Here is a 127,369-nt window from a genome sequence, read left to right on the forward strand (position 1 = left end):
AAAGACCTTTCATGCAAATGAATCTCAAGAAGGCCAGAGTAGCCATACTATTCCCAGATAAAACAGACTTCTTGTTAAAATTAGTACAAAAAGACCAGGTAGGTCAACACATATTAATAAAGGAAATGATCCACAAAGAGGAAATCACAGTGGTTAGTATATATACACCACATAATGGAGCACCTAAATACACTAAAAAAATACTCAGATTTACAGAACATGATAGACCCAAACACAATAGTAGTGGGAGACTTTAACACTCTATTCTTGGGGCTGGGAAGGTGGCTCAGTGGTAGAGTGCTTGCCTCGCATGCATGAGGCCCTGGGTTCGATTCCTCAGCACCACTTAAGCAGAAAAGCCAGAAGTGCCGCTGTGGCTCAAGTGGTAGAGTGCTAGCCTTGCTGAAGAGCTGAGGGACAGCGCCTAGGCCCAGAGTTCAGGCCCCATGATCAACAAAACAGAAACAAACAAACAAAAAAAAAAAAAATACTCTCACCCAAGGACAGGTCAACCAAACAACAGATCAGCAAGAAAGCCTGTGAATTAAATGAAACCATAACCCAAATGGACTTAATAAACACCTACAGACTACTCACCAATAACCACCCAATCCACACTCTTTTCAGAGGCCCATTTCTAAAATGATTATATCCTAGGACATTCAACAAGCTTGAGCTGATTGAGATAACTCTTTGCGTCCTATCTGATCACAACAGAATTAAGCTAGATCTCAACAACAAAAGATACTACAGAAAACACTCAAATACATGGAGACTGAACAATACACTGTTGAAAAGAGGGGTCACTGAGGAAATAAAGGAGGAAAACAGAAAGTTCCAACAATTCAATGAAAATGAAAGCCTTGTTCCAGAACCTCTGGGATACAGCAAAAACATTGTTAAAAGTTCATAGCTCTAAGCATGCACTTAAAGAAAAAAGAAACATCTCAAGTAAATAACCTCGATTCAATTAAAGCTACTAGAAAAACAGGAACAAAACTATCAGACAGAGAGAGATAGTAAAGATTAGAAATCAATGAACTAGAGACAAAAAAAACTATACACAAAATCAACAAAACAAAAAGCTAGCTCTTTGAAAAAAATCAATAAAATTGACAGACCACTTAGCTAAGGAGAGAAGAAATTCAAATCAACAAAATTAGAGATGCTGTTCAATAAATTAATGGCATGATTGAAACCGGAAAGCCTTGACGGCAGGCCAGCTCCACGGGGCTTGTCCCCACACCAATGTGCACATTTCTCTGAATAATGAGTAGCTCATGATGCTTCCACTGTTTGTTCAAACAACTGCTTTCCTTTAAGCAGACCAGAATTTTGGCCTGTGCCTCACAGGTTGCCTACATGATCAATTCCTTCAAATAGTTCTAGACCACACATGAAAAGTTCCACAGTATGGCTCTCTACCTACCTACAGATACTTAGTGTAATCAGATCTCTCATTTGAATATCTCTTGGAAGTATTCCAGTTCTTTCCATCTCTCCACACCATCTCTGCATGGTCAGTCTTAATTGCACCAGTCTTCAGTGTGTGAGCCACAAGGACCTTCATAAAAGGCACAAAAGACTTGACTCCTCACAAATGTGAACACTTCCCACGAAGTCTCATTGCCACTGAGATAGAGGCCAACAGTCATGGCTTCCAGACAGATCTTCATCCAGTTCCTCCAAGGTTCATATTTACTTCACATTCACGCTTTCACTAACATGTCACTGAGTAAATACCTTCTCTTTCTTATTAACCTAGCTAAATTCCACCCAGCTCTTCAGTCCTTAGCAAGACTGGACATCCGCTGACTCTCCCAGCTTCACCAGATGAGTACCCCAGCAGCATGCTTGTTTGACGCCCTGAACTTTCCCTATTCAGCTTTCACAAATATATGATCATCATTTAATTACTTGTTCCTTCCATGAGGAAATAGACTCCACAAAAGCAAGGGCTGGGCTCATTTTAATTACTGCTCTAGTATCTATATATCAGTACTGAATAAGTACACGCACATATATGACTTTTAATAAATAACGGCGATCTACTGGAGTGGGAGGCAGAAAATGGACATGTGATAACATCAATCAGCCACCATCATGCATCCCCACATTCAAAGGGAAATGCTACCTGGCAGGAAGCAGAGTGACGCTGACACCCTTCCTACTGGGCACCGTGAAGATTTCCATAGATTCATTAATACGGCAGAACCCGTGCATCTACACTCAGAACTTATCTTCTCCAGAATAAGCATTCAGACCCAGCCTCAGACCTGCATTCTGTGTGGTCAGGTCTCCTGCTCCTGGGGAGAGCACACAGTTCTGCAGTTCCTCTTACTGCACACAGTGAGGGGCCTACTGTGTGTCTGTAACACATGAGGAGCAGGAAGATGGACAGAAGAACACACCGTAGCAAAGGCCAAATGCTGCAGCCCAAGTAAAGCAGAAATTAAGAAAGTATAGGCTGGTCTCAACTGAGAAGACCAAATTCAAGTTTCACCTGTGAAAAAAGGATAAATTTAAATAACTCCATGTTAACAGAATATGGTGACCAAAGAAGAAAGAAATGGACTGCACATGGGAGCAAAGAGCACAAAAAGCGTCAACTAAGAGAAGCCAGGTGTGGAAAGGTAAAACGGGCCCTAGGTCTAACCTGGCCAGGCTGACCAGGCCCTGGATAACCCTGGGGCAGGTTGAAGGAACACCTTTATGCCAGTGATCTGAGTGTCCCCAAACCACGGCACAGAGCAACAACAGGGGCTGCCCAGGCCAGCGGTGCCTTCCTCACTCCCAGGAACTTCTTGAGATTATATCCTTTCCAACTTCAGGATTCTTTTAGCTTCCAAGTGAAGAGAACAGAAAATATTGAAGGAAGTCCTTCAGCACTGATCTGCTCTGCCTGCCTGTTTGCCTATTTCTTGCTTTATGAATCTGCAATAATCTCAGCTGTCTTTGCTAAAAAACACTCAGCCATGACAGTGGAATTACTTTTTCATGCCAAGAACAAGAATTAGTCTATAAATAAGTAAAGAGGTGCCAGAATGCAGTCAGAGTGCCAATTCTACCCCGGGCGCTATCTGTTGGTGGCTGATGAGGGAGATGGGGCTCGGGGTGTGGGGAGCCACAGGAGTGTGCCATGCTTCACCGCGGTGGGAGCCTCACAGGAGTGGCTGGGCACACAGGGATATTTGGGTTCACGAAGGCTTGGGGCACACAAGGACTGGGTATATTCCTAAGGGTGGCTCTGGAGAGCCTTGGAAGGGACCAGCATTCTCTGGGTTGGTCTGAACAATTAGAAACTTAGGTCTAAAACCATTCAAGAATCCAGTGGCCACATGCTGTCCCCAGGAGCTGCCAATGCATTCTCCAATGCCGTTGGTATAATTTCCCATCGATGTCAGAACTTTCTGCCATTCCAGGCTACCAAGTGAAAGAGGCAACTTGCCATAGGAAGAAAAGCTCCTCCCCCGTTAGTTCCCCAGCTCCCAGGCTATGCCAGCACAGTAGCATTCGGTAAATTAAACCCATCTGCTCTCATTGTGTTCTCCAACTTCACTTATCATTAAACTAAAACCAGTTTCTCCTGTTCAGCATAATTACTCTTCTGCCAAGTGTGTGAGTTTTGGACAGGACCTGTGCCATGGGGACACATTCCTAGTGTAATGAGTTTTCTAGTGTAATGATTTCCAGAACCCCTGAGCAGTCCCTAACTCAACCTTGTCATTTCCTTTTACCAAAAAAAAGGCTAAGAAAGAAAAGCATTTCCACTCATGAACTTAAAGCTTCCACTTCTCCTTCCAAGGACAGAATAACATTAAGGTCTTTCTAACCCCCTAAAGGAAAATTTCAATTTAGGACCCGGGACAAAATATTTCAAAAGCCTTTGTCTCAGGGCTGGGAAGGTGGCTCAATGGTGGAGTGCTTGCCTAGCATGCATGAAGCCCTGGGTTTAATTCCTCAGTACCACATAAACTGAAAAGGCCAAAAGTGGTTCTGGGGTTCATGTGGTAGAGTGCTAGCTTTGAGCAAAAAAAAAAGCCCAGAGACAGTGCCCAGGCCTTGAGTTCAAACCCCAGGACTGGCAAAAAAAAAAAAAAAAGCCTGTGTTTCAACCAGTCCCTCATAGAATGAGATAGAGTAAGAGGGTCTAGGAGAAGGAAGAATTAAACCCACCTGCCATGAGATTCCTTTTCAGCACTTTTCCTTCATGAAAAGTACTGTTTATGACCATCTAAGTGGAGTGTCTCAGAGTGGAGTGTTCATTACTGCTATTTTCAAATAACCCATGATCTACCATAGATAATTCTAGACCAGGTTTTCCTGGTGCCTATCTACCCTCTTCCAGAGATTCCTTACATAGGAAATGAATTCTTGCATCAGGTTTCTCTAAAGAAGCCCTCTGTCAGGAGCAACAGTAGCTCCAAGCCTGGTTTTTCAAATTCTGGACAGTCTTTGTCATATGTGGTAGTAGCAACACTCTCTAAAGTAGCAGTCGCACAGTTAAAAAGGAAGAAAACACAAACTACAATCCTCGAATTTTTAAAGCATGATCAAGGCTGGGGATGTAGCTCAATTATAAGGGAAATTGCTTGCTATGAGTCAGATTCTCAGCATCGGCAAAAAAAAAAATGTATAGCCAATTTAAGCATTATTGCCCAAGGTGTCCTGAGGGAAAATCTAAACTAGCATGCTGAGTACTTGCACAGAACCATAGAGCTCCTGAGCCGTACAGAGCAAAGGCCCCTGCCTTCCAGACAGTTGATTTGTATCAATGGCTTTACCTCTGCTTCTTAACAATGAGAATGAGCTCTGTTAAGAACTAGTAAATACCGACACAAAGATAACTCTAAATCAGTTCACAGTTTGTCACAAGTAACATGAGGGGTAATGACTTAGAAGGACAGTCTGTGTGTAGTAATTTACTGTCCCAGAAGAGTTTGTGTGACATTATGTTTTCTAACACCCTGGTTGGTCTATGATGAATGGTTCTCTTGGCCATCCTCCTCTGTGAGAAACCATGGCTTGCGCTTGGCCTTGCTGGGGTTAGATATGGTTTGTGGCACGATACTGACCTGAGTGGATTGTGCTTGGGGTGGAGCTGCCTGCTGCCCAATCAGCAAGGACTCAGAACGGAGTGAACTTCTCCAGCAGGCTTAGTGGCTTTCCTGCCGTCGTGCGGACATTCGCTTCCATTCTTTTTGACACTGCTCATCAGCACAAGTTTTTCCTTCTCACCAGCCTAGTTCTCTACTGCTGTGTCAGTCCATTTGTCACATGAAGACAGAATAGACATGATGTTGAGAAGAATGGAAGATATAATTCACACTGAACACGGGTTAGATGACTGAGTGATGATACTCACATAGACATATCCATGGACAATCCAGGGTGTAAAATAGAGGGTGAGATTTTCTGAATCAGGAGCTTTCAACATCAAGATGGTTCTCCTCAAAACTGGGGGGAAAGGGGGAAGGCAAAGAGGAACAAGATGATACCACAGGGGACTACGACCTGTGATTGCTGGGATCATGAAGCGTAGTCAAAGAAAAGAACAGAGGGAGCAGGGTGGCTGGAGGAGCAGCTGAGCGCAGTGTCCAGAGTCTGAGGAGGGTGTCACAGGCCGGAGGCCAAGGCAGTGTTCAGAAGACTGAAAGGAGCCAGTGGTGAGGAATGAAACCAAGTCAGTCGCTGTCACAGGCGGATCCATGTCCTCTTTAGACTCATGAATTGATATGGAAATCAGAATAGAGATTCCTCATAAAACTAAAAGAAGAACTACCCCATAAGCCAGTGATATCACTCCTGGGGACTTATCTTTAAGACAATATAGCATAATAAAGGCACATGCACACCCGTGTTCACTGTCACATGATGTACAATAGCCAAGTTATGGCAACAGCCCAGATGCCCTACAACAGATAAATGCAATCTACATACATGCATACATACGTGCGTACATACATACGTACGTGCATACATGCATACGTACATACATACATATGTACATGCATACATGTGTACATACATGTGAGGGGATTTTACTCAGCCATCAGTAGAAGTGAAATTATATTATTTGTAGGGAAATGGATGAATATGGAAAAAATCATATTGAGTGAGAAAGAAAAAGGTGCAAGTTTTCTCTAATGTGTGGATCGTAGACCCACAATACAACCCCCAGGTAAATACAGACAACGCATATGTACATACACATGATCAAAGCAACTCAATGTAGCACAGGCAGGAGTAAAACCCTTTGACAAAGGCTTTGGAAAATTAGTGGGCAGTGTAACACAGTGAGTATCAGGAAGCCAAAACAGGCTTTGAATGGAGCGGGGATGTTCGGGGCAGTGAATGGAAAAGGGAATGATGGAGGAATTAATCATAATACCCAAATGAAAAGGAAGTAGGAAACTTGATATGGCTTCTGAGGGACAAGATGACTCCGATCTTCACTTCACACATAAATGGAGAAGCTAGAATGTAACTCCTTTATACCACCATTTGTAGATAAAAATAATAACAAATGATTAAAAATGGAAACATAAGACTCGGAAATTGAATTCTAACCCCAGTTCATCAGAATATGGCCTGATTGGGAAACTAGGTTATTTCAGAGTAATTGTTAAATTAAGGCAAGTTTATCAGAATAGGCTCTCTTCCGATAAGACTGGTATCCTGACACACACAGGAGAAAACCATGTAAGTATTACAGCAAATATCAGACACAGACAAGATATACCGCAGTCTACCAAACCTGCCCAAATCTGGGGAATCAGATCCCCTCACAGCCTCAGTGGGCGCAGCCCTGCCCGTATCTTGATCTCCGTCCTCCAGAGCTGTGGTTAGCAGCCCTGTCTGTGTGCTCTCATACAATCACCATGGGAGACATACATCGTGATGAAGAAACGAGGCTGCATGTGCACAAACAAGTTCTCCAAGGGAGGTGAAAGTGGAGCCGGAGCAGCAAGGCGCCAGGCGTGTGCTCCAGCCCAGACAGCACAGCAGGCAAGAGCAGGGGAGGAGCTGGGGGGAAGGCAAGAGACCGACAGTGCACCTACGGCCTCTCAGAGTGAATGAAACGAACGTTCACCCCATTGGTAAAAGATCTGGCAAAGGAGGGCCTAATGCCATGTTCAAAGCCTCATCCACTGTGACTGAGAACTGGCCAGGGTCTTAAAGCCAACACACCACAGGACCATGGGCCATGGCCTCACCAGGCAGGGAGACGATCCCAGCCCCAGCATCTAGCGGTCCAGGGGCCCCACACACAACGCTTCTGTAAAATAAAAGCTTCTCTGGGAAGTTACCCAGAGGTGATGGTTCTGCATTTTGGAAATTGAGCATCTACCCAGGTGAATCAACAGATACCGGACAAGAAACTGAAGGCAACACAGGAGTGAGGAAGTTCAAGCCCAGGTAGCACCATCCAGACTTCTGACCTGTCTGGCCTACTGGCCCTCCCTGGCCTGGGAACAAGAGGCCGGGCCATCTTTAAGGGAATATACAAACGATAAGAACTTCAGTAAGGAGTACAGACACTCGTGTGCTGAGATACAGCAGTGGATCAACCTTCATGACTCCAAAGTTCCACACCACGGAGGCAGCAGTGGGGAGATGACCCAGAGCCTCAGACGGGGGCTGGCTCCCAACTCCACCAGTGAGGACACGTGCGGAGACACCGCTCACAAGCCAGAAGCAGCCCTGAGCTAAGGGGGACCACTCAGCAAAATAAGATGCGTCAGAGAGCAGCAAGGTGTAAGAAGGTGTAAGAAGCCGGAGACTCCAGGACAGCAGCCATAGAGATGTCAGCTCATGAGGAAGAGGAAGGCGTTACAGAGCAGACACCTTCATAGGGACAGGCAAGCCATGGGCACACAGACGTCTGTCTGTCCTGGCTCCCTTTCCCTGTGACTCTTGCTGAGGTGCCCACTGGCCGGCAGGCCAGGGCGGCGGAGGAACGGCAGTGCACAGACCAGCACGGGTGCAGTGCAGGGTGGGGAACATGCACACCAGGCACTCACTTGCTGGCCGAGGACCTACCCCACGCTGCTGCCCCAGCAGCCACACAGCAGGAGCGCCAGCCCCGTCACCCTCCACTGCTGGGCTCCTTTGCCAGCATTTTCAGCATGTGTCTTTTTTTAAATGATAAAATGCCCCATGCGTTCATAAGAAGAACTTGCCAATGTTCTTTACCTTGTAATACCTGCTAGTTTCACCTTAACCTCAGAAATCTTACTTTTTTGTTTTAACTTCTAGCAACAGAACTGAATTTCAAAAGAGAAAGAAGCCATCACTTTGAACTGGTTAAAGAAAATAGTGGCTTTGCTCATGACTTATGTCTTCTAGCTTTGGAAGCAAAGCTCTGGGCTTTTCAAGTGCTAAAATGAGAAAAGGCTATGTGAACTTCATGTTATACTTGCATAAACAAAATAATTAGGGTAAGCTGGGCACTGGCGGCTCACACCTGTAATTCTATCTACTCAGGAGGCTGAGATCTAAGGATAGCGATTTGAAGCCAGCCCAGGCAGAAAAGTCAGTGAGACTCTTATCTCCAATGAACCACTCTGAAAAAAAAAAAAAAACAGGAAGTGGTGCTGTGGCTCAAATGGTAGAGCACTAGCCTTGAGCACAAAGAAGCTCAGGGACAGTGCCCAGGCCCTGCGTTCAAGCCCCAAGAACAGCAATAATAATAATAATTTGGGATATGGATCCACTTTTAGGGTGCCCTCCTGAGTTGCCATCTTGTCCAGAAAAGCCACCCATCCACACACACAAAGTGCTCAGTCCAGCTGCATCCACCAAACTCGAAAACCGTTTTCCAGCATGTTTTCTTTACCAAAGAACAGAAGATTGCAATTGCAACATGTTTTCCAACACTTCCCTCCCTGGCAACATTTCTAGGAGAGAGAAGAAAGATCGCCGCCTAACCGATGACTTCACATGCGTGCTTAGTTCTTTCATGTATTCAGGTGCCCAGTTAGGGTTTCCAAAGTCTAATCTACTATAGTCTATAGTTCTTGTAGCTTTTGGGTATCTAGCATTACTCATCTATGTATTTTCAGTTAATACAGGAAGCATCTCTCTGATACACTGTGATGATCAATATAAAGCCACAGATGGACTTAAGTTCTTGGGTCCCTAAACAATGAGGACATGCCTGTCCTCCCCCTGAACAACAGGGGTGGCATCATAGGGCAGAGAATCAGGCAAAGCTGGCCCTCAGGAGGGGCTGCTCTACCATGTGTGAAGCCTCGGGGTGCTGCGGCTTCACACCCAGGCATCCCCTGTGGACTGGGCAGTTTGCTGTCATCCTACAGGAGGAGAGGTTCCCCAGACCCAGCCCTGCTCCCTGCAGCAGCCAAGCAGCTCGGAAACACAGGTCCACTCTTCCCGGATATAAACCAGGAGAGCTACTCCGCCCCTCTCCCAACCACTGCGGGAACTGAAACCACATATTGGAATATTTCAGGGAAAACACACTACCCAGGCTTCCCAGTTGGAGATGGCAAAGCCTCACACTTGCAACAAACTAGAAACTGCCCTATTTTCCCTGAAAGCTTCTCCAACTTCATCTAAATATATGACTCTGAATTCAAATGAGCTTGAAATTACATTCAAAAGCATGAAGGATGAATTTGCTATTTATCGTACTTACATTTTAAGTCCCTGACACACAAGCAATAGCGACACTAGTGGTATGTTTTTTAAGTATATATTTAACCCCTAAAACTGGTTTCTGATCTTTTAACTGCCCCTGGGGTTGCTGCCTTCAAACCCTAGCGTATTTCCACAAGAACACATGGCACCAGCTCCTCCCTTTAAGTGTGAGTGTGCAAACCCAGCTCAGACACACCTGTGGCCCACGGGGCCCATGTAGCCAAGCTTTGGAAATGAGCCATGGGAGTCCATCTCTGACTGAGGCTACTGTGGTAGAACTTGGCCCAGCCTCGGGACAGAGAAGGGAGAGATGCTTCTAAGGGTGCCCTGAGAGGAAGCGTATAAACACAGACTGGCAAGATTGGCACTGGGATCAGACCGGATTCAGATGGTGCCAATCCATCCCTTCCTTTGCTTTCTGAGACGTCCTCACTCTGGAACTCCCTGAGAAACTCAGGCTGGAAGCCCATCCCTTTCTGTGCAGTGTGTCAGTCTGTCTGCAGAGTCTATTGGCTTCTGTGCCTGGGCAAAGCCCATCCATAATCCAGAACCAAGGCACCGGGCATGCTCCCTTTAGCTCAGCCCAGGCTCCTGGGCTGGACTCTGACACACTGCCAAGGTTGTCGGCCACACTGCACCTACCCATCTTTATGTTGAAGGCATTGCCCTGTGACACGCACCCAACACGAGTTACCCTTCACCCTTAAAATTCCATGAGCTTTTCTTTCAGTTTGGACTGACAGCTGAGCTGTCCGATTGCTACGGTCAGCACAATGGTGATTTGTGGTAATACAATTATTGAGTATTTAGTTGGTTCCAGCACACACTAGGTTCCAAATGCTTTGCAGAAATTAGTCCATTTAATTCTCACAACAGCCTTCAAGGGAAGAATTTCTTTTGTACAGATGAGGGAACTGAGGCTCAGAGAGGTTTAGTGTTCTGTCTTGGACTGCCAGTAATTGTCAGTGCTGGGATGCAAACCCAGATCTGTTCATCACAAAGTATCCAAGTAAATAATGCTGTTGGTGCCCTGGTGCCCTCTGGGTGTGTCATAAATAGGTTCTCTCTTTCTTTTTGAAAGCAAAGTTTCACTAGAATTTTCAAAGTGACATTCCAATTTTTGTCCTCTCCTGAGCCTTCCTTTGTCATGTAATTTGAAATGCACAAAACAGTGGCTCGTGTCTGCATCATGTTTGGGAAACACAGCCACGGAGGGACACAGCCAATCGGGACGCAGGCCTCAACCTTCCTGAGCCTGTGCTCATGACTGATTTCATGGCTTTCTACTGGACATCTGCCCAGCTCTGTCCAGTTCCCCCTCGTGTCTATACCATGTCTATGTCTCAGTGAAGTGTGTAACTCAAGGGGAACATCTCCTGTGCCAGGCAGACTTGCTCCCAGCAGTCAGTATTCAGACTCTGAAGCCAGCAAGATGCACTCTGCAAGCGCTTTGCAAAACAGAAACACTGTTTAATTATCTCAAAGGACAGCTGAGTCAGTTAAAGAAAATCACAATATTGGCTAATACTTACCAGAGCTAGAATCTAAACTGAACTGCAGGACCAAGGAGAGGAGACAGACAACTTGGACAGGCTCAGTACATGGAAGGCTGCATACCCCCTGCAAGCCATATTTACTTCAGGGCGGTGAACTCTTGGCAGGCTGACTGTTGACTCAATCCATGGGGCAAACAGTCCAGCCTGGGGTAGACAATGGTCCAGCCTACCTCAGAAAATAAGCACTAGCCTGTTACAAGCACTCGCAGTGCAAATCACCAAATGAACATGCATGCATCCAGCAAGACCCCAAAGGGAAACAGGAAACCAAAGGGTGTCTTATTTGGCTTGACTTGCAACCTAAGAAAGTGAAGTGATGAGTTCTCTAGATGTTCATTAATTGGAAGCCATCAGCACCTTCACTGATTCCTTACAGGAGCCCGTGGACATGAAAGAGCGGTGGGAACTGGCCTGGGGAAGGGCCCTTCTAGCTGCCAGCGAGCCGGGTCACACAGAAGTGACGGTCAGCTGATACCAGCACAGCTCAGCTCTCCTGCTGGGGGCTGGTCTGTGATTCTCACAGCACACAGCTGGTGCCCACTCTGTCAGACACCCTGAAGACCCTGTTTTCTCTTTTAATGTTCATCTTTCTCTCAATTTGTCAAACATTCATAACAAGATCTAAAAACTCAGTGTTCACCATATTGACCATATCAATAACAAACTCTGTCCCTCTCTAGAGGATGTCTCCTTTCCCACTTGCTAGGGCTTGCTATACAATTCCAAAGTCTGGTATAATCCCAAGAATGATCCAAGGCGCTCCAACCTATCCAGAGCAGAGACAGACAGCCCCTGTCCATCCACACCTCGGCAGCAAGCCCCCAGGGAGAGGTTGGGAGGAAGTATAAGGAAATGCTGCCGGGCACCGTGGCTCAAGCCTGTAATCCTAGCTACTCAGGAGGCTGAGATCTGAGGATCACAGTTCAAAGCCAGCCCAGGCAGGAAAGTCTGTGAGACTCTTACCTCCAATAAATCACTAGAAAACCGGAAGTGGCACTAGAAAACCGGTAGCTCAAGCGGCAGAGCACTCGCCTGGAGCTGAAGAGCTCAGGGACAGCACCCAGGCCCAGAGTTCAAGCCCCACGACCGACAAAAAAAAAAAATGGAAATGCTACCAATACCTTACTGTCCAAGCATTATCTAGTTTTCTTAATGAACACCTTTATCAAATTTAATCTGAAGAAAGGATTCCTCTACTTTAAAAACACAGTCTTATTCAAATCACTTTTCAAACAAAAGCACCAGTGATGCCGGAAGAAAGGAGGTAAAGGTGTTCGCTCTGGTTGGCGCTTGGTATACCGCCTCTCATCTCCCTGCACGGAGCTGCTGTCTCCTGTCCCTGGGGAAGAAGGGAGGAACAGGAGATAGGTCACCCTCAGCCTAAGCATGGAAACCTACCACACTTCCTGATTACCCTCTAAGTCCTTACCACACAGCTCAGTGTTCCGGGATTTTATTTCCCTTCTTATAGTAACTAAGTGACCCTAGTGAAAAAGTCACCTGGTGAGCAAACAGGTCTGCTGGTGCACCCACGGCCGACTGAGGCGTCTCCTGCCTATAATCCTCGCTACTTTGGAGGCTGTGGCAGTGAGGACTGCAGTCTAGTACTGCCTGAGCAAAAAAAGGGAGACCTTACTAAAGAAAAATTTACTGGAGGCATGACTCGGGTGGCAGAGTGCCTGCCTAGCAAGCACAAAGACCTGAGTTTAAAACCTCAGTACCACCAAAGGACAGAAAAACAATTTCTGACACTATGACAGGGTTGGAAGGCTGTGTTATGGGACCCAGAGGTACAAACAGCACACCTTACGTTATGTGTCCCATTTTCAAAAAAATATCAAAGAAACCACTGGGAACAAAGCCTCCAGGAGTCATGCTGGCTCACACGGGAGGGAGGGACAGGTCGTGAGGAGCCGAGTGTGATAGGGACACACCCAGCGGGCCAGGTGTGCACCAGGACCTTAACATGACTTCCTATGGTTTCTCAAAAGCACAGTGGGTGTGTGACCTCCTGGCAGGGCTGCTTTGCCCACACCTCATTCTTCTCTTCCTCTGAGCACCTGTTCTCAGAAACGGAAGCCCGTCTCTCCAGGAGCTCATCTCCCACTCAGGCTCACTATGGTCCTCCTTCTCAAGGCTGCCTTCCGGCAAGTTCTGGGGCATCAAGAATCCCACAGGGGAGACACTTCCCCTCAGTCCCCTCCCGCCCTGAGGAGCAATCTAACCTGAGAAATGACTTTCAAACACCAGCAGCAGCCTGGGGTGCTTCCACTGTTGGGGTGGCTTTGCCTGGGGGCTTAATGCTTTCCCATCCCTTGAGAAAGTTTGCACATGGAGCTTGAGTTAAATAGTTGCTGGAACCATTCTCTTCCAAAAGGTCATGAAGAATGGCTTACCTCTTTATAACTAATCACCTTGAAGAAGACCCAAGGCCTTGCCATCCCCAGACCCTCTGTCAGAGAACCCGCCAGCTCAACATCCCTCTGAGCACCTAGCCCCTCCTCCCTCTGAGCACCAGCCCCTCCTCCCTCTGAACACCCAGCCCCTCCTCCTTCTGAGCACCCAGCCTGTCCTCCCTCTGAACACCCAGCCCCTCCTCCCTCTGAGCACCCAGCCCCTCCTCCCTCTGAACACCCAGCCCCTCCTCCCTCTGAACACCCAGCCCCTCCTCCCTCTGAACACCAGCCCCTCCTCCCTCTGAGCACCCAGCCCCTCCTCCCTCTGAGCACCCAGCCCCTCCTCCCTCTGAACACCCAGCCCCTCCTCCCTCTGAACACCCAGCCCCTCCTCCCTCTGAACACCAGCCCCTCCTCCCTCTGAGCACCCAGCCCCTCCTCCCTCTGAGCACCCAGCCCCTCCTCCCTCTGAACACCCAGCCCCTCCTCCCTCTGAGCACCCAGCCCCTCCTCCCTCTGAGCACCCAGCCCCTCCTCCCTCTGAGCACCCAGCCCCTCCTCCCTCTGAGCACCCAGCCCCTCCTCCCTCTGAGCACCCAGCCCCTCCTCCCTCTGAGCACCCAGCCCCTCCTCCCTCTGAACACCCAGCCCCTCCTCTCTCGGAGCACCCAGCCCCTCCTCCCTCTGAGCACCCAGCCCCTCCTCCCTCTGAGCACCCAGCCCCTCCTCCGTCTGAGCACCCAGCCCGTCCTCCCTCTGAGCACCAGCCCGTCCTCCCTCTGAGCACCCAGCCCCTCCTCCCTCTGAACACCCAGCCCGTCCTCCCTCTGAGCACCCAGCCCCTCCTCCCTCTGAGCACCAGCCCCTCCTCCCTCTGAACACCCAGCCCCTCCTCCCTCTGAACACCAGCCCCTCCTCCCTCTGAACACCCAGCCCCTCCTCCCTCTGAGCACCCAGCCCCTCCTCCCTCTCAGCACCCAGCCCCTCCTCCCTCTGAACACCAGCCCCTCCTCCCTCTGAACACCCAGCCCCTCCTCCCTCTGAACACCCAGCCCCTCCTCCCTCTGAGCACCCAGCCTGTCCTCCCTCGGAGCACCAGCCCCTCCTCCCTCTGAGCACCCAGCCCCTCCTCCCTATGAGCACCCAGCCCCTACTCCCTCTGAGCACCCAGCCCCTACTCCCTCTGAGCACCCAGCCTGTCCTCCCTCGGAGCACCAGCCCCTCCTCCCTCTGAACACCCAGCCTGTCCTCCCTCGGAGCACCCAGCCCCTCCTCCCTCTGAACACCCAGCCCCTCCTCCCTCTGAGCACCAGCCCCTCCTCCCTCTGAGCACCCAGCCCCTCCTCCCTCTGAACACCCAGCCCCTCCTCCCTCTGAGCACCCAGCCCCTCCTCCCTCTGAACACCCAGCCCCTCCTCCCTCTGAACACCCAGCCTGTCCTCCCTCTGAACACCCAGCCCGTCCTCCCTCTGAACACCCAGCCCCTCCTCCCTCTGAGCACCAGCCCCTCCTCCCTCTGAACACCCAGCCTGTCCTCCCTCGGAGCACCCAGCCCATCTCCTCCAAGTTGAAGCCCCGAGGCCAGGGGCAGCCCAGCTGGGTAAATTCCCTCACAGAGGCACTGTGGGTCCAACTCCCTCGAACGCAAGCCCTTAACAAGGGAGGGAACACAGAGGGCTGCACAGCCCAGATCAGTCCTGTACCTGCTGTGGGACCCGAAAGCGGGGGAGGGGGGGTTAGAGGAGGGCCTCAGCCAGGCCTTGAAACAGAGCAGAACACACATCCCACCTCCATCTCCAACTCTACCTCCACCTCCACCTCCATCACTATTTCCACCTCCATCCCACCTCCACTTCCATCTCCACCTCCACCTCCATCTCCATCTCCACCTCCACCTCCACCTCCATCTCCACCTCCATCTCCACCTCCACCTCCATCTCCACCTCCACCTCCATCTCCACCTCCACCTCCACCTCGACCTCCATCTCCACCTCCACCTCCATCTCCACCTCCATCTCCACCTCCACCTCCATCTCCACCTCCACCTCCATCTCCACCTCCACCTCCACCTCGACCTCCATCTCCACCTCCACCTCCATCTCCACCTCCACCTCCATCTCCACCTCCACCTCCACCTCGACCTCCATCTCCACCTCCACCTTCACCTCCATCTCCACCTCCATCTCCACCACCACCTCCATCTCCATCTCCACCTCCACCTCCATCTAACCTCCACCTCCATCCATCACTACCACCATCCCACCTCCACCTCCACCTCCACCTCCATCTAACCTCCACCTCCATCCATCACTACCACCATCCCACCTCCACCCCCACCTCCATCTCCGTCTCCATCTCCACCTCTGTCTCCACCTCCATCCATCACTAACACCATCCCACCTCCACCTCCATCTCACCTCCACCTCCATCCATCACTACCACCATCCCACCTCCACCCCCACCTCCATCTCCACCTCCACGTTCACCTCCATCTCCACCTCCACCTCCATCTCCACCTCCACGTTCAACTCCATCTCCACCTCCACCTCCATCTCCACCTCCACCTCCGTCTCCACCTCCACCTCTATCTCCTTCCCACCTCCACCTCCATCTCCATCCCACCTCCACCTCCACCTCCACCTCCACCTCCATCTCCATCTCCTTCCCACCTCCACCTCCATCTCCATCCCACCTCCACCTCCACCTCCACCTCCATCTCCATCAACATCTCCACCTCCATCCATCACTACCACCATCCCACCTCCACCTCCACCTCCACCTCCAACTCCATCTAACCTCCACCTCCATCCATCACTACCACCATCCCACCTCCACCCCCACCTCCATCTCCGTCTCCATCTCCATCTCCATCTCCACCTCCATCTCCAACTCCACCTCCGTCTCCACCTCCACCTCCATCTCCACCTCCATCTCCATCCCACCTCCACCTCCACCTCCACCTCCATCTCCATCTCCATGTCCACCTCCATCCATCACTACACCATCCCACCTCCACCTCCATCTCACCTCCACCTCCATCTCCACCCACCTCCATCTCCATCTCCACCTCCACCTCCATCTCCACCTCCGCCTCCATCTCCACCTCCGCCTCCATCTCCACCTCCACCTCCATCTCCACCTCCACCTCCAACTCCATCTCCACCTCCACCTCCACCTCCATCTCCACCTCCAACTCCACCTCCACCTCTACCTCCATCCCACCTCCATCTCCACCTCCACCTCCATCCCACCTCCACCTCCATCTCCACCTCCACATCCACCTCCACCTCCATCTCCACCTCCATCTCAATCCAACCTCCATCCCACCTGCATCTCACCTCCATCCCTGCCTCCATCCACCTGTCTTCACCTCTGGAGTGGAGTCCTGGGATGCAGCCAGCCCATGAAGTGGAGCAGACAACCACATCCCTATCCCACCTCCAGAGCGGGGCTCCCCCTCGCCCTCTTCACAGGCCGCTGAGTCCCAGCCAAGCGCTGAGGCAGCGGGCTGTGGCCAGACACACAGGTCCTATGAGCCTGGCCAGACTCCAAAACCCAGATCCCCACCACCAAAACGCTGGCATTGCAGCCCCGCAGCCCTCACAGCCCTCACAGCCCTCACAGCCCTCACAGCCCTCACAGCCCTCACAGCCCTCACAGCCCTGCAGCCCTCACAGCCCTCACAGCCCTCACAGCCCTCACAGCCCTCACAGCCCTCACAGCCCTGCAGCCCTCACAGCCCCGCAGCCCTCACAGCCCTCACAGCCCTCACAGCCCTGCAGCCCTCACAGCCCCGCAGCCCTCACAGCCCCGCACCAGGCAGCCCCGCAGCCCCGCGGCGTGCGTCCCAGCCTGGTCTCCTGCTGTCATGTCTGTGTACTGTCCCAGGGTTTGCTATGTCCCCCAATCCTCGGTTCTTCACTGTCATCTAGCTGCTCTCCCGCGCTCAGATTCCTAGTTCCACGTTTCCTTTCCTCTCCTTTCTCTCCATGTCCCTCGTGTCACACTGTGACTCCCTCAGGGCTAACCTGTCTCCTTGCACGCACAGTGTGTGCACGTAACAGGTGCAGGGGCGACCCAGGCACATCAACTCCCAGTACCCCACCTCTGCACCACGTCTGTTATTTCCATCTAGATGTCTAAGCTATTCCTCTCACATCCTTCAAGTTCTTTTCTACCTCTTTCACTCTGAAACAAGGTCTCTATTCTCTTCCTACTACACACACCTCTCCTCTAAGCTGTTCTCACCCCTCTATTCTCATTATACCCAGATTTTCTTCTTAGTCCTCTTAAACTCCTATCTCTCCCATCCCAACCCTTCCCCTCAATTTCTTCAGTCCACTGATCCCCAACAGTTTATATCTGAGCCAGCTTGCAGCTGGTTCCATTTTGACTGAGTACAAGGGGCACATCTTGTTAACCCTAAGGTTCAGCCAAACCCAGATCATCTCACACGTTACAACTACAGGTAGTCTCCACCCCAGAACCACAACATCCCTCTCCAGATAAAGAAAAAGAGCTAAATAGGGAAACACCTACCTATAACTTTGAGACCCTAAGTTCTATACATCTACACAGCACCGGGCTGGCTCCTGCCCTAAAAGACTGTGCTATTGTCATATTGGAGTGGCTTTTGTCTCCAAATGGGTAGAATTAAACACAGAAATGCAAGAAACGTGGCCAATCAAAAACCCCAACTCCATCTCCACATAAGAAAGCTATAGAGCAGAACGAACTAGAGGACAATGCTCAAGGTATTGTACATCTGCTGAATGAAAAGGTAGGCACTCTGCACAGGGCTGTACGCGAATGTGGCAAGGCCAACCAAACATTAATAGATGAATTCATGGTCTCCACAAATAAAAAGATAAAGGAACTCCAACAGAAGGAGAAAGAGTCCAATGAAAAGGCAGTTAAAGGAGTTAAAAGAGAAGACCAACAACCAACTCTAGGAGGTAATGCAATCTATTCAAGACTTAAAAGAAAGCCTCAGTAAAGAGCTGGCAAGCATAAAGGAAGACCAGCAAGAAGGAAGGGAGATAAATAGCAAAGTAAAAAGCCTTGAAAACAGAATGGAGGAAGCAGAAGACAGAATCTTTGAGGCAGAAGATAGTTTGGACTCCATGGAGAAAGAGCACACAGATATTCATAGCAAAACCAAGAAGCATGATAGATCATTGCAGGAGCTACAAGATATAATCAGAAAGCCTAAATTGAGACTGATAGGTACTGAGGAGGGCCTGGAGAGGGAAGCCAACGGATTAGGAAATATATTCAGAAGAATCTAGAAGAGAACTTCCCAAATATATAAAAGGACAGGCCCATGCAGATACAAGAAGCTTTTAAAACCCCAAATAGACCAGACCAGAACAGGTCATCATACCCCCATACCAGCTCAATAGCCACCAAAGAAAGAATTATTTTTTTGGGGGGGGAGGGGATCCGGTCATGGGGCCTGAACTCTGGGCCTGGGCACTGTCCCTCAGCTCTTCAGCTCAAGGCTAGTGCTCTACCACTTAAGCCACAGCGCCACTTCCAGCTTTTTTCTTTTTGCTTATGTGGTGCTGAAGAATCAAACCCAGGGCCTCTGGCATGCAAGGCAAGTGCTCTACCACTGAGCCACCTTCCCAGCCCCTAAAGAAAGAATTGTTAAAGCTTCCAGGGAGAAGAGAACAATTACCTATAAAGGTAACTCAATCAGAATTACCTCAGACTTCTCAGCAGAGACCATGAAAGCAAGGAGAGCATGGAATGAGGTACGCCATACCCTAAAGACAAATAACTACTAACCAAGAATAATTTACCCAGCTAAGCTCTCATTCATAGTGGAAGGACAAATAAAAACCTTCCACAGCAAGGAAAAACTGAAACAATATATTGCTACCAAACCAGCATTACAAAAAAAAATCCTCAAAGACGTTCTACACATAGGAAACCAACAAAAATGTGATGACACAGCCCACAGACAGAGAAGTATGTAATCACAGCAAGAACAGCCAAGACACAGACCCTCCCAAGAAAGAGGGATAAAGAGGCAGGAACAGACAAACACCTCTCAAGCCTAACTCTCAACATATGTGTGTGTGTGTGTGTGTGTGTGTATGTGTGTGTGTGTGTGTGTGTGTGTGTGTGTGTGTGTGTGTGTGTGTATATATATATATATATATATATATATATACTCAAAATAAAAGGCTGAAATAAAATCTTTCAAGCAAATGGCCCCCATAAGCAAGTGGGAATTGCAATCCTAATATCAGATAAAATAGACTTCAAATTAAAACTAGTCAGAAGAGACAAAGAAGCGCATTACATACTAATAAAGGGAATGCTCCTACAGGAGGATATAACAATCCTAAACATCGGTACACCACACGTTGGAGCACCACTTTCATTAAACAAGCATTACTTAATCTAAAAATGCATATAGACCCCAATACAGTGACTGTTGGTGACTTTAACACAACACTGTCACCACTGGACAGATCTCCATGGCAAATGCTCCACAGAGAAAACTACAGAGCTAAACAACTGCATAGACCAACTAGACTTAACAGACATCTACAGAATATTCCATCCAACAACACCAGAATTTACATTCTTCTCAGCAGCGTATGGATCACTCTCTAAAATAGACCATGTTTTAGGGCACAAAGAAAGCTTATGCAAATTCAGAAAGATTGGAATTATTCCATGCATTCTCTCAGACCACAGTGGAATAAATTAGAGCTCAATGCCAAAAGCCACAATACAAAAACCTGCAGCACATGGAGATTCAACAACACATTGTTGAATCACCAATGGGTCATGAAAGAGATCACATCCAAAATTCAAACTTAACAAAAAGAAGCAAACAAAATACCAGCTCCTCTGGGACATAGCAAAGGCAGTTCTCAGAGGAAAATTTTCAGCTCTGAGTGCCTATGTCAACAAATTGGAGAAAACTCAAACCAACAATTTAATGATACACCTTAAGCTCCTTGAAAAAGAGCAACAAGCCAAACCCCAATCCAGCAGATGTAAGGAAATAATTAAAGTTAAATAAAAGTTAAATGAATTAGAGACCAAAAAACCACAGAAAGAATCAACAAGACAAAGAGTTGGTTCTTTGGAAAAAATCAAAATTGACAGACCCTTAGCAAACCTTACCAAAAAAAAAAAAGAGAGAGAACACATCCAAATAAAATCAGAGAACAGAAACATCACCACAGAAACTAACAAGATTCAGAATATCATAAGGGAATACTACATGGACCTTTATGCTAGTGAATTCAATAATATGGAAGAAATGGATGAATTTCTAGCAAAAATCGATATTCCCAAACTAAATCAAGAAGATTTAACCCAACTAAATAGACCCAGATCAAGTAATGATATAGAAACAGCAAGAGACCTCCCTTCCAAGAAAAGCCCAGGACCTGATGGATTCACAGCCAAATTCTATAGGGCCTTCTATTCCTATTCTCCTCAAACTCTTCAATGAAATCAGAAATGAAAGTTCACTACCGAACTCATTCTATGAAGCCACCATAACCCTCATTCAAAAACCAGACAGAGACTCGTCGAAGAAAGAGAACTATAGACACATTTCTCTGATGAACACTGATGCAAAACTTCTTAATAAAATTCTAGCCGATTGACTTCAACAACTAATCAAAAAATTATACACTATGATCAAACAGGATTCATTCCAGGGATACAAAGCTGGTTCAATATGCACATTGTAATTCAACACATCAATAGAAGCAAGGATAAGAACCACACGATTATCTCAATAGATGCAGAAAAAGCATTTGACAAGATCCAACACCCCTTCATGATGAAAGCTCTAGAGAAACTAGGAATCCATGGATTATCTTCAATATAATCAAGTCTGTATATGTCAAGCCTACAGCCAGTATAATACTCAATGGTGAAAAGTTAAAACTATTTCCTTTAAAATCAGGAACGAGACAAGGCTGTCCACTCTGTCCATTCCTCTTCAATACAGTATTAGAATTCCTAACTAGATCAATAAGGCAAGAGGCATAAAGGGGATCCAAATAGGAAACGAAGAAATAAAACTCTCCCTCTTTGCAGATGACATGATCCTATACCTAGAGAACTCCCAAGTTACTTTAGCTGATCCAAAACTTTGGCAAAGGAGCAAGGTATAAAATCAATCCACAAAATTCAGTAGCTTTCCTCTACTGCAACGAAGAGAAAAGAGAGGCTGAAATTAGGAAAATAACTCCATTTACAATATCTTCAAAAAAATACCTCAGAATCAACTTAACCAAAGAAGTGAAAGATCTCTACAATGAAAACTTCAAAAATCTGGAAAAGGAAATTAAAGCAGACCTCAGGAAGTGGAATAACCTTCCATGTTCCTGGATTGGGAGGATTAACATTGTGAATATGGCAATATTGCCAAAGGCTAGCCGCAAATTCAATGCAATACCCATCGATATCCCAACTTCTTTCTTCAATGAAATAGAAGCAATCCAAAAATTCATATGGAACAACAAAAGACCCCAAATAGCAAAAACAATCCTTAGTAGAAAGAAAAATGTTGGAGGAATTTCAATACCAAACCTCAAACTCTATTACAAAGCCATAGTAATCAAAACATCTTGGTACTGGCACAAAAACAGGCCTGAGGACCAATGAAATAGATTCAAGATTCAGAAATGAACCCGCAGACCTATAGCCACCTAATCTTTGACAAGGGAGCCAAAAAAATAGGACAGAAGAAAGACAGCATCTTCAATAAATAGTGGTGGCAGAATCGGCTACACATGTGTAGAAAACTAAAATTAGATCCCTATATATCACCCAGCACCAGAATCAACTCCAAATGGGCCAAAGACCTTGAGGTAAAAGCAGATACCTTGAAAATATTACAAGAAGAAATAGGAGAAAGACTAGGGCTCCTTGGCACAGGTCAAAACTTTCTTAATAAAGATCCAGAAACACAACAAATCGAAGAAAGGATGGACAAATGGGATAGCATGAAAAGACAGAGCTTCTGCAGGGCCAAGGACAGAGCTAGCAAGATCAGTAGAAAGCCCACGGATTGGGAGAAGATCTTCACTAACCATACAAGAGACAAGCAGTTCATATCTGAAGTATACCAACAGCTCAAGAAATTAAATTCCCCAGAACAAACCCCCAAAGAAACAACCACCCCATTAAACAGCGGGCTGGAGACCTTAAGGGAGACCTCACGAATGGCCAAGAGACACATGAAGAATTGCGCAGTGTCTGGCACATCAGAGCAGCGTTGAGAGTCCACCTCCCATCAGTCAGAATGCCCACAATCCAGAAACAATCAAGAAATCCAACAGCAGCTGATGCTGGGGGGCGTGGCCGGAGGGGAGAATATTGCACTGCTAGTGGAGTGCACACTTGTTCATCCACTCTGGAAAGCAGTGTGGCGGTTCCTCAAAAGACTGCACGTAGAGCTCCCCTGTGACCCAGCAATCCCACTTTTGGGCATTTACCCAAACAATCACAAACAAGACCACACTAAAGCTACCAGCACAACCATATTTATTGCAGCATTATTCTCCAATAGCTAAGATATAGAAACAACCCAGATGCCCCTCAGTAGCTGAATGGATCAAGGAAATGTGATATAGATATATAGATATATATGTACACACACACACACACACACACACACACACAAATGGAATTCTATGCCTCCCTCAGAAAGAATAACATCGTCTCATTTGTTAGGAAATGGAACGACCTGGAAAAAATTAAGTGAAGTAAGCCAGATCCAAAGAAACATAGGTCCCATGGATTCCCTTATTTGCAGTAACTAGTATACGTCTAGGATAATCTTACCTGACACATAGAAAAGGTCAAAAGCTTTGCACACATGACCATATAAGATAATGCTAAACAAAATGAACCCCAAGATAGAGACACAAGAGATTTTATCTTTGTTGTTGTTGTTTTTAATGTACTTATAATGTACTATGTGATTTCTTTTGTTTCTTTCCTATGTTCTTCTTCCAGAGTATAACCCCTGTTTTGTTTTCACTGTAGTTGATTCCAGTGCCCTGCATCTTGTATATACATTTTTCTAATTTGGAGAGGGGAAGGGAAGTAACAAAATGCTAATAAGGATACAGGATGACCCACTGTAACAATGAGATGTACAAGAAGACACTATGATGAAAATGAACTGGGATGGCTGGGGAAAAACAACGGAGGGCGTAACAATGCTCAAGAGGAAATGTACCCATTACCTTACTCATGTAGCTGTAACCCCTCTGTACAGTATCTTTACAATAAAAATATATAATTAAAAAAGAAAATGTGGTGCATATACACAATGCAATTCTATGCTTCCATCAGAAAGAATAATATTGTTCCATTCATAAGGAAATGAAAAGACTTGGAAAAAATTAAGTAACCCAGACCCAAAGAAAAGCAGCTCACATGATCTCCCTCATTTGTAAGAATTAGAATATATAGAAGATACTCTTAACAGAGGAGATCAAGATCCCAAATGCTGAGTGCAAAGGACTATGTATAATGAAGCATTATTAACACAAACTCCAACTTTTGGGAAAAAGAGACTCTCATTAAACCCTCTATACAGTTCGTTCTTTTTCTCTATTGTTGTTTTTTCCCCACCGTTTCCACATTTGCAATAATTAGCATTTGTCTAGGAAAATTTTATCAGATGAGTAGAAAAGCTCAAAAGCTATGTACATATGACCATATAAGATGATGCTAAGGAAGTGGCACTGTGGCTCAAGTGGTAGAGCGCTCATCTTGAGCTGAAGAGCGCAGGGACAGTGCCCAGGCCCAGAGTTCAAGCCCCATGATCAACCAAAAAAAAAAAAGAAGATGATGCTAAGCAAAGCGAGCCCCAAGATATGGACACAAGTGGTTCTTCTATGCTGTTGTTTTTAATGTCTTATGAGATTGTTTTGTTTCCTTTGTATGTTCTTTCCCTATGGTATATCTGGCTGTCACTGTACTTAATTTTGGTACCTTGCATCTTATATATACATTTGTCCAATTTGGGGAGGGGAAAGGGGAATAACAAAACGCTAAAACAAGGATACAAGATGACCCATTGCAATAATGATACCCACAAGACAGTATATTGGAAATGAACTTTTACAACTTGGGGTGGGGGAATGAGGCAGGTGGGGAGAAAAGGGATGGTAGGAGAACAACAAAGGAGAGAGTAACAATGCTGGACAAGAAATGTACTCATTACCTTACTCATGGAACTGTAGCCTTCTGTACAGTCTTTACAATAAAATTTTAATAAAGTCTTCTAAGGGATATGGAGGGAGAGCTCTCAGAACAAGGAAGGAGGTGAACTTAGGATACAGGACCATAAAACCCAGGGAAGATTGAACACTGGATTTCCAGGAGGTAGCAGCTGTGTGTCATAAGCCCTGACATGCCAGAATGTCAAAAATATGAACACAAAGACACTAATGGGGTCTTTCAAAAATTGTCTTAGAGGTAAGTTCAGTTTTCTTCCTACAGACGTACAGGCAGAGGCCACTGGTGCCAGAGCCCTACAGCAGAGACCCAGCCCCACGCATGGGTCCCAGCCCTGTGAGACTGCCCAGCCCTGGGGCACGAGAAGCCCCAGAGGCTCCACATGCACACGGGGGAAGAAATGTTGACCATGTCCTTAACTGGACTGTGATGAGCCCACTCCTTTCCAGACCAGCTCTGCGTCCAAACAGGAGGTGGCATCAGCAGGTCAGGTCAGGCGGGGTCCAGGACTGGCCCTCACGCCTGCCCAGCCAGCTCTGCATCCAGCATCAGCAGGTCAGGCGGGTCCCGGGCTGGCCTTCACACCTGCCCAGCTCTGTGTCCAACCAGGAGGTGGCATCAGCAGTTCAGGCGGGGTCCAGGACTGGCCCTCACGCCTGCCCAGCTCTGCGTCAGGCATCAGCAGGTCAGGCAGGGTCCAGGGCTGGCCCTCACGCCTGCCCAGCTCTGCGTCAGGCATCAGCAGGTCAGGCGGGTCCCGGGTGGCCCTCACACATGCCCAGCTCTGCAGCAGGCATCAGCAGGTCAGGAGGGGTCCAGGACTGGCCCTCACACATGCCCAGCTCTGCAGCAGGCATCAGCAGGTCAGGAGGGGTCCAGGGCTGGCCCTCACGCCCGCCCAGCTCTGCGTCAGGCATCAGCAGGTCAGGCGGGTCCCGGGTGGCCCTCACACATGCCCAGCTCTGCGGCAGGCAACAGCAGGTCAGGAGGGGTCCAGGGCTGGCCCTCACACATGCCCAGCTCTGCGGCAGGCAACAGCAGGTCAGGAGGGGTCCAGGACTGGCCCTCACACATGCCCAGCTCTGCGTCAGGCATCAGCAGGTCAGGCGGGTCCCGGGTGGCCCTCACACATGCCCAGCTCTGCGGCAGGCATCAGCAGGTCAGGAGGGGTCCAGGGCTGGCCCTCACACATGCCCAGCTCTGCGTCAGGCATCAGCAGGTCAGGCGGGTCCCGGGTGGCCCTCACACATGCCCAGCTCTGCGGCAGGCATCAGCAGGTCAGGAGGGGTCCAGGGCTGGCCCTCAGGCCTGCCCAGCTCTGCGGCAGGCATCAGCAGGTCAGGCGGGTCCCGGGTGGCCCTCACGCCTGCCCAGCTGGCCCGGTCACACCCGCCTCCCAGCCACGGCAGAGGCAGCTGTGTCCTGTTCTCCTGCCAAGCCGGATGTTTAACTATGCCAGCGCCTCCCCAGGGAGCGCACCCGCAGTGCCTGTGATTAAGAGAGCAACTTCCCAGAGCACAGTGTCCTCCTCTGTGGGCAGCTTGTGGCCCAGGCTCTGATGAGGTGGCAACAGAGCCTGGGGTGAGCGGCGGAGTGTCTCAGGTCTGGCTCCAGCAGGTGTACTGAATCTTCCTGGGCTCTGTTCCCAGGCTGCTAACTAAGACAATAGACTCTGATGTGTGTGGCAGGACTGGCTTCCAAGAGCTGATCAGACTTGGCCCAGACTCTTCTGCCACCTCAGGGTTGGTTGGCAGAGGGAGGCTCACGCACTCCTCATGTGGCTCTGCCCAGGGCTCCTGGACCTAGAGGACCTGTCCTCTTTCCTTGGGGACCTTTGAGCCATCAGTCCTCCCAGGGTGGCACTGGCTGTGGGATCACCCTCCTTGTGGACCTAGGAAGGCTACTGAGTAGAACCTCTTCCACCCCAAAGTGTCTTGGTCTCTCTGTCTTCCTCTGGAACTGACCCCCAAGCCCAGGTCCCATGGACCCGTCTGTAGAATGAACGGTATGATAGCTGTCGTGGAAACCTGCTGTGTACTGAAGACGGAGCACCGGTCCTACCACTCACAAGTACACCACCATCTCTCCAGCCTGTCATGCAGGACTTCACTGCACAGGTTTTCCAATTCCCTCTCCTGGAACCTTTGCTTCAATGAGAATCAGGGTATCAGGGCTGCTATGTGTTGATCAAAGGGATACAGAGACTCAAGCAAGCAGAGAGGGGGCAATTGTGTATGTCGTACATTCCTTTCAGATTTAAGATGAAGACTGGCCCCGTGGTTCTTTTTTAATTGTGAAATACCATACAGAGGGGTTACACTTACATGGGCAAGATAATCCCCCCACGGTTCTTTCTGCTTGCCTTGCTGGCCACTGAAGTAAAGATGGGGAAACTTAACAGGCAGGGAGACATCACAAAATAAAATTCCCCCTGCTATTGTCTTTCTCTTTCTTCCTTTCTCTCTTTGTTTCATTCTTTCTTTCTTTCCTTCTTTCTTTCTTTCTTCTGTTTTTCTTTCTTCGGCCAGGCCTGGGGCTTGAACCGACACACTGTCCGTTAGCATTTTAGCTCAAGGCTAGCCCTCTGCCATACAGCCATAGCTCTACATCTGGCTTTTTGGTGGTTAATTGGAAGTAAGTCTTACAAACGTTCTACATGAGTTGACTTCCTCAGAATTCAACCTGTGAGTAGCTAGGATCACAGGCGTGAGCCACCAATGCCAGCTGTGTTTCTATTTACATATGTTAATTTTTGTGGTTAAAAACCTCGTGATAGGGCTGGGAAGGTGGCTCAGTGGTAGAGCGCTTGCCTTGCATGCTCGAGGCCCTGGGTTCGATTCCTCAGCACCACATAAGCAAAAAGAAAAAAGCCGGAAGTGGCGCTGTGGCTTAAGTGGTAGAGCGCTAGCCTTGAGCTGAAGAGCTGAGGGACAGCGCCCAGGCCCCATGACCAGACCCCCCCAAAAAAAAAAAAACCTCGTGATACAAAATTGTATCTAGCCATTTTTATATACAGTGGAGCAATATTAACCATATGCATGTTGTTATACAATGTATATCTCTAGAATGTTCTCATCTTCCCAAACTAACTCCCCAGCCCAGCGAGCCATCCAGCCCCCTCTCTCTGTGTGAGAACAGCTAGGGGCCTCATGCAGGTGGAACCCTCCAGGACCTGCCCTTGGTGACTGGCTTCTCCACTTGGAACATGTATCTGTGTTGCAGTATTTGTCTGAATTCCCTTTCTCTGTGATTGGCTTAACCACACATCATGACAGACACTGGGAGGCTTTGCCTTTGACCACTGTGATCACTCTGCTGTGTGTAGGGGACATACCCATTTTGGCCCCTTTCTAATTCTTTTGGAAATACACCCAGAGCTGTATTTTATTTTATTTTTTAGCTCACATGGTTTCTGATTGTCTATGTGAACTGAGTAAATACGTTGGCCTACCTCAAGGACAAACAGGAGTTTGTTAATAGATTTCTAGACTTCCAGGAAGTGTCACTGATAATCTGTGAGGACTCCAATCAGGTAAGAGGCACAAAGAACAGAATAGCAAGCTCCTGCTCACAGTCCTCAGATAACCAAATAAATGCAACTGTCCACCTCTCTAAATAAGAAGCCACGTCTGAGACCAAATATTGTGTAAATATTATGCCTGAAGTTGTAGCTGGGAACACTGGCTTGAGGTTAGCAGAACTGGCACATGCCTGCAGTCCCAGCTATTTGGATGGTGGAGAGCAGGAGGACTGAAGTTCTAGGCCAGGCAAGACATTCTTTTTTTTTTTTTTTTTTTTTGGCGGTTGTGGGGCTTGAACTCTGGGCCTGGGCGCTGTCCCTCAGCTCTTCAGCTCAAGGAGAGCCCTCTACCACTTGAGGTACAGCGCCACTTCCGGTTTTCTGGTGGTTTATTGGAGATAGGAGTCTCATGGTCTCTCCTGCCCGGGCTGGCTTTGAACCGCAATCCTCAGATCTCAGCCTCCTGAGTAGCTAGGATTACAGGCGTGAGCCACCAGCGCCCGGCTAGGCAAGACATTCTTGAGACGCCATTTCACACCACCCTGTGCACCTGTCATCACAGCCATGCAGGAACTATAACAGCAGGATCACAGTGCAGATTAAGCTGCGCAAATATTGAGTCATTATTCAAAAAAGAACAAGAGTAAATACAGTTGAGGGTGTGGCTCACATAGCACCTGCCAGGCCATTGTAAAGCCCTGAGTTCAATCCCCTGTTTAAAAAAAAAACAAACTGGCTTCCCACATAGGTAGCCAGAAACCCGAATCCTTTAGACATCCACATCCTCCCTGATGTCCACCCCATCTGCACCTGCACAAAGAGGCAGCTCAGTGTTTGCTGGCATGAGTGTATGCTCACTGCCCCATGTTGGATATGCTCTGGGCCACTGACCCATGACAGGAAAACCCCTGGTACCTAGTAGATGTCTGCTGGTATACTAAAGCACCAGGAGGTGGGAATCTGGAGCCTCGGCCCAAGGTTTTACAGTGCTCACTCCCCTTGTCAACTTGACCAAGTCAGTGAATCCCAGAAGTCCAGAGCACTGGTTTAAACGATCCTCATAATTCCTTGACTCCAGGACAGGCCAGTGATTCTAGATGTCAAAGCACTAACAACTCTGATTAATGTCTCAAACTGTTCTTTAAAATCACACACTTGTGAGACCTGTTGCCATAGATCAAGGCCCGCCTGGGAAGTGTTCCAGGCACCTGGGTAGAACAGTTCTGCTGGCCAGCTCCCCGACAGCTGCATTTGTGCTCCCTGAGTCAAGAAACATTTTCCTTAAAGACCAAACAGAGCAGTTCTGGAGACACTTCATTCTTTTTTTTTTTTAAGGCCAAATTATGAGTCTTTTGGAGAGCCAAAGGACTACTGGTGGACTCATGTCTCAAGGCCAGCAGCCCCAAATGCAGCTAGCACAAAGCTTGTCTGGGCCAAAACCAACACAATTGTTATACATGAGCAAAGCAAACCAGATGAAGACACGTAAACCTAATAGAAAAACAAACATCTAGGGGAAATCAGGGGCATGTCAATCTTCTTTCAATGCAAGGTGATGCTGTTTTGGACTCAACTCCCAGCACCCGGCCTCCCTGGCACATATCGCAGATCTAAGCTGCCCTGGAAACTGTTCTCTACGGCTCACATGACACTTGGGTGACTTGACACACACAAGTATGGGGTCCATGCAATCCTCAGGGCCTATCACCCAATGCCACCAACTTAGGGTGAAGATCCCACATGTCACTTTGAGGTGGGGGACACACTGAGATTGTATCAATGAGAGGGGTACACAGTCCTGTCTCCTCATCTTCCCTCTGCATGAGAAATAACATCGATAGCAACTAAACAGTAACACACACACACACACACACACACACACATCAATGCAGTGACCTCCCGGGGCCATCTGCATTAAGACACTGCTCCGTCTTCCTCGATAAAGACCTACGTTAGTTACCTATTATTAATAGTCCATTTAGCACTTAACAGCACACAAAGCCCCACGTGTTGCTGGGAGCCTTCAGAACAGTATGCAGAGCTGATCCAAGCGAGGAAGCACCTCAACGGGCCTGGCCTTAGTAACTCTTGCAGCCCTTCCTCCACCAGGCCTCACCCCACTATGTCCCCAGAGCAGAGACTCACAGAGACAATGCAGGCTCCACAATGCTGCCATCACCACTGGGGCATAAGCCAAACACACAAGAGCCAGCACAAGATCTTCCATGTGGACAACAGTGAATCAGAACAGCTTAACAGCTGTCCTTGCTCAAGACAGCTCTTCAGCCCACACCAGCAAAAGCCATGGCAGAGCCCCTCACCCAGCTTCCCCAGCCACCAATGGGGAGGGGGGCGGGGCAGAGCCCCTCACCCAGCTTCCCCAGCCACCAATGGGGAGGGGGGGTGGGGCAGAGCCTCTCACCCAGCTTCCCCAGCCACCAATGGGGAGGGGGGGCGGGGCAGAGCCCCTCACCCAGCTTCCCCAGCCACCTATGGGGAGGGCAGAGCCCCTCACCCAGCTCCCCCAGCCACCTATGGGGAGGGGGGCGGGGCAGAGCCTCTCACCCAGCTCCCCCAGCCACCTATGGGGGGGCAGCAGCAGTCCTGGCTTTGGAGAATCCTTACTAGGCCCCACACCCTGTTCCCAGTACAGGCAGCATCCCACACACCACAAAGGATGCCAATGAGGAAAGTCCTCCTGAGAGCTTTCTGTTCCTGTCATCACTGGAGGTATATATGGAGGCCTACTGGTGACGAGGTGACCTAGAGGACCCCAGAGTACAATTCCCTTCCCCAGCAGTGTGCAGGCTTACAATTCCCTCCACTAGCCATGTGTGTGTTGGTGCAACACTCTAGCTTCAGCTAGGGAAAACTGAACTACAGGGCCTTGGAAACACAACCTGGACACAGCATGCAGTTCTCTTGACAGAGATAATCACATGGCGTTCTGCTGCCTGTGGCCCACTCAAAGCGGGACACCACATGTGCATACTCACCTGGAACATATTGGTGTCCTCTCGGTTCAATCTATCACACACAGACACACACGTCACTGTGACCGAGACACACGCAGACGCACACATCACTGTGGCCGAGACACACGCAGACGCACACGTCACTGTGACCAAGACACACGCAGACGCACACATCACTGTGGCCGAGACACACGCAGACGCTCACATCACTGTGGCTGAGACACACGCAGTGCACACATCACTATGGCTGAGACACACAGGCACATGTCACAAGTGTGGCTGAGACACGCAGCATGACTAAGGCATGCATATGAACACGACACAGTGTCTGAGACACACAGGTACGTGTCAGTGTGACTGAGACACACTCAGAGATACACACAACACAGAGGCCGAGACACACACATATCAACAGAATACAACCAATCAGCAACTTTCAAATATCACCACACCAAAAGGAATTGTCAAATCAAGATGCAGTATCCTGAGCTACCTCGAGTTGCATTTATCCAGCCAATGCAGGCTAATGGATCCACCTCAGCAGAGCAGAAAGGAGGACATGTCCCAAGTTCAGCAGCTTCCCTCAAAGAGGGCCTGGTCAAGGGCTGGGAAGGTGGTTCAGTGGTAGAGCGCTTGCCTTGCATGCATGAGGCCCTGAGTTCGATTCCTCAGCACCACATAAGCAAAAAAGAAAAAAACCGTTAGTGGCACTGTGACTCAAGTGGTAGAGCGCTAGCCTTGAGCTGAAGAGCTGAGGGACAGTGCCCAGGCCCAGAGTTCAGGCCCCACAACTGGACCAAAAAAAAAAAAAGAGGGCCCGGTCAGTGATAAAACTGCAGACTCGGACATCCTACTCTAGCCTGACCAAACACCAGGAAACCCTCTAGGACATCAGTGAGACACGTCCAGAGGACTTGGTTACCTCACACCTCTGTCTTTCTTCTTCCACAAGACAAACAAAACAGCCTTGGCTCAGTCCCCAGGAACCTTGAAGTAGGTGCTGCTACTGCTACCTCACAGATGAGGAAACTGAGTCACGGAGTTGCTCAGCAATCCTCCTAGACCATCCAAGGGTTAAACACAGTATATGTCCTCTAAATAATTACAGTAGCTCCATTTTCTTTAATAATCTAAGATTATGAATAATTCTGCTAACACTGAAGATCAATACAAATACTATTTTATATGTTGGCCTGGAAAAACTGTTCAAATTTTACCTCCTGAGTAGTCAAGAAGGCGAAGTCAGAGAGGAAGTCGTGGTGGCAGTGGGCTGCTCTGTAAAGAGCATCTCTGGTAAGCAGGGCTCCTAGGCCGTTGCCCTGCGCACCAGCAGCTCCAACCCGAGCAGAACACACTGACCTTTACAAGTGAGGAAGCCTCGCTGGGGCCGTCAACCTCCTCTGAGCTTCAAGTTCTGAATTGTGTCCCTCAAAGGAGTCTAAAAGGGAAAAGATTTTTCATGTTCTTCTCATTTGCTCCGGTGAGGAGGCAGACGTGGGGAACAGCCTCTTCCCCAGGGAGCTGCTTCCTTCTACACGTTTTCACCACTTCCTGTACGCATATCCAGGTATAATCAGAAGTCAGAGGAAGATGTGGCCCCTGGAGTCTCGCAGGGCACTGGCAATGGACTCCGGACAGTTATAGGCAACCCTCTCCTACAGCTGTAACAAACAGGTCCAACAAGGCTGCTTGCAGTCCCACTTTCCACCCTCCACACAGAACCCGTATGAGATTGCGCAGCCCACATTGATTTTTAGGAAGGCTCCGCATTACTGCCATGTTAAATGCAAGGCTGAAGCTGTAGTCCTCCACCTCCTGCTCCTTAACCATGGGCACATGAGGTCCAGCCACATGCTGAGCACTGCAGGAAGGTCCCCAAGTCATTAGCAGGGAGGAAGGGTATATCAGGCAGGGGCACGCCCTTGAGGAGACCTGCTGGCAGGCACACGAAGAGGTCCGTGATGAAAGAGGAGCCGACAGGGAGCCAGTATTGCACTCTCAACGGTAAGCTATCTGGGCTCAGAAAATAAAACCAGACTTCTTCCAATCCACCCCTCACTACCACCCTGGTGCTTCAGATGGGCAAAGTCATTTCACCCTAAGCCCAGCTTGCTGTGATCGCAGGTGAACCCAAAAACTAACAGTTGATACACATCCATTGAACACTGATATTCCATGCTGAAGACCTGCTCAGACCCGTACCTATGAAGGGAAACAGGCCCTGGGATTCTCTGGCCTGAGAGAAAAAGATAAAATAGCATTTGGACTAGGCTATCTTTGAAATACCCAGAAAATCTCTAGACAAAGAAAGTCTTCACATAATAGTGCAAATCATATAATTGATTTATATTGGGCAGAAAATGCAGAGATTTACACAAACACTTTAAATAAATATATCACAATTCAGAGAATTAAAAGTGATTTTTTATTTTGGCTTTTGTTGTTTTGTTTTGTGCCATTTTAACTCAAAGCCTAACTGTCCTGCTTGAGCCACAGTTCTACTTCTGGCTTTTTGGTGGATAATTGGAAATAAGAGTCTTATAGACTTTCCTGCCTGGGCTGGCTTTGAAACTTGATCCTCAGAACTCAGCCACATGAGTGGCATGAGCTACTAGCACCTAGCTTGTTTATTTTTTGTTATTTCACAAACTGACAATGATTTTTACTCTTATTGGTATAATCTGCATATGAGGCCATCAAATTTTCCTGTTTCCAACTTAAAATATTTAATGATTTTTTTTGGTTGGTCATGGGGCTTGAACTCTGGGCCTGGGCGCTGTCCCTCAGCTCTTCAGCTCAAGGTGAGTGCTCTACCACTTGAGCCACAGCACCACTTCTGCTTTTCTGGTGGTTAATTGGAGATAAGAGTCTCATGGACTTTCCTGCCTGGGCTGGCTTTGAACCATGATCCTCAGATCTCAGCCTCCTGAGTAACTAGGATTACAGGCGTGAGCCATCAGCGCCCAGCCTCCAACTTTAAATATTTATAGAAAAAAATAGCCTTTCACCCATTACAATCACTTCATAAAATACACACCCACCCATATGCACATATAATATATATGCACACACACACATACACATACCCTCAGCCTTCGGTTGACTGGTCTGACCTGATTGAGACAAGGCTCTTGTCACTGAGTCCTTGGTGGCTGGCCCTAGCCACCAGAGGAGCCCCAGACCAGCCTCAGGAGGCCCAACGGCAAATGCCGCATAGCTGTCCCATCTCACTAAGTGAGCACACTGACCCACCGGCCACCAGTCAGACCATCTTGAGAGATCGCGTTTCTAGTTCTTGATCATCACTGAGCCACTCAGAGAAACACTAAGCTGAAGCCTCACAAAGTTGAGGGCCAGGACCAGACAGCAGTCTTTTGGCTTCTCCAAGTAGCATGGGCACCTGAAATCTCTTGTCCACCCAGGCCCATTTTCTGGCTATATATACAAGCTGGTCAGCCTGCTAATAAAGGTTTCTCATTATTGTTGTAGACTTCCTGGCCAGGCCCATCTCCTGGCTGCATAAGCAGGCTGCACAGCGTGCTTATTGAACCAGCTGGGAGACACCCCTCTTCTGTGGTAACCCCAGCTACTATAGCATTACACCCAGTAAAAGCAGTTTTTCCTTGCCTACTTTGATATTCATCAGTAGTTAGCAGCTGGATGGATGGAGGAAATAGCAGCAGAGAAGTCAGCAGTGGTGACAAAGGCAGCAGTGGTACAGTGTCGGAGTGATAAGAGACAAGCTGAACAACTCCAACAGCAGCCAGAGCACAAAAGCAGCAGAGACAATGCTCTGTGGTCACTAGAAGAATTGCGGGAAGCTCCTAATCCTTAAGGGCCAAGAGCTGAACACTAGTCACTATAGAAAGATCCCAGCATCTGGAGCATGGAACACTAATCACTACAACGAGGAGGGTCCAACATCCAAAGCATGTAGAAGAATGAGAGCACCTGTCATCGTAGTAGAAGCATCCAAAATCCAAGGCATGTAGAAGAGCTAGAGCACTTGTCACTGTAGAAGAAGCATCCAAAATCCAAGGCATGTAGAAGAGCTAGAGCACTTGTCACTGTAGTAGAAGCATCCAGCATCCACGGCATGTAGAAGAGCTAGAGCACTTGTCACTGTAGAAGAAGCATCCAGCATCCACGGCACGTAGAAGAGCTAGTGAACTTGTCACTGTAGAAGGGTACAGTATCCAGGGCGTGTGCAGAAGCTATAGCACTTGTCACTGTAGAAGGGTACAGCATCCAGGGCGTGTGCAGCTGAAATGTTTGCCACTGCAGGATGGGAGGGTCCCGGTATCCAGGGCATGCACAAGAGTTAGAACCCTAGAAGGTACCGCCTATGCTGCTGGCTTCTGCCCCCTCAGTGCTGCGGGAAGCTGAAGATTGCAAAAGCTGCCAAGTGTTAGGGCCACTAGTAATTAAATCCCAGTTTAATAAACCTCCAACCTGAGTACCAAGAACTGCATGTCCCTGCTTCTAGAGCCTACAGCAATAGGGACCAGAGTCTTGGGGCTTGGAGGTATAAGTATCTGGGTCTGCCAATTCAACCTATAATACTTACATGCTCAGGATTTCTGGCACTGGAAGAGCTTCCCCTCACCTACTCATAATTCCTATTGGGAAAGAGCAAAAAAACTGCAGCCAGCTGACTGGTATCAGAGGTAGGAGACATTTGAAACAGACTGCTGGACCCCAGCATAGCTCAGCATGGTGCATGGTGAGCAGGTGGAGGGCCCTGGGGTCAAGCCCATCACCAAAAAACAAAAAAGTGAAACTAAGCATCCAAAATGTTATTAATAAAAAAATTAGTGAGGACAAAGGACTTTGTACCTTCAACAAGATTATTTCAGTTATTTGTAATGTATAATCTCTTGCTCTTTTGTTTCTGAATTTGTTTTGTAATAAACATACTATGAATTGAGTAGAGCATACATATGACTTGTAAGTATGTACATACATACATAAGTGCATGTTTCTACTTGTGGTACTATCAGACCTTTTCACACAACTTGCAACAGGCAGGGAGAAGACAATGAGGCTCCAGAGGTCGCCTGCCAATCACAAGATACCTTGGGCCATGTTAACAAGTTAAGAGCAACAGGTGGACTTCCAGCTGTAACAGTCACTGTGGCCACAATTGAAGGACAGCAAGACTGTATTCCCTTCCTTTGTTCTGCTACAATTTAAGCCTATTTTTCATGTGTGTTGCTGGGAACTAAACTCAGGACCTCCCTTAGTGCCCAGTGCTCTCCCACTGAGCTACCTACGTCGGTTTCTTTCTCTTCCCACATGAAAGGCACTCCATCTGCTTTGAGGCTGCGGACACACTCTTGGTCCCATTGGCTCCTTGATCTGACTTGCACATCCTAGGACAGCAAAGAGCATGCTTGCGTCCCACATCCCGCCTCCCCACTGAGAACCACTGGTTTATCACAGGCATCCCAAGAAGAGGGACCCAGGCTGTCGTCAAAACGCTCCACCATGGGCTGGGAAGGTGGCTCAGTGGTAGAGCGCTTGCCTTGCATGCCTGAGGCCCTGGGTTCGATTCCTCAGCACCACATAAGCAAAAAGAAAAAAAAAATCGGAAGTGGCGCTGTGGCTCAAGTGGTAGAGTGCTAGCCTTGAGCTGAAGGGCTCAGGGACAGCGCCCAGGCCCAAAGTTCAGGCCCCACGACCGGACCCAAAAAAAACAAAAAACAAAAAACAAAAAACGCTCCACCATGCTGGCTCTGGAAGACACGGTCTCCTTCCCTGTATGCATTTATGGAAAAGCAGAATCTTTTAGTATCCTGGCAGAACTACGGCAGCATTTGGAATGTGGTGGCAGTATACTAAACCTTTCAAAAGGAGGCTTTGATTCTGGAGCTAGTACATGCCCAATCTCCTTGTGAGACATGCTATTTTATATAAATTCACCTGGAACAGCCAGAAATAGTGCTTCTCTCATACTGTTTAACTTTAAACTCACCCTGCATGTCTGATATTCTTTCAGAGTTCCTACATTTTATTACTAAACGATGTTAAATACTATTTAGAAGGACCCATTTACAGAGCGAGCATATCACTCTTAAGCCAACATTTATTAATGTTGACTAATCTGGTGATAATGTAGTTTGCTAGCCCCTAAGGTAGGCTTCACATCTAAATTTCACTCCCTCAAAACCGTGAGAGAATAACTGCAGGCACATCTACATAAATACCCAAAATTTCAGCTCTATTGAACATTCATATTTTCCCAGAATAGCACTAAGTCAAGATTTTTTAGAACACTTTGCTTCATAAAGAGACAAAATAGATATAACCAAGCACCCTCATTGCACTGCTAAAGTTTGGTATTTCTTTGGCCCTCGTGGTCACCATATTTTCATTCACACGTGGTCATTGCTTGTCATAGAACTGCATCCGGTGGTTTCCAGAAGGTAATTCACATACTTCTAGCGACTTGATCTATGCATGTGCCATGACCTCAGTGGGCAGATACACTCAACCCTACATTCTTCCTATGTTAAGGATGCGCAGTTGCTAGAAATTATAATGAAGATGGAAGATAAGCAGATCCTGACTCGTGGTGGACTAAGAATCTCATGTTCATTTTGTAGGATAACGCTTCCTCTGCAGTGCTGCGCGTCATGGTCCACGCCTGGACCCGGCAGCCTTTCTTCTCCCTGGTCCCCGCGTCATGGTCCACGCCTGGACCCGGCAGCCTTTCTTCTCCCCCGTCCGACCCTGCGCACAGGACGTGGCCTCAGGAGCCGACGGGCGCCAGGGGGCCTTCCACGCCTGCCCCGCGCCCGACCGCGCAAGCGGCCGCCCAGGCCAACAACCTACCTCAAACTCGGCTCTGAGTCGGGAGCAAGCGGCCGGTGCAGCGGCACAGCAGAGTAAACAGCCCCTGCCGCCCACGGGGCCGGGCCTGCCTGGAGCCGCCGGCCTGCCTGGAGCCGGCCTGCCTGGAGCCGGCCTGCCCGGAGCCGTCCTGCCTGGAGCCGCCGGCCTGCCCGGAGCCCGGCCTGCCCGAGGCCGGCCTGCCCGGAGCCGGCCTGACCCGAGCCCGGCCTGACCCGAGCCGTCCTGACCCGGAGCCGGCCTGACCCGAGCCGGCCTGACCCGAGCCGGCCTGACCCGAGCCCGGCCGCCCAAAGCCGGCCTGACCCGAGCCCGGCCTGCCCGGAGCCGGCCTGCCCGGAGCCCGGCCTGACCCGGAGCCGGCCTGCCCGGAGCCGGCCTGCCCGGAGCCGGCCTGACCCGAGCCCGGCCTGACCCGAGCCGTCCTGACCCGGAGCCGGCCTGACCCGAGCCGGCCTGACCCGAGCCTGGCCTGACCCGAGCCCGGCCTGACCCGAGCCGGCCTGACCCGAGCCGGCCTGACCCGAGCCCGGCCTGACCCGAGCCCGGCCTGACCCGAGCCGGCCTGACCAGAGCCGGCCTGACCCGAGCCGGCCTGACCCGAGCCGGCCTGACCGGAGCCGGCCTGACCCGAGCCGTCCTGACCCGGAGCCGGCCTGACCGGAGCCGGCCTGACCCGAGCCGGCCTGACCCGAGCCGGCCTGACCCGAGCCCGGCTGCAGGCCCCACACCACGGGGGCGGGGAGGGGACATCTCATCTGAACCAGACGTCCAAAGAGCACCCCAGGTCCCCACAGCTCCGGCCACCCCAGGTCCCCGTGTGGTGCGCTTGCACACCCACAGCTCTGGGCCACGCCGAGGTCCCGTGTGGTGCGCTTGCACACCCACAGCTCTGGGCCACGCCGAGGTCCCGTGTGGCGCGCTTGCACACCCACAGCTCTGGGCCACGCCGAGGTCCCGTGTGGTACGCTTGCACACCCACAGTTCTGGGCACACCGAGGTCCCGTGTGGCGCATTGCACACCCACAGCTCTGGGCACACCGAGGTCCCGTGTGGCGCATTGCACACCCACAGCTCTGGGCACGCCGAGGTCCCGTGTGGTGTGCTTGCACACCCACAGTTCTGGGCCATGCCGAGGTCCCGTGTGGTGCGCTTGCACACCCACAGTTCTGGGCACACCGAGGTCCCCCATGTGGCGCATTGCACACCCACAGCTCTGGGCATACCGAGGTCCCGTGTGGCGCATTGCACACCCACAGCTCTGGGCACACCGAGGTCCCCCATGTGGCGCATTGCACGCCCACAGTTCTGGGCTACGCCAAGGTCCCGTGTGGTGCGCTTGCACACCCACAGTTCTGGGCACGCCGAGGTCCCCCGTGTGGTGCGCTTGCACACCCACAGTTCTGGGCCATGCCGAGGTCCCCCGTGTGGTGCGCTTGCACGCCCACAGTTCTGGGCACACCGAGGTCCCCCGTGTGGCACACTTGCACGCCCACAGTTCTGGGCACGCCGAGGTCCCGTGTGGTGCACTTGCACACCCACAGCTCTGGGCACGCCGAGGTCCCCCGTGTGGTGCGCATTGCACACCCACAGCTCTGGGCACACCGAGGTCCCCCATGTGGCGCATTGCACACCCACAGCTCTGGGCACGCCGAGGTCCCCCGTGTGGTGCACTTGCACACCCACAGTTCTGGGCACGCCGAGGTCCCCGTGTGGCGCGCTTGCACCTTCCCGAGGTCACCCACTGGGAGCCAACATCCCACAGAACACTCCTGAACACAACTGCGCGAGCCCCTGAACAGTGGAGCCAGAGGCGCTCCCTGCCCCGGGCTAGAACGCACACAGCTGGCCTTCAAAGCGAGGGGCAGAGGACCGGCGGCGTCTGTTCTTCACCTCAACATGAAGAGCACCTGAGTCTACACGCACAAAGGAGCACCAAAAAGCCAACTGCACCCGTGACTGTTCCTCCATTATTTATAAAGCAGACCTCTACACTCTGCTCGATGACCCGGAGTGGCCCGTAAGACCCACCGTGCACACCAGCACAACTGGGAGGAACAGGTAAGGTAGAAGAAGGAAAAGGCCCTCTGCCCTCCTAGAAAAGCAACCATCACAGCGCACTGAGCCTCCTCCTTGACTTCTGACACTGCCCAGCACCCGGCCAGTAACCACGAAGGCATCTTCATGTGAACCCAAAGTCCAGTTCCAGAGACTCACATCCGTAGCGCTGCTGACCTCCTACCACAGACAGACTAGCAAACAAAAGGCGTTTAATACGCGGAGAAGGAGGCCCTCCCGGGGGAGCCTCACCCCCTTTACTTCCTGTCCCAGATATTTAAAGAGGCATTTGGCAAAGCTGCTTGAGATAGAAGGAATTAAAAAAAAAAAAAGAATATTCTTCCTTTGACAAACTGTTTCCACCGTTTCCAGGCAGCTGAAAAACAGACTATTTTCTGCTGACCTTCTATCAACCAAGATTAGAAAAATAAGTCCAGCTGGGTCTACTTTTACAAAGGTCAGTTTAGACTAATGTAGAAACAGCTGCCAGCTGCCTTGTGTGGGGTGAGGGGCTTCCCACCATGCACTCGGTTAGTTTCCTCTGGGAAATGGAACATCTTGTCAGAAAAGATAACTGAGCACAGGGGAGTTGGTCTACCTCGGGCACATCCAGACCGAAACCCTTTCTACCTTTCTTAGACTTTCCTTTGCTCCTTCACACACAAAGGTGCAACATGTGCACCTGCTCACATGAATCTTAAGTGTTGTTTTCTATTTGGGGCATTTTGTAAGCCCAGACCACAGTGGCTGTCACGCCTTCACACCTTCCTTCTCTTCCTTACCTCACATTCCTTTCTTGCAAAAACCTAGAGAAAAGTGAGTGGAGCCCTGTATTCAAAAATTAGATACTTTTTCTAAAAAGGATAGGGCAGTATAGACCCAGAGTTCAGAAGTTACTGCCATCAAAACATCAGATCAAAGCTAGGCACCAGTGTCTCATGCTTGCAATCCTAGCTACTTGGGAAGCTGAGACCCAGAGGACGGCAGTTCAAAGACCAGCCAAGGCAGAATAATGTGAGATTCTATCTCCTAACCAGCAAAAGCATGGCTACAAGTGTGGCTCAAGTGGAAGAATGCCAATCAAGCAAGGGAGAGTCCATCCTTGGGTTCAAACCTCAGTGCTGGAAGACAAATACATAAATAAACATAATGTCTTGGATGGATGACGAGCCGGGGACCTCCATCCACTGAGCCCTAGCCTAAGCCCTCTTTTCCTTGAGTGCAGAGAACCACACATTTAGCGGCACATAGAAGCCCCTGGAGTGTGTGTGCGGGGGCCCCACCTCGGAGGAAAGGAACACAGGCTGGTGCAGATCAGGCACCCCCCTCCTTCTGAATCATGACCCTGACAAGCCGGAGCTTGATCCGATGTGCTTTGAAAAGCTGTGAGGTGTTGAGATGCATCACAAGTCTTAGCAGAGAGGAAGCCATTTAACATTCTCTTCTTATTCTTGAGCTACTCCTTCCATTCATCTACAACTGGGACCTCTGGACACAGGAAAAAGCTACTCCACAGCTCCATGCAATCTATCTGGCTTCATGCAGGAGGCCTCTGCCCGGCACCCCCTTCTCCCGAAAGCCCAGTTCTCCACATACTGCAGTCCTGCCCAGAAACACCAGCACCTGAGGCTGCGGAGGACAACAGGCACAGAGAAGCACTCAGGGGCGTGCTGGCGGGGCTTCAGCTCTGGGGAAGAGGCAGGCTGCTCATTTCCATACAACCCAGTACAATCAAAGGCTCCAGACCCCAGGAAGCAAAGCTGGATCTGTGCTTTTGTGGGAGAAAGGATTCTTTGATTTAAAAATAAACAATCACGCCATCTAGTTCACAAAGCCAGCCAGCTCCTACTTCTGCCAGCTCTGCTGCTCAGCTCTGCGTGGGCTCACTGGTGAATGAATGTGTGGGCACCAGGAGCAGAAACAAAGGGCAGAATAAACAACCCACTGCCTGTCCTCAGTCGAGTGCTCCACCGCCTTAGGATCTGCACTCCCTTAGCAAAACCTGCATGAGGCTTCAGCTCTGTCTTTGGCAAATTAACGTGTTTTTTTTTCTTCACATACCTGTCCATTCATTGTGGAGGCCTCTTGAGTAGGTTCACAAACAGCCCTCTGAGGAGCTGTGCCACGGGGATTTACATTCAAGATAGACTTATGCACATTTGTACTGCAAACCTGGACGAAGGGGAGAGCAAAGGAAACCCCTGTGTTCAGCTCTGACCAAGGGATCACAGGTCATTAATATCATAAGGAACCTCTTCTCACCAGAATGATGCCAAAGAAGGGAAGGTACAATGTAGAAAGCTCCGGTGATTACGGAGGAGATGGAGAACACAGGAAACAAGGCAGGGCAGGGGCATCCACTGGCCACATCTGCCTCTGGAAATGAGGCTCAAACAAATAAGGACAAACCCAGATGTGTCTGGTGGCCTTAGGTTCATCAAGAGCTTTACATGGAAAGGATCCTTCGCTCACATAGTTTCCAGACGGGAAGAAGGGATCCTTTGTCTTTACAACATCTCTCCTCAGTTCTAACCCACAGGGCTCATGTGTGCCACAGACACCTTCAACCACCTATTCTGTAGCCTCACCTCAAGGTTAAATGTTAATACCTAAAGACAGACACGGACTTGGGGGTTGGAGAAGGCCAATGTGGCCTCAACGCTAGCGCAAGGCTGTGGGTCAATCCTCCAGCACCAAAAGGAAAAGGAAGGAGGGAGGAGGGCACAGAGAAACAGACCACAAGCGACACAAGTCCACCGGCGCGTCTTCAATTCCACGCAATTCCTTGAAACAGTGCAGTTGGCGAGACCGTTACCAAACAGGGGTCCCGACAGTGGAGAAACAACAGGACAGCATCTGCCTTCCATGGTGGATGTCAAGAATGCAGGCAGCAACGAGTACCGGCGCGTCCGAAGCACACAGGCAGCCACGGAGTACGCAGGGGCCGGACCCCGAGGGGCTGTGCCTGTCCGTCCCCAGTTCCCTCAGAGGGCCTTCTAAAGAGATGAGCACCCTCGCTCACCCAACCCCGTGGCGCACTCCCCGCACCCAGGGTCCCCCAGCTGCCCACACGAGGCAGGACTGGGGGGGGCTGCCCGCAGGGAGGATTCAACTGTCGCCAGGCAGCGGGGCGGGCCAGGCGGGCCAGGCGGGCCGCTAGGCCGGTGGCCCTTCCTCTCTGCCCCATCTCCACCTTGGGGTTCCTGGGCCCTGCGAGCCTCCTCCCCTCGCAGACGGGAGGGGCGGCCTCCGAGGCTCGGCGCGAGGGCGTGGGGAGGGCGGGCCCGCGGGGCGGCAGGCGGGTCGGACCCGGGGCCGGCCTTTCCCGTGGTTTGGGGGGCTGGACGTGACCCCGCCCAGCCCCCCGGGGTCAGCAGAGACCCCGTCCCTGCACCCTGCCGCTGTGCGCTGTGCGCGGGACCAACGGCTGAGGGGAGCGGGAGGGGCTCGGGCCCCGCCCCGGACCCTCCCACCCGGACCCCCACCCCACCCGGGCCCTCCCACCCGGACCCCCACCCCACCCGGGCCCTCCCACCCGGACCCTCCCACCCCACCCGGAACCCACCCGGACCCTCCCACCCCACCCGGAACCCACCCGGACCCTCGCACCCCGGACCCTCCCACCCCACCTGGACCCTCCCACCCCACCCGGACCCTCCCACCCCCACCCGGACCCTCCCACCCCACCCGGACCCTCCCACCCCACCCGGACCCTCCCACCCCACCCGGACCCTCGCACCCCGGACCCCCACCCCGGACCCTCCCACCCCACCCGGACCCTCCCACCCCACCCGGACCCCCACCCCACCCGGACCCCCACCCCACCCGGACCCCCACCCCACCCGGACCCCCACCCCCACCCGGACCCTCCCACCCCACCCGGACCCCCACCCCACCCGGAACCCACCCGGACCCTCACCCCGGACCCTCCCACCCCACCCGGACCCTCCCACCCCACCCGGGCCCTCCCACCCCACCCGGACCCTCCCACCCCGGACCCTCCCACCCCGGACCCTCCCACCCCACCCGGACCCTCCCACCCCACCCGGACCCTCCCACCCCACCCGGACCCTCCCACCCCACCCGGACCCTCCCACCCTCACCCGGACCCTCCCACCCCACCCGGACCCTCCCACCCTCACCCGGACCCTCCCACCCCACCCGGACCCTCCCACCCCACCCGGACCCTCCCACCCCACCCCTGCCTGGGCCGCCCCGCGCCCCCCTATGCGGCTCCCCCCTCCCCGGCGTGTCGGCGGCGCTGGCCCCACCTTCCTCCCGTGGCTCCCCTGCCCTGCACGTGTCGGGGAAATGTCCCGGCCTGCGCCGCGCGTCCTCGGCGGAGGGGGGCGGGGGGAGGGGGCGTCCTCGGCGGAGGGGGGCGGGGGGAGGGGGCGTCCTCGGCGGAGGGGGGCGGGGGGAGGGGGCGTCCTCGGCGGAGGGGGGCGGGGGGAGGGGGCGTCCTCGGCGGAGGGGGGCGGGGGGAGGGGGCGTCCTCGGCGGAGGGGGGCGGGGGGAGGGGGCGTCCGGCCGGGCGCTGAGGACGGGGAGAGGGCGGGCGGGGGCGGTGGACGCAGGCGGGGCGCTGAGGGGCGCTGAGGGGCGCTGAGGGGCGCTGAGGGGCGCTGAGGGGCGCTGAGGGGCGCTGAGGGGCGGGGGGGAGGGCGGTGGACGCAGGCGGGGCGCTGAGGGGCGCTGAGGGGCGCGGGCGGGGGGCGCTGAGGGGCGCTGAGGGGCGCTGAGGGGCGCGGGCGGGGGGCGCTGAGGGGCGCTGAGGGGCGCTGAGGGGCGCTGAGGGGCGCGGGCCGGGGGCGGTGGACGCAGGCGGGCGCGGGCGGGGGGCGCGTCCGTCCGTCCGGCGCGTCTCCGCCTCGCGCGGCCCGCGGCGCCGGCCCGGCCGGGCCTCCGGAGCGCGCACGCGCGGGGCGCCCACGCCCGGCCGCAAGGGGCGCGGGCCCGGCGGGCTCCCTCGGCCGCGGGCCTCGAGGGCCCGGGACCCGCGCCCGGACGGACGCGCGGGCGCGGCGGGGCCGCCCCGGGCCGAGTCCCCGGCGCCTGAGGAGGCCGCGCGCCACGGGCCGGGGCGGGAAACCGAGGCAGGGCCGCGAGGCCCGCCCCACGGCGCGGCGAGGGCGCGGCGGCCCCGCGGGCCCGGCGCCTCCCCCCGCCCGCCCCTCGCCCCTCACTCACCGAGGCGCCCCGGGAGCGGCCGGCCGCGGGGGGCGGCGGCGGCGGCGGGCACGGCGCGCGGCGGCGGCGGCAGCAGCAGCGGCAGCAGCAGCAGCAGCAGCGGCGGCGGGAGCGGCGGCCCCATCCCCGCGGCCCAGGTGGCGCCCGTCAGTGCGTGGCGCGCGGAGCCAGGCCGAGCCCGCTGAGGCGGCGCTGACGGCTCCTCCCGCCGCGCCTCTCCGCGCTCCTGCGGCGGCTGCGGCCGGGCTTCAGCACCGGACAGCGCCGCCGGCCCCGCCCCGCGCTCCACAGGCCCCGCCCAGGCCCCGCCCGCGTTCCACAGGCCCCGCCCAGGCCCCGCCCCGCGCTCAGCAGGCCCCGCCCAGGCCCCGCCCGCGTTCCACAGGCCCCGCCCAGGCCCCGCCCGCGTTCCACAGGCCCCGCCCAGGCCCCGCCCCGCGCTCCACAGGCCCCGCCCCCGCCTACCGGACCCGCCCCTGACCCTGTCCAGGCCCCGCCCCTGGCTCCCGTCTGGCCGCCGCAGGCCCCGCCTTCTGCCCCCCGGCCCCGCCCGCCGGCCCCGCCCTCCGGCCTCTGGCCACGCCCACCCAGCCCTGCCCGCGCTCCTCCCCCCGCTCCTCCCGCTGCGCCCCCTGCCGGTCCGCGGCGAAGCCCGGCCCGCGCGGTCCGGGGCCCAGCAGCCGTCGGGGGCTGGCGGCGAGGGGACCGCACGGCCAGGACGACGGGCTTCCGGGCGCGTCCGACCCCACACCCGGGACCCGCGGTCCTCATCCTCCTCACAGGAGCACTTCCTCCCCGTCCTCCCCCCTCCCCGTCCTCCTCCCCACACCCCATCCTCCCCACACCCCATCCTCCCCACACCCCATCCTCCTCCCCACACCCCATCCTCCCCACACCCCATCCTCCTCCCCACACCCCATCCTCCCCGTCCTCCTCCCCACACCCCATCCTCCCCGTCCTCCTCCCCACACCCCATCCTCCCCGTCCTCCTCCCCACACCCCCATCCTCCCCGTCCTCCCCACACCCCATCCTCCCCGTCCTCCCCACACCCCATCCTCCTCCCCACACCCCATCCTCCCCGTCCTCCTCCCCACACCCCATCCTCCCCGTCCTCTCCGTCCTCCCCGTCCTCCTCATCCTCCCCACACCCCATCCTCCCCGTCCTCCCCACACCCCATCCTCCCCGTCCTCCCCACACCCCATCCTCCCCATCCTCCTCCCCACACCCCATCCTCCCCGTCCTCCTCCCCACACCCCATCCTCCCCGTCCTCCCCACACCCCATCCTCCCCGTCCTCCCCACACCCCATCCTCCCCGTCCTCCCCACACCCCATCCTCCCCATCCTCCTCCCCACACCCCATCCTCCCCGTCCTCCTCCCCACACCCCATCCTCCCCGTCCTCCCCACACCCCATCCTCCCCGTCCTCCCCGTCCTCCCCACCTCCCCGTCCTCCTCCCCACACCCCATCCTCCCCGTCCTCCCCCCTCCCCGTCCTCCCCACACCCCATCCTCCTCCCCACACCCCATCCTCCCCATCCTCCCCACACCCCATCCTCCCCATCCTCCCCACACCCCATCCTCCCCGTCCTCCCCACACCCCATCCTCCCCGTCCTCCCCACACCCCATCCTCTCCGTCCTCCCCACACCCCATCCTCCCCGTCCTCCCCACACCCCATCCTCCCCGTCCTCCCCACACCCCATCCTCTCCGTCCTCCTCCCCACACCCCATCCTCTCTGTCCTCCCCACACCCCATCCTCCCCGTCCTCCCCACACCCCCATCCTCCCCGTCCTCCCCACACCCCATCCTCCCCGTCCTCCCCACACCCCATCCTCTCCGTCCTCCCCACACCCCATCCTCTCCGTCCTCCCCACACCCCCATCCTCCCCGTCCTCCCCACACCCCCATCTTCCCCGTCCACCTCCCAGTGCTCCAGCCAGGGGAAGCTAGCCTTCCCGCCCCATCCTCTGCACACTCCTACCCGAGGTAGGGAACTGATGTGCGGCCGCCTGGTTTAGTGTGATACTAACGGAGCTCCCATGAGCTCAGCCCACAGACATGGTAAAACCAGTGTTGAGCCTACTGTCCTGAGGTTTCAAACTCCCACCGCCTTCTTACACCCTGTACCTTCTTAGCCCCCCAAACAACCCTCTTCTCCCCTCCGTTGCTCTCCTCCCATCTCTCTGTGCAGACCCTGTGCCCAGAATGGTGGAGAGAATGGGAACCCACAGATAAAGACCGTAGGGAGAGCTCCCAAAGGAAGCACCTACTTCGCAGCTTCACTGCCACATCCTGTGACGTGGGGCTGAGGGCAATCTGCCATCCCACAAAGGCACCAGTCAATCAGCAAGGCTCAGGAGACTTCAGAGGGCTGAGGGCTGGCAGAGAGCCTTCAAGCAGAATTCACCAACAAGATGATTTACCTGCCAGTTCCAAGAAAGGCTGCTAGAGGCAGTCAGACCTTGGCTGGATTATACCATCCAGCCAGCACTGCCTGTGCACACAGACCTGACTTCAATCACTGGATTACACTACCCAGCCAGCACCGCCTGTGCACAGGGTCCTGACTCCAATCGCTGGATTAGAACACCTGGCCAGCACCTCCTGTACACACGGGCCTGACTCCAATCACTGGATTACAGCACCCGGCCAGCACCGCCTGTGCACAGGGTCCTGACTCCAATTGCTGGATTAGAACACCTGGCCAGCACCGCCTGTGCACACGGTCCTGACTCCAATCGCTGGATTAGAACACCCGGCCAGCACCTCCTGTACACACGGGCCTGACTCCAATCACTGGATTACAGCACCTGGCCAGCACCACCTGTGCACAGGGTCCTGACTCCAATCGCTGGATTAGAACACCTGGCCAGCACCGCCTGTGCACAGGGTCCTGACTCCAATCACTGGATTAGAACACCCGGCCAGCACCTCCTGTGCACACGGGCCTGACTCCAATCACTGGATTACAGCACCCGGCCAGCACCTCCTGTACACACGGGCCTGACTCCAATCACTGGATTACAGCACCTGGCCAGCACCTCCTGTGCACACGGGCCTGACTCCAATCACTGGATTACAGCACCTGGCCAGCACCTCCTGTGCACACGGTCCTGACTTCAATCGCTGGATTAGAACACCTGGCCAGCACCGCCTGTGCACACGGGCCTGACTCCAATAACTGGATTACAGCACCCGGCCAGCACCGCCTGTGCACACGGGCCTGACTCCAATCACTGGATTACAGCACCTGGCCAGCACCGCCTGTGCACAGGGTCCTGACTCCAATCACTGGATTAGAACACCCGGCCAGCACCTCCTGTGCACACGGGCCTGACTCCACAATCACTGGATTACAGCACCCGGCCAGCACCTCCTGTACACATGGGCCTGACTCCAATCACTGGATTACAGCACCTGGCCAGGACCACATGAGCATACAAGCCTAACTTCAGTAGGCTGGATTAGAACACCCAGCCAGACTGCCTGTGCTCCAGACCTGACTTCAAACCAGGGCAGCTGAGAAGGGCACTGTCTTTCAGGTCCAATGGCAGACACATCCTCCTACGTCCCAAGAGCCATCTGAATAACTTGAAAAGAAGATGCGCACTGGCCGCAGAAGATGAGGCTCTTCATGCCCGGTGGTGCTCAAGCTGGAGGTCAGGACTGTGTGGCTATGCAGTGTGATTGCTCTGCAGCACGTGCTCCCTGCAGTGTGATTGCTCTGCAGCACGTGCTCTCTGCAGTGTGATTGCTCTGCAGCACGTGCTCTCTGCAGTGTGATTGCTCTGCAGCACGTGCTCCCTGCAGTGTGATTGCTCTGCAGCACGTGCTCTCTGCAGTGTGATTGCTCTGCAGCACGTGCTCCCTGCAGTGTGATTGCTCTGTAGCACGTGCTCTCTGCAGTGTGATTGCTCTGCAGCAATGCTCTCTGCAGTGTGATTGCTCTGCAGCACGTGCTCTCTGCAGTGTGATTGCTCTGTAGCACGTGCTCCCTGCAGTGTGATTGCTCTGTAGTATATGCTCTCTGCAGTGTGATTGCTCTGTAGCACGTGCTCTCTGCAGTGTGATTGCTCTGTAGCACGTGCTCTCTGCAGTGTGATTGCTCTGTAGCACGTGCTCTCTGCAGTGTGATTGCTCTGTAGCACGTGCTCCCTGCAGTGTGATTGCTCTGTAGCATATGCTCTCTGCAGTGTGATTGCTCTGTAGCACGTGCTCTCTGCAGTGTGATTGCTCTGCAGCACGTGCTCTCTGCAGTGTGATTGCTCTGCAGCACGTGCTCCCTGCAGTGTGATTGCTCTGCAGCACGTGCTCTCTGCAGTGTGATTGCTCTGCAGCACGTGCTCTCTGCAGTGTGATTGCTCTGCAGCAATGCTCTCTGCAATGTGATTGCTCTGCAGCACGTGCTCTCTGCAGTGTGATTGCTCTGCAGCACGTGCTCTCTGCAGTGTGATTGCTCTGCAGCACGTGCTCTCTGCAGTGATTGCTCTGCAGCACGTGCTCTCTGCAGTGTGATTGCTCTGCAGCACGTGCTCTCTGCAGTGTGATTGCTCTGCAGCACGTGCTCTCTGCAGTGTGATTGCTCTGCAGCACGTGCTCTCTGTAGTGTGATTGCTCTGCAGCACGTGCTCTCTGCAGTGTGATTGCTCTGTAGCAATGCTCTCTGCAGTGTGATTGCTCTGCAGCACATGCTCTCTGCAGTGTGATTGCTCTGTAGTATATGCTCTCTGCAGTGTGATTGCTCTGCAGTATATGCTCTCTGCAGTGTGATTGCTCTGCAGCACGTGCTCTCTGCAGTGTGATTGCTCTGCAGCATGTGCTCTCTGCAGTGTGATTGCTCTGCAGCACGTGCTCCCTGCAGTGTGATTGCTCTGCAGCACGTGCTCTCTGCAGTGTGATTGCTCTGTAGCAATGCTCTCTGCAGTGTGATTGCTCTGTAGTATATGCTCTCCGCAGTGTGATTGCTCTGTAGTAATGCTCTCTGCAGTGATTGCTCTGCAGCACATGCTCCCTGCAGTGTGATTGCTCTGCAGCACGTGCTCTCTGCAGTGTGATTGCTCTGCAGCACGTGCTCCCTGCAGTGTGATTGCTCTGCAGCACGTGCTCCCTGCAGTGTGATTGCTCTGCAGCACGTGCTCCCTGCAGTGTGATTGCTCTGCAGCACGTGCTCCCTGCAGTGTGATTGCTCTGCAGCACGTGCTCCCTGCAGTGTGATTGCTCTGCAGCACGTGCTCCCTGCAGTGTGATTGCTCTGCAGCACGTGCTCTCTGCAGTGTGATTGCTCTGCAGCACGTGCTCTCTGCAGTGTGATTGCTCTGCAGCACGTGCTCTCTGCAGTGTGATTGCTCTGCAGCACGTGCTCTCTGCAGTGTGGTTCTCTCGTGCTGTAGAGAGCACCATAATGCTCTCTGCTAAGCACAGTCAAGTTACCAGGAATGTTCCAGCATTCCTTGAAGTCTTGTTCCTCTGTAGGCTCTGCCTCACCTTTCCTGCTACAGGAACGATTTCTGCCCCAAGGGGGTGAGTTCTACCCCCTAGTGACCCTCAGGTGCAATCCTAGGGTGGTGAGTGGGAAGATGCACACCCCACACCAGTACTGCTCCTAGACTTAGAAACTCTGCTAAACACCGTGTCACTGGTAGCTTGTCAGCTGGCAGACATCAAAAACCAGAGCCAGGAAGTCATCTTGATGCTGCTGGTGTGGGCTGTACTGATGGTGAAGATCATGGTGGTGATGAGTTGGTGGTGGTGTTGATGAACTGTTGATGACAGTAATTTTCTCTTTTTTTCTTTCCAGAGCTGAGGACTGAACTCAGGGCCCTGCACTTGCCAGGCAAGTGCTCTTCCACTGAGCTAAATCCCCAACCTTGATGATAGTGACTTCAATGGTGGATGCGTTTGTAGCAATTGTGACCGCGATGTGATAGTGGTGATGGTGGAAGGAGCTGGGGGGGGGGGGGATGGAGGCGGACGTGTTTGTAATGATGGCAGCTGTGCTGACCGATCGTAATGACGACGACGTGGTAATGATGGTGGTGTGCTGTGGATGTGGTGATGATAGTGCAGGGGGTAGTGGTAACACACGCCCATAATTCCTACAGCTTGGAAGGGACACCCGCAGCTACTGAGATGCTACCTCAAAAACAAAAAGACTTGAGGAATATAGCTCCTGTGGTAGCGCTTGCTTAGCAAGTAGCAGGCCCTGGGTTCAATCCCTAGTACCAGAACAATTAAAACAACAAAAACAACAAACCTGAAGAGCCCTATAGGCCAAAGATGGGAAAATGTAATTTGATGAGCATGGAAGCACAAGTCTGTCAGCATAGCTGCCTGAGAGGCAGAGATCTGAAGGCTGTGGCAAAACGGCTATGGGAGAACATCTCAGACAATGGCTGAGCACCGCAGCCTGCAGTTACACTGGGACGCACAAATAGGTGGATGCAGAGCCCATGCCTTTAATCACAACCACCTGGGTAGGGAGAGTTTAGCCAGTTTAACCAAGGCCACCCTTGGTTAATAACAACAACAAGTGGCGGGTGGCTCAAGTGGTAGAGCGCTAGCCTTGAGCCGAAGAGCTGAGGGACAGCGCCCAGGCCCAGAGTTCAAGACCCACAACCAACAAAAATGAAATATAATAATAAATGAGGTTCCACCTCAACAAACAAAGGAGTATGGTTGGTGCATGTCTGTAATCCCAGCTACATGGGAGGTATCTGTGGAAAAAAGTAACTCATCTCAAAACAAAAGCAAGGCACTGGTGGTTCACACATATAATCCTAACTTCTTACAAGGCCAAGACTAGAAGGACTGAGGTTTGAAACCAGCCTGCAAAAAGTCTAGGACTCCATCTCCAATTAACCAGCAAAATATTACACTGGAGGTAGAGCTCAAGTGGCAGGGTGCCAGCCATGAGCCAGAAAGCTGAGGAAGAGTGTGAGGCTGAATTCAAGCATCTGTCCTAGCACAATAAATAAAGCAATTAAGCAAAAGGGCTAGAGGTGTGGCTCTAGTACAAGGCTCTGAGTTCAAACCTCAGTATCACCACAAAAAAAAAAAGGAAAGAAAAAGGAGAAGGAGGAGGGGGAAGGAGAGGGGCAGGAGGAAGAAAAGATAGTATTGGATGAAAATTCATCAGACATATACAAATGTATTTATAATGATACTAAAAATTTATTGAAAATCTTTAAAGCTTACTAGGCAACAACTCATTCTCCTAAAAATTGCTAGTCAAGGAACTGAAATATTTACCCTGATTTTGCTGCATCATATTTTTGAAGGAAAATTCTCTACAAAAAATCCCAGGGGGTTGGGGAGGTGGCTCAGTGGTAGAGCGCTTGCCTTGCATGCCTGAGGCCCTGGGTTCGATTCCTCAGCACCACATAAGCAGAAAAAAGCCAGAAGTGGCGCTGTGGCTCAAGTGGTAGAGTGCTAGCCTTGAGCTGAAGAGCTGAGGGACAGCGCCCAGGCCCAGAGTTCAGGCCCCATGACCAGACCCCCCCCCCCAAAAAAAAAAGAAAAATCCCAGGTAACCAATGCAAAACAATGATATATAAAATTACCATTTGCAACTCCTAGGGTAAAAAAATAGATTCATGTAACAACCATACATTGATAACTAAAAGGAGGGCCTGCTATCAAGCAAACGCACCCTGGGACCCACCATTACAAAACAGAACATACAAGACACACTCCCCAGTGCTCCTGGGTGAAAATGAACATGAATCTAATCATCAGGCCTGTGTATAGGAAATATGAGAGACAAATATTCAATAAAATACCACCCACTGCAATAAACCAAATGGAGGATGCACAAAATGCTACAGTCCAAGTAACCCATTTCCTTTAGAAAGGGAGGGAGAAGCTGTTACATACTGAAAGTGAATTAAAAGACAGGTGGACATTTGAATCCAGATTCAAACAAAACAACTTTGAGACAGAGATTATTATATAAAAGTATAAGCCAAACATAGATTTGTTAATACACCAATCAAGTCAATACACACATCTCACAAGTTTTGTTTTTTATAGTCTCACGATGTAGCCTAGGCTGGTCTTGAACTTGTATACAGCCATGGCTAGGCTTGACCTCACGGTCCTCTTGCCTCTGCCAAGTGTTGGGATTACAAACCTGCATCCCCACACCTGGCACATAATTTTAAGTGTAGTAACAGTATATATTTGTATATACAGCTGCATGTATGTATAGATGTAGACACATATGCACATATGTCTATGTGTGCTGCATGTGTATGTGTTTGAGTACAGCAATCAGGTGACATCCTCAGGCTGGTATGTGCTCTGCATGGCCCAGAGCTGGGCCATGTCAACCTCACACAACCCATGGTGACACTAGCCTCTGCTCCCCCGCCCGTGTGTGGGGCGGGACGGGAAGTCACCAAGCTGCTGCTGCCTCAGGGGACATTCCTTCACGTCAGATTCCATAAACACACTTCAAATGTCTGTGCCCAGACTGGGCAGAGGCAGGCTCAACATTGTAGGGGCTGTTAGATGTACATTAATTACAAATACTCATAAGTGTGCAAAATCATACTGGAGGTTGTCCTTTATGTCCACTCTGATCTAAAAGTTTCATGTAGATTAATCTGATATGCAATGTTAAAGAGCAAGCATACTGCAGCATTATAGACCAAAAGCTTCTCAGGAAGTCACAATTTACCTGAAGCCGGAACTGCGAGGGTCCAGGTGACTGGCCTGTCCTTTCTGTCCACTGGCTCTACCATCAGAAGACAGGACACCAGGGATGGTTCTTTCTCTGAAGCTGGATGTGAGCAGATCGTGGTCACAGATGGGCAATATCACAGTTTGAGGCCAGCCCAGGGCAGTGTGTGAGACTTTACTAAAAGAGCTGGAAGTGGAGCTGTGGCCTGAGTGAAATGGCTCAGGGACAGCACCCAGGCCCAGGCTCAGCACTCCTCACACACACTTCAGAGAGGAAGACTTGCAGTCCTGCAGTCTTCTGCCCTACTTTTCCCTGTGGTTGTGGGGCTTGAACTTGAGGCCTAGGCACTGTGTCTGAGCAACAATTATGCTCAAGGCTAGTGCTCTACCAATTTGAGCTACAGCTCCACTTCTAGTTTTCTGGTGGTTAACTGCAGATAAGTCTCTCATAGATGTTCCTGCCCTGGCTGGCTTTGAACTGCGATCCTCAGATCTCAGCCCCGAGTAGCTAGGATTACAGGGGTGAGCCACTAGCTCCCGGCTCTTCTGCTCTACTTCAGAGCTTACTTGTGGTATGACCACATTCATTCTAGTCTCAAAGGAATCAAACAAAAATCTTGCCCTGAGCATTCCAGCAACTTTCTAATGCATGCATTTAGTCACAGCCAGCCTCAAAATGTGACCAAGGGCATTGCATGGAGCCCGTGATCCACTCAGCAAGTGTAGATGTGGCCCAGGCTCCCTCTCACCCCTGGGGAAAAGAGGGCTCACAACAGGCAGGCAGCAGCACACTGCCGCAGTCTTGCCCAGGGCTGTGCTGGCTTCTACACCCAGTCATGACCAACCCAGGCTGGCTCCTACCACTGGTATCCTGACAGTGGGGCAGCCAGTGACAGCTTGTGCAAGGAGCTGATGTAGACAGAAATAAGCCTCGACCAAGGTTCGGTGCTCAAGGGGCACAGGTCTGGAGAATGCCTGGATACCAAATTAAGGACAGGTGCTTCTCACATTTCTTCCCCCAAGAAAACACAACCTGTGGCTGGTATCGTTGATCCCAAACGATCCCTCACATGGGCCCATGAAAAGCTGCGGGCCCGAGCAGGACTGTGGAAGGCAGGTGCCGGGAGTAGGCAGTGCCACGGGGCCCTCCACTCACTGGCGGGAGAGACCAGGGCACCTGCTGCCTTGTTAGATACCTGTGGGCCTCTGGGCTTGATGCAGACAGGGCCCGTAGTCACGGGGACCAGGAGAAAATGGAGATGCCAGAAGCTAGCGGATAGGAGGCTGGTCGTACCCTCCCTCAAATGCATGTAGATGAGGGCAGGCCTGAACAGTAGAAATGTCTTGCATTGCAAGGAACCTTCATGTTTACAATGATGAAACTGCTTTCCAACCACACAGGCAAAGTTCTGCAAATTCTGTTCTGATTTGTTTTTGCAGTGTCAGTTTTGAACTCAGGGATGTTCTAGGCAGATCCTCTATGGCTGAGCCAGCCCTTTCTGGTGCTTGTGGGGTGTGTGTGTGCATGCTATCATAGACTTCAACTCAGGGCCTGGGCACTGACCTGGAGCTCTTTTCACTTGTCAGCTCTGCTTATGGCTTTTTGGTAGCTTTGTTGGGAGATGTTTCAGACTCTGCCCAGGCTGGTATCAAACCATGGCCACAGACCTCGTCCCCAGGAGCCAGGACTGCAGGCATGAGCGCAGCAAAGTGGGTTGTTTCTGAGATGGGCTCTCGTTTCCTGCCTGGGTGTGACTAGACCTCAATCTGCTTGCTTTAAGCTTCTGGTCACAGCTGAGGTGGAGGCTCGTGGACTTCTCTGCCTATCCTGGCCTAGAACTGAGATCCTGTTTTCCAAAGCTAGGATGACAAGCATGACCACCACACACAGCTGTGGGTTAAGGAGGTCTGTGAACTCTTCTGCCTGGGGTGATCTTAAGCACACTCCTCCTGTAATCAGCCTCAAAGGGTTTGGGATTACAAGCATGAGCATTTAGCCTATGCCTGGCTAAACAGGTTATTAGCTTGTTGCAGTACTAAGATGTGCACTGGGTCTTGTGCTTAGAGGTAGGCATCTGCCACTTAAGCAACACCTAGAGGGTTTTCATGCCTCATTTTCCAGGTCTAGTGTTTGGGGTTGTTTTTTGGTCTGGGCCAGCTTGGGCCACAACCTACTTATGACTCCTATGTACCTAGAATGGCAGGCAGGTACCACCATGCGTTTTTCTGTTGTTTGTCATGGGGCCTGAAGTCTGGGCCTGGGCTCTTTTTCTAGCACTTTACCACTTTGACCTATAGCTCCACTTCCAGATTTCTGGAGTTTAACTGGAGATCAGTCTTACGGACTTTCCAGCCAGAGCTGGCTTTGAACTGCGACCCTCAGATCTGTCTCCTCCTAGGATGACTGGTGAGAGCCATCGGCACCTGGCCATGACGGTTTTGTTGAGCAACCCACAGTCCTCCCAGTCTCGGCCCCTAGGCAAGTCTTGTTTTGACAATGAGTACTAAAACTACAGGCATGTGTCACCAAGCTTGCCACCTACAAAGTCATTGCGGGACCTGGCCTTCAGAATGACTGCGACACTGGGCATGGAGCACTCGAGGGGAGCTGGGCAGGGGGCGGTTGAAGTGCCTGGTGGCAGCGAGGGGGGATTCTCACTGTAGCTGTGAGATATGAACTCTGGTCTCAGTTCCAAGGATGGGCTTCCACTTCTCATGAAGCCCCAGAAGCTCAAACAATGTGAAACGTGTGTGTGTATCTGAAACCTACACCATTCTCACAGGATAATGCAGCAGCAGAATCACTATCAATTCTCCTCCAGACAAGATGTTGGAGCGGCTTACAGACACTGCGTGCCATGGAACCATCAGAGTACACGACCACACGTGAGCAAGGATGGTGAGTGTGGTCTTCGCTCATGGTGGATGTGTACCCGCTATGAAAATCAGAGGCCGCATTTCTGTGTAAAACAGGATTTCATCCTCAATTAACTGGCAGTGACAAATTAGCACAAACCCTTCCCAACAAGTGACTGGTTTATTAAAATGTAGCAACAATGTCATATGCCGATAGAGCATGGTATAGTTAGCAAATATGTGTGGACAGATTTTCAAAATTAACTGTATTCGCTGGAATACTAATCTGTATCCTGCTATTGCTCAGCAATTCCCCAGTAAAGCCTTAAATGTTCCTTCCTACTCTCAGAAGTAGATTTCTTGTAGCTTTTTTTGTCAGTCATGGGGCTTGAACTCTGGGCCTGGAACTCTGGGCCTGGGTGCTGTCCCTCAGCTCTTCAGCTCAAGGCTAGCACTCTACCGCTTGAGCCACAGCACCACCTCTGGTTTTCTAGTGGTTAATTGGAGATAAGAGTCTTGTGGACTTTCCTGCCCAGGCTGGCTTTGAACCACGATCCTCAGATCTCAGCCTCCTGATAGGATTACAGGCGTGAGCTGCTGGTTCCTGGCTTTCTTTGTAGATTTTCAAAAAAAATATATGCACCATGTTATTAGCACTTTTTTTTGTTTTTCGTCTTGGTCGATCGTGGGGCTTGAACCCTGGGCTTGGGTGCTGTCCCTGCGTTCTTCAGCTCAAGGCAAGCACTCTACCACATGAGCTACAGTGCCACTTCTGGTCTTCAAGTGGTTTATTGGAGATAAGAGTTTCACAGAAGCGGGTGCCAGTGGCTCATGCCTGTCATCCTAGCTACTCAGGGAGGATGAGATCTGAAGATCGAGGTTCAAAGCCAGCCCGGCTGGAAAGTCTGTGAAACTCTCATCTCCAATAAACCACCAGAAAACCGGAAGTGGTGCTGTAACTCAAGTGGTAGAGCGCTTGCCTTGAGCTGAAGAGCTGAGGGACAGTGACCAAGCCCAGAGTTCAAGCCCCATGACCGACAAAAAAAAAAAAAAAAAAAAGTTTCATGGACTTTCCTGCCTAGGCTGGCTTTGAACCATGATCCTCAGATTTCAGCCTCCTGAGTAGCTAGGATTACAGGAGTAAGCCACCGGTGCCCAGCTCAGCACTTTTTTTTTGTTGTTTCAAGGCTGAAATCAGACTAAATATGAAGTTTAAATACCACTAAATTATGATCTATTCAAATGTGTGTTTATCAGAACCCAGGGTGCTCTGAGACTACCCAGCACCATAGGGCAGGTTAGAAAGTTAGCATAAACACACAATATTGTTCCAGTAAGTATGCTAACAATACTCAGAAAAAAGGAGGGAATCACTAGGGTCCATCTACTGTACCACGTTCCACTCCTAATGGTGCCCAGGTCTCCATGGACGATGGATCTGTGTTCCTCACAGCTCATGGGGATGGTGCCTAGGTCTCCATGGACGATGGATCTGTGTTCCTCACAGCTCATGGGGATGGTGCCTAGGTCTCCATGGACGATGGATCTGTGTTCCTCACAGCTCATGGGGATGGTGCCTAGGTCTCCATGGACGATGGATCTGTGTTCCTCACAGCTCATGGGGATGGTGCCCAGGTCTCCATGGATGACGGATCTGTGCCCCTCACAGCTCATGGGGATGGTGCCTAGGTCTCCATGGACGATGGATCTGTGCTCCTCACAGCTCATGGGGACGGTGCCCAGGTCTCCATGGACGATGATTCCGTGCTCCTCACAGCTCATGGGGACGGTACCCAGGTCTCCATGGATGACGGATCTGTGCCCCTCACAGCTCATGGGGACGGTGCCTAGGTCTCCATGGACGATGGATCTGTGTTCCTCACAGCTCATGGGGACGGTGCCCAGGTCTCCATGGACGATGGATCTGTGCCCCTCACAGCTCATGGGGATGGTGCCTAGGTCTCCATGGACGATGGATCTGTGCCCCTCACAGCTCATGGGGACGGTGCCCAGGTCTCCATGGACGATGATTCCGTGCTCCTCACAGCTCATGGGGACGGTGCCCAGGTCTCCATGGACGATGGATCTGTGCCCCTCACAGCTCATGGGGACGGTGCCCAGGTCTCCAGGGAGGATGGATCTGTGCCCCTCACAGCTCATGGGGACAGTGCCCAGGTCTCCATGGACAATGGATCTGTGCTCCTCACAGCTCATGGGGACGGTGCCCAGGTCTCCATGGACGATGGATCTGTGCTCCTCACAGCTCATGGGGATGGTGCCCAGGTCTCCATGGACAATGGATCTGTGCTCCTCACAGCTCATGGGGACGGTACCCAGGTCTCCATGGACGATGATTCTGTGCTCCTCACAGCTCATGGGGATGGTGCCCAGGTCTCCATGGACAATGGATCTGTGCTCCTCACAGCTCATGGGGACGGTGCCCAGGTCTCAATGCAGGATGGATTCTACGTTCCTACTGAAGCTCACTGGAGGAGGCCCTGAAACTTGGCCTTCAGGGAACCTAATGTGAGGTTTATCCAAGAAAGTAACCTTTTCCTCCCAGAGAGAACTCACTAATATTTATTAATGAAATACACAAACATGTTGCCACTGCAAGTTATACACACACGTGTAGACACACACATCATTTCTAAAAGCAGTTTTGCTGGAAGTGTCCTTTTTACTTTGTACCAGGGGTTTGTACAGCAACACCACCAACATCCTTGATATTAAATATACTATTTACGCAAGCACTCAACAAACCTCCAGTTACTGTGCCTCTTCCTGAAGAGCAGAAATGAGGCAAGAACTGAGTCTCTGCTGTGGCCCTAAGGCAGGAGGGCCTGAAATATCCTAGCTCAAACTTTTGCCACTGGACTATGAATTAACTTACTGGTTTGTATTGCTCACTGTTTATACTTTAGACTCTAAAGAGATCAAATTTCTTTGGCCACTATGAGTTTACCTTGACTTTAGTGGAAAGAGGCTATTACTGCAGACTGTGAGGCTGCTGGGTTCAGATTTAAGGTCAGACACTAAGGACACTTTTCACATCAGAGGCTGTAGGTCTATATATTCATTGCACAACGGATGGCAGTAAAGTATCTGGAGCAAGGAGCGCTACTGCAGGCTGGTTCCGAAGCTGGCCTGGCAGCTAGTCCCACAGTCGGGTGTGAGGCCATGTTTTTCCTACGCTGGCTCACTCTTACGTACAGAAGGAATAAACTCCGTGCCGGCCATCCTCCGCCTTGACCTTTAGCTCCCTGTCCCCGCCGGCCCGCTGCCTGCTCAGACAGCTACTAGCAGAAGGCACCACGCTGTGTGCCGCCTTCACCTCCGGGAGCTCAGACCAGGCCCCGCCGTGTGCAGGCTCAGGGGACCCTCCATGCTTAGCCTAGCCACAAAACACAGCACAGCAAAACAACACAACACACAGGAAAATGGACACAAATTTCATGTTTGTGAGTCCTTCCCCATTTGTACATGTCCAAAGATGGTGACCTGCTCATGAGTTCAGAAGTTCTCTCAAAGTTCGCATTGACGATTCATACAGGAATCTGAAACACAAAGAAAAATAGCCACATTATCCAAAGGTGCATTTTTAAAAGCACCCTTATGAAGCGGTGTAGAAGCAGCCAGTTTAAGCCAGCCACGTAGCCTGTGCGCCACGTGCGTACAGTGGGTCAGAATCCTGCCCCGAGGGAGGCCTCCGCTCAGGCCGCCCTAGAGCCAACTCTGGAGCACCAACTCCTCAGTGCCTGCTCTCCCACACTCAACGCTCAGAGCACCCACACCCACAGCACACAGGAGAGACGGCACATGCATGTCCCTCTTGACACCCACAGCCTGAGCCCTCTCCACCACATAAGAAAGTAAGACACACACAAGTACAAACAACCCCACCACTAGCAAGCTCTGCCTTCATAATGCGGCTACTGCACCTGGTGCCTTGGCCCACAGAAGAGCCCACACACTCTCAGGCAGGGGACACTGCGCATGCGCTCTCATTTCCTAGAACCACAGCGACCTGCTCACTTGCACACATCCCTGCAACGTCTCTGCAGATATAAGCACTGTACACCACACAGTGAATGGCCATTCATTCCCTTTTCTCCTTCCCATCGCATAGTCAGTCCTAATCAGTTCCAGTGTATTGTATAGTTAGTTTGTTCCCAAGAACCCTCCTCAGAGATGATCTCCAATCCCACCAGAACCAAGTGCTATTGCATCCCAAGCGGTATGTCTGCTAGACTTAACATTCTGAGTTGGAAGACTTATGATTGCCCTCTTTTGCCCATGCAACAAGTAAGAGATCTGGTGTCAGCTTGCCCTTGCTCCTGCACTGCTGCCCATCTAGGGCCAGGGGCAGCTGGCATTTTAGATGTCCTAGTGACCACACTAAGAGCTGGAAAGAAACCAAATATACCCACAAGGGGCTGGGAAGGTGGCTCAGTGGTAGAGCGCTTGCCTTGCATGCCTGAGGCCCTGGGTTCGATTCCTCAGCACCACATAAGCAAAAAGAAAAAAGCTGGAAGTGGCACTGTGGCTCAAGTGGTAGAGCGCTAGCCTTGAGCTGAAGAGCTGAGGGACAGCGCCCAGGCCCAGAGTTCAGGCCCCATGACCAGACCCCCCCACCCCCACAAAAAAAACCAAATATACCCACAATACATCCATTCTTGCCCACAAGGTCAGTAAAATACTTGCCAGGCACCGGTGGCTCAGACCTGCAATCCTAGTTACCCAGGGGACTAATACTGGAGTCTCACAGACACAACCTCTCCAGAGTGTCTTCTTCACGCTGGCTACCCTTTGAGGCTATACCAGACTTTTCTTCAGAAAAGACTCGTTACCAACACCCTGCACACCGTATCCCTGTGTTAGCAGAGCTCTAGCAGTGCCCTGACAGGACCCGCAGCAGGTGGGCAATCTCTGTCCGCACTGAAGCGGACCCATGAGGGAACAGAGATGACTGCTCCAGGCGTGAGGGTATCACACAGGAGGGCGGAGGACACCGCCCTGCAGACACCGGCGGCCCCACCACTGGGCCAGAAACGCGGGAAGAACCATTCCCCAGCTAGCTCTTTAGGAGCTGGGAAGCTGGGACACTCCCAAGAGCCCACCCTGCTCTTCTCCTACCTAGCCTCATGGTGCAAGGGTAAAAATTCTACACCCTGGTGCACCCAGCTGCAGCCCTGGAGCGGGGGCTGGGACAAGAAGAAGGCAGCACTGAGACAATATCCTCCACGGTCTAAAATTACTTAAACAGGGTCTCAGGCAGCCACCAGCAGCTCATGCAACTCAAGAGGCAGGATGGATGAGGACTGAGGCACAAAGCCAACTCAGGCAGAAAAGTTTGTGAGATTCTTATCTCTACTTGAACATTAGCCAGGAGTAGAGCTGCGGCTCAAATGGTAGAGTGCTAGCCTTGAGCACAAGAGCCCAGGGACAGGGCCTACACCCTAAGTTCACGGTTCAGGACTAGAACCAAAAATAAATAAATACATAAATGTAATGCATCAACAACAAGAATCACATGATCATTTCAACAGATGCAGAAAAGGCTTTTTGACAAGATTCAACATCTTTTTACGACAAAAGCTCTGGAGAAGCTAAGAATACATGCAACGTTCCTCAATATACTAGAGGATGCTTGTGACAGACCTACAGCCAGCACACACTTAAGAGTGGAAAACTAAAACCATCGCCGCCAACATCAGGAACAAGCCAAGGGTGTTCACGCTCTCTATTTCTCTTCAACATAGCACTGTAATTCCTAGGAAGACCAATAATGTAAGAGAAATACTTGCTGGGAATCCAGAAACCCAGAAGTGGCACTGTGGCTGAAGTGGTAGAGCACTTGCCTTGAGCTGAAGAGCTCAGGGATAGTGCCCAGGCCCAGAGTTCAAGGCCCACAACTGACCAGAAAAAAAAAGGTTGGAATCCTATGTTCAATTGTGTTAAAATAACAATCAACTATATATGATGACACATCACTGTAATAAAGCAGATTGTGAGTTCAAGTCCAAGTGGGTGTCTCCATACACAAAGAAACCCCATCTCAAAAACAGGCCTAGGGCTGGGAAGGTGGCTCAGTGGTAGAGCGCTTGCCTTGCATGCATTAGGCCCTGGGTTCGATTCCTCAGCACCACATAAGCAAAAAAAAAGAAAAAAGAAAAAAGCCAGAAGTGGCACTGTGGCTCAAGTGGTAGAGTGCTAGCCTTGAGCTGAAGAGCTGAGGGACAGTGCCCAGGCCCAGAGTTAAGGCCCCACGACTGGACCCCCCAAAAAACAAAACAAAACAACAAAAAAAACCAGGCCTAAACTTTAATTCTTGCCTTCCTTCCCTAGACTGAGAGCTGTGCATGTTTGTCAAGCAGTTTTATGAGTACACATCGAGGCTAGGACAGCTGTCTGAAGGATTTATTCCTTTCTTAATTTCTGCAGAAAAAGGACATTCTTTAGGGAAAACTAACTGTGGATGAGATTCCGCTTTTCAGGAGCACACCCACCCCTCTGCTACCTCCTTTGTCTTCTGCAAGGGCACAGCGAAGGGCTGACTCAGAAGAACCATCCTAGCCTAGCAGGAGGGCTTAGTAAGGGCTGGCTGGAAGGGTCCAGAATCAATGATCCCACTTCAACCTCTGAGGTGTCCCCAAAGAAGCCACCGCCTGCCTTATATATATATCCCATGGATATCAGATCCTGTTGCGCTTTTAATACTTCGTCTTTTCCTCTAAAATAGAAGGGAGCCAGGCACCAGTGGCTCATGACTATAATCTTAGCTCAGAAGACTGCAATCTGCAGTTTGAAGCTAACCCTGGCACAAAAGTTCATGCGACTCACATCTCCAATTAACCACCAAAAAGCCAGAAGTAGAACTGTGGCTCATAAACTTTGAGTGAAAGAGCCAAGGGACAGCATCCAGGTCCTAAGTTCAAGTCTCAGTTCTGGCAAAAACATAAATATATAAATACATTAATGAACAGATACAACTTTACTAGTTCTGAAATTTAGACAAATGACTTGCCAGTATTTGGAAAACACGAGACACGTCTAGTAAAACTGACAAACCAGGTTTTCTAGTAAAGGGGTCAAATGTGGAAGAAGAATATAGCACTTTCTTTTCTTAATTCTGGTAGAAAATTTTATTTCTGGCTGAAATTCTGGTTAACCTATTAACCTACATCAGTAGTGGGATACACACAGAGCTACAATTTTGTTGAGTGGGGATTGTGACAGGAAGGTTCAATCACAGGAAAACAGAGAAGGAGCGTCACTGCTCAGCTCCGCGACCCTTCCCTTCAGCTCTGCACCACAGCTCTAGGCTTCCCGCCTTCAGCCCTGGAGTTAGACGGAGGCGTGCCCATTACTTCTCTGGGGTTCTCCAGCCTGCACACCATTAGGGCATGACACTGGCCTTCTTAATTATGTGAAACAGTTCCCACCATCAGTCCCTCCTTATAAACCCTACTGGTTCTGGGTATGTTGACAGAAGAGTGAGAAGAAGCAATCTTTTCTGTCAAACTAAAATGTATCTATCTTGTAGCCAGTCACCATTGTACACTGATATTTCCTGGTACTCATATTTTTTTAACTTCTAACTATCATCTGTGTTGTCTGTGATCAAGCCATGTCAATGGAGTTCTCTTGAATGAGAACTCTCCCCTGGGTTGACCAACTTCCTCCAACTAGAACCATTCCCAGCCCCACTCCACCATGAGGAGAAAAATGTGTGCCTTTGTTTCCAAAAGGACAGCCCCACCCAACCCCCAACAGGGACCTTTCGCTGATGGTTAGTATTTTCCAACTGCCTTGTATTAACTCATCATTCTGGTAAACCAAGTATAAAGAAAATAGTGAACCTGACTCCTCAGTAACAAGGAGAAGGGGCAAGGTCACCCTTGGGCTAGCAGATCATCCTACCCAGTGTGCCTGCTGAGTTCTGTCTCTACTCATTTCTGAGGGCCGTGTGCTTCCAACAGAGGAAGGAAAGAGAGGAGGAACAGAAAAGTTTGGGGCAATAGAATTACTTTCTGACGCTATAATAATAGATATATGTCATTATACATTTGCTCCAACCTTCAAAATGTACATAAGCAAGTGTAAAGCTTAATGTAAACCACAGACCCTAGGATGTAGTCTTTAGGCTCATTAGTTCCACTCCAGCAGGGTATCAATAATGGAGGCAGGGGATTATATAGAAACTCTGTACTTTTCTTGTAATTTTGCTGGAAATTAACGGCTTTAAAGCAATATCCACTGTGTTACCCTAACATTGCAAGACCTGTTCAACAGCCCTCTGTGTCCAGGAGCTCCAGGCCATGGACTCTATCAACAGATTAAAAAACAGTATAAAACAATGGTCTGTACTGAACACCCAGACTTTCCTGTGCATTTCTATTGTAGTAGGTATTATATGCAATCTACAGGTGGCCTGAAGCATACTGGAGGATGCTCATACATCACATACGAAGTATAGCTCTACACAAGGGCTCTGAACACTGGGATACGTAATCAATCCTACTTATTGTTCATACATCACATGCAAAGTGTAGCACTACACAAGAGCTCTGAACACTGGGATACGTAATCAATCCTACTTATTCTTGAAATGTTCCAGATTAATTTTTCATAATTACCACTTTATAATGTACAAAAGCAAAAATACATATAGAATGGGAGCAACAAGGACCCTATATCATCTAGCACTGAAATGCCTATACTTCTATATCCAAAGGAGTTCAAGCTTTTAAATCATTATCTTGCTTGAATCATCTCTGATACTTTTCTGGAGTTGCTTCCCACATTAACTAATAGCTGCCCAAGAAAAGTCCATTTTACAATTCAACTCCAACACATTAACTAATAGCTGCCCAAGAAAAGTCCATTTTACAATTCAACTCCATCTACCTGCTCCTATGTCTTATTCTTCCACAATCCATGCAGCCAGAGCTGTGTATAAATTATGTAGGGTTTCTTTCTACTGAAATGGAAAACAAATTCTGGGCAGTGAAGAGGTGCTGGAGACAAAGCAGGACCTGGGGACAGAACAAATCCAACCCCCTCGGCACACCCTCCAGCTTGCTGCTGTGAGCACACAGCTGACAGTCACATGGTTCCGGCTTACACCATGCAGAGTCACTCACACCTCTGGGAGATCAAGTGTTTGCCTGTGACGCACATTCAAAGTAAATATCACATATATACTCTAAGCTATCAATTATCTAATTTCCTAATTATCAGGAAAAGATACAGAAGATCTGAGGTAAGAGCTGGGGACATGATTTAGCTACGTAGTAAAGCTTTGCCTATTGTGTGTGAAGCCCTTGGTGCAATTCCCAGCACCACCAACAGAAAAAAAGAAGTCTGAAATAAATTTCAAAGAAATGAAGGAAGTTTATTACTTCATTTTTTGGGAAAGGTCCCAATTAAGCTGACAAAGTCCCATTTCACTAAGAGTAATCAAAATTAGGGTGACCAGGGACTGAAATATATTCAACAGCCCTTCCATTAAGTATAATACAAATTCATTTGAAGGTCCAATTTCCTAGTGAAATACATTAAATACTATTTGTACCTATATAACAGATCAATAAAATGCTATACCTTGGAACTCCATTCATAAATTTAGGATAATGAAAGCATTTCTCTAAAGGAAGAAGTAGCTATGTAGTGTGGTTCATTTCCTAGACACAAGTAAAACTATTATTACTGAGTTATAGCTCTGCTAACACTTAACTTCTTCATAAAAGAGCAGGGAGACACTGATTTTTGGCTGATATTAAAGTGCAATCTAATTCTCAACAGTCTAAAGAAAAACATTTAGGGCATTCAAAGATAACCCAAAGCAACAAGAGGCCCTGGAAAGAAAAGGGACCCATAAACACAATTATCACGATCAGTCCTTGAGCAACAGTTGACTTCCTATCCCCCCAAATAAATACCTGCTCAGTCAGGTATTTATGCTCAGAAAGTGCTGTGGTTCCAAATTCAGAAAACTGCCATTAAACAGTATTTGCGCCAGGCGCTGGTGGCTCACGCCTGTCATCCTAGCTACTCAGGAGGCTAAGATCTGAGGATTACGGTTCAAAGCCAGCCCAGGCAGGAAACTGTGAGACTCTTATCTCCAATAAATCACTAGAAAACCAGAAGTGGCACTGTGGCTCAAGCGGTAGAGCGCTCGCCTTGAGCTGAAGAGCTGAGGGATAGCCCAGGCCCAGAGTTCAAGCCCCACGACTGACCAAAAAACAAAACAAAAACAAAACCAGTATTCGCTGGGAAAACATGTGAGGTGAGTGTAATGACCATCCTTTCCTGAAGTAGAATTCTTCAAGTGACAGCTTTGCTTGTGAGAACAGAATTAGTAAGTACATGAGATGGCAAAACTTCTACCCTGACAATGCCAAACTTCCAAGACCAGAAAGAAAGCACCTGGTCTTCAGGTTGTCCCCGCTACAGTGTGTTTCACATTTTACCTTTCCATGCTATCCTCTTCCAGAGTAATCTCCATGAATGACTTCAGCTTCCTGTACACAGTGGATGCAGCCTCCTTCACCTTTGAATTCCCATGTTTACCTATGAGAGGATGCATTGAAAGACAAAGGCTTCAACATCATCAACAGAAGCAGGCATACTCTGGTGTGCAGATGGTCAATTTCCTTCCTCCCTCCAAGTTAAGTTCACTGCTAGACTGTGGGAAAAGTATTCCCTTCTACAAGAATGTTCATAAACTAAACAAGTGTCCGTGAAGTACATCTGTTGTGTGGGAGATCACATGGACTGCAAAGTTAGGAATGACAGCTAGCGAATTTCAAGGTCATGCCTATGCAGTGTCAGACACCAGCATTATGCTACGCTTCTGCCTTCTCATGCGGCATACCCCTTGCTTTGCAAACCTCAGTGTTTCTACATCTCTCACTTATACAAACCCTTTCTGTGCTCACTCGGGGCACAGGCATCTCTAACCCAGAAATCTATCATCAGAAATGCTCCAAAATCTGACTGTTTTTGACTTTATATGATTTTCTAAGTTCCAGCTTTTTTTTTTCTTCTTTTTTTTCTTTTTTTTTATTGTGAGAATACCATACAGAGGAGTTACAATTACATGGGCAAGATAACGAGTACATTTCTTTTTTTATTTTATTTTATTTTTTTTTAATATTATTTTATTTTATTTGAGAACATACTGTACAGAGGGGCTACAATTACATGGGCAGGATAATGCATACATTTCTTACCAAGCATTGCAGCCTCCTCCTTTGTTTACCCTTCACCTCCCTTCCCAGCCTCCCCCCTCCCCAGAGTTCCAGCTTTTTTTAAATTTTCAAATGAGGGATTCTCAGTCAATATAGTCTATGAAAATATCCCAAATACTGAAAGACTTCTGTAATCAAATGTTTAGAATAAGGGTACTCAATCTGAACAATAAATCCACAGATTTCCTATGCATTCAGGTCCAAGGGGAAAGCTTGTTTCATTAGGGGCAATCTCTATCTATAATACGTTAAATTTGAAAATCATTTCAGTATTAGTGTCACTGAGCCAACAACCCAGAAACTTAAAAGGCAATTCTCCATGGACCACTCCTTTGTTTCACTGGTAAGCATGGGACAGGTGTTACCAATTACTTCTCCAGTACTATTTTAACTGTTTGGATGTTCAAGAGGCTAATGTCAACCTGTCTATCACTAAAAAAATTAATTCAGCTGTGCAAAGTCCTCTGCCAGGAAACCTCCACCAATTCCGGTTTTCAGCTTCCCAAGTTTAGACCACCACGCCTTGTAGGGGGTGGAGCAGTAGTGGTCCACCAAATTCACCGCCCTCACACCCACTCAAAAGCTGCATGCTGTGCTGGGCTCACGCCTGTCATCCTAGCTACTCAGGAGGCTGAGACTGAAGATTGCAGTTCAAAGCCAGCCCGGGCAGTAAAGTCCATGACACTCTTTATCTCCAATAAACCACCAGAAAACTGGGAAGTGGCACTGTGGCTCAAGTGGTAGAGCACTAGCCTTGAGCTGAAGCGCTGAGGGACAGCGCCCAGGCCCACAGTCCAAGACCCACAACTGACAAAAAATAAAAAAAGTTGCATGCCAAAAACTTGAAAAATGAAGATGGTGGAAATACTGGACTACCAGGACTCTGGATTCTGCTCATAACATCCCAAACTGCCATAGTCTCCTGGTGCAGCTTTTCTTGGAGAGTGACACATTTTGATTCCTTTGAATTGGGAATGTTTCTTCCTCTCTCACCTGCCAGAGTCAAGAAACTGACTGGGTATTATTCCCACATGAGCTACAGCATGGCATTGAATGGCACTGTAGTTCTTAAGCCATGCTGGACAGTGCTATGGGCAGAAGTCCTGATTGCTTAGTAGTAACAGAAAAGATGATTGCTGATTACTGAGAATATTACAAACCATCAGGTGTTCAGATACATATAAAAATCATCATGACAGAAGACCTCTAAAAGCATTATTCTAGAGTCTGGACAGCTGAGGATATTTGAGTGTTGTTTCTGGTACCTTCTCAAAGTGTAAGATACTTTACCTCATCATTTTATGTTAGTTTGTGTATATTACCAGTTTTAGAGAACATTTTTATGGTGATAAAACCTGGAAACTTGAAACAGGGCATGCCTTCTCCTATATGTATATACTACAATCTCTGCTAAGAAATGCTGATGTTGCTGTTTAATCAAGATACCATTTACTTATAACATTTTTTTTTTTTTTTTTTTTGGTCCGGTTGTGGGGCCTGAACTCTGGGCCTGAGCACTGTCCCTCAGCTCTTCAGCTCAAGGCCAGTGCTCTACCACTTGAGCCACAGCACCACTTCCGGCTTTTTTCTTTTTGCTTATGTGGTGCTGAGGAATCGAACCCAGGGCCTCAGGCATGCAAGGCAAGCGCTCTACCACTGAGCCAACTTCCCAGCCCCTACTTATAACATTTTAAAAATAATGCCTACTATGACATTTTATAGAAACTACTTTTTCAAATCAGGATCATTTTTGGTATACATATACTCACTAGAAGGTGCCTTTTCACTTTGAATGAGCTATAATTCCTACATGTTTTGTGTATTTCCTACTGAATTTGAATTTATGTGTTTATAAAATGGTTATTGTAAATCTTATATCTTAGCTGGTGCAAATTTGCCATTATCTTTTTTATTTGTGAAAATAGGTCTATGTTGCTCCTGCAATCCTCCTACCTCAGTCTGAATAGATGAAACTTTAGGCTTGCACCAACATACATAGTCAGATTTTTAATTTATTTTTCATTTTTTTGCCAGTCCTGGGGCTTGAACTCAGGGCCTGGGCACTGTTTCTGAGCTTTTTGCTCAAAGCTAGTACTGTACCACTTGAGCCACAGCACCTCTTCTGGCTTTTGCTGTGTATGTGGTACTGAGGAATCGAACCCAGGGCTTCATGTGTGCTAGGCAAGCACTCTGCCGCCAAGCCACATTCCCAGCCCCAATTTTTAAATATTGGAAATGCAGGGCAAATGAACACAAATCCAACTCTAAAGCACAGAGAGAAATTGAACAAGTGACAAGTAAAAGGTAGACAGAAATGGCATTGCAGAAATGGGGCAAGGGCTGGGAAGGTGGCTCAGTGGTAGAGTGCTTGCCTTGCATGCCTGAGGCCCTGGGTTCCATTCCTCAGCACCACATAAGCAAAAAGAAAATAAAAGCCAAAGTGGCACTGTGGCTCAAGTGGTAGAGCGCTAGCCTTGAGCTGAAGAGCTGAGGGATAGTGCCCAGGCCCAGAGTTCAGGCCCCATGACCGGATCCCCCCCCCCCCCGCCCAAAAAAAAAAAAAAAAAGAAAAAGAAAAAAGAAATGGAACAAGTTCATTCAAAGATAGACCTAAGCTGGCCTGGAAGAAAAAGCTAGGTAGAGAGCTCTGTATTCAGAGCACACCAGGAACATGGATGGAAAGGCTGTAAGAACACACTCTGCAGGGGAGAGGTGAAACACAGAAGCAAAATTTTCCAATATCCCTAATGAGTCAGGGTAAAGAATATGTAACAATACATCAGATGAAGGAGAAAATAACCAACCTGTATTAATAACCAAAATAATATGAAGAACAGCTGTGAGACACACAATGCCTTCAATATCGCCAGACCTCACACATGCCTTCAGCTCATCCAAAAATGACCTACAAAATTAAACAGCTGCAGTTACTTTATAGCATATGCTTAATGCATTTCAGAAAACAGTCAGGGATCACCAATAACCACAAGTGCTATTTGGTAAGTTAACAGGAAAATCTGAGCTCTTCTCACATACTTCACTTCAAAATGCCAAGCTCACGAGGTGAGGGATTAAAAACCAGGTGATGTTCTTGGAAAGGGTACAGAAACATGGCAGGAGGAAAAACTTATTCTCTACAGTCCCAAAGTACTTAAGAAGGAATGCGTCCGCTCTGTATAGGCCCCAGGTGTTCAGCATCTGCAGAACAATCCCTCTGCATCATCAGGCCTGTGCTCTGTAAGACCCTAGAATTGGGTCATGTGATGACACAAGGACTAGAGCACACGTTACAATGTGTATGAAACAAAAACTGCACAGAAATTCAACTTAGGAAAAGTTCTGCAAGTACACAGTAGGAAGTATTTTACTACATGTTTACATTTTTCTAACTCAATAATGGTAGGCATAACCACACTAGATGAATACACTTTACAGAAAGTTGGAGTTTCTTTTTGTGTAAGTTTAATGTATTTTTCAGTCATTGATAAATGGAGGAAACTTCTATAGAATGTGTTCCTCAGAGACAAAAGATGTTGTCAAATGCCAGTGGCTCACGCCTATAATCCTAGCTACTCAGGAGGCTGAGATTATGATCCCAGCTCAAAGCCAGCCAGGCAAGAAAGTCCATGGACTATTATCTCCAATAAACTACTCAGAAAAAGCCAGAAGTGACACTGTGGCTCAGGTGCTACAGCACTAGCCTTGAGCAAAAAAGCCCAGAGAAAGCACTCAGTCCCAGATTTTAAGCCCCAGGGCTGGCAAAAATAAAAAAGACAGAAGATACACCTTTTAAAAATCTGAGAATAAACTGGGTGCTGGTGGCTCATGCCTGTAATCTTAGCTATTCAAGAGGCTGATATCTGGGGTTCATGGTTCAAATCAAGCCCAGGCAGGAAAGCCCATGTGACTCTTATCTCCAATTAATCATCAGAAACTGGAAGTGGAGCTGTGGGTCAAAGAGGTAGAGTTAGACCACACAACTGCCAAAATAAAAAAGGGGAGGGGGGGGCGCACAGAAATTTTTTTAAAATCTGAGAATAGAGCAAAAATGCTAGGCACCTTATAGCTTCAGTATATTTTAGAAAAGGAGACAATTACCTGACCACGTTTGGTGACTTTATTATTATTCCTACCAGACACCTTGAAAATGGCGGAAGGTCAGAAAGACACTGTGGGAGGGTCAACTCTTTCACATCAGAAACCTGAAAGAAAGTTTTCAATCAGTGAATTGCAACTCGAGCCTAGGCTAATAGTTCGTTTTGCAATGATCCTGAGTTTCCTCCTATACCCCAAACCCAAGACAAGGACTTTTTACTATTATGCACATAGGAGAGCTATACTCAGGGAGACACAAAGATGCCATGTCTCCCAGAGAGCCTTCCATCAAACACGCCTGTGATTTTATTCTGTTCCTATGTGTTTATGCCAAGCCAACTCAGCCCCTTTTCCTCCTCAGTCCAGACTGTGGGCCTGCAGTTCTGTGGTGGTGCTGCACGGCACTGCATGTAAACAGCACCCGGCACTCTACCCACTCAGCCCCACAGCACATCCTGTAGGAGGTCCTGACAGCCAGGTGAAGAATTCCTCACACAAGTTCCTGCTGCCAGCAAGTTTATGCTTGTCTCCCACTCCTCATGGTCACGGAGGAGCAGGAGGGCTCTAGCAGGAGGAGTGTCTCCACCTGATTCCAGACGGCAAGGCAAGCTGTGGCCATCCGGCATGCAGGCTGAGGCTTCCAGAGCAGCCACTCTTCAGTGGCTACTCAAAACTTTCTCACACAAGTAACAACACAAGGTTCATGTGGAATATAAAAATGGAATAGAAAAACACCTGATTCACCAAAATTTGGCAGAAAAAGAAGAAAAGCAGATGGCAGGAAGGGAAACAAACACTGAAATGATGCTTTTAATTCCAAGTGCATCAGTCAACAACTTCATTAAAACCAAATGAATTATAAGCAACACAAATAATGGGATGTCAGACTGGATTTTTAGAAAACCACTCACATGGTACTTATAGGAAAGACTTTAAGCCAGTGCTGGTGGCTCACGCCTGTAATCCTAGCTACTCAGGAGGCTGAGATCTAAGGATCACAGTTCAAAGCCAGCCCAGGCAGGAAACTCTGTGAGACTCTTATCTCCAATAAACCACTAGAAAACCAGAAGTGGCACTGTGGCTCAAGCGGTAGAGTGCTCACCTCTAGCTGAAGAGCTGAGGGATAGCGCCCAGGCCCAGCGTTCAAGCCCCACGACTGACCAAAAAAAGAAAAACTTTAAACATGAAGAGAGGTTAAAAGTAAAATAATAAAACTAGACATAAGAAACATAAGAAAGTTGGCTGAAGCCGGGCGCTGATGGCTCACACCTGTAATCCTAGCTACTCAGGAGGCTGAGATCTGAGGATCGCAGTTCAAAGCCAGCCCGGGCAGGAGAGACTGTGAGACTCCTATCTCCAATAAACCACCAGAAAACCGGAAGTGGCACTGTAGCTCAAGTGGTAGAGCGCTCGCCTTGAGCTGAAGAGCTATGGGACAGCACCCAGGCCCAGAGTTCAAGCCCCATGACCGACAAAAAAAAAAAAAAAAAAAAAAAAAGAAAGTTGGCTGAGATCAAAGCATTACAAGCAATGGAGATATTCTGTGAAAAGAGGACTTTAAATGTGTATGCTCACCATAGCAAAGCCCCCAAGTGCAATAAAGGGAAACTGACAAGAGAGTTTTTAAAGAGACAAATTGGGGCTTGGAAGGTGGCTCAGTGGTAGAGTGCTTGCCTTGCATGCCTGAGGCCCTGGGTTCGATTCCTCAGCACCACATAAGCAAAAAGAAGAAAGCCGGAAGTGGCGCTGTGGCTCAAGTGGTAGAGCGCTAGCCTTGTGCTGAAGAGCTGAGGGACAGCGCCCAGGCCCAGAGTTCAGGCCCCACAACCAGACCCAAAAAAAATAAAATAAAGAGAGACAAATCCACCACGGTCACAAACGCGGTACTGTGTGTCGTGCTGACCAATCTCGATCTTCAGGAAGGAGGCAGCGGAGGCCAGCCGCAGGCCGGTCCTGAAAAGGAGCAAAAGGCAGGCCCCTCAGTAGAAAAGCAGCCTGCACTCCAACAGAGCAGGGATGGCTCCACACACAGCACAAGGCAGTAGAGAACACACAGCAAACACCACGCTATGGGCAGGTACAGGAGCAGACTGTGGCCAAAACCATCACTGGTTTTTGTAACTTACCTGATACATCTCCTATAGTAAGTTTAAGCTTTATTCTGTGTCATCTATCATTTACTTCCTAAACCAAGTAACTTCCCTTCAAGTTTTGAAAAAGGGCCTTAGATTCTATTTAATGTTGTAGGATATATTAGTCGTGGTTCTCTATCATCGAATGCATGTGACCGAGTCATGTACTGGACAGTAACACTGTTGTGAGGACCATCTCGCAGTGACGCAAGGGGAATCACCTAGCACTGCCTTCCTCAAAAGGCAGGCTAATCAGCGCTGTATGCAGAAGTGCACACAGTCCCTTACGCTAAGCAAACCTACTCTCTCAATTTTGCTCTGTGAAAAAACAGTTTCTTTTGGCAAAACATCATTTTTTGTGTGTTGGTTTGAATTATCATTCAAGCTGATTAACAGGATTAAGTCATTCTTTAACAAACAATACAGCAAGCAATCAGAGATGCAAACTCTCCATTCCAAAATAACCCAGAACAGTCCTGTACCCTGCTCTTAGTACCCCTGCCAACTCCCAGGAGAGAAGAACCTTCAGAGATGTGTCAAGTCATTCAATGTTCATAATGAGCCAGCAGAAATATCCACAACACGAGGCCAGGCTCCGTTTTATCAGGAGTGATGACACCCTCGGTGATCACGTGACTCTGTACTATTAGCCAGCTACCAGACAGTGAGGTGCAACCACAGGAAAGCAAGTCCTCGCGCCAGGACTGCATCTGAAAAGCCCAAATGGGCATTGCGAGCAGCATCCTGTTCAAAGACCTGGAAATGTCAGTATAAATATAACTCGCCTTCCGCAGTTGGTGACTTATCTCCACCACAGGAGCAGCAATCAGAGTAGAAAGGATCCCCCGATGGACAGGAGTGTCCTCATGCCAAGACTGGACAGTGGTTATAAATTCATGAAGAGGGGTCTGAACAGAATAGAGGAGCTGCAAGAAAACACATCCATTAAAAACCATGGTACAAAAACAAAAACCAAGCCATGCACCAGGAATTACCATAGGACATTTCTTCACCAAAACAAAACCCTTCAGGAGAAAAGTAGCAATAGTAAGAGAGGAAAGAGAGGAACAGTAGAGAGGAGGGAGGGGAAGAGCATCAATAACATTAAGATAACAACTATAAAATAGTGCATTCCTAAGATGATACTTAAGCAGTGTTAAGACTTGATGGCAAAAGTAATGATTTTGGCATAAATTACATTACCTGAGCACAGTCACATCAAATGGCTCCTCAAATAAATAAATACTTCAAAAGAATTCAGTATGAATTAAGAAAAACTGAGCAGCAAGGCGCCGGTGGCTCACGCCTGTAATCCTAGCTACTCAGTAGGCTGAGATCTGAGGATCACAGTTCAAAGCCAGCCCCGGCAGGAAACTCTGTGAGACTCTTATCTCCAATAAACCACTAGAAAACCGGAAGTGGCGCTGTGGCTCGCTCGCCTTGAGCTAAAGAGCTGAGGGACAGCATCCAGGCCCAGAGTTCAAGCCCCACAACCGACCAAAAAAAAAAAAAAAAAAAAAAAAAAAGAAAAAATGAGGCAATGACTTTCAATTATTTCCACCAGCTAAGACAGAGTAAAACTGGGAGGTCAATATTTCATAAACAGCCTCCCATTAAAACATTTGTAAACATCTTCATTAGAAAACAATAGTTGGTCTGGGAAGGTGGCTCAGTGGTAGAGTGCTTGCCTCGCATGCATGAGGCCCTGGGTTCAATTCCTCAGCACCACATAAGCAGAAAAAACTAGAAGTGGCGCTGTGGCTCGAGTGGTAGAGTGCTAGCCTTGAGCTGAAGAGCTGAGGGACAGCGCCCAGGCCCAGAGTTCAGGCTCCATGACGAGCAAAAAAATTTTAAAAAGTTAGTAGATAGAAAAAAAAACAATCAAGGCTCTTTCCAGTAACATGACTTTGCTATGGAAATGGCATGCATTATTTCTAGGAGGAAGCAAATCCAGCATACAAGTTTTTACAAGCATTGGTTGCTGGCTGGGCATGGTGGCTCACGCCTATAATCCCAGCTACCCAGGAGGCTGAGATCTGAGGATCGCGGTTCAAAGCCAGACGGGGCAGGAAAGTCTGTGACACTCTTAACTCCAAGTAACCACAAGAAAACCAGAAGTGGTGCTGTGACTCAAGTGGCAGAGCGCTAGCCTTGAGCTGAAGAGCTGAGGGACAGCACCCAGGCCCAGAGTTCAAGACCCACAACCGACAGACACAGGGAAAAAAAAGAAAAAGAATTGATTCCCGTTTTCTTATATCACACCAACTTCTACCATCAAGGAAAAAAAAGAATCCCTTCAAATCTATGACTCTGCTCCCAACCTGGGGGCTGATGTTAACAATAACAGAATAATCCACTGTGAAAATTAGCATCTCTTCCAGGCTAGGTTTCTCTCCCTCTGAAAACAAGCAGAATGATCATCATCGAACATGTCTTCTATTTAGGGATTCTAGCAGACCGATGCACATGCAGAGGCAGTGCTGATCCCGTTCTGTGTTGGTCCTGCCAGATGGAGGGCTTGAATTCCAGAGTTCTTGCTGTTAAGACTGGCATAGATAAAATATGGGGCTCTGGGCCTATGACCCTCCAACCCACACACTAAGGACCATCTCTCTGAGAGTATCACCACAGGATATGGGTATATTTACCTGAGGGACAAGATTCAGCCACGGCCCCTATATCAGGGCAAGTGGCCAAACATGTACATATGCACCTGTGATCTCCACCCCCCCCACCCCAGTCAGCACCGAACACACCCTTCACCCCAGACCCAGACAGTCGGCACCAGTACCCGCAGTCCTTCTTCCGGCTGTGTCCTGAAGCTCCGTGCTATATATTCCAGCATTTTCTGAAACACTTCCTGGACCTTGTCAAACAGTGCTGTAACTTCTTCATCTGAATCGGTTTTCTGAATCAAGGAACTCCCAGTTACTTCTTTCAAAATGCCAAGAAGTAACGAAACATAAAAAAATCCCTTCACTGGAAAGAAAAGAAGAGCAATTATCTAATTTCATAATTTAGGTAAAGTGTTTAACATATGCATATAATGGTGATGTACAAGAGCCTATTTATTACTAGTGACCCAATACTGAATCCCACATTGGTCAGGTTAATCTAGATTCTAACCTAAACAAATAAAAATTGTGCTACATTTAAGTACAAAATACCAACTTCCCTAGCAATAACAGGACACTGACTCATTCACGAAAGTAACAACTATTGGCTGCATGCATGAACATACAGCAATTGGTAGCATGAACCCAGGACACCTGAATTAAAGCATGTGTATTTCTCTCACATAATTCTCACAAATCACCAACTATGAGAGCAACTGGGAAGGCATGACACCTCTCAAAGTATGATTTGATAATCCTACAACCAACTGTTAAAATTTCCTACACATGGTGGTTATAATTTTCTTTCTCTTCCAAATCATTTCCTTTACTGTACTGAATTTTGCAAATTCACATGTAATCTTTTTATTTTATTTTATTTTTTTGCTGGTCATGGGGCCTGAACTCTGAGCCTGGGTGCTATCCCTCAGCTCTTCAGCTCAAGGCTAGTGCTCTACCACTTGAGCCACAGCACCACTTCCAGCTTTTTCTATTTATGTGGTGCTAAGGAATTGAACCCACGGCCTCATGCATGCTAGGCAAGCACTCTACCACCGAGCCACCTTCCCAGCCCCTCCACATGTAATCTTAATTATATTCTTTGGCCCTGAAACCTTCTTTCTAATCAATCCTGTTGGTAAGAGCAACAAAAGCAGAGCAGAGGACCTGCCCCCATCAAGCCTCACGGGAGCTCTCCCTCACCACATCCCAGTCTAACCTAGCTTTTGACTCATGTACACCAAACACCTTCCAGCCAAATCATGCTGCAAGATGCCTTAACACAAAGCAGTCAGGTGATAAGGCACAGAAATAATGCTCCTTGTGAAGAGGCTGTCATGAGGTGGCCATAAGGGCTTGCCTAGGAAACAGGCCTGCAAACACTAGACAAAGCCACTCAGCTCTAAGGCAGGCTAGATCTACTAAGCTCACCAGAGACAGAGCTAGTTACAACCCCAGTCTACCTGCTGAGATAACAAGACAGATGGTCCATCCTAGCGGTCCATTCCCTGCATCAACGGCCCTGCAGGACGCCTAGGCTCTGCCAGAATCAATAAAAACTGTAAAAATATCTGAAATCACAACAGAAATTTTCAAGGAATTATGATTTAAAGGACACCCACTGGTCCCATGGAAGCTCCTCAGCAGGCCAGGCAGAGGGTGCTAGTCTCAGACCTCCTGCAGGGCAAGGGCTCTCTGCAAACTGACAAAAAGGTAGAAGGCTACAAGTTCTCATTAAAAGCTATTTCATCCTATTTAAGTGTATGTGGTCAGGACAAACTCCTAATGACAAGTCAGAGGGTGCTGCACCCTCTGCTGCACAGAGGGCTGGCTGGAGGTCACATGCTAAGGGTTTTCCTCCCATGGCTCTTTCCAACCTGTGAATCTTTTAGACACCGAGTGTCAGTAAATGAACAAGGAGTGCCTTAATGCTGGCTCTCAGCTCACCGCCTTGTGCTGTCCCCATATCGTATGAGGCAGATGTGGTCTCTGGGGTGGGACAGCCAGCCTGCCTTGCATTCTCTCTGTCAAAGTCCTACATTTGCATTACATTTCTATACTTTAGAGATTTAACATTCCCTTTTAATTATGCTAAACTCTTACTAGGAAAAATCTGCTTTTCCCATAAGCCCTGTTACTTTTTAATGTCTGACTTTGCAGAGTGAATAGAGGTTTATGAAACACATCTATTGTGCTATATTGTGAACACCTGCATGTTAGTGAGCAGGATCCTTAATGTGCTGGGCTACCACAACAGCATCCCAAGAATGCCTTTTCCTAGTGCCTTTGGCATGAAGAATGACATAACTGAACAAAACTAACATAAATGTAACTAACTTCTTAAATTAAAACCACTGGGAGAGCGAAGGAAGGGGTGACACTGTCCAAAAAGAAATGCAATCATTACCTGACTTAGGTTAACTGTAACCCCTCTGTACATGAACTTTATAATAATAAAAAATAAAAAGTTAAAAAGTTAATAAAAAACCCATCTGTGTGAGGGCTCATTAGTCCACGATGCAGTGACCAGTACACTCCAGTCCACCTGGTTAAAATGCAGCTTTATGACTGGATACATTTCAACCAGCTAACAGAAGGATGCCACAGAGTGGCCCAATTCTGAAGACCTTATTTACTGGGTATGTAAATATAAAGAGTGCTCCAGCTTCATTAGGGGGAACTGAGTAACTAAAGATTCAAAATCCTATAGCTTATAAATATGTAAGTCCTGAATGATAAATAAAATGTCTTTATTAAAGTCATTTTGACTGTTTCAGTCATTAAGCTTAAATCACTAAGTATAAATTGCATAATGAGTTTAATGTAAAAGCTAGACTATGAAATAAACAATGCTGGTTCTACTTAACATCTAGTCTCTAACGGAAATGTTAAAGCAATGATGTATAATCCTGAGTGTAACTGAAGGTAACCTCAAGGTGCTGGCCAGTATCCAGCTCCAGCAGCACGTAGAGTAGACAAGACCCTGCCCAAGGATGCTCAGGCCGTGGCTAGATAGGTGGACTGGCTATCACCTGACTAGAGCCTTACTGAGTCTAACTTAACGGAGCACCTCTCCTGAAATAGCTCTGGGCTTAAGGAAATGCTGATGCTCCATAGATCCTGTAACTAGAGTGTACAGCAAAACCCATCTAGAGACAGTTTACTCCACAGAGACCACCAGTGGGGCTAGGGGCCAGTAGCTAGGGGTGGAGGGTAGGGATGGGAGAGGAGAGAACATAGCACCAGTACTCTTCCTGCCAGACTGACACTGATTATGACTAGAAGCCCAAGTGTGACACTCTCCTAGCCACATGGCTGGCCTTCCTGCTATATTCGCATGTAGGCTAAGAGAACCTTCACCCTCAGGAGTTAGATGGTTCAATCATCCTGACATTTGGGCGGGGGGGGGAAGGACTGGATATGAGTCCTAGGAACTGTTACTGAGCTCCTTTTGCTCAAGGCTAGCACTCTACCACTTAAAACCACAGCACCACTTCTGTTATTTGAATGGAGATAAAAGCCAAGTGTGAGTATCAGATATGAGCCACTGGCACTGACACTGGCACTGCTGATCTGACACTCTTGGTGCCATATAGCTATGCCACCATTCTCCTTGGACCAGGGGGTGCTACTCAACAACTCCTAACTCACTCCACCCACAGGAGCGAGGACACAGCAGAACAAGAGGGTTCTTCTGTGAGACTTGCTTTAGAGATGCAGGCTGGGTCATGTCTGCCTAGCAGTGCAGAACCCCAAGACCCTATCAAAACCAGGACACTCCATTGGAGTGTCAGCCTTGGAGAAACCATTCTTTTAGCATAAGTCAATTTGCATAGCACGTCTGTCTCAAAAGCCAGAGTCCTGATCTGCAAGTAAAGGAGCAAGGAAAGAAAGAAAGCACTAGCTTCAAGTATGCATTGCTCTAAAGTAGCCCAATAGTGAATGAAGTATACTGTGCCTGCTTGCATGACTCCAAGACTCTGCTGTAAAAGTTGTGTTTGAAACTTCGAATTTCCAAGGCCAACCATGACAACATCTTTACATACAGTCAAGTAGGTCTGTAAAAGAGAGATGTGTTCACTGTTACCAAGAGATTTAGTCAGGCCCAGCAAAGCTTCTCCTATGTGGTATAGTGCACTCATAAAAAGAGACTTACAAAGATGTTTCTAAAGGAATTTCGATAGAAATTCCCACAAGAAATCAAGATATTTAATTCCACCAACCAAGCACCTAATGCACAAAACTACATTAAAATTATGTTGCTTATACTTTGTGAAAAGATAAGTGCTAGATACTTCAATGCATCTGTTAAATATTTCAAAAGAGCAACAAGGTCCTTAACAGCCACCTGGACAAAAGAAGCATTCCTGGACACACAGCACACCATGAAGAGGAAGGCTCTGTGGCCCAGACTGCTGACCTGGATAATCTGCTGATAGGCATCCCTTTGGAGCTTCAGATGTTCTTCTCCTTGATCTCGAATAAGAGGTAAAACTTTGCTTTCTAACCAAAACCCAGTGTCTTCCAAGATGGACAGATGAGTTTTCCCTTCTGAGCAGAACTATCCGACACAATGAAAGGACAAATCAGTGACGACAGAAGCTCTGGAGCATGCCGCTCACTCCAGACCCACTCGCTTGGACCTGGGCCCACGCAGTGTACCTTATGCTGAATATGGACGCCCAACCGGCAGTGCAGACTGAAGGCTCGCAGTGCAGACACCTGGCTGAAGTTAGGGGACTTCTCACCTGGAGACTGCAGAAGTGATTCCAGGTCTGCCTGTAAAATCCCAACCCAAAAGCCATGTTCAAATGTACCCCCGTAACACCCAAGAAGCAGGCATTTGGGCCACAGGTGAGGAGGAAGACATCAACTCTGGAGAAGCCTTGCCTAGCCACCCAAGTAACACACCGGCCCGCAAGCAGACCCACTGAACCAGAACTCTCCTCCTCCCCAGACTATCTCTCGCCTGGTTCTGCAGGGGATGGTAGAGCTGACGGAGTGAAGACGATGGGAGCGCAGGAACACAATGAAGTGACATTAAACTTTCTCCAAGACGCCTAGAGACCTCAGAGAGAGTAATATGCTCCAAGATGCAGGGATGATCCACCAGAGTCCTACTTCCCTAGCAGCTTGGGCGGAAATGGGGGTTTGGGGCACTACTCACGAGAAGGGCATGGAAATGGACCTACTCCCAATGCAGCCCCCTCCCACATCAGTGCCCTTGTAGATGTTCCAGCTCAAACATCACAATACCATTAGTATGAAAAACATCTATCTTACTGTATCGCTGCAATTTTCATGCACAATCACTCAACTTTCAGAATATAAAGTTACCTTTGACGTCTCAAGTGCTTTCAAAAGATGGTTAAGTTTCTTCCGGGGTGCAGAGAGCAGGCATTCTCGATTCTTTGGATGGGTCAACAAATACTCCATGTAAACCAGTGCTAAGTCAGGTTTTACTGGACGTGTGTCATGGATTTGCACTTTACGCTTAGATGCCATATTACTCTGAAGAAGGTATAAATGAGCAATTAGAGCTCATGTGCCTAGAAAAGAAAGTAATTTCCAGAACACAGTAGTTCTTGATCACACACCTTGGCTCGGGGCCGTTCCTCAGGCAACCAGTCATCCATGAGCTCCAGGATATGCCCCACCTGGCCCCAGGAGCAAAGACAATCCAACAAGGTACAGTAGCTCCTGCCAGCAACACCCTCCTCCTGGTTTCTCAAGACCGAAATCACACCACAGCTGAGTCAAGTACATAAAACCAGGAAAATACGTCAACAACAAATTCGATATATTCCAATAACAAATCCCTCATATTCCCACAAAGGGAGAAAATCCTCACTTCAGATAAGTCAGGGTTGTTCAGACATCGTTGCTATTATATTGATACTGGTTTCTGCAGGACACAGACAGTAACTGTCCCACCCCAAAACACCAAGACAACAACTCCATGAAGGTCTCAGTGACCTAGGATATGTCCTACCTCCTCAAGACCTTTTATTTTTGTACTAGCTCTGTCAGATTCTAGACCAAGAATTGCTAATTTGGAATACAATATCGTTTAGTGTTAAAAATGTTTGTTTTCCATAAATGTGAATAGAAATAACTTATTCTTACTAAGTAATAAGGAAAACTCTAGATCTACATTATCTGGTAAAAGGAGTATGTGAATAGAAGCTCAGTGATGGGGTATATAGATATCATGTGTAAGGCCCTAAGTTTGATTCCCAGCACCACAACAAAAAAAGAGAAAAGAGTGTGCAAACTACATATGCAACTCAAACTTTTCTAACACTCATTTTAAAGTGTGAAGGGGATTGGGTAAATTGAGTTTCAAAGACATACACACCTTACTTAATCTAATCCAAATGTCATTCTTAGTCAATATCTTTTACACCAAGGCTTTGATTCCATGTATGTTTTATACTTACAACATCTCAAATCCAGATAGCTACATTCCCATGTTTAGAGATATGTATAACCAGTGGTGGCTGAGTGGCCTGGAGTTACAACACCAGGTGTTAAACCCCGAGACTTTCAAGTGAAGTCACAGTTCAGTACCTCAGGATCTCTTCTTCATTACCTGACAACTGCAATGCTAACTGAAATCACCCTAGCCGAGGTAGAAAGGTTGAAGCACAAGAGTGTCTCTCCTGCTTTGCTTCTGCGTACCTGAAGAGAGGGACAGCAGACGCTGGCATGAAGGACATCAGTATAAACAAAGGGATCTTGCAGCGTTCATCCTAACAGCAGGAAAAGAAAAACAGAACAAACTCAGGAAATTTGGATACCTCTCCACATTACTCTGAATAACCTAATTCCAAAGGTGCTAAGATTACATTCTATGACTTTCTTCAATGTTTGTAAACCAACCCATTGATAGACCTCAGGTTAGAGGATGAGATTACTATCAAATCAAGGATCCTGAAGGTTTTATACAACTTCACTACTATGCATCTGCTATGTTCCAGGCACTATTCTAAATCCTATGGACACTTGTAATGAGAACAATTAGACCCTGCTGTCATACAGCTTGTTCTGCTCTGAAAACAACAATGAATAATGCAATAAAATCAACTATACTCTTGGTAGATAGTCAATATATGTGAAATTAACTCTCACAAGAAGCAAATCATTCAAGAAGAGTATCTTTAGGAAGACAGTATAAACACACATGCTTACAAAAACAAACCAAGTCTAATCAAAGCCACAACCTAACAGCTGGCAAAACAGGTCAGGGTCTACATGCAGATTTAGTTTCTTCCTCTTGTCAAAATGGACAGGACTAAAAAAGACAAACCAAACCACAGGAAACTGGTACAATGTTACCTAATAAGTGCTAAGGGCTACTAATACAGCTGTATCAGTATTATCATTATTGTAACAAGCAATCTGAGCAGATTTTAATTGCTTAGATTATACCAAGAATACCACTATAGATAGATAGATAGATATAGACTGACAGTTATGTATCAAAACCCATTTATGGTACATAAGCAACTAATGGTAAATTCTAAAGTGAAATAATTTTCCTAACAATACACATGAAATACAAACAGGTGAAATCAAAATCTGATGTGTCATCCGCATACCTTGACCCTCAACACAGAATAAAGAACTATTTCCCTAATGTCACAAATAGCCTGATGCACGTGCTCATACATCCACTGCCAAGGTTCCCTGAGCTCCTAAATTCACTATATCCCAGTCCTAGAGACCCTGTGCATTTGCCACTGTGGGTGGCTTGTTTTATCTTTGGAAATTTCTGAGATAATACTGTTTTCTTAGTCTAAGGCAAAATACTGAGTTTAAAAATTTACTAGAAAACTTGGCAACTGAGATAATTTGCCTTCATGAGCAAAAGCTCAAAAGCTGAGTGCGTAGCTCAGATATGACAGTCACAGAAACAAGGTTTAAAAGTGGTATGTAGTCCAAAATCACAAGTTAGTAGAGTCAAGGATAACCACAGAATCAGAGGGAAACGGGAAAAAATACATACATATCTTTTAAAAATACATACAGCAGCTGCACTGGACATTGATGAAAATGAACTAAGCAACTCAAGGGCAGCAAAGGGAGGGAGGGAGGGAAGGAGGGAGAGGGAAAGAGGGAACAGCTAACACTAAGCAAAAGGAAAGAAATGTACATATCACCCAATGCAGAAGAAATAGTTGTATTGTCAAAGCTTATAGAATTCACAAACTTTATAGACCACAATAATGACAATTTGCCTTGTGAAGGTTAAAATTTGTAAATTTTATGTAATCACTTAATCTTAATAAAAAATTATTTAAAAAACTAATATGTAGTCCAAAATCACAGAAAGTTAGTAGAGTGAAGGATAATTAAAAAAAAAAAAGTTTATAAGATCTACGGTCAGCTATGATCATTCTATCATTAAACTCTATCTTCAAAACCATTATCTGTCTGGGCACCGATGGCTCACTCCTATAATCCTAGCTAGGAGGCTCAAATCTAAGGATCATAGCTCCAAGCCAGCATGAGCAGGAAAGTCTGTGAGACTCTTACCTCCAGTTAGCCACCAAAAAAGCCAGAAGTGGAGATGTAGTAGAGCACTAGTCTTGAGCAAAAAGCTCAGGGACAGCACCCAGGCTCTGAGTTCAAGCCCAAGGACCAGCCCACACATGCTCACACACACAAAAGCACTATTTTTAAAAAATACATTTCAAAATTCAGCACAGTGGCTTAGGCCTGCAATGCTATTCAGGAAGCTGAGCTGAGGACTTTTGTTCAAAGCCAGCCCAGGCAGTAAGTTATATATATATATATATGTATGTATAGTTAGGAATAAATTTGCATTTTTAACTTGTACTATTTTTTTTGGTGGGGGAGTAGGTCATGGGGCTTGAACTCTAGGACTGGGCACTCTCCCTCAGCTCTTCAGCTCAAGGCGAGTGTTCTACCACTTGAGCCACAGTGCCACTTCCAGTTTTCTGGTGGTTTATTGGACATAAGTTTCAGCCTTTCCTGTCCAGGATGGCTTTGAACTGTGATCCTCAGATCTCAGCCTCCCGAGCAGCCAGGATTACAGGCATGAGCCACCTGTGCCTGGCTTTAACTTGTACTATTCTTTTAAACTTGGTTTTGAAATACAAACTTAAAAAAAAAGTAAAGAAGAGACTGAGATCTGAGGATCGTGGTTCAAAACCAGCCTGGGCAGGAAAGTCTGTGAGACTCTTTAATCTCCAAGTAACCACAAGAAAACCAGAAGTGGTGCTGTGGCTCAAGTGGTAGAACACTAGCCTTGAGCTGAAGAGCTGAGGGACAGCGCCCAAGCCCAGAATTCAAACCCCACGACCAACCAAAAAAAAAAAAAAAAGAAGTGAAGACATAATAATGTTTCCCTCATCCAAACTGAATTTGTACTTATGGAGAGCATAGGTGCAACCAAATGCTGGGAAGGGAGATGCCGGTCAGAGCAGCAAAATTTAAATTAGTAGGAGAAGTGAGTTTAAGAGACCTCTGACAATAAGCAACATGGTCACCAGTCAATAACAAGGCACTGTACCATATTCAGAAAACTCTGGACAGAGACTCTGATGTGCTCTCATCACTTAACATAGCTCAACTTAGCCATTCCACAAGTTACACCTATTTTAAAACATCAAGTTGAACACAACACAAACTTAGTTTTTGTCTGTCAACTAAAAGTAAATGAAATCTCACACAGGGCCAGCTGAGGCCTGTAATCCCAGGAGATTTCAAGTCCAGGCTGGCCTGGGTAAAAACACAAGATCCTATTGGAAAAACAGCTAAAGCCAAAGGGTCCAGGAGTGTCCTTCAAGTGATAGAACCTACATAGCAAGTGCAAAGCCCCCAGTATGACCAAAAAAAGTAGAAATAAAAACCACATTGTTCTATTTTGTCTGATTTACACTCTCCACTCTAATGCTACAGAGGTTATGTGTTTCCTGAGCACTTTCAGATGCCTGAGGATACAGCCACAGAATTGTTATAATTACATCTTTTGGTCACAAAAATCCTCTTCTCACCTGCGAGTCAAATTAGATTCCAAAACACTATTTCTGGATTTGGAAAGTCAGGGCTCACCTTGGGCACTTCTCTGGGTTGTATGGGCATGAAGTGAGGATGGATACCAATCAAACTATGACACAAAGGCCACTGCAATGGTCTCATTGTACTGGTGAGAAAACACAACTCCCACTAGATTAAATCAGTCAAACACATCTTGCTCACAGAGGGGCCGAAGCCTCACCTTGAATACCTTCAGGTACTCTGGAAGCACAGATGCAAACTTGTTAATGGTGAAGACTTTGGCTTCCTTGTTGTTTTCCAGACTTCTATAGATACTCTTCCAGAGAATCACAATGACTTCTAGTAATCCTGCCATAGAGGCAACATCATCCACTGACAGCATTTTGTCCAGTACCTAAGACACAAATAATGTATGCTACTGTGAGAGGAGCTAGTAAGTACAGCATGTCAGACCTAACACAAAATGTAAGGAATATAAAGTGCTCTTTAATATTACAATTTTTTTTGGGGGGGGGGAGGGGAGGGGAGGGTGGCGGGGGGTTGGTACCAGGGTTTAAACTCAGGTCCTCAAATTGTGTGACTGTTGCCCTCAGTTGAGACATGCCTCCAGCCAAGCTTTTTGCTAGCTGATTGGAAACAAACCATATCATTGGAAACAAGCTGGCTTCAAACTGCTTTTTTCTATGTCTCAGCCTTCTGAGCAGCTAGAATCACAAGCTTAGCTTATGACATTGATGCTCAGCCATGGAGGGATGTTATTCACTGTTTCAGAATGTCTACTAAGAAGGTAAATTCTAGTCTTCGGAAAGAAACAGAGGCATCGTGCTCATACAAAATAATATTTATGGAAATGAACTCCAGGAAATGGAAACAAGAGCCTTTTTTATTTTTTGTTGGTTGCTAGGCTTGAACTCAGGCCTGGTCACTGTCCCTAAGCTCAAGGCTAGCTCTCTATTGCTTTGACCCACAGAACCACTTCTGGTTTTTGAGTAGTTAATTGGAGTTAAAAGTCTCATGAGGACTTTACTGTCCAAGCTGACTGTGAACCCTGATCCTAAGATCTCAGCCTCCTGAGTAGCTAGTATTACAGGCGTGAGCCACCAGATCCAAGCAAGAGGCTTTCTGTTTGTTGCTGTTTTAGTTTTCTTTCCTCTTTTTCTTGTTTGTTTACCTGTTTTGGGGAGGGTGAGAGGGGGTAACAGAACTGGAGGGACAAGGGGTGAACAAAGTGGTACACAACAGACATTGCACTGAATACAAACTATACAACTTGTGGGTGGAATAGGAGGGAAAAACTAGGAGACAGGGAGGGAAGGGGTGACACTGCCCCCAAAGCAATGTACTCTTTGCCTGACTTACACTGTAACCCCTCTGTACATCACCTTTACAATAACTGCCCCCAAAGCAATGTACTCTTTGCCTGACTTACACTGTAACCCCTCTGTACATCACCTTTACAATAACAATTTTTAAAAATGCATAAAGAATATAGGACACTGTGTCCTGAAGAACAGCAGTAACAAAGTTTAATTTTTATTTGTTCATTAAAAAAATTTAGGAAACAGGCAACATTTTATGAAACATGTCATCCCAGCCCAGGGCCATGCTAATCTTCTCTGTATCATTCCAGTTACAGTATGTGTGCTGCTGATGCAAGCACCAGATCACATTTTATAAAAAACAATTCTATACAATCTCTGCCCTGAGATTTTCTAGAAGCATCTTGTGAGTCTGGCCCTGACAGGACTGCCATGGAATCATGAACTGTGGGAATAGCCAGAATGGAACCCAGCTAGTGCTGCACACCTAGGAAAATCAACATACCCAGCAGCTCAGGACAAAGTCTGTACTATAATCTACTTTCTTTCAAACACACATTTTCTGATCTCTTTTTTTCTTGCTGATCCTGGGGCTTGAACTGAGGTACTGGGGCAGTGTCCCTGAGCTTCTTTTGCTCAAGGCTAGTGCTCTATCACTTGAGCCACAGCTCTACTTCTGGCTTTTTCCTGGTTAACGGGAGATGAGAGTTTCACACACTTTCCTGCCTGGGACAACTTCAAACTGTTATCCTGAAATCAGCCTCCTAAATAAACTAGGATTACAGGACTGAGCCACTGGCACCAGAATTTTCTATCATTAAAAAAAAAAAGTTCAAACTATTCCTACTAAAGGAACAAACACAAAATAAAAATATCCCTAGGGTACCAGGCTCTGCCTTTCTCTAGGTAGGGAGTAAGGGGTTACTCACAGTCTCGTTCTCCTTCTCTTGCTCCTCCTGGGCTTCTTGGTGCTCATGAACAGCTCTCTGGATGCAGGCATTCAAGCATTGGCGAATAACATGGATCAGCTTTGCTAAAAGGTTTAAGATTAATCAACAAATAAATTGTTTCTTTCTACAAAATTAACTTTCTAACAATAAAAAGATTATAATACCAAATAGTAAGAAATATTACATGAAAAGAAATCATTAAGAAATGCACTGGAGCATGAAGCCTGCTAGTGTGACAATATCGGGCCTGTGTGTGTGTGGTATGCATGGTGCTTTGGAGTGGGAGTCCAGACCTATGTTGGCGCAGGCAGTGTATTCACAGGCATACTGGTAGAACTTCCGGGCAGCCGCGTGGTTCATCTGGACTAGTGTGACACAGCGCTCACACCAGACTTCCTCTGGCTGGTTCACAGGCAGGAAAGAGGTGAAGATGAGGTTCACCAAGCGCCGACACACTGGTCGAGAATCCATTTCCAGACGAACTAGAATGTCCTCCATGGGGCATATTTTCCAAAACTATAGAAAGAAACACACGCACAGGAGGAAATAATTGATTGTTCTTATAATCTTGAAAAACACCAAACCATAACGAAAGAGAAACCAAGCTTCTATTGAAGAAAACTCATTTCAAATGACATGCAAAAATCTTACTTGTGAAGAGAATAAATCAATCTACATTTTAAGAAGTGCCAATACATAAGGCAGAAGTATAAAAGTTAGGGAGGAGGGCAATAATAGTTAGCAGGCTGCAATGCACAGTAAACACTCCAATGATAGCTATGACTACCAAGCTAACCATTTTTACATTCTTACAATGTCATCACCTTGACATGGACACCCACTCCTATCTTCAGAAGCACAGGGTATCGCTCCTGAGCACCACAGTGAGCAGCCTCCATGTCTAAAACTGGACTTGTTATCACACATTCCACCGTCTGGCCTCTTTATTGGTCCCTCCCTCCTCTAGCCCATCATCAACACGAGATAACTCGCACAAATCAGAACCACTCACACCCAACCCTCTACTGAAAGGAGATGAAAGAGAAACATGCACTGGCTGCATGAGGCTCATGTCTGTGATCCTAGCACTCAGGAGGCTGAGCTCTAAGGATCGAGGTTCAAAGCCAGCCCAGGCAGAAGTCCGTGAGACTCTTATTCTAAATTAACTATTCAGAAAGAGCCAAAAGTAGAGCTGTGGCTCAAGTGGTAGAGCACACTAGCCTTGAGCATAAGATGCTCAGGGACAGTACCTGGGCGCAAGACTGGCACAAAAAAAAAAGAAAAAGAAAAAAAAATAGCTGGGTGCTGGTAGCTCACGCCTGTAATCCTAGCTACTTAGGAGGCTGAGATCTGAGTTGAAAGCCAGAGCAGGTAGGAAAGTTCGTGAGACTTTTATCTCCAGTTAAACACCAGAAAACTAGAAGTGGCTCAAGTGGTAGAGCACTAGCCTTGAGCAAAAAGAGCTCAGGTTCAGCACCCAGCCCTAGAGTTCAAGCCCCACAACCAACAACAACAACAAAAGAAATTAACATGACTCTTTCTGACACTAGAAGTAGAACCAACAGGACAAATGTGTCCACTCCTACCATAGCACAATCTTCCTTCCTAGTACCTCAACACCCCAAAAGTGATTCTAGGCTTGCTTGCCCACCACAAAGCTTCAAAGCTAGGAAAGAACATATGACATTTCCTTTCTCTGTACCCATACAGACCTCTACTGTTTTCAACCCTTCAGCCCTGTCTTACTTGGTACCTCCACAGTTCTCTTGGGTATATGCCATTAATTAGTAGGAACCATCCTATGTACATTTCCTTAATCCTTTGCAAACACATCTACACCATGCCAAGCTTGATCTTCAGATTCAGAAGCAAAGTTTTAGCAGGTAATCAAAATTATAGCCAGCTTTTTGTTGAAAATGACATGCTAACTCCAAAATTTACAGTGAAATGTAAAGAATCTAAAATGGAAAGAAGTCAGGTACAATGGCGCAGGAGGTGAAGATCTGCCCAGGCAAATGCTAGCATGACCCCTATCAACACAAACCAAGTGCAGTAGTTGTGCCATTCAGATGTGGTGGTGTACACCAATCTTTTTTGCCCCAGGCAAAAACCTCTAGAACCTATCTGAAAAATAACCAGAACATAAAGGGCTAGGGATGTGGCTCAAATATTAGGGTACAAAGCCCTCCCTCGGCTCAAAACTTTAGTACCACCAAAAAAAGAAAACTAGCAAAGAGTGTATAAGATTAACTGTAAGACTAAAACACCCTGGATACATTCAGAAAGTACACAGCCTACAATATACACAAAAATTCCAAAGTAACACAATTGGGCATGACTTCAGGATTCTTACTGCATGGACTCAACACGTCCTTCGTTTTTTGACACAAGTCCCCTTGAAGTAGGCCCTGAGAGGAGACTTGAGCTGGTATAGCTTCTTTCCAGGCTTTGCCTTTGTTTTAGGGATTTTAGAAAAACCAAAACCAAAAACCTTTAAACAAGGTTAACTAGACCTTGGCTCCAATCAGCCCAGTTCCTGGAATGGAAAGAATACCTCTAGGTCCCCCTCCCCTTAACAACCTAACCCACCTTGATTGTTGAGTTAAAGACTGACCCATAAAACAGATAGGTTGTAATTGGGCTCCAACTGGCTCCAACACCACGTGTATACAGTAAACTCTGCCTTATACTGGCCACCAGTGTGTGGTCTGGTATTACCCCATTGGTCACCTGCATGTGACCAGGCTTGACCTCAAGGATTTTGTCTTTAAAAACCAAAGTATGTGGGCTGCTGGGGGGTCTCAGTATCAGCTCCTGAGCCTGTACTGCGACCCTGACTGGTCAGTGTAGGAACTTTCTCAATAAACAACTTCTCTATTAACAACTTTGTTGTGGGGGGCTCTGTCACTCCGGACGACTAGGTGGGCTTGTCTGCCTGAGTAGGGGTCTTCCTACTACAACCTGCAGTGACAAAGCTCCCCAGGCAATGGTGAGCAATGCGCCATTTTCTTCAGAGATACACAAGCATACCCAAGTGGTCACATACTACAATACTTCCACTGCTTCCATGCTTTTTCATTTACATACTTGCTATCTCCACAGGAGACCCACAAAAAAATTCCCTTTTATAGTGCTAGGGGACGGAAGCCAGCACCATGATGCTACCACTGAGCCACACTGCAGCTCATCATAACTTGTGTGAATACACGTAAATCCAGCTGATGCTACACTGAAGGACAAATCACGTTGTTTTCCAAATCCTGTGGCATAACAATAGTATTTTAATGTAAATGAGAACTGTTACATGGAGGAAAAGCTCACAGTATTACCAATTAGCAGCAAATCCAATTCAGCAATATTGCCACTGACATCCTTGTCAAGAAACTGAACACAACTGGAGCGGGGAGAGAATAATCACAACAGCAGTGTGTATGGTGCCCAAGGAACCTTTACTATGAGGCAAGGGTCTTTGTTTCCTTTGTGGAAGGGAGAAGGGCTTCTAGCCACATTTCCAAGTAATGTAGGTGCTAACAAGGTATCAAACATATATTACATCATTTTAGTCAACACTTATTTTAGCCAACACTTCCACATATGATCAAAAGACAATTTAAAGAGATTTGTAATATTAATGACTTTGAAAAACACACATTGATATTCTTAGAACCTTCAATAAGAAGCCTAAAACAAAATTTTATGATAAAGAACTAGGCAAATACAACATATTAAACTGTTTAAAATACGATTACTCGGATTCTTAGAATTAAAGTTTGTCTTCTGTTGGATGAAACAGCTGTGTCATTTTGTATCTTTAGTAAAAAGAAAAGTCCTATTTACCCACCTTTGCAGCTCTGGCAGCTTTGATTTTCAGCAGCAAGTCCACAAAAGCCACTCTTACTTTCTCCGAATTATCATGGAGACTGTATCTGAGCCCTGGCAATAGTTGTTCTAATAAGGGGTGGCTCATTTTATTATCCAAAATGATGGGCAGACACTACAAAAAGGAAAAAGTTCAGAATTAGTATATGTGTGTGCGTGTGTGTGTATATAGAGTGTTCAAAAAAATTCACTTAAGATGTTCAGCTCCATCTTTCCAAACATACTAGTGAAAACACTCCTACAGAAAACATTTTTCTACAAGTTTCATATATCAAAAAATATACTTTTGGGGGCTGGGAAGGTGGCTCAGTGGTAGAGCGCTTGCCTTGCATGCATGAGGCCCTGGGTTCAATTCCCCAGCACCACATAAGCAGAAAAAGCTGGAAGTGGAGCTGTGGCTCAAGTGGTAGAGAACTAGCCTTGAGTAAAAATAAGCTCAGAGACAGTACCAGGACCTAAGTTCAAGCTCTATAACCGGTTTAAAAAAAATACAATTAATGAGTTAGTAGGATTAACAACTGGCAATAAGTCCAGCTACTGTTTCACACAAATGAGACTACAGTAGTTATTTTTTAAAAAATCTGCAGTTGGTGCTTCTGGGTCACACCTGCAATCCTAGCTACTCAGAAGGTTGCCACATAAGGATCACAGCTGAAGTTCCCAGGCAGGAATGCACAAGAGATGACTATCTCCAATCAATCCTTGTTAGGTCGGGCTGGGGAGAATAGGTCCCCCACCTCCCACCCTTCCTGAAGGAAAGCACCTAGCTTTACCAGAAATCACCCGCCCCAAACTGACAATCACCTATAACTGTTAATCACTGGTCAACTACCTGACTGGAGTCAACAAAGGACCTCAGGCTCTGAGGTCAATCCCCTATGTGCTGCAGCCCCACCCTCCTCTCTTCTCCTTGCCTTTCCCTATACCATCTCTCTCCACAAGCTGCCACCCTTCAGGCTGCTCTCTGTGCTCTGCACACCTACATCTGGTGTAGGCTGGCAGCTTGGTTCTCCTAACAAACTCTCTTCTGCCTGAACTGTGTAATGCTCTCCTTTCAGCAATCTTTACAGTCACCAAAAAGCCAAAGTGTAACTGTGGCCCAATGGTAGAATGCTAGCCTGGAGCAAAAAATCTCAGGGCCAGCCTCTGGGCCCTGAGTTCAAGTCCCAGGATTGGCCTGCATGCACGCACGTGCACCTCCCCACCCCACCCCCCCAAAAAAACATTCAGTTTTCTTAGCTAAACTATGGAGGTTCTGAATTGAAAAAAAAAAAAATCACTATTCCAGGCCAGGCCAGGTAAAAAGTTCTCAAGACTTCATCTCAATTAATAGCAGGGAACGGCAGCACACACCTGTCTTTCCAGCTACAGGATGAAGAATAAGAACTACAGTACAGGTCAGTCTGGGTAAAAATGAAAGATCTTTTAGTGAAATAACCAGAGCAAAGAGCAGAAAAAGTTTAGAGGTATAGCTCTAGTGGTGGACTGCTTGTCTTTCAATTGGGAGCCGCCCCTGAGTTCAGAATAGTACTACTAATAACAAGAAAAAAAAAGTGAGTCCCATAACCAGAAATGCCCTTCTACAGGATACAGAACCAGAAGCGCCTTACAGTGGGTTCAAATTACGTAAGGAAGGAAATAGACAGACACTTAGGAGTTCTGCTGAGAGTGGAAGGCTGCTCCGACTGACTACAGTAGTACCTAGGCACGCAAAGGAAGGCTAGACGGAGGTCCTACAACGGGGACATGCCAAGGGAAGACCTGCTTATTATCTCTGAGCCAGATTTGCAAAAACATATGAGGAACAGGAGATGCCACAACAAGGACACAGAAAACAGAAGAAGCAAGTAGATAAACAAAAAACTTGAAAGGCCAAAGACCACCCCTGAACAGACCTGCTTTCCTGTGAGAATGGGAAAAGTCACTGGCTCTATGCTCACAGTGCTGGGAGCCTGAGTGTCTAGACAGTCCATTCCAATGGTGTTACTATCTCCTCTTAGAGCTTTATACGCTCCAGCTCAACCCCAAAACGCTTAGCACCATGTCTTGGCAGACTCTGGCCTACTACCCTCATTTTATCATCATATTAAGTAGAGAAAAGGACTATCCAATAGCTAAGTTGTAGTTTCTATAAATCCAGATCTACTTGGTTCCAATTGCTTAGGAAACAAAAGTGATCCACTATGGGTGGTGTTGATTGGAAGATGGTATGTAAAAGCCACACAGATTAGTCCCAAAACACTCCATGTACAGGCTCAGTGTAGAGCATTAAAAGCATAATCTCTCTGAAAAGAGGCTTTTATATAATTTTTACTTATGAAAACAGCAGAGACTCCTTAAATAGGAAAAAGAATTAGCCTTGTATGTTGCCCAGTGGTTAGGTGAGTGGTTGGCCTTGCTGACCCGGGTCTCTCATATTCACCAGATCATGACACTGGCTGGAACAAAGCATAGAACCAGCAAAACACCCCAAAATCTTACCTGGAAATAGAGTGCCAATACGATCCCTTAGAGTAGGATAACAGGAAATTTTAAAATCTTTTTCCTTCTCTGTAGTTTCTACGTATCTCTCTGGTTTTACAAGACTACTCTATATAATATTACTTATATAACTTTACAAAGCTTACCTTAAAGACAGAACAACGAACATCAGCTGAGCTTGTATCAAATGCCAACTCCCCGATTACTTTCTTCAAGAGGTCAATAAGAATGGCAGGGGGCATCATCTCCCAGTATTTGCAAGTTATTTTACAAACACCAAGAATGCCTGTAGAACGGACCATAGGATAAGGGTCTTCTAAAAGGCTCTAAAGGTATAAAAAGTAGAAAAGGAAAAAGGCTTAAAAATCAGAAGTAATTTTCCTGTTATAGTTTGTTTTATAAATCTTTCTTAGCCCTCTGGAAATCTACAGCTTAGTAATACACATGCAAATATTCATGAATATTGACCATACAGTTGTTTAGATTGATTACAGGGCTGCTTACCAAAGATACAAAAACATGTGGATGCTCCAGTGCTTTACACAAAATACCGTAGCATGTAATTTTTGCATACTTTTTTTAGTATTCAAAAGCGTCTCAGGATTATTTATCTAGTAACTAACAAAATGTAAAAGTTTTGTGAATGGTTGTTTTTCTATGGTACTGTTAGGGAATAACAATCTCCAGGACACACAATATTTTTTTCCTAAATACATTCCATCCACAGCTGGCCAAATCCAGATGCTGAATCCGTGGATAAGGAGAGCAAACTGTGTGGATTGCTGAATCTGATTATTCTTTTCTAATGCAGAGTATTTAAAACAAGGTGGCGCTGTTTGCCACCTCACCCAGGGCACTCTGGACAGCAGACCAGGCGCAAACAACCACCACCCAGTAGTGTCTGCAGAGACTGAGCCAGGGAGGAGCACAGGCAGCCCTTCTTGAACTGTACAACACACTGTCATACATGGAACAGAGCCAGTATACAAAACTCTGTTGGAATGCATTAATTCAGGTCACTCCTATCGGTGTCTTCTAACAATTCAAAAGGAGTAAGTTACCCATCACACTTATGTGGCCCCAGTGGAAGTGCAAGCTCACACTCCCACACACCTCACCAACACAAATCTCACCAACGTGCTATACTTAACTACCAACTGACAAGCAACAAAAAAGGCAGAAAAACATTAGAGAACACAGAAATAGATCATGTAAAAGCCAGATTGTGGGAAATGAAGACTTTCTCTTTCAACATAAAAAACAGCAAGTTAAAAAAAAAAAAGAGAGAAGCATATGCAATAGATCTTCTTTTTTTTGTTGGTCGTGGGGCTTGAACTCGGCTTCGGCACTGTCCCTGCACTCTTCAGCTCAAGGCAAGTGCTCTGCCACTTGAGCCACAGCGCCACTTCCTAGATCCTACCTCTAATCCTACTAGGAGGCAGAAATAAGGAACAGGTTCAAGCCAGTTAGGGCTTGAGACCCTGTCTCAAACACAGCTGGATGCACACCTCTCATCACAGCTAGGTCGGAGAATGAGACCCAGAGGACCACAGTACAAGGCCAGCTGAGGCAAAAAAGTTCCTGAGATCCCCATCTCAACAGAAAAAAGTTGCATTTGATGGTGTGTGCTTCTCATTGTATCTATAGTGAAAAGGATAAGAAGGAAGATCGTGGTTCAGATTGGCCTGAAAACAATGCAAGACTCCATCTCAAATAGCTACAGGGGCTGGGAAGGTGGCTCAGTGGTAGAGTACTTGCCTTGCATGCATGAGGCCCTGGGTTCAATTCCTTAACACCACATAAGCAGAAAAAGATGGAAGTGGTGCTGTGGCTCAAGTGGTAGGGTGCTAGCCTTGAGCTGAAGAGCTGAGGGACAGCACCCAGGCCCAGAGTTCAGGCCCCACAACCGACAAAAAAAATAAAGCCACAAAACAGCTGATGACATGGTTCAAGCAGTGTAGTATCTCCATAGCAAGAATGAAACCTTGAGTTCAAATTTTAAAAAAGTTACCAGAGAAACTGTTGGAGAATAAACTCCTAGTCTAACAATACATGAACCTAAGCTAAGCACCATTTCAAACAAAACTGGAAAAGTGTGAACTTGTTATTTGATAACATTAAAGATTTATTCTTCAGTTATCTTTAGCTACAAAAACTCTATGTATTTTAAAAAAGAGTTCTTGTCTTTTAGCATGAAGCCTTCTGCCTGTCTGAAGCATTCAGCTTTGTTTCAGATATTTTAAAGCAAGGGCAGCATCAGATGCACTGGCACAAGCCTGCAATCCTAACTATTTGGGAGGCAGAGATCAGGGATTGTCATTTGAGGCCAGCCAGGCAAAAAGGAGTTCAAGGGACTCCATCTCATCCAATGGCTGGGTATTGGGCATGTCCTCCAGCACAACAGCTAAGCACAGTGCAATGTGCCTGTCACCAGGGGTGCGAGGAGGCCTAAGTCGGATGATTACAGCTGGGCTGGTCGAGGCACGACACCTCAGCTCAAAAACTATACATGAGGAAGTGGCGCTGTAGCTCAAGTGGTAGAGCGCTCGCCTTGAGCTGAAGAGCTGAAGGACAGCGCCCAGGTCTAGAGTTCAAGCCCCACGACCGACAAAAAAAAAAAAAAAAAAAAAACTATACATGATACCCAATGCACATAGGATATATCCTACGCACGCGCGCACACTCACGCACGCACGCACACACACGCACACACACGCACACACACACACACACACAGAAGGAGGTGTGGTCAAGGGATGATACCTCATCTCAAAAACTATACATGATACCCAATACACGTAGGATATATCCTACGCACGCACGCATGCACGCGCACGCACGGACACACACGCGCGCACGCTCACACACACACACAGAAGGAGGTGTGGTCGAGGCCCAACACCTCACCTCAAAAACTATACATGATACCCAATACACGTAGGATATATCCTACACGCACACACGCGCACGCACACACGCGCGCACACACACACACATACACACACGCAGGAGGAGGTGTGGCTGAGGCATGAAACCTTACCTCAAAAATCATACATGATACCCAACACACCTAGGATATACCCCCCCCCCCCACACACACACGGAGGTATGGTCCTGAATTCAAGCTCCAGCTTAGTGGAGAAATACCCCCACAACAGGGAAAGAAGAGAAGTAAAATGGGTATGGTGACCCCAGCCCCGCACTCAGGAGGTGGAGGTAGAAGGATCATGAGTTTAAGACCAACCCAGTCTACAAAGCGGAACCCTGTCTAAAAAGTGACATGAGGGAAAAATAAATAAGATCAGCCTTGACCAGTAACAACTGAACCTATTGAGTACAGACAAGGCCATTATACTAGTCTATATTTTAATTACTGTACAAATAATTCTATTTGAAAAATAAAAAAGTGATTCTTCTTTCCCTTACAATTAGGGTAAAAAAAAGACTACCAAGATGGCTTTAGCACTTATCCGCTACTCCCCAAAATCAGAGCCAAGGCCAACAAAATGAAGTGTCTGTGGGGTAGTACCCTTCGAGGAGAAAGAAGTGAAGGCAGTGTGATCTCAACACTCCTATGACAGGATAAGAAGTCCTATCTCAGACCAGCGACAGGACTCCAGGAGACAGGGCAGACATGTGTCCAGGGTACGCTTGGAACAGGCTGAGCCCAGTGCACAAAGAGCAAATTAAACTTCACGTTTCCACAAAAGGAAAAGGAAGTAAGGCTGTGGGAAGACGTCTTCTGCATGTGTGGAAAACTGAACGAGCCTGGGCTGCTGAGAACCCAGAGCCATCCTCCTCACCCTGCCAAGCCCAGGACCACCTGGGACCAAACCGCACCGCACTACGAGCACCATTTGAGAAAAAACAAACAAGAATAGGAGGTACAAAATGAAAAGGAAAACCAGAGAGAGCTTTTAGGACTCTGAGGACTTAGAATTCACAAGTTCAGAGATTTTTTTTCTATGAATTACTTTCACTGTGTGTGTGTGCGAGCATGCACACCCGCACGCGTGTTGAACCTGAGACTTCACACATGCTAGAAAAAGTATTTCATCATCAAGCATGTCCAGTCCAAACATTTCATAACTTCAAAATAATACCCTTCACAATGTTTTCTACGTTTTATAAACTTCAAAGGAATGATTCAGAATCTAATTTTTTCTGAGAGAACATTTAGCTGATTTCAGCAATTATTTTCTTCTCTTAAAAAAAATTAATCACTTTTATTTTTTAAAAGGTTAAAGACTCAGGGTTTGACTCAATATGTGAGTTCTTTTGAATCTCAAAAGAATTTAGGGCCGGATGCCAGTGGCTCATGCCTGTTATCCTAGCTACTCAGGAGGCTGAGATCTGAGGATCACAGTCCAAAGCCAGCCCGAGCAGGAAAGTCTGTGAGACTCTTATCTCCAGTAAAACCACTAGAAAACCAGAAGTGGTGCTGTGGCTCAAGTGGTAGAGCACTCACCTTGAGCTGAAGAGCACAGGGACAGCACCCGGGCCCAGAGTTCAAGACCCACAACCAACCCCCCCCAAAAAAAAAGAATTTAAGTTTTTAATAAGAACTTGTCATTTTGATATGCAATAGCTTTAATTTGTAATATATGCAATAGGGTATAGGTGTAGGGAAAAAGAAATCAATGGAGAAGACTCTTCTGATTAAAAGATTGTATGTTTGAAATACCACGGTGAAACCCCTTGGTACAATTTATACACACTGAAAAAAAGTAATTACAAGAAAGTACAGCAAGCTGTTAGTGAGGAAGGGTCCCTTTGGAAGGGCTGGGAGGCTGAGAGGGTGAGAGGATGACTATGACCGAAGTATTTCGTTTGCATGCATGAGAGCAGCAAGAGAGCAATGAAACCTGTTCAAATGTCTCCAGAAGAGAGTGAGGAGCGAGGGAGGGTGACAAAGGAGAAACTGGATCAGAACACCTGTGGAAATGTGGGTATTGACAACAAAAAAGGAGCAACAAACAAAAAAACACCCAAAACCCAAAAAAACCTAGCTGGGCACTGGTGGCTCATGCCTATAATCTGAACACTCAGAAGGCTGAGATCCCAAGAGACTCTCATCTCCAATAAATCACCAGAAAACTAGCAATGGCTGCTGGTATGGCCCCAAAAAAGAAAGAATAAAAAGAATCTATACATTTTTCTGAGTGGGGAAACACCGGGCACTGCACTTAAAAGGGAAACAAGCAGGCTGTCCACTGTGCCAGCAGCTAAGTGTCCCAACTGGACAGAGCTGAAGACCCTCAGCAGCTCCACCACGTGAATACATACATACAGTTCTTCAAACTGCTTCTGAATTTCACTATCCATTTCGATGGCACTGAAGTTTGGATCTCTAATAGGAAATGCTTCAACAAATAACAATGCAGCGTTTGATCGAACTTCAGAGTTTCTGGCCTAAAAGAGTAAGGTATTTTTTAGATTCTCAGAAATAATATCTAATGAAGCTTAAGTCTGGTATTCCTAAGTTAATACTTCTATCTCTATTAATATAGATTAATTTGTAACTGAAAGAAAAGTTTAGGGAAAAACTGGGAGAGATCAAGGGAAGGAGTGACATGGTCCAAAAAGAAACATGCTTTTTTTTTTTTTACCTGATTTACCTATTAAACCTTTATACACAATCCTTATGATAACAGTAAAGAAAGAAAGAAAAGAACATTTTAACCTTTAAGTTTGTCAATGTATACCGCTGCTATGGCTTGTTGACCTAATACAGCTAGCATTTTTGAGACCTTGAGTCTTATCTCTAACACACACCCCCCAAAAAAAATAAAAATAAGAAAAAGCATGTCTAGACTTTGTGGTGCTGTCTTTAATTAAGTCAAACTCTTGGTTGACCATAACAGATATCAAAGATCAGTTTCCTTGCACAAAGTCCACAGTGTGTCATCAAGAGTCATCACCTCTGAGGACACCAGGTCAGTCTGTTCATCGTAACACTCACAAAGAGCGCTTCTGCCTCCTGCCCTTGCTAGCAGCATGGAACATGAGGGAAACGGGCAGCCAGGGCGGCCCCACATGCCACCAGCCCCACTGGCATTCATACATGTCCTGTTCTCCTGCCCAGCTGTTTATTTCACAATCATTGTGCACTCTACTTTTGCAGGTAAGTAGACCCCAGAAATATTCTTTTTTTCCCTTGTGGTGCTGAGGTTTGAATTCAGGTCATTATATGCTAGTACGCTATCACTTGAATCACACCTCAAATCCTGCCTTTTGGTGATTTTCCCCCCCTAAGTTATGTTTTTAATTTTCTTACAACTATCGTTATTATTGAGGTATTGAACAGAGGGGCTGCCAACTCATAAGTCAGCCAATGTGAGTATGTTGTATTTTCTGGACAATGTCACCCCTTCCCCCTTCAATCCCTTCCCCCCCCCCCCCCCCCGCCACCTCCACCGCCCATCCCTGCCCAGTTACATAGGTCATGTTCCACAGTGTATGCTGAACAACATGAGTGCATCTCTTCACCCTTTCTCCCTCCCTTTCTGTGCCCCCTTCCAGCCCCTGGCGGTTATTTTTGGTAGGGTCTTTCCAATTTTTCTGGTCAAGATGTAACCCTTCTTGATGTCCCAGTATAAAGATTACAGGCGTAAACTACCAATGCCTTGCAACAAATGCTCAATTTTCTGACAGGCTTAGTGATGCTTATAGTCCCGCCCACCAGAGGCTGAGGGAGGTGGGTCACTTGAGTGCACAGCTTGAGGACAGCCTGAACAATGGAAGACATGATCTCAAAACAAAAACACACACAAACGTTTTGTTCCAAAATTTGGCACTATACTCGGTCTCCTATCTTACTTTTACTGCCTTATTACACTTTTAAATTAGCATATGTTCAATTCAAAGCATAACTGCTAGATCCAGAACATAGGCACATTTATTTTAATGAATACCTTTAATCCTCTCCAAAGAATAGGCTTATATAATCGATACAGCATCTCTTCCACTCCCTGTCGAATTTTCTGTTGGTGAAAGTAACTCAACACCTAAGAAAAACAAGAGAAAGGCAATATTGTTTTTAAAGTGTATTCAAGCTTGGTAAAGTAATGCATCCCTACAACCCCAACAGTCAACAGGCTCAAACTGGAGAATCAATATTCAAGGCCAGCTGGGTTACATAACAAGACTGTCTCAAAAAAAAAAAAAAAAAAAAAAGAGCAAAGATTAAAAACAACAACAACAACAACAAAAACAAGAAGCGAGGTTATTCTCTCCCTTCCCTGTCACACTATTCCCTAGCAAGAGCACCTAGAAAGATAACAGTTCTGACATGGCAAATGATGAGAAAGAAACCCTGACTGAAATGAAGATTACAATATGGATTCTGATCTCTGTACTCCATTCCAGGCATAAGGGTACACTCCTCTGTCATGATTATTCAGGAAAGCCATGGAAGGTGGATCATGTGAGCCCAGGAGGTCAAAGTCAGCCTGGCCAACTTAGTGAGATCCTGTCTTAAAAATCAAATAGATAAGCCAGGTGCCAGTGAGATCTGAGGATTGTGGTTCAAAGACAGCCCAGGCAGGAAAGTCCATGAGACTCTTATCTCTAATTAACAACTGGAAAACCGGAAGTGATGCTATGGATCAAGTGGTAGAGCACTCCCCTTGAGCTGAAAGGCTAAAGGACAGTGTCCAGGCCCAGAGCTCAAGCCTTACAACTGACCAAAAAAAAACAAAAAAAAAAAAAAAACAAAAAACCAAATAGATAAAACATGAGAAACAATTTCTAATGGCTGCATTGTTTCAATAGAACTGTTGTTTAAACCGCTCACGTTCAGTGTACAATGGAAAAGGGGAATGTGTTAAGGAGTTTGCTCAACTGATGTTTCTTGGCCCCACATGCTCATTAAACCCACTATTATCGGCTAGCAGCAGGAATCAGCAGGCTCTCTGCCATCCACTGGAGACAGATGACGTTTTTCTCTATTTTCAGCTCCACTAATCAGTGACCCTTTACAACAGAAGCATAATTTACATCCAAGTTTTTACCAAAACTTATGAAGAATCAGAAAACAGATCACCTTTTTGTCCCCTTTCCTTTGGCAGTACTAAGGTTTGAATTCAGACCCTCACACTGGCTAGGCAGGTGAATGAGCTACATCTCAAGGTCTGATTTTGCTGATTTTGTTTAAGACAGGGTCCTGATGTCTGATTGCACATGCCTGGGTACAATCTGCCTATATTCAGCTTTCCCATTATAGCAAGGACAAGAAATGCACACCATCATATCCAGCTCTGTATCAGGAAGGGGTCTTGGGAACATTTTGGCCTGGGCTGGCTTTAAACTATAATCCTCCCAATTCCAGCCTCCCAAGTAGCTAGGGTTACAGCATGATCCACTGGTGCCTGGAAGAAAACAGATCATTCTTGTGGCTATCATTCTTTTCTCCTTTCTCAGCCACAGTCTTTTCAAGATCCTGTTTTGCCCTACTTTCACAATTCATTCCACTGGGAGAAAAAATTTATTAGTGAACAATGGAAACTAGAAACATGAAACAGACCATTAAACAGCCTACATGCTAAGTGAATCTATTATCTTCACCTGAAAGAACAACATGGGCTATTGTTTTTTCCTTATCTGAGAGTTTAATGGTAATAGGTAATATTAGTCTTTAACTTTGTGTGTGTGCGTGTGTGTGTGTGTGTGTGTGTGTGTGTGTGTGAGAGAGAGAGAGAGAGAGAGAGAGAGAGAGAGAGAGAGAGAGGGAGAGAGAGAGAGGGAGGGAGAGAGAGAGATCTCATTTTGGCATCAATGGTATAGTAGCTTAGAATATTTTGTAGAGACATAATTCACGCAGCATAAAATTCACTTTTAAACACAGTAGTTGCAAGCACAGTGGCACATGGCTGTAATCCCAACACTCTAAAGGCTAAGGAGGGAAATACAGAGTTCTTCCTGTCTTAACAAAAGCATGTGTTTGCCTTTCTCATTACAGCACAGGTGGTGTAACACAACTGCTAGATACCAAATATCAAGATTCTGAGAATCCTCTCTGATTGATGGCCTGAAAGTATAACTTAACTCTTAAATTTAAGTGAAACAACCCCAGTCACAGGTGGCACACACCTGTCATCCTAGCTACTCAGGAGGCTGAGATCTGAGGATCATGGCTTAATGCCAGCCCAGGCAGGAAAGTCCATGAGACTCCAATTAACCACCAGAAAGCCAGAAGTGGTGCTGTGGCTCAAGTGGTAGAGTGCTAGCCTTGAGCTGAAGAGCTGAGGGACAGCGCCCAGGCCCAGAGTCCAAGCCCCACAACCAACCAACCAAAAAAAAAAAAAAAAAAATTAAGCAAAACAATGTCTAAAAACAAAGGATGAAACATGATCTCAACAACAATTTATTCTCAATAGAAGCATTAGAGGTGCCTTACCTCCCGTACTTTGGAGTGTACTGGAGACTTCCTGGGAAGGTGGATGCCATGGAACATGAAGTCCTGGATGCAATCGTTTTCAATGGTCTGAAAACAAGTACATTGCTGAACACTTGCTGTGTACAGGTGGCAAGGCAGACAGTAGGCATTTGCGTAGTCTACCTTTTTTTTTTAATTATTATTTGTCACTCCCCCCCACCCCAACCTCCCTCCCCTCTCCCCGGCCGGCCGGCCGCCCCGGGGCCCCCGTGGGCCATGGCCCGGCAGGGATGAATGGCTGGAATAGTCTACCTTATATTCAGAAGGGACCTCTTGGATCTTCTCAACAGAGCTTTCTCACTGTAATTCTATGCCTCTCTATAGTTCCTCACTCAGTTTTCACGTACCATGGACAGCACTTAGCTGCTGTCTTATCTGAGGAGTGTAAAACCTGTGCCCCTAGTACAGCAAGCTTCCACCTAGCACTGGAGGCCTGTTCCAAGAGTCTCCTCAGATCTGCAATAGTAACACCTCTTAGTGGGGACCAGGACTCAAAACTAACTAAAAAGAACAACATTCTTAGGCTGCCCCTAAGAAGGGCTGGGCAGGAAGGGGTGTGAGAACCTCTTCTGCAGCCCAGGGTTCAGAAAGAACTCAGGGTGGAGCAAGGCAGGAAGGGCCAAGCCTACAAGAACAACTCCCAACCCCAGCAGACCCTGCAGTCTGTTATTTAAACCTCATACCTCCTGCGAACAGGACTCTGGCCTCAGAGAAGGATATTTTTAAAAAGTTGTCTGTAGGGGACTATAGCAGATTTTTGTTTTCCAGAAGTAGAAGTCAGTGACAAACCCTGACACTGGAAACTGAGGTTATGTTTGGCAGAAGAGCAGTGTGGAAAAGAGAGAAAACAAAAACAAACTAAACCATGGTAACTACAGCTTGCCCTGACCAGCCTCCACCAGCCACCACCAGCGCTCCAAAGAGAAGGATCAGGAGGACTCTCCAAGGACACTTTGAACTTAAAATGTTTACCCGTATGCTTAGAACCGAAAATGAGAAAAATGTTAAGAGATAACAGACACTTCATTTTTGTCTGAAAGGGTTGCTAAATTGTTCACAGGGGTTATGAGTTATATAACCATATCTCTGTAACTAGAACAGTTGTGAAGGCTAACTATATTCACGGTGAATGTCTCTCAATTCTCAAAATCACTCCAGGAGGCACTGGTGGTGAGCGATGTGACTCCTGAGGCTACGCTTCTGCACGCAGACAAACACAGTCAAGACTGCCTCATCTCTGTAATAGCAGACACAGCTTTAAAGAGTCCTGACTAAGTACTTTAGTAACTAAAATACAGCAAGCATTTAAGAAAATGAAAATACCTCCAATATTTTCCCTGAAGTCTTCTTCCAAGCTCTGAAATAAATTTCTGCAATGTGTACCATCAAAGACCTATTTAAAAAAAAAAAAAAAAAGATGTGTTTAGTTCAAGTTTCAAGAATTAGGCCTTTAATATGTATCATTTCAGTTCCTCTGCCTCCCTGGGAAAGAAGTTCTGTTTAGATAGACCAAGGCTCGGCAAACTTACCCGGAGTAGAAAGAAATACTCTTTCTTGATCTTGAGTAAATGCCTCCAGAATTTTACCATTTCCTGTGAAACTGTAAGAACCTAAGCCAATAACCAAATTCTAAAGGCAAAATCACTCCAATATTAAGTAAATTTTGACCTGCAGTCATTCTGGACTGTCTAAGATACTAAGTCCTCAAATACAAGAACCTTTAAATTATCAGTTGACCTTTGAATCACAGAAGTTTAAAAACCTATTATTAACCCAAATGAGGAACTATCAGAAAGCAACCTAGAATGTAGCAGAAACTTTGCCATCAGAAATCAAGAACTAAATCCCAACTTACTATTTACAGTTACCAGTGGTTGGAAATTTAATCTACACAGCCCACCTCAAAAGAGATAAGAGGAGGGAAAATCTGAGAGAGCAAGGGAAAGGTTGACACTGTCTAAAAAGAAATGTACTCACTACCTGACTGTGCCCTTCTGTGTATCACCTTTATAATGATACAAATTTAAAAATTTTTTTTGAAAAGAGAGAGCTAACAAGGACTGCTTCTGAAATGCACACGAGTATTCAATGCCAGCACTGAGCAAATGCAAACATTCAAAAGCCACCTCTGACCAGTGCTATGTGAAGAGCAGTACTGGTCATGGAGCATCGAATTCTGCTTCCCTGGGTTCTTCAACCAGAAGGCTCTTCCCAGCAATCACCAGAAGAGACATACTTTACATTCAGAATATTATCAGAGATACTAATGACCTGGGCTTTGTTATGAATGAGGCTAAGACCTAAGCTTAGGGTACATAATTTGACTAGAGAACCATTACCATGTCAAGTTCCAGTTATCTGAGATAAGAGAATTACTGGAGCCTGAGTTTGAGTCTCTAGGATTGAGACTAGCCTGGACAACTAGTGAGAAGGGAAGGAAGGAAGGAAAAGGGGGCAGGGGAGGGAGAGGGAGCAAAGAAGGAGAGGGAGGGAGAAGATAGGGAGGAAAGAAGAAAAGGAGGGATGATGGAGAGGACAGAAGGGAAGAGGGGAAAAAGGAAAGAAGAGGGGAGGAAAGAGAGGGAAGGAGAAGAGACAAATTTAAAAAGCTTAACTTCAGTGGTTACTACTGAAAGAATGATGTCCTACTATAATAGTAGTTTAACAAAAACTACCTGGTGATATAGTGGCATATAATGTTACATTAATTCCAAAGCTTTCAATACATCAATATAACTGTGTGTGTGTGTGTGTGTGTGTGTGTGTGTGTGCACGCGCACATACGTGTTGGTACTAGAACTTCAACTCCAGAGCCTGTGTGCTGTCCCTTAGCTTTTTCTGCTCAAAGCCAGCATTCTACCTTGATTCACAGCTCCACTTCCAGCTTTTTGGTGGGTGACTGGACACGCTTTCCTGCCCAAGCTGGGCTTTGGACTGCCATGCTCACATCTCAGTCTCCTGAGACATCAGTGCCTGACTAATATAACTCTGAAAAGCCAAGTCAATTGGGCTGGTGGTGGCTCACATCTGTAATCCTAGCTAGTCAAAAGGCAGAGATCCAAGGATTCCAATTCAAAGCCACTCCTGGCAGGAAAGTCTGCGAAACTTTTATATATAATTAACCAGCAAAAACCTGGAAATGGAGCTGTGGGTCAAGTAGTAGAGTGCTGGTCTTGAGCAAAAAAACCTCATGGAAAGCACCTAGGTGCTGAGTTCAAGCCCAAGACAGGCACGAAAATGAGTAAATAGATTTTTCAAAGCCAAAGTCACATTAACAGCACAAAATTATAATTACCTTTAATACTTACTTTTGTAATCCCTGTAACTGGTTTTTGATGGTGCCATGGATCATTTTAATAAAGTTTACATTCCAACTGAAGAGAAAGCTAAGAAATCTTCTTCCCTGTTTAAAAAACAAACAGGGTTTGATCTTGAAACTGAAACTAAAAGCTGGGCGTGGTGAAGCAGTACTCAGGAGGCTGAGGTAAAAGGATCACAAGCTGAGCCCCGCTTAGCTTGGGCTTCACAGTAAGCTCACACCTCAAAAACAAAACAAAAAAGTGAAGTAAAACTGCAATAAACAAAAAGTTCCCAATAACTAATAAACAATATTATTAAAGTTGGCTATTCCTAAAAAGGAAGTGTGATTACAAACTTGCACACATCGGTGGAGTTGGGCAAAGACTTCTGTAGGCAGACACTGGGGCCACTCAAGAGATACAGCCATGCAGACCCTGACGATGGGTCCTTCATTTCATTCTGGCTCTGCCTTTGACAGTCACATAACCTGATATGGAAGAGGGCTGGAAACTGAGCACTTGGGCGTGGAGACGGAACTGCTCATCTTTCATAAATGAGAAAACTGAGACCCATGAAGTCAGGAAACTGTTTGCCATCAATCACATATAGCACTGGTTATATCACATAATTAGTTTAGGTGCATGCCACTAGACTACACACGATTCCAAGAAGAAAGAACGCTTATACTCTCTTAAGAATTTCCTCAGTGACAGTCCATGAACTGTCACTGCTCACAAATGCTTCCCTACAGCCTGTGTGGTTCTACACAGCCAACACTTTGATTTAAATGAGGTAAACCATTTGTAACAAGAGCATTCACTGTAAGTAACTTGCCAGTAAAGTTTACAGTTAAACAGTTATTAACACTGTTAGTAACTGGAAAGTTGCCTGACCACATCAGTGACTGATCAGAAAACTGAGTGTAGACATGTGATATTCAAAGGAGGAAACAAAGTTTTAAACAAAGTTTTTCAACCCAGCATTGCATAAGATGCAGTTTAGCCAACTGTATAACCTCACTGGCTTCCTACTCTGTAATTTTTAATTCTCTAGAAACCATGCCAGTAAGAGTAAAAAAAAAACAAACAAAACTAATTTCACTTTTTAACATTTTATATGAAGCGATTATTTCCAAAATATCATTTATAACAAGTACATAACAAATACAAAGAAGACTGAGATATTTTATAATGCTTCGCTCACACTGAGTCCTCACGCCCACACACTTCATGTTTAAAGCACATGTCACTTTGACTAGCCCTAAGGCTTAGCAGCCAAAGGGGAACCACCCAATGTAACCAGCGTAACAGGCCAGAGGCCTTCTCCGTATTTACCAGATGGGCAGAAAAAGAAAGGGAGAACGTTGTACGGTGACAGTTTTTGGACTACTGACTGTAAGGTATATCAAATAGGGAGGTTTCACTAGGTAGCCGATGAAGAGAAAACCACACACTATTCAGGCGAACTGCTATTTACCAAACTGCTACCCACCCCCACCCCCCGTGCTGCGCATGGCAGAGAGGCATGGCTGAAAAGGAAAGGGGTGACCCACCCCTGGGCCAGGACGTATCTAGGCCAGGGACAGGAAGAGGTGTGGCCACACTGGATCCAGATGTGACCTCAGGGTCAGATGGGAGGCAGGTGACCAGAGGTGGCCCAGGATGTGACCTAGCAGGAGAGGAAGGTGACTGCTTCCAGGTGTGCTGGTTACCTAGGTAATAGGCACTGGGCCAAGACTTAGCCAAGAGGGAGGGATGTGTCCCTGTGCAGACCTTACCTATATACAAGGAAATATTAGGCAGCCATTAGAAAGGACAAAATGACGGCATTTGCAGGGAAATGGATGGAACTAGAAGAAATCATGTTGAGCGAGGTAAGCCAAGAGGAAAGAGACAAATGGTACATGGTCTCCCTGATATGTAGATGTAACGCCAAAATGCAAGGAGATATGACAGAGTAAACAGGACTCGAGAAACAAAGGACAGCCACTCACTTTGTCCTATCATTGCTAAATGACTCCATGCTCTTGACCACATATATGGTGTGTGTGTGTGTATTTATTTATTTATGCCCGCAATGGAGGGAAACTAGGAGGGCACAGAATCAGTGGGAAATGGGAAAACATACAACTGACTGGCCCATCAGCTGCACTGGATGAAAATGAACTAAACAACCCAAAGACAGTGATGGTAAGGGAGGAATGAGAGGAAAAGAGGGAACAGCTTACACTAAGCAAAAGGAAAGAAATGTAAGTATCACCTGATGTAGAAGAAATAATTGTATCATTAAAGCTCATAGAATTCACAAACTTTATAGACCATGAATGACAATTTGCCGCCCAGGCCCAGAGTTCAAGCCCTACGACTGACCAAAAAAAACAAAACAAAACAAAACAATTTGCCTTGTGAAGGTGTGTTTGTGACTTTAGCCAAGTATCACTACTCCACAATACTCACTACTCCACAATACTGTGAAATTTATGTAATCACCTAATATCAATTTAAAAAAAATTTTTTTAATGCAATTATGAGCTGGGCGCCAGTGGCTCAAGCCTGTAATCCTAGCTACTCAGGAGGCTGAGATTTGAGGACTGCGGCTCAGAGCCAGCCCGGGCAGGAAAGTCCGTGAAACTCTTTACTTCCAATAAACCACCAGAAAACTGGAAGTGGCACTGTAGCTCAAGTGGTAGAGCACCTTGAGCTAAAGAGCTGAGGGACAGCACTCAGGCCCACAGTTCATGCCCCATGACCAACAAAACAAACAAAAATGCAATTATGAGCCATGTGCCAGGGTGGCTCATGCCTATAGGATTGCGATTGGAAGCCAGCCAGGGCAGGAAGTCCATAAAACTGTTACCTTCAATAAACTACTCAAAAAGCCAGAAGTGGAGCTGTGGCTCAAGCGGAAGAGCAAGCAAAAGGAATAGCACCAGAGATAGCACCCAGACCCTGAGTTTTTTTTTTTTTTTTTTAATGCAAGCATGGTTCCCCACCCCTCCCCAGCCCACCCAGGACTCACCTGTTACAATTCAATTTGATGACAAATAAAAACAAGACTTGTTTAAGTGTGTGCTTGACACTGCCATACAAACTGAGGTACAAAGAATACACAGCTTAAGCCAGGCGCTGGTGACTCACCCCTTTAATCCTAGCTACTCAGAAGGCTGAGATCTGAGGATCACCGTTCAAAGCCAGACCAGGCAAGAAAGTCCCCATGAGACTCTTATCTCCAATTAACTACCAGAAAATGAAGTGGCACTGTGGCTCAAGTGATAGAGGGCTCACCTTGAGCTGGAGAGTTGAGAAACAGCGCCCAGGCCCATAGCTCAAGACCCACAACCAACAAAAACAAGAAAAAAATACACAGCTCTTCCATGAAATGCTATGCTAGGCATGACACAAACAGTAGCCAAACAAATATGGGAAAAGCTTCTATAAAGAAGTAGTTCACAAACAGAACAAAAAGAAAAAGCTATTTACCTCTTCTTTCTTGATATAATTGACATTTATGAAGCATTCAAGCAGCATATCTTTAATGTCTCTACTTTCCTCCAAATCATAATCAAAACAATATAAAGCCTGATGAATGCGCCAGATCCGACACACATCTGCACCCTGAGAATGAAACCAGAAAGAACAATGGTGTAGTTAGGGTTTGTTCTTCTTTAAATGAATAGTAAAGTCAAACTTCAAATTACTTATATTTTACATCACCAATAAGGACAATTACAGATAAATCAACAAGTCACAGGAAAGCGAGAAGTAAACAAATTTACAAATTTACTTGTAGCTCTAGAGAACATTTTAACATAGGCAAAAGCAGTCAAAACCTGTTCAACTCCACCTCCCTTAATAAGCATGCTCTGTCTGAGGTGTTCACTACACAGCCACTGGCCAGAGCTGGCTACAGCTACAGACTGTCTACTACACAGAACCAATTTTTTTTCCTTATTTGGCAACACAATCTGAACTCAGGGCCTCACACTTGCTCAGCTGCAATTCTACCACTTGAGCTACCCTTCCAGCCCAGACTTTTGCTGGTTCTTTTAGAGGTGGGAGTCTTGCAGACTTTTCTGCCTAGGCTGGTTTTGAACTATAATCCCCTGGATCTGATTGGCTAGGATTACAGGCATGAGCCACTGGAGCCTGGCTCAAATTCTTCATTTTGCATCAATTGCTTCACATGGCTATTAGCCACTATATTGAACAGAACAATTTTAGACTATTACAAGGACATATTACAAGGACATTTAAAATGGGGTTGATTTAAAAGCTAAACTACCAGCAAGAAAATGAAAAAAAAAACACATTTTTTTTTTTTTTTGCCAGTCCTGGGGCTTGAACTCGGTGTGGGCACTGTCCCTGAGCTTCTTTTGGATCAAGGCTAGCACTCTACCACTTGAGACACAGAGCCACTTCTGGCCTTTCCTGCTTATGTGGCGCTGAGGAATCAAACTCAGGGCTTCATGCATGCTAGGCAAGCGCTCTACTACTCTACCACTAACCCACATTCCCAGCCCAAAAATGAATGATAGCTTGCAAATAAATTCTGACACTAAAAAGAATTTCTCGGGAGCCAATGGCTCACACCTGTAATCCTAACCACTCAGGAGGCTAAGATCTGATCGTGGTTAGGATCTTGGTTCAAAGCCACCCCGGTCCATGAGACTTATCTCCAATAAACCACCAGAAAGCAGGAAATGGCGCTGTGGCTCAAGGATAGAGCACTTGCCTTGAGCTGAAGAGCTGAGGGACAGCGCCCAAGCCCAGAGTTCAAACCTCACGACCGACAAAAAAAAAAAAAAAAAAGAAAAAGAAAAAGAATTTCTCAGTCCTTCCCCAGAGCAACAGAGAAAATTAGACAGCTGGTTACAGTACAGCCAAGGGCTTTTATGCCCTAACCTTGACTACTCCTTGCAGAACACCTACTCAGGCCCTCAGATACATGCGTAGCCTAAACAAGTAAAAGCCTTCTAGAAAGCCATTGGCAAAACATATTGAAGTCTTCAAATTCATATCCACCAGGAGTTATCCTATGGAAGTAGATACTGGTGGGTAGAGTCAAAAACAAGTTATCTTCAATGTCCTAAAACAATGATCACAATGAGATGGCAAAAGTTTTGACAACTTTTTTATTTTCATTTGCCCAATATGTATTATTGCCTCAATCAGGACAATAACTGTTCTGTTTCTAGTCTATAGATTTAGTCTAGATTTCTCATCTACACACCAAAGATTAAAGTATGAGAAATAGTTTGAGTTGTATCTTTCAAAAATGCTCTTTAGAGCCAGGCACTGGTGGCTCACACCTGTAATCCTAGCAATTCAGGAGACTGTGATATGAGGCTCATGACTTGAAACCATCTGGAGCAGAAAAGGTCATGAGACTTTAGCTTCATTAACTACTCAAAAAAGCTTGAAGTGGTGCTCAAGTGGTAGACCACTAGCTCAGAGACAGTGCTCAGGCCCTGGGTTCAAGCCCCAGGACCAGCCCAAACAACAAAGTGTGGTTTATCCCTTGGCCCCATCACAATTTTCTTAGAACTACAACTGTAATGTGAAAAAAATCCCAATAATAGTTCAGGATCTGCCCAAGTCTTGGTCCAAGGCTCTGCCAAACTACCTGCCCAGTCCCTCTCAGAGGACCACTGAGATGCAGAGCCCCCCAGACACCCCCACACCACACCGTCTGTCCCTTAGCTTCTCAACAAATGAGCCCATGAACACTGCTCCCTTGCTTTCTCTTCCTGCCTGAATTGGTATGAGAAGGTGAAGGTGGCAACCATGGAGCAAGGACAGAGACAGCAGCCAACCGCTGAGGAAAGAAAACGGTGGAGGAAAACCCTGGCTCTCCATCTCAATGTAAGCACTGCACCTACCCTTGTATGTGCACATCTTAACTGTAAGAAACCCCCCAGCTTGGCTACCTGAATCAGGCCCCATCAGACCCCTGTAGAGCAACACTTAGGTTGGATTAAGGAAACATACTGCTTTGGTCTCCAGACTCTTCCTCAGCAGCATGATAAAAGCAGTCTTCCCCATGTCCTCCTTGGCAGGCAGACCCTTTTCCCACCATCTGACACACAGATCCTGAATGGAGTTCTGGAGTTTTCGTTCAGATTCAGGTAAGGCATATAAAATGCCTAAAACAGAACAAATTCTTATCAGTCCAGATTCCATAGTACAAAGTATGACTATTTTGAACAATATAAAGCTTTCCCAAGTAAATAAAGTATTATCTTTAATATGCCAAGTATTTATATACCTTGTGTACAGAGTGAAAATGCTTAATGAAATGATACTTATTATTTAAAAAGATTCAACAAAACAAAGACCTTTAGACTTCAAAGCTTCATACAGATCATACTGGCCACATTCCAATTTTCCATCAACCTTACTAACACCAGTAGTCAGCTCTGTTTACTACTAGTCTGCTATCATTTTCCCTGGATATAGTAGCTTCAAATTCTTACATAGGTGAGAAACAGTAAAAGTAGCTATCACAATAAATATGGCTCATCACACCATAATGAGCATGATTTGTTTTTATAAACCAAAAAGCTCAATAATTAAATTCATAATACTAGCAATATGCTCACAATTATCCAGATTTCTGGATGTCACTATAAGTTAAGATTCTAAATTAACTAAGAATTTGATAGCCACTACAATGTCACTTAACCAGACATTATGTCAACACTGTACAAATAACCTGATAGTAAATTCACAAACATCTGAGACCTTTTGTGTACGTGCATGCTGACCTTGGGACTTGAACTCAGGGCCTAGGTGCTGTCCCTGAGCTTTTGTGCTCAAGGCCAGTGTTCTATAACTTGAGCCACAGATCCATTTCTGGTTTTTTAAATGTTTAATTGGAGGTAAGAATCTCACAGACTTTCCTGCCTGAGTCAGCTTCAAATGTGATCCTCAGATCTTAGTCCGAGTAGCTATGATTACAGGCATGAGCCAATGTCATCTGGCTCAGGGATGACTTTTTATTGAGGCTGAATTTCAAACACTCTGATCAAAACAATACACTAAAGAAATCCATCAATCCAAGTGATGTTAAAAATGAGAATATTCTAAATTACACTCATAGTGAGAGATAGAGGCATTTTTTGTGTATGGGTCTTTAATTTCTGCCTGGCTTAAGGAATGTTCTTAAAAACCATTCTTATCCTGGTACCAGAAGGGTACATCTGTAATCCAAGCTACTCAGGAGGCTGAGATCTGAGGACTGCAGTTCAAAGCCAGCCCAGGCAGGAAAATCTGTGAGACTCTTATCTCCAATTATCCATCAAAAAGCTGGAAGTAAAGTTACAGCTCAAGTGGTAGACACTGGCCTTGAGCAAAAAAAATTAAGGGACAGCACCCAGGCCCTAAGTTCAAGCCCCAGTAGTGACATAAACACACATGTGCACACATACACAAATCATTCTTAAGAGATAAAAATGCTTTTATGCGGGGGGAGGGGGGAGGCGGGGAAGGGAAGTGAAGGGTAAACAAAGGAGGAGGCTGCAATGCTTGGTAAGAAATGTATGCATTATCCTGCCCATGTAATTGTAGCCCCTCTGTACAGTATGTTCTCAAATAAAATAAAATACAATTAAAAAAATAATAATAATAAAAAAAGAAAAAAAATGCTTTTATGCCTATTCAGTAATTTAATGTAAATACTTAATTACTAAATCTTGCATTAATTCAGACTAGTGTACTTCCTAAGCTAGTAACAACTTTACAATTCAGTTAAAACTCTAAAAGAACCAAGGAAGGCAACAATTACTCTTTAGATTATATTCATAATGTATTTAGAGGAAAAAATTCAGTTGTAAGTTCTTGGTTAAATTGGCACTCAGTCTAGAAGGAGATAAAACAACAACAGAGTAGCAGCTGAGAAATTTATCATAAAATCTTGTGCTTCAAGAAGCTCTTGGTGCCGGGCGCCGGTGGCTCACGCCTGTAATCCTAGCTACTCAGGAGGCTGAGATCTGAGAATCGCGGTTCAAAGCCAGCCCGGGCAGGAAAGACCGTGAGACTCCTATCTCCAATAAACCACTAGAAAACTGGAACTGGCGCTGTAGCTCAAGTGGTAGAGTGCTCGCCTTGAGCTGAAGAGCTGAGGGACAGCGCCCAGGCCCAGAGTTCAAGCCCCATGACCGACAAAAAAAAAAAAAAAGAAGCTCTTGGTCATGGTCCTGTAAGTCAAGACAGACTATCCTACAGAACTTGCAAACAAGAGGGTAGCTGCTCGGAACTGCACATCTTCACCACCTGAAACATTCAAACACACCCCAAATTAAGCAAGTTACTCAGAACAGTACCTGACTGCTCCTTTTCCAGTTGAACTAAGAGCCTGAGTTCAAAGCTATGTTTCTAATCCACTTCTGCTTCTAAACTCAACACTACTCATGAAAACAGGTGGTCACTTTAGTACAATATTGCTAAATATGCTACTTGTAACAAAAGCACTTACCATTTAATATAACAGCACATTCCAAGAGGGCCTCAAAGTTCGAATTTTCACTTATTACAGATACAGAAGCAAGAATCACAGATGTGATTGCATGAATTATTTTTATGCTATTTTTCTATAAGTGAAAAATAAAAATATAAATGAATTAAAATCACAAATTTAAAACTCAAATTTTAAAAGAAATTAAGTTAGTTTAGCTACTCAGGAGGCTCAGATTTGAGATCACAGTTCTAAGCAGTCCAGGGAAGAAAAGTCAGTGAGACCATTATCTCCAATTAAGCATCAAAGGTGGGGGGGCGGGGGTGCAGGGGCAGCGCAGAGGTAGAGCTGTGGCTCAAGTGGTAGAGTACTAGCCTTGAGCAAGTACAAGCTCCAGGACAGGCACCAAAAAACAAAACAAAACAAAAAGGGCAGGCACCAGAAGCTCATGTCTGTAATCCTAGCTATTCAGGAAGCTGAAATCTGAGGATCGAGGTTCAAAGCCATCCCGGGCAGCAAAGTCTGTGAGACTCCAATAAACCACTAGAAAACCGGAAGTGGCACTGTGGCTCAAGCTGCATCGTAGCAATAAATAGCAGCAAGGTCTGAAAACTACAACAAACAGAAATTACACCTAGCATTCACTTCTATCCTCTTAAAACATTTTCTTAAGTTCAGTTATTCTCAGTAATTTTTAATATAGAAAAGAGATTTTTTTTTAAATTTTTGAAAGACAAATACCATTTTGGGGCCATCCTCTACTTCCATGTTATCTTCACCCTGCACTCCCACCGTCTGCCATCCATCCACTGGGCTTTCTAATAATGTTTCTGTTAATAAACTCTTCAGCCTTTGCCATAATTCTTCCTTCTGTTTTCTTGATAATTCATCTAGTAACTCATTTAGACTGAAAGGGTCTGAAGTATCTTTCTGTAAAACACACATAAAAAAGTTAGCTGTGTTCTTCTCAGCATCAAAAGATGCTATGTGCTTAGCGGTGTGTGCTCTTAAGTTGTTACATTTGCCTTTTGGCTTTATTAATTCATTAATCAGTTCATTCACTGAGGTTTTAGTTAATACTAAAGGAAGGTTGTTTGCAAAAGCAACCTTTGGACTTCACATAGCTTTTATAAAAAATATTTTAGCTCTTTCAAAAACTATTAAGCAGTTGTTCAAAGAGGTTAGAGTTCCATAAATGGGGTGATGAACACAGTGCTTCATCAATGTCACCCTTCCATGGTTCCCCATCTCTACCCTCAAGTGATACAGGTCATAATGTACACAGAATATGACTGCATTGGCTCACCTTCCCTCCATTTAGTGCCCATCCCCTTTGCCCTTCCTCCCCCAAAACTGTTTCCACTTCCTGGTATCATTTTGATAAACAGTCAGTTGTTCAGAGGAGTTACATGTTTGGATTCCTCCCCTGATTATCATCCTTCACAGACTTTAAATAACTTTGACTGCTAAAGCACTTATGTAGTTATAAATTATATTTTGCTCTTATAAATACTTCTGTGATATTGCCTTGTAAGTGTGCTAAGTTTTAAGATAGCATTTTGTAATACAAAATCAAAGCTCCTGTTTCAAAAAAGCTCATTTGTTTTAAAATCTGATAAGTGTTGCTAGCATCCAATTAATTATTAGGCTATTCTCTAACTTGCTATCTTCTATAATTTGATTTTTATTGCACAACTAGAACAGATAAGGCAGGGAGGCTCAGAATCCCATGCCCTAAAGTCCTGAGTATCTTAGCAGAACTCCACCCAAGGCCTCTCAGCTGCTCCTCTACCACAGATCTGATGCAGCTGGTAACACTCCTCCTGTCTGTACCCCGGACTTCCTCGAGATCTTCAGACACGTCTAGTGACTGTGGCCCTGCAGCTGGCACCTCCATCTTCTTCCTCAAACCTGGCATCTTCCTTGGCTCTCCCCACTCATATCCACACACCAGCTGAGAGTTCTTGCTTCTACCCCACATTCAGCACCCAGGACAAGCACAGACTCCTCTCTCACCAATGGAGTTTTCCAAAGGCAAATGTTCCTTTCCCTTTCTTCTGCTCTGTTTCCCCTCCACTTCCTGGCCCTCCTCACTTGGGCATGCTGGGCACTCTGTGGACAGCCACGCTGCCAGAACAAAATCTGAACTCCCTAAAATGGCAGAGGGTTTCTCACTGTCCCTTCCACTCTGGCATTGGAACCTCTTCAGGTTCAAACACAACCTGTCTTCTTCAGTCCTCAAATGCTTCCCCATGGTTAAACAGATGGATGTTAAACTTCTGCTTGCCTTCCATATTCTAGCTCAGCCCATAAGCAGACCTACTTGAATCTAACATGGTTTCTTGCAGATTTTAAAAATAAATACTGGCCCCTAACAATTCTCTGAGATAACTATTTCATTTGGGGACTAAATGGTTTTTGGACATATCAGCAACAGTCAAAAACACAAGAAAGCCAAAACAGAACTTACATCAAGCTGAACAAACTGCAGGAAGTCTTCAATCAGCTCCTTACACACGGCTTGCACAAATGACTCACGTTTTTCCATGACAGATGAAACTGTTCAAATGACATTTGTAATCCTGGAGAAGTACACAATCATACTATAAGTAATATTGGCAAATACATCTTTTCCTACAAGACAAACTGAAAGAAATTCCTATCTCATGGTAGACAATTTCTGTTACAATTATCTGAGATATTATTTCCTCAAATGAGATTGTTAAAATAATCACTAGTCACGTTACCACCTAAGGAAAGGGAACCCAAATGGCTCCAGGAAGCTCACCTATTTTCAGGTTTAGTACACTGAATAGATGCTGGGTCAGAACAGGCTAGTTCCTACAACTGAACTCTGAAGACTCCTTTTCTATAGAGCTATTTCTCCACCAAGAGATCCCACTTCATTGTCTTCCTGTTGTTAAAGTGAGAGCTTGTTATTCAAAGTGAGAGCCACAACAGAAGCCCTGGAGCCACTTGGGAGCTTGTTAGTTACTGCATTCACTCTCCCTCCATCCCAGTAGGATAGAGAGAGCTCAGAGGACCCTGTTTACCCTCTTTTCTACATTCAGGTAAATCTTAACACTCCCAGCAAATCCTATTCCACATTTACACCACCTGGTGCTCATATCATCTAGTAAATGATGAAATGTATTTGTAATAGGATCCCCTCATTTTAAGAGTAAAAACCTGGGGGCTGGGAAGGTGGCTCAGTGGTAGAGTGCTTGCATTGCATGCATGAGGCCCTGGATTCGATTCCTCAGCACCACATAAGCAGAAAAAGCCGGAAGGGGGGCTGTGGCTCAAGTGGTAGAACTCTAGCCTAGCTAGAGTTCTGAAGAACTGAAGAGCTGAGTGAGGGACAGTGCCGAGGCCCGGAGTTCAAGCCCCATGACTGAACAACAACAAAAAAGAGTAAAACCCTTGTCCTGTTATAAATTCAGCAACATGAAAAATTGTTGGCAGCAATTAAAGATAGGAATCACCCTAACTAAACATACAGTCCTGTATCTTAAGTTCCAAATTGGACAAAGAGAAGTAGAAAATAACACCTACAAAGTAAAGCAAAAGACGAGCCACCTTACTGCCCAATTCAAATGGTGAAACTATGACCAAAGCCAGATTCTGATCATCAAAAAATAGTGGGGAATCCAGACACACTGGCGGCTGGCGCCTGGAAACCTAGCTACTCAGGAGGCTGAGATCTGCTCACAGTTCAAAGCCAGCCCAGGCAGGAAAAATCCGTGAGACTCTTATCTCCAATAAACCACCCAAAAAGCTGGAAGTGGGCTGTGTCTCAAGCAGTAGTCTTGAGCAAAAGCAGGGACAGTGCCCAGGTCCCAAGTTCAGGCCCAGGGCTGGCACTGAAAAAGAGACAGAGGGAGGGGAGCCTGGCTCCAGGGGTCGGGCGCAAACCCCAATACCCCGAAAAGGGAGAGGAATGACCGGGGGAACGCAGGGGCGGAGGCAGCCACCGCGCGGGTCCCAGCCAGCCGGGGCGACCCCGGGGCTCGCGGGGCAGCGGGCGAGCCTTGAGCAATCGCACCCGGGCCCGCGTTCAAGTCCCAGGACCGGCAAATGGCGTCTGCTCTAGAGAAGCGAACCAGGAACTCCCGTCTTCCCGGACTGAAGTGAGGCAGGGCCGGGGTTCCGCGGGGGGGCCCCAGGGCGCGGGCCCGGCCTGCCCGGGCGCCCCGGGCCCCGACCCGGTCGCCCGGCCGGCCGGCAGCCGCGGCCCCTGCCCGACCCCCATCCGCCGCCCCGGCCGCCCGCAGCGCGGACGCGGCCCCGCGCCGCCGGCGGCCTCACCTGAGGAGAGCCGGCCGCGATGCCGTACCCGGGTCCGGACCCGCGCTTCCCGCGCTCGGACTAGATTCAAACCGGCCGCCCGCGCCCACGACGCTCGCGCCCTCGCGCGTCACCAAAGGCACTCTCGCGAGAGCGGGACGGCGGCGCGGGCCCCGCCCACCCGCTGGGTCGAAAGGCCCCGCCCTCCCGAGGGCCGTCTTTGGGCGGGGCCTGGGGAAAAAGCCCGCGGCTGCGTGCCGCCAACGAGCCGTGCCTTCCCGCGCTGACGTCACTGGCTCGCGACCAATTCCTGGTGAGAGCGGGCGGAGGCGGAAGACAGCCGGGTAGGGAGAGAGAGGGAGGAAAAGGGAGGAAGGAAGGATGGGGAAAGGGTGCGGGGCGGGGCTTGAGAGGCGGGGCAAGAGGCGGGGCGGGGCTGGGACGGGTTCGGAGGTGGGGCGGGCGGCGGGGTGGGGCGGAGCCTGGGAGGCGGGGCTGGGCTTGGGAGGGGGGGGCGGGGCTTGAGAGGCGGGGAAAGAGGCGGGGCGGGGCTGGGACGGGTTCGGAGGCGGGGCGGGCGGCGGGGGGGCGGGGGCGGGGCCTGGGAGGCGGGGCGGGCGGCGGGGCGGGGCTGGGACGGGTTCGGAGGTGGGGCGGGCGGCGGGGCGGGGCCTGGGAGGCGGGGCGGGGCTTGGGAGGCGGGGCGGAGGGGGGCGGGACGGAGGGGTGGGCGGAGGGGCGGGCTCGGAGGCGGGGCGGAGGGGGGCGGCAGGGGGCGGGGCCTGGGAGGCGGGGCGGAGGGGGGCGGGAGGCGGGGAGGGGCTTGGGAGGCGGGACGGAGGGGTGGGCGGAGGGGGGCGGGAGGCGGGGAGGGGCTTGGGAGGCGGGACGGAGGGGGGCGGGAGGCGGGGCGGGGCCTGGGAGGCGGGGCGGGGCTTGGGAGGCGGGGCGGGCGGCGGGGTGGGGCGGGGCTGGGACGGGTTCGAAGGCGGGGCTTGGGAGGCGGGGCGGAGGGGGGCGGGAGGCGGGGCGGGGCTTGGGAGGCGGGGCGGAGGGGGGCGGGAGGCGGGGCGGGGCCTGGGAGGCGGGGCGGGGCTTGGGAGGCGGGGCGGAGGGGGGCGGGAGGCGGGGCGGGCTCGGAGGCGGGGCGGGGCTTGGGAGGCGGGGCGGGGCTTGGGAGGCGGGGCGGAGGGGGGCGGCAGGGGGCGGGGCCTGGGAGGCGGGGCGGAGGGGGGCGGGAGGCGGGGAGGGGCTTGGGAGGCGGGACGGAGGGGTGGGCGGAGGGGGGCGGGAGGCGGGGAGGGGCTTGGGAGGCGGGACGGAGGGGGGCGGGAGGCGGGGCGGGGCCTGGGAGGCGGGGCGGGGCTTGGGAGGCGGGGCGGGCGGCGGGGTGGGGCGGGGCTGGGACGGGTTCGAAGGCGGGGCTTGGGAGGCGGGGCGGGGCTTGGGAGGCGGGGCGGAGGGGGGCGGGAGGCGGGGAGGGGCTTGGGAGGCGGGACGGAGGGGTGGGCGGAGGGGCGGGCTCGGAGGCGGGGCGGGCTGAAGAGGCGGGCGACCCGCGGCCGCGCGGCTCGGTGCCGGTGCAGGCTGAGTCCCTCCCTGCGTGGCGGCGCCCGGCCGCGCCTGGTCGCCTCTCTGCCGTCGCGTCTCCCCAGGGTTGCGGAGCCGGCCCGGGGGCCGGGCCTGCTGTTCGGGCGCTGCCGAGGCCGGACGGCACCCACCGCGTTTGCCGCGCCGGGCTCGCGCCTGTCATCCGGGCCGCTCGGAGGCTGCGACCTGAGGATCGCGGTTCGGAGCCAGCCCGGGCAGGGAAGGCCGTGAGACCCTGACCTCCAGTGAACCACCAGGACACCGGGAGTGGCGCTGGGGCTCAAGCTGGAGAGCGCGGGGACAGCGCCCAGGCCCTGAGTTCCCGCCCGGGACGGCGCATGCGCAGCTGAGCCTGGGCCTCCGGACCGGGGAGTCGGGGTGCTCTGCCCACGTGCGTGCCGGCACCCCTTTCCCGCACGAGGCGGGGCTGGTTTCCGTCGCTGGACCGGGTGCGGAGCGTGCGAGCTCCCGCGGGAGGCCTCCCGCCCCCGACGGTGAGCCGGGGCACGCGGGTGGGAGGGGCCCGCGGCCGACGCGCCGCCCACTGCGGGAGTGAGGCCCGCGCTGTCCCGGCCGAGACCCCCGCCCCTCTGACCCTGCCGGAAGAGCCCCCCCGACAGGCCCCCCCGCCCCTCTGACCCTGCCGGAAGAGCCCCCCCGACAGACCCCCCCCGCCAGCCCCTCTGACCCTGCCGGAAGAGCCCCCCCGACAGACCCCCCCCCCGCCAGCCCCTCTGACCCTGCCGGAAGAGCCCCCCCGACAGACCCCCCCCCGCCAGCCCCTCTGACCCTGCCGGAAGAGCCCCCCCGACAGACCCCCCAGCCCCTCTGACCCGGCCGGAAGAGCCCCCCCGACAGACCCCCCCCCGCCAGCCCCTCTGACCCTGCCGGAAGAGCCCCCCCGACAGACCCCCCAGCCCCTCTGACCCGGCCGGAAGAGCCCCCCCGACAGACCCCCCCCCGCCAGCCCCTCTGACCCGCGCTTGCGGCCGCACCCCCAGCCTGGGACCCGCCGCGGCGGGGAGGTTTGCTGCAGAACCGATCTTCCGCAGCTCCCCTCGGCCCACGGGACCGGGCCCGCCCCAGCCGCCCCCCCCCCCCACCGGCTTGACCCCCGAGTCCCTCCCCACCCGCGGAGGAGCCGTCCGTGGGGACGCAGCGGAGGGCTCCATTTCCAGTCTGGTTTTAGCCACTGGCACCGGACTAACGTTTAAAATGCAGTCCTGGAGCTGGTGCCCTTAGCTCACACCGTGCGGCCTCACAGGACCTCGGGTCAAAGCCACAGCAGCCAAGTCCGTGAGCGCACTGGCCTAAGCGGAGCAGGCCCGGGACTGCGCCCGGCCCAGGGCTCAGCCAAGTCCGGGAGCGCACTGGCCTAAGCAGAGCAGGCCCGGGACTGCGCCCGGCCCAGGGCTCAGCCAAGTCCGGGAGCGCACTGGCCTAAGCGGAGCAGGCCCGGGACTGCGCCCGGCCCAGGGCTCAGGCCTAGGACGGGAAAAACACATAACAAAAGAGTGAGGAGCCCCGGAAAGTGCAGCGCGCAGGCTGGCCCGCTCCGAACGTGAGGCAGCCGTCAGTGGAGCCTTTCTCAGAAGCCTGTGCCTGTCTCCACTGAGACGCTGGACCCCCTCTTGACCTTCTCCCTCTGCACAGCGCCCCTGTCTCGGAGGACCCCTCTTTTCTCCATGAGAAATCTCACCCATCCCAGGATGTGGAGAGCAAGCAGTACTCCCACGTCTGGGTGGAGTGTGAAGTTCTTTTCTAAACCACACACTCCACTCTGTCTTAACACATCCAGAATGGAGCCCCTCCACCTCCTGAGTCAGCTCCTTTGTCACGGTACTTGTTCCCTATTGTTCCTGGTAGTCTGCCTCCTGAAAAAAAAACAAATGGATGAGAGAGGGGAGGGGAAGAAAGAAGAGAAAGGGAGGGCTGCCAGGGGCTCACACCTAGCTGCTCAGGTGGAGATCAGGAGGACCTTCATTTGAGGCCAGCTGAGTCAAAAGTTCATGAGACACCCATCCAAGCAACAGCAGGCAACAGTGGCATGTACTTGTCGTTGAAGTTACTTGGGATTCTGGAAGATCACAGCTACAGGCCAGCCCAGACCAAACAGAAAATAAAATTTCCTCAAGACCCCATTTCAACAGAAAAAGCCTAGACAGTGGTGTCTGCCTGCCTTCCAGCTACATGGAAAGCATACCTAGAAGACTGTGGTCCAGACAAGGTATGAGCCCCTCTCCCAGAAATAATGCAACCAAAAAGGATTGGAGGTGTGGCTCAAGAGGTAGAGCACCTGCTTAGGGAGCACCAAGCCCTGAGTCCAACCCATTACTACCAAAAAAAGGAGATGGAGATGAGAAGTTTGGCAGTGAGTTCTGAAGCCATATTCGCTGCTACTCAGAGCCAGGTCTCCGCAGCCCTTCCACAGACAGTTAATGAGCCCTGAGCCTCTATTTTCCCCTGTTTAAAATGGGGCACTCACAGAGCCTGCATCAGAGCTGCCCTAGTTCCTGAAACCAGGCACCAGGATCCTTAAAGCACAGTCTTCCTGATGGCTGCACCCAGGAGGCGTCGTTACACACCAGGAGACAGACAGGCAGGTCTCAGGTTGGAGAGGACATTGAGCAGCAGCAGCAGCCGGTGCCGGCTCCTGATCGCACCAGTCTGGTTTGGGAGAGAGCAGTGACAACTCTCTGGCACGGGAGGTGGGGAGTCACAGTTTTCCTGAGCTGGGCAGTACTGGCCGGGGGCTGCTGTCGGCTCTGCTGGTATTAGTGTCTTTCTAGCTCTGCTGCTGCCTCTGCTCAGTGCCATCTGCCATGCAGTCTTCACGGGACTGCACATGGCAACACCAGTGGGCAGCACAGAGATAGCTTCTAGCTGACTTAAAAAGCAAGCTGCAAATAAATAGCCTTATGATGCAACTCAAACTTCTAGAAAAGCAGGAACAAAACCATACCCCAAACAAGTAGATTCAGATAGAGAGTAAACATTGGGGGCAGAAATTAATGAAGTGGAGACTATAAAACTATACAAAAAATCTGAAAAAAGTGGTTCCGAGCTGGGCACCAGTAGCCCACGCCTGTAATCCTGGCTACTCAGGAGGACGAGATCTGAGGATTGTGGCTCAAATCCAGCCCAGTCAGGAAAGTCCACAAAAACTCTTAACCTCCAATTAACTACCAAAAAACCAGAAGTGGCAGTATGGCTCAAGTCGTAGAGCGCTTGCCTTGAGGTGAAGAGCACAGGGACAGCGCCCAGGACGAGTTAAAGCCCCATGACAGACCAAAAAAAGAAAAGAAAAAAGTGGTTCTTTGAAAAAAAAAGAAATAATATTGATAAGCCCCTAGCTAATTTTACCAAAAGGGGAAAACAGACAATACAATTCAGAGAAGAAAAAGGAAGTATCACAATAAATACCCCCCCCCAAAAATACAAGAGAATATTTTAGAAACCTATGTTCAAATAAGATGGAAAAATGCAGGGGAAAAAATGGATGTTTCCAGATACATATAAGCTACCAAAACTGAAGCAAGAAGATAAAACCTCTTACACACCTATAAAAAGCAATATTACAAGCAGTAACAATCTCCCAATAAAACAAAGAAAACTAAAGACTAGATAGATTCATGGCTGAATTCTACCAGACCTTCAAAGAACTAATACCAAATACTCTGCAAACTCTTCATGAAATAGAAAAAGAAGGAACATTACTGAAGCCATTCTGTAAGACAAGTATTATACCCATTTCAAAACCAGAATTGCAACAAAAAAGGGAATTGTAGACCAATCTCACTGATGAACATCTACACAAAATTTTCAATAAAATCTTTGCAAACAATTAAACCCATCAAAAAGATCACATACTCTGATTGAGTTGGTTTCATTCAAGATTCGAGACTGGCTCCACATCAACAAATGGCCAAGTAGAATATATCACCTAAGCCACACCAAGAACAAAAGTATGTGATCATCTCAACTAGATGCAGAAAAAGCCAGACAAAATTCAGCATCCCTTTATGATAAAAGTTCTGAAGAGCTGAGTGCCATGGCTCATGCCTATAATCCTACCTACTCAGGAGGCTGAGATCTGAGGATTGCAATTCAAAGCCAGCCCAGGCAGGAAAGTCCGTGAGACTCTTATCTCCAATAAGCCATTTACAAAACCAGAAGTGGCACTGTGGCTCAAGTGGTAGGTAGAGTGCTCGCCTTGAGCTGAAGAATGCAGGGACAACGCCCAAGCCCAGAGTTCAAGCCCCACGACCAACTAAAAATAAAAAAAAACTGAAGAAACTAGCATGAGAAGGAATGTGCCTGAACTTAATAAAGGGTACATATGCTTAAATGAGGGAAAAAATAACCTCATTCCCCCTAAAGTCAAAAACAAGACAGACATGTCCACTGTCCCTAATGTTATTTAATACTGGGCTATAATCTCTAGACAGAGCAATTAGTTAGGAGAAAGAAATGAAAGGAATTAAAGTAAGGAAAGAAAAAGTAAATTATCACGGTGATATATTCCTGTACTTAACAGACTCTATAGACTCCACAAAAAGTTTTCTAGAAATGATAA

General features: G+C 48.2%; 2 protein-coding genes and 1 non-coding gene across 3 annotated transcripts in view; all 3 read right to left on the bottom strand.

Annotated features, from left to right (window-relative positions):
• The window catches only part of Ptprn2 (protein tyrosine phosphatase receptor type N2), a 594,518-nt gene extending 549,037 nt beyond the window's left edge, over positions 1–45,481 (bottom strand). The window contains exon 1 of the mRNA XM_069997165.1: positions 45,443–45,481. The gene's annotated coding sequence lies outside the window, so the exon portion shown is untranslated. The remainder of the gene's footprint in view (positions 1–45,442) is intronic.
• A 14,937-nt stretch (positions 45,482–60,418) lies between these two features.
• Positions 60,419–121,314, bottom strand: Ncapg2 (non-SMC condensin II complex subunit G2). Its single transcript, XM_069997207.1, has 28 exons — positions 121,225–121,314; positions 119,387–119,498; positions 117,658–117,846; positions 116,938–117,052; positions 114,453–114,607; positions 111,945–112,079; positions 108,474–108,568; positions 106,489–106,558; positions 105,127–105,213; positions 102,644–102,736; positions 101,016–101,141; positions 95,876–96,055; positions 93,211–93,363; positions 89,663–89,885; positions 89,349–89,452; positions 87,321–87,494; positions 83,756–83,826; positions 82,672–82,825; positions 82,412–82,585; positions 81,737–81,853; positions 81,495–81,635; positions 81,033–81,132; positions 77,254–77,441; positions 75,248–75,388; positions 72,334–72,437; positions 71,040–71,140; positions 67,456–67,555; positions 60,419–60,537 (listed from the first exon to the last, which is right to left on the bottom strand). The coding sequence occupies exons 2-28, from the start codon at positions 119,462–119,464 to the stop codon at positions 60,486–60,488; spliced, it is 3,420 nt and encodes a 1,139-aa protein (XP_069853308.1). The 5' UTR covers positions 119,465–119,498; positions 121,225–121,314; the 3' UTR covers positions 60,419–60,485.
• Positions 88,649–88,760, bottom strand: LOC138810244 (U6 spliceosomal RNA). The gene has a single exon (XR_011367055.1). It is a non-coding gene; the product is annotated as a U6 spliceosomal RNA (small nuclear RNA).
• Positions 121,315–127,369: the final 6,055 nt, after the last annotated feature.

The sequence above is a fragment of the Dipodomys merriami genome, unplaced genomic scaffold (assembly GCF_024711535.1).
Source record: "Dipodomys merriami isolate MVZ:Mamm:240054 unplaced genomic scaffold, mDipMer1.0.p SCAF_5, whole genome shotgun sequence".
Taxonomy (NCBI): domain Eukaryota; kingdom Metazoa; phylum Chordata; class Mammalia; order Rodentia; family Heteromyidae; genus Dipodomys; species Dipodomys merriami.

Coding starts and splice junctions, on each gene's coding strand:
- Ncapg2 (XM_069997207.1), bottom strand. CDS start 119,464: ATGGAAAAACGTGAGTCATTTGTGCAAGCCGTGTGTAAGGAGCTGATT. Junction 89,453..89,662: donor CACTGCCTGCGCCAACATAG/GTCTGGACTCCC, acceptor TAAACCTTTTAG/CAAAGCTGATCCATGTTATT. Junction 81,854..82,411: donor AAGCACTTGAGACGTCAAAG/GTAACTTTATAT, acceptor GGGATTTTACAG/GCAGACCTGGAATCACTTCT.